General features: G+C 42.8%; 1 protein-coding gene across 1 annotated transcript; it reads right to left on the bottom strand.

Moving 5' to 3' along the window:
- Nucleotides 1-9,397: 9,397 nt before the first annotated feature.
- On the bottom strand, nucleotides 9,398-115,140 carry BMERB1 (bMERB domain containing 1). Its single transcript, XM_054589615.1, has 6 exons — nucleotides 114,837-115,140; nucleotides 53,184-53,307; nucleotides 20,927-21,000; nucleotides 14,818-14,932; nucleotides 13,359-13,441; nucleotides 9,398-10,872 (listed from the first exon to the last, which is right to left on the bottom strand). Exons 1-6 carry the CDS (start codon nucleotides 114,940-114,942, stop codon nucleotides 10,760-10,762), a joined length of 615 nt encoding a protein of 204 aa, XP_054445590.1. The 5' UTR covers nucleotides 114,943-115,140; the 3' UTR covers nucleotides 9,398-10,759.
- Nucleotides 115,141-127,970: the final 12,830 nt, after the last annotated feature.

Genomic DNA, 127,970 nt, shown 5'->3' with positions numbered 1-127,970 from the left:
CAGTGGCAGAAGAAACTCCCAGCCTCACAGGAGAATCCGTTGGAGAGACCCACAGGGTCCTAGAACGTACACAAACACACCCACCCAGGAATCAGCACTAGAAGGGCCCAATTTACTTGCGGATAGTGGGGAAAGTGACTGAAAGCCCGTAAGTGGCATTGCCCCTCTCAGACCCCTCCCCAACGTACAGCGTTACAACACAGCGACCTGAGTTGCCCTGCCCTGGTGAATACCTAAGGCTCTGCCCCTCCAAATGTAACAGGCCTGCCGAGATAAAGAAATATGGCCCAAATGAAAGAACAGATCAAAGCTCCAAAAACAGAACTAAGTGATGAGCAGATAGTCAACCTATCAGGTGCATAGTTCAGAACACTGGTCATCAGGATGCTCACTGAATTGGTTGAGTATGGTAGCAAAATGGAGGGAAAAGTGAAGGCTATGCAAACTGAAATAAAGAAAAATATACAGGAAGCCAACAGTTAAGAGAAGGAAACCAGGACTCAAATCAACGATTGGGAGCATAAGGAAGAGATAAACATTTAACAGGTCAGAATGAAGAAAGAAGAATTCAAAAAAATGAGGAGAGGCTTAGGAACCTCTGGAACGACTTTAAAGATTCCAACATCTGAATCACAGGGCTGCCAGAAGGAGAAGAGGAAGAGCAAGAAATTGAAAACTTATGTGAACAAATAATGGAGAACTTCCCCAATCAGGTGAAAGAAATAGACTTTCAGGAGATGCAGGAAGCTCAGAGAGTCCCAAAGAAGGTGGACCCAAGGAAGCACACACCAAGGCACATCATAATTACATTACCCAAGATTAAAGAGGAGAGAATCTTAAAAGCAGCAAGAGAAAAGGAGACAGTTACCTACAAAGGAGTGCTCATAAGACTACTGGCTGATTCCTAAAAAGAAACCTTGCAGGCAGGAAGGGGCTGGGAAGAAGTATTCAAAGTCATGAAAGGCAAAGACCTACATCCAAGATTACTCTATCCAGCAAAGCTATCATTTAGAATGTAAGGACAGATAAAGGGCTTCCCAGACAAGGTCAGGTTAAAGGAGCTTGTCACCACCAAGCCCTTATTATATGAGATGTTAAAGGGACTTATTTAAGAAAAAGTAGACCAAAAACTATGAACAGTAAAATGACAACAAACTCACAACTATCAACAACTGAACTGAAAACAACAAAAACAAAAACAAACTAAACAAACAGCTAGAACAGGAAAAGAATCATAGAAATGGACATCAGAGGGGCGGAGGAGGAGGAAGAATAGGGGGAAAGGTACAGGGAATAAACTGCATAAATAGTAGGTACAAAATAGTCAGGGGGAAATTAAGAATAGTTTAGGAAATGGAGAAGCCAAAGAACTTATATTTACGACCCATGGATGTGAACTAAGCGGGGGAGGTGGGCTCAGGGGAGGGGTGGTGCAGGGTGGAGGGGAAAAAGAGGGGAAAAAGGGGGAGAAAAAAATGGGACAACGGTTATAGCATAATCAATAAAATACATATTTAAAAAATAAATAAATGCAGGCTGCCTACTAAAACTACTGGCCTGATCTCCTCAAAATTGCCAGGATCATGAAAGACAGAAATGACTGAAGGAGATTAGAGATGTGGTGACGAAAAGCAGCACTTGTTCTTGGACCATATCCTAGGTAGAGAAGGAGAAGAGTTGCCATAATTCAAATTATTGGGAAAACTGATAAAATGTAAATACTGGGTATTAGATTGTGTCACTGTAATAGGAAAGAGAACACCTGTGCTCTTTAATACACACTGTAGGGCTGAAGGGTAACTTGCCAAAATGTCTACAACTAAAGCCCTTCCAGGGAGAAAGGGAGTGAGAAAGCAAATGCAGCAAAATGTTAGCAACCAGTGAATCTGAGTAGAAGACATAGAGAAATCTTTTGTATAGGTTCAAAATTATTTCAAAACAAAACAAATCATCTTAATATTGTTGAGCCGGCTCTCAGGCCTCTCTGGAGATTGAAGCCTGCCGAGGGGCGGGGCAGTTAGGGTGGGAGCCAGCCGTCCTGGAGCCCCGCTTCCGCCAGCACCTGAAGCCACAGCGGTGCTCTCTCTGGGGAGCCTCCCTTTCCATACATGTGGTTCATATGGGTGAACAGTTGCTGTTTGAATCTGAACAAACAGCTCTTGGATGGAGCAAGTCAAGGCCGTGCTAGGGACCCACAGGGGGCTCGCAGTACCAGTGCCAGCTCAATTTCTTTTGGGCGTGGGCTGCCTGTGGAGCTGGGCTGGATGACAGAGAAAGAAGGAGGCACAGAGCATTGAATCAGACCAGGGACTTGAGCTCTGTCCTGGTTCGTGATAAGCTGGCTGATGACCTTAGCAAATGCCAGCCCTTCTCTAAACACCTGTTTCTTACTCTCTGAAAGGCACTGGGCCCTCGTTGTTAACTTCTCAGCATCCCTTCTCTCTTCTGGCACAACTGGGCTGACACCCCTGTCCCCCTTCCCCCTGGCTCCAGGGTCAGCCTTTGGACCCCAGGTTGGCTAAGCGGAGAACCACACCCTTCTGGCCCAGCAAGTGATTCCAGGATGGCCATAGGACTGTTTAAAACAAGACAACAGGCCCAAAATGGAGTCACTTACGCTAAGCCCCCTCCATCGTCAAACCGAGGTTTAGTTTTGCCTCTCCCAGAACTGGAACCTTAAACCAGTCCACCAGGAATCACCCAATCAGCCCTACTTAGGTCATCTGCCATCCCCTACAAGGAACATAACCGAAACCTGGTGATAGCCCATTCACTTTCCTGCTGAGTGTAGAAACTTTCTCGATCCTGCTCCCTTCTGCCTATAAAAGGCTTTCATTGCACAGCTCTGCAGAGCTCCTTTCAATCTGCTACATTTGACGCTGCCTGATTTAAATCGATTTTTGCTCAGATAAACTCTTAAAATTTTAATAGGCCTTTGTTGACCTTACAACACCCCCCAAGCCAGGCCTAGGAGATTCCATGCTGAACTTTTGTTGAACTCGCTGGAGTGTTACTCTGGTATGCCAGGGCGGCGGCGGGCTGGGAGCTAGGGCCGCGGGAGGCTCTGCCTGAGGATAAAGCCAGCGTGAGGGAGGTGGAACACGGGTGGAAAAACACCAAGTCCAGGTGACATTGTTTGATATCCTAGACCCTGGGACATCCCAGCCCAGGAGCCAAAAAATACCCTTATGTTTTGCCTGTTTGGCTTGAGCGGTGGTCACTTATAACCCAGAGAATCCTAATGCAGAGAGTTCCAGCTCTGCATGGGGGACAGCGGGGGACACTGAGAGGCCCTCAAGGCAGGGTGGCCCCAGACCCCATGTCACCCAGAGCCTCACCTTCTCTACCTCCTCTCCCTGCTGCCTGTTGCTGCAGAGATGTGTCCTCCCTCAAGAAAATCCCTGCACCCTGGACTCTGTTTGCTGACCCCTCCCCCATTCCCGCAGTCTGCGTGCTCACCACCTTCCCCGTGGGCTGGAGCAAGTCCACAAATGTTCATCAAACCCAAGCGTGAGGTAGCTGCTTTTTCTGTGGGAGGAGCAATGAGCCACAGATATCTCCTCAGTCGAGAAATAAATCTTTGTGAGTGGGAGGTGAGCCCTGAGCTGGCTAGCCGCATAGCTGAAGCTTCTCTGGACCCGCCTGGAGTTGAGGGTAACCAAAGGCTGCAGGGAGTCCCACTCGTCCACTAAAGTGGGAAGGAGAGGCCTGGGGACGGCGTAAGCCTTATGGCAGCTGGTGGCAGAGCTGGTGGAAATGGGGAATCTAAGTGCCAGCCTTCATTGTTTTGAGTGGCTGTGGTGTAACTCCCTCCCACCTCCATAAACATTCCATAAACGTTGGCTTTATGTCCCAAGGCTTCATGCAGCCTGGCTTCCATGGTGAGTGGGGAAGAGGGGCCCAGTTCGACATGGAATTTGGCAGGATTTGAGGGTAGGGATGACCGTGGGAAGAGATGTGAGTAGTGTGGAGAACTGGCGGTGGCCCAGCCAGGGTCAGGTGACTGTGGGACCGCACGCCCCAGGGAAGGTGCAGACATCTTGAGGAAGCACTTGGAATGGGGATTACAACAACACTGTCACACTGCCGCAAGTTCATGTGTCTGCTCACTGTTGCCTTCATGAGGGCAGGCCCAGGAAGGTCTTCCTCATCCTTTCCTCCCTGACCCCCAGCCCCAGGCCGGCTAAGACTCTCAGCCTTTTGATTTCACAGCTTCCTACATTTAAATTTAACCAATAACAATCGACTTTACTACATGTCTTGCTGTACATCCTTCCCACATACAAGGGGGTGCCCCAAAAAACCCAGAATTATCTTCTGGAAGGTGGGCCCCCTGTAGTACAGGCTTCTGCTGCTAGATGAGTGTTCTAGGAACCCACCTGTATCAGTGTGCCAGCTGGCTTTGTTGTGAGAGGCTGTGTTTGGCTTCAGTGAATGTTTTTTGAAGACACTTATAATGCATTTGCCCATTTCATGATGGGCGATTTACAAGCACATCGGCCCATGCCACGCTGAGTGTTCAGCAGTTTTTGACCAAAAACAGCAACACCCTCTTGCCCCTCCCTCCCTAGTCACCATTTCCCTGGATGAAAAAAGACCTCAAAGGGAAACGTTTTGCCAATGTGGAAGAGGTGAAACAAAAAATGGAGGAAGCACTAAAAGGCATCAAAACTGACAAGTTCAATAACTGTTTTGGGCAGTGGAAAAATGTCTCAGTAGGTGTATTGCATCAAATGGAGAGCACTTTGAAGGTCACTGAAGTTTAAACACGTAAGAATAAACACACGATTTTTTGTAAATAAGTTCCGTATTTTTTTTATCCCCCCCTTATTGTCTCCTTTAATCCTCCCATTGTTCTTTCCATAGTACAGGTCTGGGCTTCCACAGGGAGCGGTTCTCCTGCGGTTTTAACTCAGGCAGGGTTAACACTGGCGAGGAGGCCTCTCCTTGCCTTCCTTTGATGTCCTTGTCTCTCACTAGGATATAAGCTGCACAAAGGCGGGACCATCCCTGTCTGATTCATCTGTGTTCCCTATTACTTAATGCCACTCTTGGAAGTAACTCATGAATGAATAGAAAAATGACCTGATGTTTTTTTTCCTCAAGCCAGGTTTCTGGAGTGCATTGCCTCCACCTCCGATGCCCCTCCACCTGTCCTTCTGGTGACAGGCATTTGAGCCTTGGCTGTTGGCATTGGGCAGGTTCTGACTGATTCTTGTCAAGCTGCAGAAGAGCTGAGCTGTGAGCTTGGGCAGCTCAGGGCTGTACAGCCACCCTGGGCTGTTAAGGTTTGTAAGAGGTTCAGCTGCTGCTGGAATGGCCATGAATCACTAATTGAGTTCAGCTCCACAAGGACTGGGGTGGCGATGCTGCTGGAAATAGAAATAAGAAATAAATACGCTCAGTCTGACTTCACCTGGCTCTCAGACTCAAGTCCTGGCTCTAACTTACATGCTTTGTGACCTTGGGCTAATCAATCACTTTCCCTTTCTAAGCCTCAGTTTTGCTATCTGCCAAATAGAGGTGATGATCTCTCCCTCTCTCCCAGGAAACAGTGAGTGAGGGAGCCCTCCCCTGCCTGATGCATCTGGCTCGCATGCCAGCACCTTGCTGAAACTGCTCGCACCAATTCCATCCTGTGGGCCCTTTTCATAAAGTTCTTAAAGTCACACGACCTCTGGGTCACGTTGGATGCTGCAGAACACACTGTGCTTGACATTGTGGTTCTTCTTCCTCCACAGCTACTTCTCATTTTGTTTCCTTAACCCAAGATGGAGGCACAGGGGACTTTTAAACTGAGAAGCAACACCCCCAGTTAAATCTGCACACTAGGAATGTCATTTTGGTTTCAGAGCGGCACACAGGTAGATGAGAGAAAAAGCTGGCAGGGACTCTGAGTTCTTGGCATGGGAAGTAACATGTCAAAGTCCAGCAGAGGGGCCAACAGAGAACATGGCAAGAAGAACAAAAAACCCAAAAATCCTTCTGTGGCCACAGCTCAAAGAGGGACCCAGGTGAGTAGGTGGGATAAGAAAAGGGATGGAAGAAGGAGCCAGATCCGAGAGGGCCTTTAAGCCACACGTAAGAACATGAATTTCATCCTAATGGCTATGGGAATGGCTTTAAAGAGGGGAATGGCAACGGGGTTTGCATAAAGGAAACCACCTGGCTGCTGTGTGGAGAGTGACCGATGCTAAGGAGGCCAGTTAAGGAGCTCCTGTGGTTGACCAAGCAAAGATGGAGGCCATTCTGGGATGTGGTGGCGTAGACATAGTCTAGAGAAATTTAGGAGACAGGCACTAAAGACTTGTAAATTGTGTGGATGGTTGAGGAAGAATACAAGAGTGAAGGGCAGGTCCTAGGATAATGCTGGGCAACTGGGTGGTACGTTTTCCTGAGATGAAAAACACAGGGGAAGCTCAGGACAGGGGTCGGCCAACTTTTTCTTAAAGGGCCAGAAAGTATTTTAGGATTTGCAAGCCACATGGTCTCTGCCACAACTACTCAGCTCTGCTGTTGGAGCACAAAAGCAGCTATAGACGATACATACAAAAATGCACCTGGTGATGTTCCAATAAAACTTAACTTATAAAAACAAGTGGTGGGCTGGTTTGCTGACCCATATTTTAGGACATGTCACATTTGATGCGCCTACTCTGGATCCAAATGGAGATCTTCAGGAAGCAGTCGGAGACACGGGTCTGAGTGCAGAAGAAAGGTCTAGGCCCCTGGAGAGAATGCAGGGGCAGTCAGAGTGCGGGTGGCCATCTGAGGCAGGAGAGCGGGGAGGGCGGAATGCGGAGGGCCAGGTCCTAAGCACAGGATGAGATTTTAAAAAGACCGGATGAATGTTTTTCTGAGTGGTGGGAGGTACACCTAGAGAGTGGAGTGTCTTGGAAGTCAAGTGTGCGGTAACATGGTACAGGGAGCTGGCGCAGCGTGAGGGCCGACATGCGTCAAGTGGGTGTAAACGAGGGGTGCCAGAACGTGCCACCCCAAAAGGCGTCTCTTTGGCATATGGATTATTTCAAGCTGAAGGCCATTGAGAACCAGCAGATGTAAGGAAAGGTCTAAAAACAGGGTTTTGTGGGGGTTTTTTTAATAAAAGAAATATCCATTTATAAAGGGAGTTTAAATTCCCATTTGTAAAAGGTGTCTCCCTCTCCCATACCAGGAAGAGGACTCTTATCAATGGAGAAGACAGGACTTAAATCTGCATGACAAACCTTGCTAAATACCTCTTGTCTACAGTATTTTTCCCAGTCACCTTCCCATAACTTGCCATCTCCCCACCCCCCACCAGGATCCCCAGAAACCCTTTTCCTTTCTTTCAGTCTAAGATGGTACATGAGCCCAGGCCCTAACCTCCTCTTTGTGTTGCTCACGGCTGGGTTCTTCCCCGTGTACATGAGGGATGCACTGAGTTAACCAACTGCCTTTGTTTCACTCTTGGTTGTCCGTCTTTGGCCGGTCTCACTTACAGAGCCCCGGCTAGAGAAACTAAGATGGATAAAGAAAAAGGTTTTTCCTCTCTATAAACAAATGGTTACATCCCTGGTGATAGTAGTCAGTGACAAGAGAATGACAGAAACCAGATAAAAATTGGCTGAAGAGGGAGTTAGAGGTGAGAAAAATGGAGATAGTAAGATGATGAACAAGTCTCAGGAAGGCCGTGGAGATGTAGAGAAGACAAGGTGGTGGCTGCTTGGGAGGTCGGAATGGAGGGTTGTTTGTTTTTTAATGGAGGAAATTTGTTTAAATGCTGGTGGGAAGAGAAAGGACTATTGAGGTTTCAGGGGATGGATGCTGAACGTTGATCCCGCCACTAAGTTATCCATAGGACCTTGGATAACTTCCTTATCAGCAAGTAAAAGTTATAATAGGGTCTACCTTGTGGGGTTGATGTGAGAAGCAAAAGAGAAAATGTGGATACATGGCTCAGTGCATAGTGATAAGCTCTCAACAGATGTTACTCCTGTTATTTTCCTCCTCTCCGCCCCCCGGCGGCGCTTCCAAAAGGAGCAAGTCCGGGCCTGTGGGTCCTGAGGTCTGCAAGGCTTCCCAGTTCTGCAGGCAGCCCTAATGATCAGGGAGCATCTTGAATTATTACTTTCTCTGCTCTTCTCTAAAAGCCTACATAAATGGTGTTTCATTTTATTTTGTTTTTTAAAAAATCAATAGGAATAGCAGCAACATAAGTTAGGTCTGCCCCAGGGGTCTTCAGATGTACTACAGGCAGGATTTGTATGAGGGTTTCGATCATCTTTGGCTTGTTAAATTGGCGAATGGCTGCTCTTTAATTGGTCTGAGGTCAGACCCTCCAGACCCTTTGCAGCCTGAGTTTTTATTGCAAGAGTAAGAAACATCTATGTAGTGGGTTGAATAGCATCGCCCCAAAGTCCAAGCCTACTTGCTCTCTCAGAATGTGACCTTATTGGAAATAAGGTCTTTGCAGAAGTAATTAAGGAAAGAATCAAGATGAGATAATCCAGAATTTAGGGTGGGCCCCAAATCCAATGACTGGTGTCCTTATGAAAAGAGGTGAGGACACAGACATGCATGCAGAGGAAAAGGCCATGCGAAGACAGAGGCAGAGACTGGGGCGATGAAGCCAAGGATTGCCGGAAGCCACCAGGAGCTGGAAGAGGCAAGGAAGAGTTCTTCCCGAGATCCTCAGAGGGGACATGGCCCTGCTGACACTTTGATTTCAGATGTCTGGACTCCAGCACCGTGAGGACAGTTTTCTGTTGTTTAAAGCCACCCTCGTTCAGGAGTATGTTATGGGAGCCCTAGAAAACTCGTAAAGCTTGGCTTTGTGCTTGGTCTTGGGCAATGAAGGAGGACACAGTGTTCACTGAGGCCAGTGTAGTGGCCCTGGCAGGGGCCTCAGGGAGCTTCTTCAGCTTCAGAATGGCAGGACACGGCGTGCAGAACAAAGCTGGGACTGAAGCAGAAACACATCTGAGGCCGAGTGGGCGGTGTGCGCTGCCCACTGGGAAGAGCCATCAACCCGCAGCTCTGAGTCCTCACTTGGAGAGGTTTTGTGTCAACTCCGAAGCTGCTGTGATCTGGCAGACATTCAGATGTACTCTTAATCTATAAATATTTTTTAAAGGCGACGCATTAGTGATCCAAGAGCTTTACTTCTAGTTTATCTTAAGGAAAAAATCAGAAATTCAGATGAAGCTTTATCCCCAGGATGTTTATCATATTATTTATAATACCGAAAAACCATAAACAGCCTAAATATCCAATAATGAGGAAATAGTTAGACAAATTATGGTATATTCAGAAGAGCAGTCATTGTAAATATATATGACGAGTGTTTAATGTTTACAAATAGCTTTTAACGATGTGGGAGAATGATTGTGATATAATGCTAAGTGAGAAAACTGGTTATAAAATGGTACAGTATAATGCCAACCATTTAAAAAATGCAATAAAAAAACTGAAAGGAAATATCCCAAAATGTTAGAGTGGTCTCTAGTTGGAGGAATGATGGGTGTTTAAAAAAAGAACCCAAAGCCCAAAAAAGTTCTTTCTACTTTCTATACTTTTAAAGTGACTTACTATGTACATGGATAACTTCCATAGTCAAGAAAAAAGTAAAAAACTTTAAAAATGCTGTGTACGTGGTTTCCATTTTTATTTTCTTCAATGGATGATTGCACATCAGCAAATCTTCAGTTACGCTAACTACTTAGGCCGGTCACGACACACACGTACAGAGAGGTCACATGGGCTGTGCCGAGCTGGCGGTAGCATATATACATCAAGTTACACAGGTGGAACTGTTAGGCTGGTTGAAATACACCACCAAATGATGGGACACGGTTGGGTCAGGCCACCTCTCCCGCCTGCTGCTCTTGTTTACAGAGGTCTGTGTGTTAGGCTGGTGAGTGGGGTCCTGCTGGCACTCCTTCTGGTGGCCTCTGGGGTGAGCGCCTGGGTCAGCATCTGCTCTGGGTCCCGTTTGTCTGCCCTTGCCTTGGTGTTGGAGCTTCCAGTGTCCTGCTACCTCTTCCGAGCCCTGGGTGTGCTCCAGCCAAGGCCCCCATCCCCTCTGCTCCACATACCTGGGGCAGCCATTGCAAGGGAAGGAAGAACCAAGAGTGAATTGTCATGCTCCTAATGGGACTCGTGCCCAGACACGGGAGGGGAGGAAGCAGGAGACGTGACCACGACACCACACACAAGCTCACTCTTTATAGATGAGCCCTCTGTGTCTCGAAGGTATGTAGGCTGTGTGGAGCCCTGCAGGGCACAGCCCCGGGAGAGGACAGACGGGGGATGGGAGCTGTGCCCCTTGAGGCAGGCCTGACAGCAGAGCTAAGAAGGTGGATGGGGGATGTGTCCAACATGGTGCTAGACTGTAGAAAAGTCACAACTATACACACCTGGGGATCATGCCCCTCTCTCCAAGTCATTTGCATGGTGGGTTAGATACAGCTAGATAGAAGTGGAGATATACTTTTTTGAGGAAGGACTTTTCCTGGTGGTTGGATAAAAGGTAAGACAGACTCCTAGGTTAGGCATGCTCTGGGGAGGGCCATGCGACAGTGAGGGACTCCCTATTGCTACACTCTGTACAGGCGGCCTGGGCCCGCCCGCTGCACCCATGGCCCCTGTCGGCAGTCACAGGCTTGCCTTCAACCCCTTCCGCCTTTGAGAGCTCTTGAGCCCCGGTGAAACGGGGGCTATGAAGACAAGTGGATGGGAGGGGGGGTCCCCATGGCCCCGGGGGCACCCCATATGAGGGCTACATGATACTGCACTGGGTGGCCCCACAGCAATCCTTGATGAGCGCCAGCCCGGTCTTGGCCACTGTGGGCTTGCTAGGTGGGGGCTCTGCTTTCTTCTCGGCTCTGGAGCCTGCAGCAAAGTAGGAGCACAAAGAGAGAGGAAAGAAAGGAGAGAGGGAGAAATGAGGTAAAGAGAGCCCTAACCATCTGCAGCCCCAGTCCCATCCCAACCCTTCGTCAGGCCTTGCTTTACCTCTACAGATCAGGTGATGTGGAGAGCTGGCATGCATTTCATATGGTTTTGCTGACTGTTCTCACTTCCTTGTGAGTTAACTGGCTTTCAGTCCTCTGCTTCCAGTCACAGCTTTAAACCTTATTCTATTCAGTTCTCCTTGCCATTGTACAATATCTGCCAAGCCTATCAGAGGATCTGGCATATAAGTATTTGGTGAATGAATTAATGGGAATTTTGTTCAAGTCACTGTAGTCTAAGGGCTGACATCTTTTAATTCTGGAAAATGCTCATTCATTAGCCTTTTAGATGCCTCCAGCACTCATTCTCTGTTATCTTTTTCTTTGGCATGTCTATTAGATATAGGTTGGGCCTTCTTATACTATCTCCCATGTTTTATTACTTCTCTTTCATATTTTTTATCATTTTGTCTCTGTTCATGCTTCATTCTATTTCCTCAGCTCTGTATTCCAATTTATGAACCCTCCCTTCAGCTGTATCTCTGAATTTAATCCACTGAGTTTTCACTTCAGTAACAATACTTTTTTAGAAAACTAAGTGTTTGTAAATCTACCTATTTTTTCATAGCATCCTGCTCTTTCCTTCTCTTATCTCTTTCATAATTTTAAATATACTTATTGTCTCTTTTAGATAGTCTATTATTTCTAATTATTGGGAAGACAGATATTCTCTTTTCTCTTTGTTGCATCTATAGACTCCTCTCATGATGGTTCAATTCTTCATTGGTTGGACATTTTTATTGAGAGCTTATCTTCATGGGGATTATTTTATCTGTGAACTGTGTATTATGGAATGCTGAAGGGTCATATTGAGCAATTTTTCATTTGCTTTGTTGGGGTCTCAGAGAGCTCGCTGCTTGTAGATTCGTTTTAATTTTTTAACTTGGGTTTCCAGCACCAGATAAGTAATATGAATTTGGACCCCACCCTTGACCCCTTGAATGTGGGGCAGGCTTAGTCTTTTGATTTCCTGCCAGAATTCTTTTTTCTATCCATAATCCTACATAGAAAGCAAGTTTCCTCACTCTTTCTTCACAGTGCTAGGTGAAGATTTTACTAATTTTCATTTTATGAAAGAGACAGTCCATTGAGGATGCTGGATTTATACAGGGACCAGGGACCATGTACCATAAGATTTTTAAGGGTATGCAGAAGGGACCGTGGCTCTTCTCTTTCTTCATTTCCCTACAATATACAACTAACTGTGTTTTCATGGGATGTTAATAAATGATCAAGGAAAACTGGATTTGCAGGTACAGTCAACAGTGGCAGCTTTGGGGTTTTCTCTTCCTACTAGGTTTCTAGCCGTTCTTACTCTGATAACAATTCATGTCCCTGTGGCTACAGGAGTGGGCATGTGACACAGATTGGCCAATCACAGTATCTCAGCCTCTTGATAATAATGATGGGCCTAGGAGGTGGGACCATGATCCAAGGAAGGCCAATTAGAATCTTTCCCTGAGATTTACATACTTAGATACCAGGAGAGAGAATCTGTGGTATTGCATTGCCACTGGTACGTTACAGTTCTGGAAGTCTGGCCCCATGGAGGAGACCTATGTAGCAGGAGAAAAGTGCAGCTAGCATACAAAGAGGGGCACAGATGAGAAATGCGAGGAAAGCAAGGGTTTAACAGTGTCCAGTCCCTGAAGCCCTGGTTCTTGTTGTTCTTCTTCCAGATCGCCTTTTTGCCAGAGAGAGTTTGCACTGGGCACCCATTTCTTATAATTGATAGCAACCTCACTGGACCAACAAAGAGAAGGCAGTTCCTTGACAGCAGGACCCATTATCACTTTAATATGCTGATGAACATTAGGACCCTCCATAGAGAGAGCCAAACATGCAGCATTTCCCGAACTTGTATCACACAAAACCCTTTATGCTCCGAGTATCTTGTGAGGCTCACATTCTGAGAAGCATAACTCTGGCTCCACTGCCTCAGGAATTCCACCTCCAACAGAGGCTAGAGCTCCCTGAGCCTCCGCTTCCACCTTCTAGCCACCTAGCTCCTCCCACGACGTGCACCAAAAGACATGATGAGAGAATGGCATCTGCTGCCAGAACTGACTACCTAGTTTGCAGGACCCAGTGCGAAATGAAAATGCAGGGCCCCTTGTTCCAAAATTCTTAAGAATTTTAAGACAGCAACGGCGGAACATTAACGTGGTCACAGTACCCTGCTAGGCATGGGGCCCTGGGCAACGGCACAGGCTGCACAGTGACGAAGCTGCCCCTGCCTGCTGTCATCCTGTGCCCAAGTTTGATCTCTAATAAATATTTTGTTGTGCCTTCTCTAGATCCTAGACCTCTTTTCAATTTCCTTTTCTCTCGGATGGGATGAGAAGAAATAACGTATGCACTCACTGACTGGAGATTTGGTTACTTTGTCCAGAGGTTTTAACTTGATTCTTAGGAAATCGGCCATTTCCTTGTCTTCTTCTTGTTCCCTGTAAGGACAGATGTACAAAGACAAGGGGAAAGTAGAGTAAGCAAAGAAAGCATCAAGGAACCTATGAAATGAGGCAAGAGGTTTAAGTGGGCAGGACCATGTAACAGGCTTTGTGAATGGTGCATGTATGTTGTTGTGTTCTATGTGGTTGGCACATGCATGTTGATGTGTTACATGTATAAATGGTATGTGTTGTGTGTGGGCAGTGTGTGTGCATTGTGTGTTATGTGTGGGTGGTGTACATATGTTTTCTGTGTTATGTGTGTATGGTATTCGTATGTTGTGTTTGATGAATCTGCTTTAAAGCAGACACAAATCAACAATGGAGTAAGTGCCTACCCAGAGCATGGGTGAGACCCCAAGGCAAGAACATTACAGGACCCAGTGTCCCTGGCAAGGGGTCAGTGAGCTGGGCAACACCTCTCCTGACCCTGTACCTTTAAGTCACTCTGCACACCTGTGCTTCCACAAGATACATGGCAGGTCTCAGAGGCCAAGTCAACCTCAGCTCTTCCAAGGGTCCCCAGGAGCAAAGGCAGTGGGCCCAAGCCTGGCTGAGCTGGGCAAGGTGCATCTCAGGGGCCTGGGGTGACCCAAGAAGACATAGAGAATAACGAGGAAGTTGCCCTCTGGTACTGAAGGGGCCCGTGAGGCCCTCTCCTTGTGGAGGGCCCCAAAGGCTTCACTCCAGGAAAAGAATATTCAAGAATCAACATTCACGTTTCCCGAGCCCAGCCTCCTCCTGAGTGTTCAGATCCACCACGGCTCCAGTGCCCGTGGTTGTCCAGATGCAGCGGGTAGGTGTGTTTGCAAAGAGAAGACCCTGAAGGGGCATCGGAACCACCAATGAGAGGGGAAAAAAGAACAATGCTGTGAAGTGACCAGGGCAGGCAAGGGAGCAAGTCAGTACACGGGACAGAGTTTCTGTAGAAACCAACAGATTCTAAAACTTGCCTTGATGAATTGAGTGAGTTCAGTGAAGAGAATGTGTAGGGAGCATCCTTGTGTGTTATGTGACATAATTTCTCCCTGCTCACTTCCTCGAATGACAGTCAATTAAGATCCACAGGCTTTTGTAAGACTTTTTGGGTTGGATTTGAGTTTCCCTTGAATGTGAAGTGGGTTCTTCAGCCAGAAGGCTGGTTTAATTTGGATCCAGTGTTTGGGAACTGTTTGGTGAGGCCATGACTGTTAGGCAAGGCCGGGAGTCCCAGGAGTAGGTGATGGGTTTGGAAGGAAGCTGAGGGCTGTGCTTCAACAGGCTGGTACATGGGAACATGCCTGCACTCACCCTTAGAGCTGGCTGTAGAGGCCCTATCACCTTCCCCTTGGACATAGAAATAGCATCTCCCTCAGCTCTAAGGGAATACTCACCTTAACCGCTCGACCTCTGCATCATCCACCAGAAAGTCTCTCTTCTGCACCAGCCTGTGGATCTTCTGGATTAGCTCGTCCTCTCTCTGCTTCTGCAGCTTGGTTTTTTCTTTTTCTGAGAAGGAAACATCAGCAAAGAAACAATTGAGTTAAGTGTTGAAAGAGCTTGAGTCCGAAGGGCCAGGGTTGGAATCCTGGCTCTACCATTTTACTAGCTGGGTGAACTTGGAGAAACAATTTGACCTCTTTGAGCTTCAGTTTCTTCCTCTATAAAATACACCCAGTGAGGCTTAAATGCAGCGATGTTAGTAAATGACTTAGCACAGAGCTCAGATGTGGGGAATGCTCAGTAAACAGTAACAATGCAGCAAGGGGTTCCTGCTGAAGAAGGCAGAGGGTGAGAACGGCTCAGTGGAGGTTCTGGGAGGGAAATACTCCATAGAAAACCAGTCTGTCCGATGAAAAGCTTCCACGCTGATGGCATTAGGCCTGTCCTAAGCACCAAGGGCTAGAATGCCCAAGAGAAAACGAACCAGGGCTGGAAATGAGGACTGAGAAAACTGGGAGGGCAGAAACACAACCCACTTCAGATCCCTCTGCTCAGACCCCTTCAGAAGATAAAAGAAAAAAAACAAAAACAAAACAAAAACCAATCATGGGGCAGCTTGTCTGCCTGCCTGCCTAGAACTAGCAATGACAATTTCTTCTAGGATTGGAGAAAAAAAAAATCAAAGGTGAATAGACTATAATAACTGGGTAAGAGAGAGGATTGACTTCTCCAGTTAACTAGAAGGGGAAGTGGGGCAGGGGGTGGAATTTCCAGCAACCTCTGGGTCCTTGGCTATTGCGCATCGCCAAAGGCAGCGTCGCTCCTCCCATGGTGCCGTGGGCCGTATTCCCCAAATCACTCATCAGCATCGCAGAGTGTGTCCCATCCCTCAGCACGTGAGTCACCACAGCGCCCACAGCCTCACCTGGGAACCCTGCTCGCTCAGCTCTCTCAGGGGGTCTGTAATGACTTGCAGGTCCCCAAGGAAATGAAAAACCTCCCTCCTCAAGTTAGTCACCATGTTTTCTATCTCCTTCCAGTTCAGGCGTCCCGCAGCCTCCCAGGTACTCAGCTGTGGTCCTCCACTGACACGGCCCCTCCCAGCAGCGCCCAGGAGGAGCCGCCTGCTCTAAGTGGTCTGTGCCAGCTTCCATACCAGTTACTTACCCCAGTCTCCCTGCCACCGGCCAGTGCAGCTCACCTGCTTGTATGTGTCACATGCCTTTCCTGTCAGCATCTCCTACCTGCCTGCAGGCTCCACTCGCCTATTTCCAGGCACCTGTCTCCAGCCCCCGTCGCCTACTCACTGGCATCACCTACCTGCCCACGGGCCCCCCTCACCTACCTGTAGGCACTACCACTTGATTGGTGATGTTACCCTTTTCTCTCCAACATCACCCACCTACTTGCCATTGAGAACCACCAGCTTACCAGCTTCACCCACTGCTTGCTGGCATCACACAGCTGATTCCTAACATCTCTATGTGCTTGCCAGCGTGACCCTCTAAGTTTCTTCTCATCTCCACCAGCACACGTATTAGCCCCGGCCACCGTCACCTCTCCCTGGACCACGCCGTGGCCTCTGGCCTGGCTTCCCAGGCCTGCAGTCCCTACCACAAGGAGGAGCCCTCCGTGTAGAATCAGGGAGTCCTGGCTTGATGCCCAAGCTCCTAGCACCCTCCCCAGCTGTGTGACTCTGGGCACAAATGATTAAATGCCCACCAGGTTAACTATTTACTGAACCAGGTACAAAAGAAACAAATACCTATTTAATGAAGGAAAAGGAAATCGTGCATCATAAATGCACAAATGGTAAGTGCTTAATAAATTAAAAGCTGCTATATTTTCATGAGCTTTTTATTCTCAAAAAGCTCATCTAGATTTCTCAGTTTTGACACTACTAATATTTGTGCTGGAAAATCCTTTATTATGGAGGCTGTCCTGTGCATTGTAGGATGTTCAGCAGCATCCCTGGCCTCTACCCACTCATGCCAGAAGGAATTTTTCCCCCAGTTGTGACAACCAAACATGTCAGCAAATTGTCCAATGTCCCCTGGGGAGCAAACTTGCTCTTGATTGAGACTCAGTAGTTTAAACCTTTCCAATAACACTGAGGGAGATGCTATTTCTATGTCCAAGGGGAAGGTGATACGGCCTCTACAGCCAGCTCTAAGGCAAGGGTGGTGGCAGAGACGGGGATGGGGGGAAAGATGGGAGACATCTTGGCTTGTCCTTGAGAAGCCCTCAAGGCAGGGAAGGTCCCAGGTGTTCTTTCCCATCTTGGAGCTGGTAAATTATTTTTTGACCTTTGCTGGTGAAACATGATTTTCTTGGCCATTCAGTGCTCTATTTTCTTAATACTTCTATTGATGTGTTGCCTGGAGCATCACTTTTTTTCAGCTAAATTCAGCACTGGTCCAGGGAATAGCCAGAAGACTCTTAACAACAAATCGGGGGGAAAAGGCGAGGAGAGGTGAACAGGAATGTAGGAGAGGAAAGAAAACGTTAATACCTGAATTTCCACACAGAAGTGACTGGGACCATGCAATTTCCTGGGGAATCAATGGGACTGGGACCGGCATTAGGGACCTGGACTCTGTTGCTAACTGGCCCTATGACCTGTGCGACCTCTGGTTCTCGGCAGGGCAGTCCATGGCATTTTGGGAGGAACACGTTCTTCATATGGAACTGCCCCCAGGCTGCAAGTTCTAGCATCCCTGGCCTCTACCCACTGCGTATCAGTACTGACCTCATCTTTATTTAAACTTTTGGTGTTTTCCATTGTGGATTTTTTTTTTGCATGAATTTTGATATCTTAATATTGCATTAAAATGTTACTTATCCTGATTGCTGAAATGTTTGTGTTCCAGCAGAATGCCTTGTTCTCCTCACCTGAGTCCTGGTCCTGGTTGCAACCAAAGATCTCTCCACACCCACCCCCTGCTCCCACCCCTTTCAACACGTGCTCTAAGAGGCTGCCACAGCCCCAAATGGAGGAGCATCAGGTGGCCTTGGCTGACCTGATGGCCATACATTCATGTCTCCTTTGCTTGGTGGCTTCCACATGTCCCGATGAGCCAGCAATGGGCTCTGGTAATTCTTCCCCCTAAGGGGGCGATGCCAGCCCATGCTGGGCCTGTTAGAGTCTCCTGGGAAGTTGGAGGCCCTGGGAATTGGGCTGTCATGTGGGAAGATCATTCAGAAGAGATGGACTGAACTTACTTGGCTCATATGCTAGAGCAAGAAAATGGAACACGCACCCAAATGAGAGAGAGGTGGGGAGAGATGAAGGAAGAGGGGAGAAGATGAGAGAGAAAGAAGGAGGAGGAGGAGAAGGGAGGGAAGATGGGAGGAGAGACAGAAGAGACAGGGAGAAGGGGAGGGTGGAGGGAGAGAAAGATCCAAAGAACAATCCAACAGCTTTCTTTTTCTGGTTCCAGACTCTTGAGAGGTTGTATTGGGATAAGCAGTATTACCCACCACCTCCCCAAAGTTTATGTCAACTCTATTTGAAAATAGGATCTTTGCAGATGTTATGAGTTAGGATGGGGCCATACTCATTAGAGTGGGCCTTTAATCCAATCCTTATAAGAAGAGATGACACCCAGAGACATACAAAGAGAAGAAGGCCATGGTGACAGAGGCAGATTGGAGTGAGACATCTCCAAGCCAAGGAACCCAAGGATTGACAAGAGCCCCAGAAGCTGGAAGAGGCAAGAAAGGGTTCTTCCTCCAGAGGCCAATGCTTTGATTTAGGACTCCTGGCCTCCAGAACTGTGAAAGAATCAATTTCTGTTCTTTGAAGCCATTAAGTCTGTGGGCATTGGTTATGGCAGCCCAAGGAAACGAATACAATGCCCTGGGGCTTCAGGAGTCCCCACCATCCTGGCAGTAATTGCTTGTTTTTGTTTCATGCTTAGACCCGTCTGTCTGGGTTTTGTACCTTTCAATTACTACTGTAGGCGCAGGGGTAGGGGGGAGGCTGTAAAATGAGAAAGTTGAACTGGCTCAGTGGCTCTCAATCCTGGCTGCTCATCACAATCATAAGAAAATTTTTAAAATGGCCAATGCCGGGGCCCCGGGGAATCAGAATGTCAAGTGGGTAGCGTCTGGATTTGGCTATATTTTTCCCTCATTCTTTTACTGTTTCATGTTTGACATTTTACTTTCTGTGGTAATAGTCTTATTGAGCTATATTTCACATACCATACAATTCGCCCTTTCAAAGTGTTATTCAGTTATGGAACCACCACCGTAACTAATTTTAGAACATTTTAATCACCTCCAAAAGAAACCTCGTCCCCGTTAGCTGTCACCCCCTTTCAGTGAGGACCGTCCACTCGCTCATATTCCCAGGGCCTGCCTGCAGGGGGTCTGGAACCTGGTACATGCTTCTTAAAGCAATTGTATCTGAAAGTTCTGCTACGGTTGCACATACTACTGTCAAAACAAGAATGTGTTGAGTGCTCCTACACTTTACATTTGTGATCCCATGTCACGTCACAGCATAGTTACAACAGCCATGTGAGGGTGGCAGTATTGACCTCGTTTTAAAGACAAGGAATTTAAAGCTCGAAGAAATTAAGTTGCTCCATGAAGATCATCTAGCTGGCCATCCTGCACTCAAACCCAGATCGCTGGACTCTGAAGTAGCGATTCTTAGGCAGGGGGCAATTTGCCCACCCCACTCCCTACAACAGACAAGAAGATATTTGGCAACATCTGGAGACATTTTGGGTTGTCACAACAGGGAAGAAAGGGAATGCTACTGACATGTCATGGGTAGATGTCAGGAATGCTGCTAAACTCTACAACGCACAGGAAAGCCCCTGTCCCAGCAGAGAATTATCCAGCCCCCAGCGTCCCTAGTGTTGAGGCATTAAGAACGATGCCCTGCTCTAAAGTATGTTGTGCTGTACTTTAAGCTCAATAATAGGTATCCACTGGGCGTCAGGTCATCTCTTTCTACTAACCTGTGAGCTCCTTAAATTAGGAAATCATTTTCTGCACATCACTTCATGCCTATCACCAGCAGCAATGCAGCCTCTTGAGACATACCCAGGAACTGACAGACTCGCAAAAGCATTCAAGTAAACGACAACATGGGGGTGTGATCTGGCCTGTGCTGCCCCTCGCCAATGCCAGGGCAGGGTTCTTGAGACAGACTTGTGTTTGCTCCTTTAAGAGACCTTCCTCTTCACACCTACCAGGCCCTCATTCCTGCCCTCAAGGAGCATGGAGTTTACTCAGGGACATACACGAGTCAACAGACAATTACCTGGTAAGTACTTTGACAAGAGTTAACCCCCCGGAGGACACCTAAGCCAGCCTGGATGGGCAGGGAAGGCTTTCTTGGGAGAAGGGGCCAAATAAGCTGTGACCTGAAGGATAGGCAGAAGTTTGTTTGGTTAACAATAATAATAACGGAAATAATTTATTAAGCACTTACTATAGGATGGGAACTATGCTAGGCATTTTACGTTTTTTTCCTTCATCAACCCCACAACAACCCAGTGAGGTAGATGCCACTATTATCCCAGTTTACAGATGAAGAAATTAAATTTTAGTGAAGTAACTCAACTTGCCCAAGGTCATGGCATTAATAAGCGGCAGGTCTCCGTTTGACTCCACCATCGGGTTGTAACCACCATACTTTACCTGTTCCCAAGCACCATAATAATAGCGATCATCGCTAATACTTACTAGACTTCTACTTTGGACCAGATATCAAGCTAAGCACATGGTTTGCATTGTTTCATTTATCACAAGGACATTTATACCCAATGAGCTAGGTATTACTACCATTACTACCCCGTTTTCAGAGGAGAAATTGAGTCTCAGAGAGATAAAGTGACTTTCCCAGCGTCGAGGAGGTGGCCAGAATTAGGACTTGAACCCGGATCTGCCTGACAGAGTTATGTGTGAATCACGCGATCAGGGAGCACTGCATTGCAAGAATGCGGTCATGCGAGGAGAACAGATGAACACTGTGTGCCAGCCCTAAGGAGTACAGGCGGGGCAGGCTGGGGGCTCTGAGCAGCTCGAGTCCCAAATGGTTACCTGGGATGGCGACCAAGTTCTGCAGCTCCTGCTTCAGGTCCATGATGTCATTGCACAGCTGAATGTCATCCATCCTGGGGAAACAGGACACCGCATCAACAGCAGGTTACATCAGAAAACATTCTCCACCCTAAGCACGACCTCAACTACAACAAAGAATGTGCAGGAGGGGAGTGGCTTTGTAAAGACCACACGTGCTCTTGATAGAAGTTTTGCTCCAAAAGAAGGAAAACTAAGATTGCCTGTTACCTCACTACTTATTAATAGCACCTTGATGGTACCTCCCAGTCTTCACGTGCCTGGCATTTGTTTGCTTGTATGAGCAAGCTCACGTGGCAGGTTCAGAGTATTCTTTTATTAGCTTGTTGTTAAAATTTTTAAATATTACAAAAATTCACAGCATAGACAGAGAAAATCTCCATCCTTTAGAGAGAACTATTTCCAACAGTTTAATATACGTTCCTCCAGATTTTAAAAAGTGTTTATGCTGCTACTAGCATATATATAGCATATCATTGTTCTTATACATAAACATTTTGCAATCTTTTTAACTTAATGGTATATCTTAGGTATCTTTTCACATCTGGACATGCAAATCTTCTCATTTGCAATGGCTGTATACTATTACATCATGTTGATATACAGTGATTTATTTAAATATGCCCGTATTCATAGACATCTGGGTTGTTTCCTGATACATTTCTAGGATAAATTCCTAGAAAAATAAATTCCTAGAAATGTAACCACTGGTCAAGTAACATGAACATGTGCATTTTAATAGCAATTTCTAAATTGCCCACCAACCATGTGAAAAGATGTTCAATCCTATAATCTCAGTAGCTGGGTCACCTGTACAATTTTGCATTATGTAGTACAGTTTTGTATGTGTCTGTTACAATATTAACTCATCTTATTATAAACAATATATGCAATGGCTGCCTGGAATTTTCAACAATAGATTTATCAGGTCTGTTTTAATTATGCATGTATCTTAATTACTTAGGTGGGTTTTTCAGGTTGTCTGTGCTATTTCAACCACTGTAGGATGAACATGGATTCACATAAGGCTTTTACTTCATGTTGGATTATTTAGTGTGGGGGCTACAGAATCTGAGTGCAAAGGGCTTGGCACGTCTATGGCAACTGAGACACTATCAGATCGCTTCCCCCTGAGAGGGGTGTATGCCCTCATTCCGAATGTCTTTATTGACCATTTACTGTGTTCACCGCTGTCATAGGCTCCAGGGATACAGTAGTCTCTCCTGCCCTCATGAGCTGAAATTTAAGCAGAGAAGACAAGAAAACAAAAATACAATAGAATGTCAGGTGCTATGAAGAAGAATAAAGCAAGAGAGCGGATGGAGTGGGCCAGTGTGGACACAGCATCCCACTGTCCCAGGAAGAGACAGAGGGAAGCATTAATATTCTCAAAAGGCTCAATGGTGTCCGCACAGCATATGAGAGTATGACCAGGACTAGAAATCAACTCATCTGAGTCCACTGCTCTGCCTCCTTCCACAGGGTCTTTGCCAAGAACCTGGTCTGTTGCCTCTATTAAAAAGTGCCATCTACAGACCAGCTTGGGGCCACTTGCCTTTGTGGGTCAAGAACTGCCCTTGTTATCTATTCTAATCCCAGCATCCCAGCTTTCAGAACAAGAGGCAGGAACATCTCATTTGCCAGAGGCACTACAACCATTTGTCAAGCCCTGTCCTGGAATGTCCTAGCAGGTGGCAGCTGCCTCGAATGAGCTTGGGGAACTGCCAGAAGGGTACAAACTGTTCCCATGGGTTCCTATCAGCAATCGTTCAACTGGTGGAGCTCCCAGACCCTTTTCCACAGCTAGTATGCAGATCAGTGATCTTAATGAGGACAATTTTGGTCCCTGGGGACATTTGACAACATCTGGAAACATATTTCGTTGTTACAATGGATGTGTGTGGGGACTGTTACTGGCATCTAGTCGGTAAAGTCCAGGGATGCTGCTCAACACCCTACCATGTGCAGGACAGCCCTGTCGATTATCCAGTCCAAAAAGTCAATCATGCTAAAGTTAAGAAATCTGGGGTTGTAACCTGGGGACTGACACAGGTCCTAACTGACAATTTTTGAGAGATGAGAGAAGGAAAGGTGGCAAAAGGTGGGGGTGGAGGGAGACAGGTGGTTGTTAGAAGCAAGAGTACTGACACAAAACAGCTCTACTTCAAAGGGTCATTGTGCCAGTAACTTACCTTCTGAGTCTCTTTCCTTATCTCTAAAACAGGAGTTATACTAGTACTTCTGCCTAGGATTATTATGCATGTCAAGCACGGAGCATGTGTCTGGGGCATACATAGTAAAATGTTTAGTAAATAGTATCTGTTGTTATTATCATTAGCTGTTAGAAAGAAACAGGGAGAAAGAGAAAATGCTTCAGGACAAGCAGTTTATTTGACAAATGGAGCTAACATATTCAACCTTAAAAAAAAACACTTTGATTATATTTTTTATAAAAGTTTTAAAATAGCGTTCTTATATGATTATAGAACAAATCTCTGATCTCTATAGCAATTTGGGAAAATACAAACAAGTACAAAGAAGGAACCTAAACTTACACATAACCTTGACCCACGTGCACCCAGAGGTCACTGTTCCACTCCAAGTGTTTTGGTGTATTTCACACCAATTTCTTTCGTACATGTAACCCAGGTGTGGCAGACTTGCCCCAGCTAGCCTTAGTCCTCGCCTTTTGTCCATCTCAGAACTGCACTCATCATGATTTTGAGTCCTCCCGAACACATCCAACCCCACCACACATTAACAAGTAAAATGAGATTCTGAGGTTCTCACAGGGAGTCATGCTGCAGAACACCGTAAAAATCCCTAGTAGACAGCACTGTGGTTTTCCTCAAACCTTGCTACCAGCTTCCCATCTCTTTTCTTTCTCTCTCTTCCTCTTCCAAATGCCTCACAGTCTAAGGAGGATCCTTGGTGGTCTTCAACTTATAAACCTCAGTTGGCAAAAGCAAAGCCTACTGGTTCCTGAACACCCTCCCAGGAAAGAGCCTTGTTCCCTACCTCCCCATCCTCCTCCCCGACCCCGCGCACACTCCAAGCTGTCTATCAGAGTATTCACCTAATGAAAAATCAGTCTTTTTCTGGAATACGGAGGGATGGGTTCCACCGCTAAGGGAAAAACAAAGTCAACAAATAGAAGCTAAGCAATGTGTCCAAAGCCCCACGCTGGTAAGCGGATGTTGGGATTTAGTCCGCATTTGTGCTCTTGACCACTTCACCATGGTGTCTCCTCTCCATGTGGCTGTATGAGTTGCCACTAACGTGGTTGGTTGCCCATAGAACTGACCTTCCTTCTCTGCCTTCCTCCTAAAGCCCTGATTTGTTTAGGAGGCAATGTCTCCAGCCCCTGATGGAAGCCAGTTATCTTAGTCTGTTTAGGTTGCTGTGACAAAAATGTCATCGATCAGGTGGCTAAACAGCAAACACTGGTATCTCAGATCTGAAGGACTGTGGAGTCCAAGATCAAGATGTCAGCTGATCTGATTCCTGGTGAGGACTGTCTTCCTGATTTGCAGATAACCACCTTCTTACTATATTCTCACATGGTGAAGAACAATGCCTCTCTTGTCTCTTCTATAAGGGCATTAATCTCAGTCACGGGGGCTTTACCCTCATGGTCTATCACCTCTCCAAGGCCCCACTTCCTAATACCATCCCACTGGAGATTAGGGCTTCAACATATGAATTTAGCAGGAGGGGGTACACACTTAGTTTATAGCACCATTCATGGCAATCCCATTTGCCTTCACTGGACACCCATTCTTTGGGGCTCCCTTGCAGGTAGAGGTGGTCATGAGACCCACTTTGAGCCAACTGGATGTAAGAGGAAGTCTGCTAGGGGAGGGCTTCTGGGAAAGATGATTAGTCTTAGGTGCTACCCCTCATGGTCCTGAAGCTGCTGCAGTCACTGCGGAAGATGGCAGAAGGGAATAAGGAAAGAGCTGTTCCGCCAATGACACTCCGCAGACCCCTCGGACCTCCTCCATCTGGACTTCTCATGGAATGTCAAAATGTCCTTATGCTTTAAGTGGAGTGACCAACTGTTTTGGTTTGCCTGGGCCAATCCCAGTTTTAGCATTGACAGTCCCATGTCCTGGAAAACCCCTGAGTCCCAGGCAAAATGGAACAGTTTGTCAGCCAAGATTTAAGATATTATTAATCATTCATTGCAGTGTTACTTACAATAGCCAAGATATCGGAGCAACCTAAATGCCCATCAACAGATAAGTGGATAAAAATGCTGTGGTAAATATATACAATAGAATATTACTTGGCCATTAAAAGGAAGGAAATCTTACCATTTTCAACAGCACAAATGGAGCTAGAAGGCGTTTATAAAGAATATGATTGTCTAACCAATATGCTATACACTTAAAACTAATACAAAATAACATTGAATGTAAACTCTAATTTTTAAAAAATTTTAAAAGGCACTATTAATCAGATGTTCTATTACTTGCGGCTGAAGACATATTCACTGATACATGTATGTGGATATGTGCATTTTTAAGATCAAAACATACAGACATATGCTCTGCTCATTGTGAGCATAATATGATGATAATTTTCTAATGCTATTAAATAATATTGTTCAAAAGACACTGATATAGTTCATGCAAAGCACTTTCAAAGCTTGGTTGGAACTTCTGAATAAGCCACGTTAATTGCTCTCTGCACAATTAACATTCTCTGCTGCCAGTATGTTCCACAGAGAGAGGTCATCTTCAAGAAAATGATCATTGCAGGAAGAAGAAAGCCAGCCTGTGTCGTTTGCATCTCAGCCTCTCACACAGGGACAACGAAGAAAGTGGGTCATTGTACCAGCTTTGGGAGGGGAGAGGTGATCAGGCTCTGTCAGAAGACAAGTGCTGCTGCTTTAGAAAATTTCTTTGAAACCAACATGGTCCGGAGCCTTGTGGAAAGCCAGCAGAGACACAATGGGAAGGCCTAAGCAGAATGACAGAGGAAAGGATTGACTTTTAAAAGTAATATTGAATTGGGCCCATCTTTTATAAATTGTGGATGCACTGGACGTCTTGGGATGGGTGGGAAGAAGAAGAAACAGCTGGTCATAGGGATGGAGCATTGGTCTGGGCTGTGAAGCTTGGATCTGAGTCCAAGTCACCGCAAACCTCTTCTATAACTAAAAGAAAAACTCTGATTTTCTACATTTCTGACACCAAATGTGTGGGTTTTCCCCTACTAAGCAATAGTTTAATTCTCAGGGGACACTAGCTGGGTGTCTAGAATCCAACTCAACTCTGACGCTCATGGCCCAGGGTCAGCGCAGACCCCACCGGTTAAGGACTCAGTCCCACTTCAGATGCCAAGGACAGGTCCAGGCCACCAGTACTTCCGACAAACTCACTGCAAACTTGGGGTTTCCACGACCCTTTCTTCAGGTTCAATAATTTGCTAGAACTGCTTACAAAACTCAGGAAAACATTCACCTGTATTCACTAATTTATTATAAAAAATATTGCAAAGGATACAGATGAACAGTTAGATGAAAAGTTTCCTATAATTCCTATTTTCACCAATTGGAAGCTCCCCAAACTTCATATTTGAGGCATTTTTATGAGGCTACATTACAGAGGTAGGATGGACTATTAACTCAATCTGCAGCCCCTTTCCCCTCACCGAGAATGGGGCATGAGGCTGAATGTTCCAAGCTCCTGGTCATGCCTTGGTCTTCCCGGTGACCAGACCGCATCCTGCTCCGGTCCAGGGGCCCCAGCCACCTGTCCTCTCATTCACATACAAAAACACACTCTGACCACTCTGGAAATTCCCAGGATCTGAGAAGCTCTTGTGTCAGGAATAGGAGTCAAAGAACAAACAGAATCAAAGATGTTCCTAGCACACTATCATTCCGGAAATTGTAAGAGTTTCAGGAGCTCTTTGCCAGGAACTGGGGGCAAAGGCCAAAAACATACTTTATTATACCACAGTGACTTTGAGCAAGCCATTCCCTTCTCCAGACCTCTTTTTCCTCATGTATAAAATGATGGGTTTCAACGAACTCTGGAGCCCTGTTCTATTAGCACATAGATGAATTAAAATGCTTTAGACCCAGCCAGACCTGAGTGTGGATCTCAGTTCCACCGTTCGTTGGCTATACAACTGAGCAAGTTCCACACTGCTCTGGGTCTCACAGTTGAAAGGAATAATACCTTTGTTTCAGGGTTTTATGAAAATGAAATTAGCTTATGTGTGGGGAGCAGGCAGTCCCACGCTTGGTACATACATATGAGAGGCTACTTCAGTCCACCCCTCCACCCTGGGTAAGGGGGTGAGTCAGCTGGCAGACACTCCGGAAAACGCTTAGCCAACATTCCTACGTCAAAGGATTAGTCTCACTTTCTAGTGCTATTTCACCTTCCTCCAGCCTAATGGCACTGAGATGATGGATATGTACATTTGTTTAGTGTTTCTTGCATTAATGAACTTCAACACTCTCCACGGGGGAGGGTAAGGGTTGAGACAGCTCCAGGGAGCCCGTGAGCTCAGCTATCTCTCAGCCTCATGCTGGGGACCAAGGGAGCAGAGAGGTGCCCGCCATAGGCTCAGGTGACTCATCTCTGAAAGGGAAAGTTTTGTGACACATCACTGAAGACCATGCTGCCTGTTTTCTCCCGGTGGCACAAGTCTGATCTGTGCATTAACTGGCTTCTCCCTTGCATAAGCAGACTCTTGTTTCTGGATGTGACACTGTTTCCAAAAGCATGTCACCTCCCTCAAGCACAGATTATTCCTCTCTGCCAGGGGTTTTCTAGATTGACCCTGTTTTGATTCATCTGGGAGAGAAAATTACCAACAGTGAAAAACTCATCAAGCTGAACACTTGCGATTTCTGCCCTTTCTGTGTGTACGCTACATGTCAATTAAAATTTTACCTGGAAAAATTACCGACAATATTGCTAAGTGTTGTTTCAAACCTAAAAGGGTACTATTGGCCTTTTTTAAAACTATATAAATATTATATAAATATGGCCTCCCTGTAAAAAAGTCAAATAATACAAAAATATAATCATAGCTGGCATTTATTATTGTTTTTATACTATCGGCACCAGGCTCTGGGCCAAACATTTTACACAAATCATCTCCACTAACTCTCACAGCAACCCTGGGAGGTGAGTACTATTGCTATCATCCCTCGGATGGTGTTAGGGACTTGCTCAGGTCACAGAGTAAGTGACAGGAACTTGAACCCTGGCAGTCTGATCTCTCACCTGGGAGTAGGAAAGTCCCATGTGGTTGTTGGAGTTCAGGGAAGACAGAAATCGGAGTCGCTTGGGGGAAGGCTTCTCAGCTTCGAGGTGCCAGGTACAGGAAGGGGACAATCTGGATGGTCAGGGAAAAAGGTACCGGGCACTTGAGTAGAGGGGACAGCTTAGTCAAACGCTGGCTGTAGAAAGTGGCGTGGTACCCCTGGACTAATGACAGTGAAGACACCACCCAAGTAGGACGTGTTGGTGACTTACAGATCTGGGTTATGAAGGACTTGATATGGAAGCCATCCTAGGTTCTCAAGTGAGAGCATGGCACAACAATCTGTCTATGAAAGTCAGTTTGGGAGAAATGGTGACAATTATGTGTGCACCAAGGAGAAAGAAAGGGCATCCTCATTCTGAACTTTTCTTTAAAGAGCTCCATGGACTTTCTGGAAGATGTGTTTACTCATGAATATTCAGCAGGTTTGATACATTATGGCCCAGGGCCCAAATCTGGTGCCTGGTTTGGTATACAACCCATGAGGTAAGACTTGTTTTTGCATTTATAAATGGTTGAGGGGGGAATCAAAAGAAAAATAACATTTCTGGACACATTAAAGTTATATGAAATTCAAAATTCAGTGTCCATAAATCGTGTTTTATTGGAACACAGCCATGCCCATTCATTTGTGTATTATCTTTGGCTGCTTATGTGCTACAACAGCAGAGTTGAGTAATTGTGACAGAGACCATATGGCCAGCAAAGTCTAAACTTTTTACTAGCTGGCCCTTTATAGAAAAATTTTGTTGGGTTCTGATCTTCAGAAAGAACCATGGTAATTAATCAGAGACTAACCAAGTTGCTAGAGGTAGAAGAACTCTCACCTTCTAAGGATGAAGAAATCAATGCCTGGAGAGGGGAATACTGATCATTGATTCATTGACTTGCTAACTTATCCAATTAGTCAATCACCTAGAAAACACTTATTGAGAGCCTAGTGTGTGTCGGGCTTTCTGACTCAATTTTCACTTCCAAGAGACATCAGAAATCAAGGCCAGCTACCAGGGCCACATGGCAAGACATCAGGCCTCTCACTAGCCACTCAGCTTTGACCGAAGGTCCAGAGCCCATGACCACTTTCTTCTCTGGGCTCCAGGGGGAGCTGGGCTGTGGCCAGTGTATACAAGGTCGGCCAAAAGATTTCCTGCAGGCACCTGCTGATGCAATCTGGCAGTTTCTGCGATAGCATTTGTCCTTCACATCCTTTGCTTCACTGAAGGAGATATTAAGTTTTGTGATTTCATTTCTTAGTTTCTACTTTTATCCCCCAATCACTTGGCAAGATAGTGCCTAGACTAGACATATAAGCCATCCCATTGGATGGCTCAGTGAGCTATGAAAGGGAGGGAGTTCTGGCTCTGGGTTTCCCTAATCCTAGCTCTGAGGCCCTGGGCTGAGTGACCCACAAAGAATGAAAGATGTAGACAAAAATTAACCTCCAAACAGGTGACAGAGAGTGTAAGGGGGAGAAAGAAGAAGGAGGAGAAGAAGATGGAAGTGGAAAAGGAGGAGGAGAGGGGGAGGGGAGAGGAGGGGAGGGAAATGGAAGGAAGAGGAGAGGGGAAGAGGAGAGGAGAGGAGAAGAAACAACATAAATGTCCAATAATATGACATTGGTTGCATACATAATCTTACAACTATACAAGGAAAACTCAACAATCATTTAAAAATAATTGCAGCCCTGGCTGGGTGGCTCAGCTGGTTGGAGTGTCATCCGGTACACCAAAAATTTGCAGGTTCGATCCCTGGTCGGGGCACATATATAGGCTGTGGGTTCAATCCCTGGTCAGGGCATGCATGGGAGGCAACTGATCAATGTCCCCCTCTTACATCGATGTTTCTCTCTCTCTCTCTCTCTCTCTCTCTCTCTCTCAGATCAATAAACATATTCTCAGGTGAGAAAAAAGTTATTGCTGACCAGCTTGTTTGCAATATTTTCTCAAAAAGAAAATTGAGAAATGTAGAAAACTTAAGTGAGAATAAAATAAAATTGAGAAGCCCTGGCTGGTATAGCTCACTGGATTGAGTACCAGCCTGTGAACCAAAAGGTCGCCAGTTCGATTCCCAGTCAGGGCACATGCCTGGGTCAGGTCCCCAGCTGAGGGCAAGAGAGAGGCACCCAATCAATGTATCTCTCACACATCAATGTTTCTCTCCCTCTCTTTCTCCCTTCCTTTCCCTCTCTTTAAAAATAAATAAATAGTCTAAAATAAAATAAAATAAAATAAAATAAAATAAAAAGAAACGAAAAGAAAATACAGCCAACCTGGACTAGGTGAAGTAAGACACTAAGGTGATAAGATTACCAGATTTAGCAAATAATAACATAGGGCACCAGATTACATTTGAATTTCAGATAAATATCAAATCATTTTTAGTATAAGGACACCAACATGCAATATTTAGAACATACTTATATTAAAAACATGATTTATTGCTTATCTGTAATTCAGATCTAACTGGGTATCCTTTGTTTTCTCTGGCAAGCCTATAAAACAGGGGAGACCAGACTTTCAAAAGCAACCTCATTTTCTGATTTTAGCCCAGGAGGCCAGTTTTGTGTTTGGGGAAGAGGAAAGCCTGCAGACCGGAGTGGTGAGAATAATGGCGTCGCCTCACCTTATTCCTCTCCATTGCCGCTGGAGAGCCCTCTGATGACAAGTTTCTGGTTGGTGTGGGAGTTTGAGAAGACAGCAAAAAAAAAAGCCCCACAGAGAATTAACAAAAATGGCCAGCAGACTGACTGATGGGAGTAGAAAATTGGGAACAATTTGGGAACGTATGTCAAGGGGCTTGAAAACATTTAGTGACTTTAGTGACTCCATTTCTATGATCTCATCTTCAGGAGATCATTAAGAAATCCATAAAGATTTAAATATGATTATGTGCAATATAGCTTAGTTTCCAATAGCAAAAAAACTGGAAGCAGCCTCAATGTTCAACAATAGTAGAGGACTGCTTAAATAAATTATGGTATATATATGCATAATGGAATTCCACACAGGCACTAAAAATGATGCTCAGAAGAGATGTTATTGATATTTTTAAAAACTGATTAAGAATTATTTTTAATTCTTTTTTTTTAAGAGAGAGAGGGGAAGGGAGGGAGAAAGGGAGAGAAACATGGATGTGAGAGAGGAACATCAATTCGTTGCCTTTGGCCCCCACCGGGGACTAAACCCTGCAACCACAGCATGTGCCCTGTTGGGGAATCAAACCAGCAACTTTTCTCTTTGCAGGACAACAGCCAATGCACTAAGCCACACTGGCCAGGACTGGTTAAGAAATCTTAATCCAGTCCTGGCAAGGTTGCTCAGTGAATTAGAGTGCTGTCCCATACACCAAAAAAGGTTGCAAGTCCGATCCCCAGGCAAGGCACATACTTAGGTTGGGAGTTCGATCCCTGGTTGGGGCACATACAGGAGGTAACCAGTGGATGTTTCTCTCTCACATTAGTTTCTTTTTCACATCGATGTTTCTTTCTCTCTCTCTCTCTCAAATCAGTAAACATACCTTGGAGTGAGAATTGAAAAAAATAAATAAATAAATATTGATCTAATTTTGCAAAGTACATATGCATACAAAAAAAAAAAAAAGACAGCAAGACTCCATCAAAATATTATAGTGATTATCGTGAACAAATTTTTATTTCTTTCATTTGCTTCTTTGTACTGTAATTTTTTATAATACGCATGTATTATCTGGATTTTTAAAAAGCTTTTTAAGGTTTTAAAATTTTTTTAAAGTTTTTGGTTGTTGTTTTAAATTACCATGGGCCACCCCTTTCCTCAGAGGCGAACACAGACCGTCTTGGTACTGCAGCCGCGGCAGTGGAAGAGTGAGGTTCCCTCCTTGCCCTTGTCTCCTCAGCCTCGCTCGAGCCGCAGAGCTCACATTTGGGCTAGCAGCCCATCTGCATGTTAGTATGAACCCTGACCTGCATCCTTCAAGCCTTTGCTCCCTTCAACTCCTTTTCCCATCCCAGAATACCTTGGTGTCAGACTAATTCCTATCTTATGCATCCTTTGTGACAACTTCCGCGCCCACTCTGGAGCCTTCCTGATGCTCCCAGGCTCAATCGGCTCCTCCTCCTACATGCTGCCCCAGCCTCCTAATAATCATTCAGGCACTTGTGTTTCTTCCTAAATGGGCTGGGCATCCTTTAAGGACTTTGCCTCTTCCCTCTGTGGTTCTAGCATATTACCATGTCTGACACAGCACAGGAAATACACGATGAAGAAAGACAAGCTGTCGGGCAGGCAAGGAAGAGTACCCACAGTCCTGGATTTGTCTTGAAACAGGGCCTCAAGACTACAAGTGCAAGTAGACAATTTTCAGATTCCATGATAGAGACCTCACAAGGGCAGTAGCATCAAAGGTAGTGAGTCACCCCCAGAGAAATCCAATTAAACATTGTAATTCAAGTGATCCTACTTTGCAGGCTGCTATCAACAGTTTCTATTCTGAGCTCTCTCAGCATCGGGGTCCTCCTGTGCCTTCCATTCTCCATTACCTGCTGAGTACCAGTGCGATGTCTCCCCTCCCAAACCTTCCCTTCCCGCCCTGCATCCACCTCCCTCTCTCTCATGCCAATACCAACAAAAGCTAACATCTATTTGAGCACTGGGCCTAGCACTATCTAATTCTCACAATCTGTAGGACAGGTCTTATCATTAGCAACTTTATAGATGGTTCAGAGAAGTTAAATAAGTCACCTCAGATCACACAGCTGGCAAGAAATAAAGACAAGATTTGAAAAAAAAGACAGTCTGACTCCAGAGCCCTGACCATTGCCACAACAAACTGGCTAGAGATGCCACCTACATATACCAAGTTGTCCCCTTCTGGCCCAGTGCCCCCATCCTGTGCCTCATTCTTGCAGTCAGGAGCCTTTTAAAATGCTTTCAAACTATGACAATTCCAAAGGGATCAGCTTTCTTGCGGGACGGCTCTAGCCCCATCTCATAATTTCCATTAGCCCTCAAAATGTTTAAAAATGTTTTTGAGATGGACGATAGACATCTTTCCCCATGTCATGTAATGTATAATAAAAAACTTGGAGAAAATTATACTATTTTTATTGATCTATCCCACTCAATCTGAGTAAAATCCGTGGGCCTGCTACGACGGCAAATGCAATTTTCAGATAAATCCCCTATCCTTCCTTGTGAGCAGATTGCTGGCCCCAAGCCCCTCCTGTACAGAAATTCTAAAGCTCTCATTTCTTTCAACTGAGGGGGAAAAAAAAAGCTTAGAAACACAATCTGCTTGCCCCAAACCCCAAGAAAGTCTCCTCCGTCCCTCTTCCCACCGGCCTCTCTGTAGCCTACGGATTGGGCCACCCAGGAGCTCAGCCTTACTCCTACCAAGGTCCCAGCCTTCAAGCATCCTTTTCCAAGCCTGGAGCTATCCATAATCCCCACTCACATCTCCCTTTACACTTACTGCACCTTCAGAAACAGATCTGCTTCTGATAATAACTAAACTGACATTTACATCAACCTTATGTTTACTCAGCACCATTGATCAGTGGCCTCCTTCGTACGGAAGCAGGATCCTAGGGCTTGGTGAACCACAAAGAAAAAACAAGAATCTCCTGCTGGGTGCCCCAAAGCCGGGCAGGGTAGGGGTATAGTTAGTGGTTCTCTGGCAAATATTTATCTACTGGCTGGGAGGAGGGGAACAGGTAGAAGCCTTGGTCTGTATTACTTGCCAAACACCATAATTTAATACTCCCTACAGGTAGGCCAGAATCCTGAAATTTAACATCACTGACTGGAATTACAGGTGGGCAAATTTGGGGGCGCCCTTCAACATTCTTTAAATATTTATTCCACATTTGTTTTAGAAGAGAAGTTGAGTGCTGTGTGAGAAAAAGATTATCACAGGTGGCAGTGACAACGATGATGACGATGCCAATGATGACGATGATTTTAGCTATCATTTATTCAGACTCTACCATGTGCTAGCCATTAGGTGCTTTATACAGAGTATCTCAGTTTATCCCCGTAAGGGTTATAACACCCCTTGAGGTAGATGCTATGTGACCATCTCTCTTTAAAGATGAAGATCATGCAGCTCAAAGAAGTTAAGTGGCTCACACAGACTCATACAACTAGTTAAATGGTGAAGCCTGGGCACTAATCCAAGCAGTCTGACTTGGGTGTCCCTATTAAGGCAGCAAGGAGCCTCCCCTCCTTGTGCTATGAAATTCAGCACTGACATTAATTCAGCATAACCCTCTTCAAAAACAACAGAAATTCTGCAGATAGCAAACCTCACTATACTTAGACCACCTATTGCTATTCACAAATGGCCCTTGGGGGAGTGGGTGTCATGCACCTGTAATGGACAAAAGTTGGAATTTCCCATTCTCAGTATCCAAATCCTAGTCTTGTGGAACCGTTCAGTCGTTGTGAGAGACGTTAGAAAAGGAAGCAGGCCCTCTTCCTCAGGTTCAGCCAACAAGAAGCTCTTGCCCAAGACCTTGACCAAGGAGTAAATGACACAGGGAAGAAAGGATGGTGAAGTCAGACCTATGGTGTATAATGGCACTCGCAATGGTGTCCTTGCCAGGTTGGTCTTGTGGCCAGGCTTCTGGAGCCCTCTTGATTCCTATCCATTTTCCAAACCTGGTTCTTCAGACTCCCTTTGATTCCAGGATCCCCTACCCCAGTAAATTCTCTTTTTGCTTGAGTCAGAGAGGGTTGATTTCTGTTGCGTACAGCCAAGCACACTAACCAAAACAAGCTTGTCTCCCAAGTGGCTCCTGCCAACCACACGTCTTCCCTCAGAGGGAATTGTTGATGGGGACTATATTCTCCATCTTATGTCACCTTAGTGCTCCTATTCTGGCACCATCTATGAGTTGGTACCTGACTTATTTGCCCCTTAACTCAGTTTAGACAAAAAAAATGTCAGTAAAAGAATGTTAGAAATGACTTATTATTAGATTGGGGCTTGCGCTGTATGGTTTTGGGGACAGATTAAAGGAGAAGGGTATTTACTCTGGACTGGATGTTACTAGAAAATGGGATGATTCTCTGATAGGGCATCTTAATTATTCTTATCTATAAAGTGACAAGAACACAGTAAGGAAGCAGCAGTCACTCTTATGGGCCAAGATATGGAAATGTTTTGTCATTTTTATTGTTTAGGCAATGTTCATGTCTTTATTTGCTTTCAGACACACTTGTAAAGTAGTCTTGTTGTCTTGATTGATCACAGTCTCAGAATGGCCTTGTCTGATGTTGGCTATCGGCAAAATTATTGTTCAACAGAACACTCTGGCCTTGCTGTGAGAGCTGGGCTAGCTCCTGGCTGCCAGGGATGCCTTTCTCTTTCTTGAAGTGGAGGAACTAATTTATATACTTATCACCTCCCCATAAGTAATTATGAGAATCTTGATTGCAGGGACGAGTCTTCCCCATTCTCATTTTCTCTGCAGAGCCCAGCACAGTGCCTGGCATACGGAAGTCCTCTGTGAATGCCCACGGAACTAAACTATGGGCACAGGGAACTCTCTCGGACCTGGTGCTGTGGTGAGCTTGCTAAGGCATATTCTCAAAATTTAAAAACATAGCTCCTACAAATAAGCAATGAACACTTGTCAGAATGAAATTTTAAGACATTGATGAGGGAACCAGTAAGATGGTAAATCTCGTTCCCAGAGCACTTAAGGAACTGGATTCAGCAGCACTTTTTAATAACAACCTTAAAATAAGATTGCCAAGTTAAGTAGAAAGCTGGTTAACAGCCTTGAGGGCAATAAAACCATTACCTTTAGGATTAGCATTTCTACTGGATAAAATCTAAAATTCATGGGAACCCTGATCTTATAGTTGGTTGGGCAGAAGTGTGGGTGGCTCAGGATTTAAAATTGGCATCTGAATTAAGAGCAGTCTTATGGGAGTATGCCCTGAAACTTGCAAGCTGAGACCTTAACTCCAAGTAAATAGTGTCAGAATTAGATTGAATTATTGGATATCCAGCTGGCGTCGGAGAATCAGTGCATTGGTGTGAAAAAGCAACACATATTTGGTGTCAGAAGAAAACCACCTTTGGTGTCAGAAGTGGTGATAAAGCTCACTTGTATACCAGGACACACAAAATGAGAACCGCCCCCGTGGCCAGACCCACATCACAGATCTAAACCTAAGTCATCCTGGCCCCTGGTTTAGTAGTTCAGTTGGTTAGGGCACCATTCCTACATGCCAAGGCTGTGGGTTCAATCCCCGGGTCAGGGCACATACAAGAATCAACCAATGAGTTCATAAATAAGTGGAACAACAAATCACTGTTTCTCTCTCTCTTTAAAATCAATAAATCAAAAAATATTAAATTTAAACCTAAGTCAGCCTGCACTTACAGAAAACATCTGAAACACCTGTCGAGAAAACCTAACAGACACCAATCACAATCCTCCAACTCAGCTTTGACTAGCTTAGCTTACCCAAAAAGATAGGACCTACTAACCTTGGAAGGAGATCCCGTAGCCAGTCATGCCGTTTCCATGGTGCATCTTCTAATGCTCCGTCAACTTCACTCTTGCCCAAAATCCCTGAGGAAGAGTGCTTCACTGCTTGCGAAACACTGTACTACCCCAATCCATAGGTTGTTTTCCCTGGCATAAAGGACATCAAACTTGCCACTAAATTGTTTTAGTTCTGTCATCTGATGGTGATGTCAGAAAACACCACACAAAAAAGTTTCAGAGAAGTTAAATAATTTGCCCAAGGTCACCGAGCTGGCAAGCATCTCAGCTGGGACACCAACTCTTTCACAGGCAAAGCCCTTCACCTTAATCACACTATGTGCTGCCTCTGGCTGTGCCTACTACTTGCCACCACCTACCAGAGGTGGCAGTCACAGGCCCCTGGCTCAGTGTGGCTGAGTAAGTGTTTCCTAATCATCGGGCATTTGCATATCACTATGGAAATGTTTGCCAGATCTCATGCCCTCTCCTCTATCATTTATTCAATATTTTTCTTTACATTGGCCATTTTTTATATAAAAATTTTAAATACATAACCTTTTATAGCACCATAAGCAAAAAACCAATATTTTTCCTTAAAAGACATGAAAACAAGCCCTGATCAGTTACCTCAGTTGGTTAGAGCATCATCCCAATATGCCAAGGTTGTGAGTTTAATTCCTGGTCAGGCGACATACAAGAATCAACCAATAAATGTATAAATGAATGGAACAAATGAATCAATGTTTCTCTCTCTATATATAATAAAACAGATACAACTAAAAGACACGAAATAAGTTCATAATTAATGTTTTCCCAAATAGCGTACTACCTAAAATCACCCCAGCATGTACCTCAGTTCCAACTAAGGTCACTCAGCCAAGTCTCATCCAAGTCCCACCTCCAAGCCAATCCTCTTTCAGCCACAGCATGGATCCCTTGACCATGTTTCTAGTTAACTATGTGAGGGCAGCAAGCAGAGAGGAACTGAAAGTTTCTTGAGATGGCTCAATGAGACCAAAGGGAAAACCAGAGTGATGACAGACAACAGATGGCCAGAGGGCTGGCTCCTCCAGGCAGTTAATGATTGCCTGGGCAGGACTCCCTGAATTTAATCACCAGAGCGCGCACAGACTGAAGCAAACCTACTCTAAGTTGTCCTCGGAGCAGATGGAGTTTTCCCCCAGAGCCTCTCAAGGCCAGTTACAGAGGGCCGGTGAGGCAGTGTGAGCACTTGAAGACATGGACTAGCAGTGGATACTCTCCATCTTCAAGGTGGAAGGAGGGTACAGAGTTCGCTTTTCATGATCTGATACAGCTCACAAACTCCATTTGGAGAAACCTCATGTCAAACCAAAATGCCAGTTTATTCAGACATTTTCTAAAGTATTGCTTTCCAAGTGAAATTTCGATCTCATTCTATAAATGGACAATTTGTGTCTTGGCTCAAACTCTAGCTTCACAACTATTTCACAGGTTGCAGAAAGACTTGCCTAAGAATTCTCATGGCTAATATGTAAGGGGTACTTATAAAGGGCTGGGCTCTATACTGTTGTTTTCCTGCATTAGTTCATTTAACCTTCACTTCAACTCCATAAAGTAGGAATTGTCATTATACCACTTGTACAGATGAGGAACCTGTGGCTTAAGGTGTATACAGTCATTCAGTTTTAGAGCTGGGAATACACTTCTGCACTAGCTGGCTCCAGAACCACCTTTACCGTTATTACACTCTAATCCCAAAATCCCTCAGTGAAGAAGCTCAGAAATCCCACGTCTCCCAGCTCTTGGCTTCCTCACGTGATTGCTTTAAAAAGTAAAAATGAAAAAGGAGATGTGTGTCAGTTTTTAGAGGTCAAGAACAAGAGAACTGAAATAGAGTGAATTAAATGCGATTATTGTTGAATAAATTCCACTTCTGGGCATAAGTTTTCAGAAAGCTTACCATTATAATTTTCTTGCTACATATAGCATTAGGTTCAACTAAAGGCTTTATAAATGGATTTCGATGATGGATATGATAATGAAGACAACAGATGGCATCAGAATTCTCATACACCACAGGAGACCACAGACATACACTTCATTCTGATTCTGATCACGATTCTAACCTAATGGAGCAAGATGTACTTATTGCTGTGTGAGGAGACAGGCCAACACAGGGCAGATTTTATACCTCTTGTCTGAGGCCAATTGGCATCAAAGAAAAGAACGCGTTATGAAAAAAAGTCATCTGCAAGCAGCTGAGGGACACCAGGATTCTTCTAATTCACCCAGGGAAGAGGTCAGGGCAGCCGTCGCCAGCCTTTTTGGCACCGGGGACCAGTTTCGTGGAAGACAATTTTTCCTGCTGTGCAACCTGGACCTAACAGGCCACGAACCAGTACCGGTCCACAGCCCAGGGGTTGGGGACTCCTGGGTTAGGGGACATCTGTGAAATGGGGGTTGGGGGATGATCCCAACTGCTTTGAAAACTCCCAGTGGTCGGGCCACACCCTGAACCAATTAAATCAGACACTGGGAGTAAGACCCAGGCATCAGCATTTTCTTTTAAAACTCTCCAGGTGATTCCGGTGTGATTGCTTGACTCCAGGTGAGTCAAAATTAGGAACCAGTGGTCTTGGGAGAACTGGCAACCCAGTAAAAATGGGTAAGTTTCACTGCCTTCAGTCTCTGGCTGCTGTCAGACAGGGTTCAATCAGGGAAGCAGGACCACCATGAGTTATGAGACAAGGAATGTATTGTAGGAGTTAGACCTTCCACATTTGTGGGAGGAACAGAGGAGTCACCAGTCAGGCGCTCTGACAAGTCAGGCACCTACAGCTAGCAACATGGGGCCACAGAGGCGAGCAGGTGCACAGGTCTATAGGAGGCTGTTGCCTAGTTTGCCAAGTGCCTGGAAGACATGGGGGTGGTGGTTGGTCATCAGACCTGGTGGTCAGGAAGACAAGCTGGATGGAAGGTGAAAGACAGTGAGGACAAGCTGGAACCTCTGTGGTCCTGTCTGGTTACCTCCAATCTAACCAGGGGCCCTCAAAGCAGCCCTCTGCTGCTTCCCTTCTGCCTCCCAGCTCGCCCACCTTTAACCACGACCAGACAGGGGAAGGGATTCTGGGAAAGAGAGCTCTCAGCATAGCTAAGTTTTTGATAGAACATTCCAGCACAAATTCCAGCACAGAAATCTACTCAAGCTCACTTGATGAAAAGATAGTTTAGTAAAGGTATAAGGGAATAAAAATGGGAATAAATGTTACTACCTTACCATTTGGTACCCAAATTTATCTTGGGGAAGACATGGTTTTTGCTTAGAATCATACCTTGACAAACACCTGGGGTAGTGTTCCTGAGAGTTCAAGACAGTTTTGGTACCACAGCTCCCTAGGAGAGAGTGAACCACTCTGCATTAGACAGGGAGAGGACTCTGTCTACTTGGAATAAGGTAACATAACAGACATAAACCAGAGCGAGGAAGGTGGTGATCCTGGGCTCTGTGGGTGGATAAAAGGCAAAGAAAAAAGGAGCTGTCTTGGCACAGGGTGGTAAAAAGGACCTTGTTAGCCAGGAATGTCAAATGTGGATTTTAAAATTGTTTGCTGTGAAGAGCTCAGTGCAACCCCTTTCTGTGGTCCTTGGTTCTGACTCCTCAAATGACCTGTAGGAATAGCACAGGGTTTTATTTTATTTTGCTGTAATGGAACCTGGTGAAGTATAGGAGTTTCATACACACATGGAGTAGGGTACAGATCTCAGGAAACCAAGCCTAGAAGCAGAGAAAACCTGAGAATGGAACCTCCTGGAAATTCAGACATTTCAGTGGTGGATTTTGGATTTCCCCAGGCTGTGGCAACATGGGTGGGAGGCATTTCTCCATGGGGTCTGGAGAGAGTCTTGTCTTATACTCAACGCAGGGTCATATGGACAGACACAGTTCAGCTGGGCTGCTTGGGGACTGGAACAGGAATGTCATGGCCAGGTCCATTCTCTGCTTTGGGGGGGCCACATCTCTCTTGTTTGCTACTCTTGAAGCAGATGTGCTATTCATCTCCTTCCCTCCAAAGACAGTTTCCTCTGCTCATCCACAGTCTTTGGTTTGCAAATCTCCCATCACCTGTCCCAATCTCTTTGTAGCGCCAGAAACAGACTCTGATTGGCCCAGACTGAACCAATCTGGACCAATCAGCTCTGGCCTAGAGGAAAAGCATGAGTGAGAAAGGTAGGAACCCCTCATACCCCAGGACTGATTCTCTGAGGAGGAGGAGCAGTGAGTAGGGAGGTAATGACTGGCCCTGGATGAACACAGCAACGCCAAGCCCTGGGGTCGGCGGCTGGAGCTACAATCCCAGCCCTCCTAATTTTTAGCTGGGTGACCTTGGGCAAGTCTCCCAACATCTGTGAAATTCAATTTCCTCATCTGTCAAATGTGGCTCATAATAGTATCTGTGATGAAGATGAGATCAGGGGATCCATATAAAAATTTAGCACTGTATTTGGCATATGCAAGTGCTCAAGAGATGTTAGATAAAAATAATAATGATGATAACTTTAAGAACTGACCATAATATCTCAGCACTCCTACCTCACTGCCCATCTGAAGCTTCCATCTACCACACAAAAATCATCCAGCTTTTGTCTCCTCTCCTGGATGCAAATGGGGCAGAGCCTTCATCCATACTACTCATTGCTACATTCCCTGGACCTGGCACATGGCAATTCTACCATAGATGCTTATTGAATGAATGAATGAATATAGAAATGCTCGAATGTTCCCAGGTATGAAAACTCATCGCATCTCAAGATTCCAACTCTTTATAGCTCCAAGTATTTGGAAAGGCTTCACTTATGCTGAGATAGGAATCTGATTCACCGTGGCATCTGATCTAGTTCCACAAAAAAGAAACAAATTCCCTCTTCCACACAACAATCCTTTGATGTTTCAAGAGATCTCATGTGCCCCTTGAGAATTCTCCTCTCCAGCCTTACATCCTTGTCCTGGAAGAGATTTTCATGCCGCCTTCCAATTTCTTCCCTTCCCCGGTGTTCACTCTTCAAAATAAGTAACGTACTACAAAAATCAAGAGCCTGGGCCCAGTATCTGCTCTTACCAATGCATTTGTTAATTTCCAAGCTCAATTTCTTACTGAAGGAAAGGAAAGGAAAGGAACATATAATGAGCACTTACATTGTGGCGGGCACTTAATATACATGGTCTCTTTTATTCCTCATAACCACTCCTTGAGAGATTGGATGCATTCCCATTTGATAGATGAGGCAACTGAGGCTCAGAGAAGTGAAGGTATTTGTCCGAGACTGTAAAGCCTATAAATGTCAGAGCTAATTCAAATGTAAGTGTAATCTAATCTGAAGCATGTGCAGGTTTCTGTTTTTATCAGAAAGCAACCCTGTCATCGCTTCTTGGCCTTTTGGCTAAGATCAAGTGCAGAAAGCAACCCTGTCAAAGACCAAAACATCTAGTGATGAAAAAGTAGGCTGCCCTTCCTTTGGCAGAACCCGGCCAGAAATGTCTTAGATGGACCTAATTGAATTCAAAACCCGTTAGGATTTTAGGAGGCTGAAGGCAGAGGACCAAGAGTGGGCCAGGATCCCAGGAGAAAAAAAACCCAACAACTACGTAACTGATCATTCAATGAAAAGCAGCCAATTAAGTAATGTGAAAGATGTAAATCACATTATTGTCTTAATGCATGACTGGGGCCACCCATGCTTATGTAGCGCTAAAACACCACGGCATCTCTGCTAAATTATTTATGTCTTTCTCCACTCCCATTTCTATTCGAGCGTCCTGTCCCCTGAAACATCAAGAGAAGAGCTGGCTCTTATCTGAAGAGAAATGTGGAAATGAGGCCCAGTTAAGGATTATCTGATTCTGGACTAAGCACAGAGCAAAAACCTGAGCCCTCAGTTGGGACCATGAAGTGAAATGGACAAGCACTTTTCAACCTCTGCTGCCACTCAAATCAGCAATTTTCCAGGAACAAGCAGTCAGGACTCTGTACATGCATCATTGAGAACCTCAATATCTCTCTCTTTCTCTCTCTCTCAAGCTCCCTCTATGTTTTTTCTTTGAGAGATTTCAAAGAATGATGACAACTCAGCATGAAATGAAGCAATGTTTGTTCTCTACACGGTGTCTGCTGCTCAGCCTTGCAGTGGTATCTCTGTCCCTGTCACCGGGAGTCCAGGTCTGGGCTTGGCCCTTAAATGAATTGCTGTAGCCACTGTGGGCAGCTGAACGGTGTCTCTCAAAGATATCTGCATCCTCATCCCCGCAATCTGTGAACATGTTACCTTATAGGAAAAAGCGGTTTTGCATGTGTGATTAAATTAAGGAATTTGAGGTGGGAGATTATCCTGGATTATCCAGGTGGGCCCTAAATGTAATCACAAGTGTCCTCTTGTAGGAGGAAGGCAGAGGGAGTTTTGACACAGAAGACAGAAGGCGATGTGATGATGTAGGCAGAGGGAGAGATTTGGAGATTCCATTCTGCGATCTCTGAGAGAGAGAAAGGGACCAAAGCAAGGGAATGTAAGAAATGCAGCTCTAGATGCTGGAAAAAATCAAGCCTCCAGAAGGGAACCTGGTTCCACAGACGTCTGGATGTCAGTGAAACCAAGTTCAGACTTCTGGCCTCCAGAACTATAAAAGAGTAAGCATGTGTTACTTTAAGACACCAACTTTGTGGGTAGTTTGTTACAGCAGCCACAGAAAACTCAAAGACTCCGTGAAGTGCCTATAATGCAAACTGCTGTGGTGCGCTGTCACTCTGTGGGAATATTATGGGCTGGACCCACAATCTACCCTAACTGTCAGAGGGCCAGGCAACTCCCAACACTCAGACTTGCCAGCTCCAGAACTCTTACAATGGCTCAGACCCTGGAAAAGCAAGAAAACGAACTGTTGTTCATTTATTAGGTAAATATTTGCCAGCCGCCTACTCTGAGTTTGGCCATGTGTTGGGTGCCCCAACATCGTTGAGAGGGAACACAGCTGAGCGTCTGCCCTCATCAAGGCCAGCATCTAGTTGGTGAGACCAATGTCGAACACATACACCAATGGACATAGGTGGCAAATTGAGAGTGGTCAAGGATGGCATCTAATTTTGGAATCTGGTGTTTAGACAGGTAGAGATGGTGGTGCTGAGTCACTTGCTAAGTTTGGAGGGGAGGGGTATGGGGGTGCAGGGGGATCATGAGCTTGGACCTGGACATGCTGAGTTTGATGTATCTGAGACATTTCAGTGAAGGTGTCAGATGTTATAAACTTCCCCTTCTTTTTAGCATTTCTCTCTTTAAAATGTGTTTGTGTCCAAAAACACAAATACTGTATGATTTCACTTCTGTGAGGTACTTAGAGTAGTCAAAATGATAGAGACAGAAGGTAGAATGGTGATTGCCAAGGGCTAGGGAAGAAGGAAATGATTAATCAGTACAGTTTCAGTTTTGTAAGTTGAGAAGAATTCTGAAAATGGATGGTAGTGATGGTTGTATAACATTACAAATGTTCTCCATACCAACAAACTATACACTTAAAAATGGTTTCAATGGTAAATTTTATGTTAAGTGTATTTAACAACAATAAAAACATTGGAAGAAATACAGAAGGGCGCAAAAATAGGTTTACAGTTATGAGTATACAAAATACAGTTTATTCTTGTATTATTTGTTAATTATAGTATTATTTTCCATACAAACAACTGTAAACTTATTTTTGCCCACCCCTGTATGGGTGTATTTGTGTTTGTATGCATGTGTTTGTGAACCATATTAAAAAGTGTGCATAAAATGCATATACACAGTTTATGGAACAAGAAACAGTTATGTTCTCATCATTCAGCTTAAGTAATAACCTGTATATCCCCCTTAGAAATCCTGCAAAATTCCCTTCCCTTGTATTTTTCTCATTCCCTCAGAGGTAAGCCCTATGCTGAGTTTGTGCTAATGGTTTTTACTTGTAAAGTTATCCATCCCTATATGAATGCCTGCACAACTACATTTGTTAGTTTTACATATTTTGACCTTTACATAAATTTTTTGCTCAACATCTTGGTTTTGAGATTCATCCATGTTAATGCCCATAGTCCGTTCATTTTTCACTGCTGTATAGTATTCCATAGCATGCCTAGACCACAACTGATTTGCCCTTTTCTACTGCTGATAAACATTTGAATTTCAAGGTTTTTTTCTCTTACAAACAAAGCTGCTATAAACATTATGGAATATGCCTTCTGATGTTTGTGTGTGAGAGTTTCTTCAGGGAAATAATGCCCAATAGAACTTTCCATGATGATGGGAATGGTCTACAAAAATGTGTGCTCTCCAGTGGGTACCCACTAACCACAGCTGAGAAATGAACACTTGAAATGTGGCTAGGACTACTGAAGGGCTGCATTTTAAGTTTCATTTAATTTAAATTGAAATAGCCACACAAGGCTAGTGTTTATCTAATTATACAAACCAATTTTAGAGAATACCCAGGAAAGAAACTCCTGGGTGTGAAGTAAGAATATGTTTCTCTTTACTAGATAATGAAGTGCCAAAGCTGTTTTACCAAAACAGAGAGCCAATTTCCCTTTATCTTAATCAGTCTTTTCCAACTTGCCAGGTCTTTGCTAGCCAGATAAAGTATTCAGATGGAAATTTCTGAGAATACATGGGGCTGTATTAGTCAGGGTTATCCAGAGAAACAGAACCAAGAGGATACATATATAGAAAGAATTATTACTAGGAATTGAGTCACAGGATTATGGAGGCTTACAGGATTAAGGAGAAGTCCCAAGATCTACAGCTGGCAAACCAGGGATGCAGGAGAGAGTATGTTGTAAATTCCAGTCCAAAAGCTAGCAGGTTTAAGACCCAGGAAGAGTTGATTTTTCAGTTCAAGTCCAAAGGCAGCAAAGATGCATGTTCCAGCTCAGCAGTTAGGCAGGCAAAATTCCCTCTTACTCAACCCTTTTGTTCTGTTAAGATCTTCAACTGATTGGATGAGGCCCACACCCACTGGAAAGGGTAGATTTTTCTCAGCCTACAGATCCAAACGTTAATTTTACACAGAAACACTGTCATGGACTCACCCAAATTAATGTTTAGCTAAATGTCTGAGCACCCCGTGACCCAGTCAAGCTGACACAATATTGACCATCACGAGAGCCTGATATGGTGAGTTTCCTCCCAGCTCACCAGAACCCAGGAATTTCAAAGGAGATCCTTGGAGTCAAGAGAATGCACCACATTTATGGTAAGACGGAGCTCCCAGAGAAAGGAATTTCCTTTCCTGAAACTTGTTCTGAGTGCAAAAGGCAACTTGGAACAGCAGAAGCTTGTCCAGTGGTAGATACATCTTTCTCCTTTTCATAGCCCTGATACCCACCTCATCCCTTCCTCCCAGTACACTTAGAAATTCAGGAGGGCCTTTCTTCTCTCTAATCTCTCCAACCCTTTCCTCTTCCCTTGAGGCTTCCTTCCTCCATTTCTTCCCCAGCTCCCCAAATATATCATATATTTTGTCTAAGACAAATTGCTTTCTAGATTTTTTACAGTTAAAGGCCTCTCTTCCCACCTGATATGTACAGAGGCTCTGGCAACAATGACCTGTTCTAAGGAGAGTCTATTTAAAACCCAGAGTGCAACCAGTGTGACTCAGAACTCGCAAATATGGCTGAGAGCTGTCAAGTTCCATAAACACACATGTTTCATTTTGCCCCAGCTTGAAGCTTTTCCTAATAGACTTTAGAATTGTTAAATCATTAAAGGGAAAAGAAAAATGCAAGTATATAAAAAAATTGTAAATAATATTGTAATAAAGTCAGGGCCCCATGGTAGAACTGGACTTGATGGTGGAGAGCCACTCCCCAGCTTCTCAGGAGGGGAGAGCTTTCTGGGTTTTCTCTGGATATGACTAGGCCACGTTGATCCCCTACTCTCCCTCAAAGCACAGTGCTAACTGTTAAAAGAGGGAAGGGAATTTTGATTTGCTTACTTCCTAGAAGGAGCCATCTCCTTCATGTGTCCTCCCTTTTCGTCCCTTGCTACAACGCTGCCCCGGAAACAATTTGTCCCACTATACAGATGGATAAAACTGAAGCTGGAACAGGGAAAAAGATTTGCTCCAGGCCACACAGTTGGTAAGAAGAACTGGAACTGAAAACCAGCTGAGAGACCCCATAGCATCATGGCTGAGATCTTGGGCTCTGGACCCAGAATACCTGGGTCACAGCATTGTCTGCTATTGAATGGAACCTGTGCAACCCTGTGGGTAAGTTACTTGACCATGCTGTGCCTCAGTTTCCTCACCTATAAAATGAGAGCATGTTGTCTGCCTAGATGGTTGAACTGAGTATTAAATGAACCTATGCATGTTAAAAGCTTAGGACATCCTCCAGCATAGCAAGAATTTGAAAAGCTGCTATTTACAACTTAGGCTGGGGTAGGCGCTTTCTACCACCCCAGCCTAAATCTCTGCCAGGTTCTAGGGCCTAACCTCTTCACCATATTTTTTACTTTTTTTTTAGTTTTTTAAAAGGTTTTATTCATTTATTTTTAGAGAGAGGGAAAAGGAGAAAGAGAGGGAGAGAACCATTAATGTGTGGTTGTCTCTCACACGTCCCCAACTGGGGGCCTAGCCCGCAACCCAGGCATGTGCCCTGACTGGGAATCGAACTAGTGACGCTTTGGTTCACAGGCCGGCTCAATCCACTGAGCCACACCAGCCAGGGCCATACTTTGTGCTTCTTAATAAAATGAATTCACTGAGGTCTCAGCCTAGGCTCTGAAAAGATTGGACCTCAAGGGCTGTGCTCCTGAAATCTGCCCTTTGCATGTCCGCCTCCCCTGCCTGCTGCAGTTCAGACTCTCACCGATCAAACGCCACCACGGCCCAGAGCAAGCTGAAAGACAGCGCACACTATTCCTTTTATGAAAATCCAGCAAGCGGGTATAAAATGAAGATAACCACCTCCCACCACTGTTCAGAGGCCAAATATTTCTAATTATCTGAAACCAAGGTAAACGGCAGGATCAGGGTATTCGGAGGACGCAGAAGAGCAGAGGCGGGCGACCGCAGGAGGAGTTATGAAAAGCTAATGGTGTGATTCAGTGCTGGAATTAGGGTGAGAAAACGCTTCTGAGGTTGCTGACAGCCTCCAAAGGACAGGATGGTGAGAGGCACGGAGATGGGGCAGCTGTGGGAGGGACCAGGAGGTGGGCATCCAGGAGGGTCAAGGATGGAACAAAGCAGGCATCAAGCTTTATCTCTTAGACATTTGATGCCTATTACAGAGGTGGTTTTGTGATACTGAGGGTTTATTGACTCATTCAAATGAGGGTCGTAAAATTGCCACACTTGAAGAGGGAGAGCTCTATATGCCAGTTAGCAACTTAGAAACCAGAGGACAAGTGAAGGAAAGGCAACGAGAAGATGCACTCTGTGTGCAGAGTAAGGACTTGTGCCAGCTGCAGTCACTCATAACCCTTCTCCAAACCTGACCTCCTAGGCCTTATCCAGGGCAAGCAGGTATGCTGGAGGTGCTCCTGGTCTGTCCTTCCATTAGTAAGCACTTTCCATAGGTTATATAAAAAGTGTATGAGGGGCCTAGCACAGGGCTGGGCCCACAGTAAGCGTTCAATAAATGTGGACTGTCAGGGTCCCTGAGAACTCTTATAGGAATAGGATACTACAACGAACCTTATCTTTCCAAGTTGGAGTTCATTGTTTTAGGCTCCAAACAAATCGTTTATCTCCAGAGAAAGGGTGTGTAACAGTCCAAAGCCATACTCAGTAGAATCCTCACCATTTACACTACACTTAATTCAAGATGCTAGATCAAGACAAAACCCAATGTGGGATTGTAGGATTGCGGGCATCCAGGAGTGTGTTTGTGCATTCTAGAAGAGCTGGACAAAGAGAAAAAGGGTCCTTGTATTGGGAGTAAAGATAATAAACTAAGGTTAAGAGCTCTGCCTCTGGGACAGACACCTGGGGTTCAAATCCTAGTTCTGCTTCATACCAGTCAGTGACCTTGAAAAAGCTATTTTTACCTCTCTAATCTGTTTCTTTACCCATAAGGTAGAAGGTATAGAGCTCACCCCCTCAGGGTTCTCGTGACAATTCAGTTAACTAAAATAAGGGAGCTAATGCACACAGTACCTTATTGGTTTGGTGCCCTTGATAAACCAGTCATGTGCATCCACCAGGAAGGGGACAGCCTGGATGACCACTGACCCCACTTCTCATGAGTTCACCCTGTTCCCTAGGAATGGGTAAATACCCCTTTTCTATTTCCTTACAGTTCTGGCAAGGACATGGAGAGCTATCAGAGGCTGTGAGTCCCAGCGGAAAGGACAAGGCAAGAAAGGGGAAACCCATGAAAGAAGAATGCTGAACACCGGGTGTGTTGGGACAGCAGCCATTAGACTCGTTTTTAAAAGAGTCAACACAGCAGGACACTGTAAAAGTGAGAAGACACCCTCAACCATGAAATATGGTCTGACTCACACAGTCTCCATGGAGCTGATGGACGTTAATGTGACGACTTCAGAGTAGGTATGACAAAACCAATCTCATCCCAGTTATTGACAGCCAGAGTCACTGGGACTGTTTTAGCCAAGGGCTGTCACATTCCTGTCACTCAGAGCTTCCTCATTTGAGCCAGGTAATGCTTAGTATGGTCTGAAATTCTATTTTCCCTCTTTACTGTATGCCAAGGGTTATGTGCGTGTGCACATGTACATGCCTGTGTGTAAAGGAAAGTTGTTGGGGTAAGAATGGAGTGTGAAAGAAATATGTATTACACAATCAACGAATATTAATTCCTTAATAAGTGCCAGGAACTGTTCAAGATGCTAGGAAATACAACAGTGAGGAAGATAGATGAAATTCCTGCCCTCATCAATCTTATACTCTTTAAGGAATTATCTCAGTAGATATTTTCAGAGCTTCCTTTCTTCCATATTTCTTTCCTTCCTTTCTACTCCCTCCCTCTCTCTTTCCTTTCTTTCTTCCTTCCACCCCTCATTCTCTCATTTAATAAATACTCTGGAGTCAGGCTACATTCTAGCTTGGGTACTTACTAGCTCGTGCAACCTAGGGAAAATTTCTTATCCTCTAATTCCCTCTTTTCTAAAACGAAGACAAGAATAGAATCCACCCACGTGATAAGACCTACAGCTATGTGAGGGCCTAGGTCTGAAAAATATCCAGGAAACTGAATTCAAGAATAGCACACATACAGCCTGTTGGCCTGGGAGACCGAGGATGATGGACGAGGCTTTTGTCCAGGTCTGAATGGGTTGTGATCTCTACCCTGGCCATCCTAGAGTCCGTCATGCACCTCTGAGACTGATGAGGTGGGTGCCTCATATGGCAAGGTCACATACTGTACCAGGCTGGACCTGGGCAGTGGGGGCATCGTCTTCATCCACTGCTGTCTGCAGGCTGCTAGGGAGACTCCAGGGACCTGGAAGCTGGCCACTGCCCTTGAGAATGTCTCCAAGCCACTTTCTATATCCTGACTACACAGACATCATTCTATGTCCTTTTGATAATTTGATTTATTCAAGCATCTACGGTTGGCATTTGTCCCTAAGTGGTTAAACGCATGGGCATGATGAGGAAATTCAGTGAGGTCACGAGTCAAGAGCTTAGTGCAGCGCTTGGCCCAGAGCTAGAGCTTACATGTTAGCTATTGCTGTCATTGAGCACTTGCTATGTGTCAGGCATATACCAGATGCTGGGGATAATGCATACGCGTGCACGCACACGCAAGGCAAAGGTCAGTAAATGCAAAGAGACAGCCTTTGTTCTTGCAGCAACAAAAGCAGCCTCTGGCCCCTCTTAAGCACCTGCGAGTTTCTGTAACTTAAAGAAGGATTCATATTCTCAGTTTTCCTTTTAAAACACAGGGCGGGTATTGTAAATGCCAGTGACGTGCTTTTTTAAAGATAGTATTTATTTTTTAGAGAGAGGGTAAAGGAAATAGAAAGAGAAGGAGGGAAACATCAATGTGCGAGAGAACTATCGATCAGTTGCCTCTCACATGCCCCTAACTGGAGACCTGGCCCACAACCCAGGCGTGTGCCCTGACCAGAAATCAAACCTGCGACCTTTAGGTTTGCAGCACAATGCCCAGTCCACTGAGCCACACCAGTCAGGGCTCCAGTGATGTACTTTTGATGTTAGAAACAATCTAGAGACAAGAACAGTATCTTGATTATAGTTTTAGAACTGAGTATAAAAACTATTCTCTTTGAGAACGAAAAGGGTAAAAACTGGAAACAGAAAACAGATGCAAAAGCAAGACCCACACACTAATTTAATCATCTTTTATAGGGAGAATTAGTACTTCCTGACAAATGTTTATATATTAATAAATAAAAGAACAGTCATAAAACTATCCACCAGAATTACTAAAAACCAACAGTATTAACACAGGTCACTTCTATGAATTAGAATTAAAGATAAAATGGAGGAAAACTTTTAATCTTCACATATACGGTATGTAGCATTTATAGACTATCATAATCCCAAACCTTGTTACCACTGAACTCTCAAGTTATTTCATATTCACCAAAACGTGGAGAGCCGGCGGCCCCCTTCAACCCAATGGCCATCCATAAAGAGGAGCAGCATGGAGATTTCAGCATTTCCCCAGATCAGTCCTATACTTGGATTGTCACTGTTTTTTATGCAGGGTGACTGTACCTACCCATTACTTGAATTCAGCAACTGCAGATATGCAGGTGAGCGCCAAGTCTCTATCTCTAGTTCAGTGGTTTCCCCTACACTTCACACTCAGAAACAAAACTTCCTGCCACTAATCTTGATTTGGGTAACTCCCAGGCACCCAAATTGGCAATGAGGTTGCCAAGATTGGACAAAGTCATTATGTCCAATCTTGGCAACCTCAGTTGTTAGAATCACCTGACCTCGTAGAACATGTGATCTGAGTTGATATTTCTCCCATACATACAATACTTCAAATTCTTTAAAAACAAAACATGAGGTGGGAGGAATTACTTCCAAACACTTATCTATTTGTTCTCTTATTCCCAGATGAAAGGGAGGATGCTTCTTATCTGTAAAGTGGAAGATATTCTAGAACCTTCCTCTGAGGGCTCCTGTGAGAAGGGATTGTGCACCTGCTCTCAGCACAAGGTCCGGCCCATGCAGAGAGCTACACAAATAGCTGCTGTTAATATGGCAGTCCATTTCGTGGGGTGAGAAATGTCGTAAAATGCAGTTGTGAGAATAGGGGTTGCTTTTTTTTAATTTTGGAAATTAATTAATTTATTTTTGGTAATACTAAATTTACATTATTCAAGAATTTTTAAATATATAAAAAGATATTCTGTAATGAGAACATGGGTTTTGAAAGCAGGAGGAGCTGGGTCTGCCTTCTAACTCCTGCCCTCCCCTCAATGGCTAGCTAGGAGGCTCTGAGCAAGTTAACTTACCTGAGCCTCAGTCTCCTCACCTGCAAGATGGAATTATCCCATAACCAGCCTCCTGGAGTTGAGAGATATCAGTGACAGAATGGGTAAGAGGTGCTTAGCACATGCCTGGAGGGTGTGGTGTTGCTGCTTCTTCAAGTGGAGTTTGTGCTGGGAGTTGACAGGCAATATAGGAAATTTTCCTCTTAAATTGTCTGGTTTGGTTTTGTTTTTAAACTCTCAGTTTATCTGCCAGAGCTCAATTTTTAAAATTACTTTCTCTTGAACCCTGGCTGGTGTAGTTCAGTGGATTGAGCGCTGGCCTGCAAATCAAAGGATCACCAGTTCAATTCCCAGTGTAGGGCACATGCCTGGGTTGCGGGCCAGGGCCCTAGTTGGGGGCACGTGAGAGGCAACCACACACTGATGTTTCTCTCCCTCTCTTTCTCCCTCCCTTCCCCTCTCTAAAAATAAATAAATAAAATCTTTTTTAAAAAAATTTGTTTCTCTTGAAAGACTACCTGTAATTCTTCAGGAATGCGCTGCTCTGTGGACAACAGATTTTCAAATCCTGTGGCTCTGAGGTTGCTAAGGATCCCAGAAGAGAGGTATTATTATTCCTTAGCTCATTCAGCTTTTTTTTTTTTTTTTTTTTTTTTAAATCTCAGGTCTAGCTGAATGCAGAGTGTGTGCCTTAATGACACCAGCAGAGGGCCACAACCTCTGGTCCTATCTCTTCTTCCATCTCTCTTCACAATGGTAACACAGAGCCTAGGCTTTGCAGTCAGACCGACCTGAATTCAATCGCAACAGCAGGGCCTTGTTTAAAACACAAGATTATGATACCTACTTCTCTAAGCAGTAGTGAGAATTAAATGAAATTTTTTTTAATGTACCTAATGCTTTTATCACAGTGCCCGACATGCAGTAATAAACAATAAATGTTAGGTTTTCGGGTATCCTCTGACTGAAACCCCCTTCCTTTTCTTGGCTGCTTCCCCAGACACTCACATAAACCTGAGCTCTGACTCCCGTCGAACCAAAACTTCCCGGAGGCGCTGGATTTTCGCCATCTCCAGCTCGATCTCCTCCGGCATCATGGTTGTCTCTGCCATGGAGATGATGTCCAGCTGATCTGTGTGGGAGATACAAAACGCAGGTGTCAAGACCCCTGAGCGTGCACTGGTTTGCAAAGAATTCCGTCATTCCAGGAAACAGACCTGATCCAGTGACCTTCACACATGGCAAAGGCACATGGATCTCAGCCTGCACTGCAAATGTGCGCGCGTGAGAGAAAGCCCTTTGGATACTGGAAAACACATGTTCAATAGGAGCCATGTTACATAGGATGGCAAGCAGAGGCTCAGGGGAGCTCACCAAAACCTGCTCAGGATTGTGTGGGTGGCCTTGACAGCCCTTGCCTGTTCCCAGCTCCTGAGCCTCTGCTCCCCGTGACCACGGTCACTGTGCCCTGTCCCAGCCTCCAAGACCAAGTCCAACTTTAGACAGGAGAAAGTTGTAGAATAATTATTTTATAGTAATACTATTAATTACTATCTTACAGAAATACTAAGTAACATAAGTAGTAGTAACATGAAATAATACATTTGTTGTAGAAAATTCAGATAATACAAATAGGCAAAAAAGAAGGTAAAAAATTGTCTATAACCACACTGCCAAGAGAACTACCACCCACATTTTAATGGACATTCTTCCTGGCTTATAGTTATAGTTATGGTTAGTATATATATTGCCATATTTTAAAAACATATCTAAAACCATATATATTACCACATATACATTACCATATTTATAGAGACAGAAACCATGTATCTGCATATATGCATGAGTATTAATTTGCTTGGGCTACTATAACAAAATACCAGAGGCTGAGCGGCTTGAAGAACAGACATTTATTTTCTCACAGTTTGGGAGACTGCAAGTCCCAGATCAGGTCTTGCAAGGTCAGTTTCTGGGGAGAGTTCTCTTCCTGGCTTGTAGACAGCCCCTTCTTGCCATGTACTTCCCTGGCCTCTTCTCTGTGCACAGAGAGAGAAAGAGGGAGCTCTCTGGAATCTCTTCTTAGAAGAACACTAATCCTATAGGATCAGGGCCCCACCCTTACGATCTCATTTAACCTCAAATCAGACACACTGGGTATTAGGGCTTCAACATATGAATTGAGGCGGGGCAGGGGGTGGGGGATATGATGGCGGGCAGAGATGTGCTGTCCATAACAGTATATATGTATGTGCATGTCTGTGCGTGTGTGTATATGTATTCACACCCACATTTTGCCATGTATAATGTACACCAACATTTTTGTGCACATTGTACATGGGATTATTATACCCATTGTTATACCCATGGTATGTAATCACACCCATGTATAATGTGCATCCTTATTTTTCCCCTCAAAAATTTGGGCAAAAAAAGCACACATCATACATGGCAAAATATGATGTGTGTGTATACGTGTGTGTGTGTGTGTGTGTGTAGTCTGTCCGGAAGGTATCCAGCCATGTAATATGAAAAACAGAGACATTTACTAAAGAAGATACAAGATACAAGAAACATTGTACTTAGGACAATGACACCTCAGTTCCCTTCAAAGTAAGCACAGTGGGACCTCACACAGTTCTTCCAGTCGCCATCAGCTGCCTCATCGTATTTTCCTGAATCTCATCAACGGTCTGAAATTGCTTCCCTTTCAAAGGTGATTTTAATTTTGGAAAAAGCCAAAAGTCACAGGCCGTCAAGTCTGGGCTGTAGGAGGCTGAGTGTCCAGAGTGACTTGATGCTTCACTAAAAATTCTGCATAAAATGTGATGCATGAGTGGGCATGTTGTCTTGATGAAACTGTCAATCACTAGTTGCCCATAGCTCTGGCCTTTTGAATCATCTAAATAGTTTCTGCAGAGGAATGTTCAAGCTTAACACAAAATTTGATGCAGATTTGTTGCTCTACTCACTCAGTCATATTGAATGCAACAGCTACACAGTACACATGCTCACTCAAGGGCGTCTACTGCCCCCACTGACTAGCATGGTGAAGTCATCATTGTTCACACATGTGTATCCCAGTCTACTCTCCTTGGCTGCCAGGTTACATCAATGTCATGCAAACCATTCTCGTTACATTAACAATGGCTGGACTTTTTTCAGACAGACTGTATATATATTACACTGTATATTGCCATTAATACTTTGGTATACATTCTTCCAATGTGTGTGTGCATTAAATTAATTTATATAATTATATATAATAAATGGATGACCATATAATAGGGCAATATATGTTTTATATGTATAACATATATAGACACATACACAAGTATTTTTTAATTGAAGTTATTTGACACACAACATTGTATAAATGTATGCACTCTCATGTTTATTACAGCATTATTCACAATAGCCAAAATATGGAAACAACCTAAATGCCCATCAATATATGTGATATATATACACAACAGAATGTTATTCAGCCATGGAAAAGTAGGATATTCTGCCAAAACACATGGATGGACCTTCAGCACATTATGCTAAGTAAGATCAGTCAGAGAGAGAAAGACAAGTACTGTATGATCTCACTTATATGTGGAATCCAAAAAAGTCAAATTCATAAAAAGCAGAGATGGTTACCGGGGCGGGGGGGGGGATAAAACTGATGTTTAAGGGTACAAACTTGCAACAAGCAATAAATACAATTATTTACCTGTATACCAAAATATTAGTAGTTAAAATGTTAATATATATACAATTATATACATATAAAGTCACCATTTTACAGGTCTGATTTTTGTCATACTGTATAAAGTTAGGGTCTCACATTTTATTACCTGACAACACATCATGAGCATTTTTGCACAGCCTTGGATGTTCCCCCTCAGCAGCAGTGTGAAAGGGTGTGTAGTTTTCTATTTATGGCTGCATAATGAATCACTTCCCCAACCTGCAGACAGTTAGGTTGTTTTCTATTTTCCCCCACTATAAACAGCCCTGTGATGAGCATGGTCAAAGCTAAATCGCTGCATGCATCTAAGAGATTCTTTTAGGCCACATTTCCAGAGGGAATGCCTGTGTTGTAAAGGATGCCTTTCCCAGGTACAGAAGGAGACGTAGGGGAGTGGATGTTGCTCTGCTCTAAGGCCAAACCATATCACTTACATCTGCTAACTCCTTTCACACCTGGCCCCTCAGTTCTGCTACCATGCATTTGTCTTTTTCCTTACATCCCAGCCGGTGATTGGAAAGCTGCTTGCTCTCAGCCTGCCTCCCTTCTACAACCTAGAGCCCTGGCCCAGTATACCTGCCCAGGTACTGTGATTTGCAGGCTTCCCTAAGCCAGCTCCTGCCTGCTTGGATTTCAGAATAGGGTCCACTCCCAAAAGCCAGGGTGACTGCTTTGCCATCCGTGGGAACCTCCTGACCCTGAGTTCTTCACTGGACATCAGATTTTTGGTAAACTGCCATACCCTTCAATCTCCTACCCCCTAACACATAAACTGAAATTACCGGCCTCCCCTCCACCAATCAAAAGGCCTGGCTCAAGGAAGGAGGAAAGGAGGAACAAACAAGATTAAAATATTAACATTAATTGAACATTACTGTGTGCTGGGCTCCAACTAGGCTGGAGGAACAGCTTCAAGGAGCACCAACTCTGGGCACAGGGCAATGTAGGGTTGTGGTGACTTGGGAATGGGAAGTAGGGAGTGTTCTGAAGTCAGATGGCCTAGGTCTGCGTTATAGCTCTGCCCCTCACCAGCCATGTGGCCTTGGACAGTTAGTTAACCTCTCGTGACTCAGTGTCATCCTCTGTAACATGAGTATGCTAAGAGACCCGGCTACGCAGGGCTGTGGTGAGAACTGAATTAACAGAGGCACGCCATGCTCAGTGCATGGTTACCATTATCTTTGTCATCACCACTGGGCCCACTCTAGCATGCCATCTCTTTGTCCTCAACACAAGCCAGCAGGGTAAGGATGTTCTCTTTTTTTACAAATAAGGAAACAAAAACTCAAAGCTGAGTGCATGTCTTCCTCCGAAACGCATACTCCTTGCCTCACCACCAATGGCCTCTGCCCATGCAAGCATTCTAAGTCCAATACCCCTATTCATTCACATCTCAGAGTCCTAGGGCTGCTGTAACAAATCACCACAAACTGGGTGGCTAAAAAACGGGAATTTCTTCCTTTATAGTCCTGGAGGCCAAAGTCCCAAATCAAGGTGTCAACAGGGCCACACTCTCTCCAAAAGCTCTAAGGGAGGATACTTCCTTGCCTCTTTCAGGCTCTGGTGGCTCTTGCAGTCTTTGGCTTGTGGCGGCATCACTCCAGCCTCTGTCTTCATTTTCACATGGCCTTTGTCCTGTAGCTCTGTGAGTGCTCCATCCTTTTCCATCTCATTGGATTTAGAGCACGCACTAGTCCAGTATGACCTCATTTCAATCTTTATTTTAATTGCCTCTGCAGAGACCTATTTCTAAATAAGGTCTGAGGTTCTGGGTGGATATGAATTTTGAAAGAGCACATTTAGCCCACTACAGTGATGAATGGTCACAGGCTTACAAGCTGCCTGACAGTGATGTCACATTCTTCAAGAGCTTTAGTCACTGCACATGGAGCACAGCCCTGGCTGAAGCAGCAGGGATCCCAGGAAGTGGCCAGGGGGTAGGGCATGGTGACAACCAGCTGAGAGCCAGAGTCAAAGATTCTTGATCTGAGGCCAATCACCGGCTATATGTCCTTGAATTACGCCCCTTTTACCACTTGGCTTCATTCTCTTATTTGCAAAATGGAGTTCAATAGCTCTTGTGTGTTAGACTGGACTGAAGGATTTCTATATATTTTATATATATATATATTTTATATATATATTACCTCATTTTATATATACTTTATATATATATATATATATATATATATATATATATATATCCTCATTTAATCATAGTTTTAAAATGAGGAATCTGAAGCTTAGAGAAGGAAAGTACCTTGCCCAACATCACACAACTAGAACATTGCACAGACAGAATTCAAAGCCAGGTCTGTCTCTCCTCCTGTCTCTTTCTCTCTCTTTCCCTTAACCACATTATACAGCCTCCAGGTGAGGATTAAATGCATTTGAGGATGCAAACGTTCATTGTCAATGATCCTGCAGATATAAATGGGTTTCTCACATCATGGTTCAATGGGCAACATGATTTCCATGGGACAAATGCTGAAAATGGCAAAACACCCTGGGACAAAGTGTGTGACAAGAGAATTAATCACACTCCATGGATTGGCATTTTACCTCCGTCCTCGGGGGAGGATGGAGGTGGTGGCACTGCCAGGCTCCAGGTGCCGAGATGAACATTTAGCTTTGACTTTGGGCAGAGAATGAGGCTGATGGATACCTCTGTTAAAAAGTCTCGCTCACAGATGCTTTCCTTCCCCTGGAGAAAGGAGTGAAGCCTCGATCTCAAATCAGATATATGAATTAATTAGAATCCTTTTTCATAGTGAGTGTTCTGTGCCAGGCCCTGTGCCAGGCTCATCATAAGCCAGAGCTCATCTACTCTTCACAACATCCAAGGTCAGGGATTAGCAAGCTACGACCAGGAGCCAAATCCAGTCCCTGGCATGATTTTGTAGGTAAAGTTTTACTGAAATACTGGCCATGCTCATTCACTTACATGTTATTTATGGCTGCTTTTGTACTGCAACTGCAGAATTTGGTAACTGCAACAGAGACCATGTGGCCCACAAAAACCTCAAAGAGCTACTACCTAGCCCTTTACAGAAAAAGTTTGCCAACCCCTGTTCTTGGTAGTAGGTGCTGTAATTTCTCCAGCTTAAAAGTTGGGCGGGGGGGTGAGGGGGCGGGAAGGGGCTTACCCAGTAACAACAATAGCTAACACCTATTGAGCATTTGTCACCTGCCGGCATCTGATTCTCAAAATAGCCCCAGGTGGTAAATACTGGTAGCATCCCCATCTCACAGGTGAGCAATTTGAGGCTCAGGAAAAGGAGTAGGTGATGGGGCTGAGACTTAACACCAGATCTGTCCTACTCCAAAACCCTTGTTGTAATCAGTCATATTCATTTAAAAACTATCTCCCCACTTAAGATGTACCATCATCATCTTAACAATAGAGAGAACTGAATATATTCTATTGCATTAGGTGCACGGAGAGTAAGGGTTCTCAGTCATGAGCAGGCATGGTGATTATCTGGGGAGCTTGTTAAAAAGGCAGGCATTCAACAGCTGCCAATGAATGTGTCCATGAGGAGGACAAATCCTGGAAGGAGACAGATACAGCATTTCAGGCTGGCTACAGAAGACAGTCTCTATGAGGCTGTACTGCATGTTTCCAGGCAGAGCCCAGCTGCTATGTAGACAGAGCAAAGCACTAAGGCACAGAAGTCCCCAGGGCTCCAACTGCCATTGCTGTCACTGAGCTTCCAAGAGCTGAGTCACTTCTGGGGGAAGCAGCAGCTAAATCCATCTTTTTATCCCCAAATGCCACACCAAGGATTTGCATGCCTCAAGAGTGCTGCAGCACCAGCAAACAGGAGCTGAACACTGGGCATGACTGGGACAGCCAGCAGGCTTAGCCATTTATCTTGCAAATTTAAAGCTACCCAGAGACGGGGGCAGAGGAAACAATGGCGGTGGCAATGTGAATGAGGGCTGCCAATTATCTACAATAGAACCTTGTAATTTAAATAGAGCTGAGAAGGGTAAAACTGCTGGGGACCAAAGAGAAGTCTTTCCTGGTCTGTCTTTTCCAACCATAGTTCGCAGTAGGAACATAAGCCCAGGGTCCCCTGAACAACCCCTGCTCTTTTATTCTGCTTCATAACTTGATGTACCTGGAATTCGCTCCAGAGCTCACTCATATTAGACATTTACTGTGAGCCACGCACTATCTTGTCACACTCCCAAATACCTTGGATTAATCATTATCACCCTCCCTTTATAAATTAAGAAGATGAGGCTCAAAGAGATCATAAATGATTGGCCAAAATCACTCAACCTATGAGTGGCAGAGCTGGGACTCAGACCCAGTTGTATATGATTCCAAAGCCCATGCTGTAGGTCAAAGGGCTACAGAACAGCATTTCCATAACCTGAGTCGCTGCACAGAATTCATTACAGCCACGTACCATCTGTTATAAGCTGAATGTTTGTATCCTCCCACCTCAAATTTAATTGTTGAAATCCTAACCCCCAATGTGATCATGTTGGAGGTGGGAGATTTGAGAGGTAATTAAGTTTAGATAAAGTCATGAGGGCGGGGCCCTCATGGTGAAGAGACACAAAAGCTAGCTTCCTCTCTCTGCTCTTCACCGTGTGAGGGCACAACAAGAAGGCAGCCATCTACAAACCAGGAAGAGGGTCCTCACCAAACACTGGATCTGCCAGTGCCTTGATCTTGGACTTCCCAAAGCCTCCAGGCCATGAGAGATAAATGTCTGTTGTTTAAGGCACCCAAATCTATGGTGTTTTGTTACAGCAGCCTGGGGATGCACTGTCTATGCTATCATTTATTCAATATTTCTTTATATTGACTGCAAAAGAAATTCAAATAAACTCCTTAAAGAGAATTTCATATCACAACTATAAGAATAAGTTCCTATCATTTGGCATAATTAGAAAATATCCATAAAAATAAATTCAGCAGTAATTGAATGCTGTTATCAAATTCTGGCTAAACACTAGCCTGCTCTAGGCTCAGACTGAAGCCTAATCTTTCTTTCTTAACAAGGTGGATTAGCAAATCTGAAAAAGTTAGCGAGTGCTAGAAAGGCATTAAAAAGAAACCACCAAATTGAGGCTTTCTTCTCTGGTAATCAGAAAGGTTGATAATGGGAAAAGAGAGTAATTTTCCTGCAATTCAATGTGTAATTCAATGTTGTTTGATGCTCAAAGCATCTGAGTACCACTAGAGTCCCCTCCCACCTCCTGGGAAGGCTGTTGTAGAACGGAATTCCAGCCCTTTGGATTGGAAGGGTCTGAGAGGTCCATTAGGTCAGCCTTACATGCATGTGACACGGGATGTGGAATAACATGACAGAGTGCAGTTCTTAAGGTCCCGTGACAAACAGCAGCGGGCCTAAACTCTTGAGTTCTCACTGGAAATTAAATGAGAACTCAGGCCTGAAGGACAATTCTCAACCATTTATCAAGTTTTTCATCCAAAGATGAATCAGCCCTTCTGAGTCATTATTTCACCCAGCTCACATCACCACAGCAATTAAATGAAGGTGGAACTATTCATTTCAGTCCCACACCATTTATTCAGTGTCCAGCATCCTAAAACATCTTCAGAAGGACACCTGGGAGAAGGGCCACAGTGGCGGCCTCGGAGGATGTAAGGGACTAGGGGCCAGTGCTGGGGAGAATCATCTTCCATCTGATAGGCCCTTTTCTTCTGTTTGAATTTCTTAATAAACTTTTTATTTTGGAATAGTTTCAGATTGCTAGGAAAGTTGTACAGATTCTACTGTGATTCCCTGTATAACCTTCACTTAGTTCCTTCCCACTGCTGTGAACACCACCAAGACGCTGATGCTGGTGCACTACTACTAGCTGCATTGTTTGTATTTTTACCATGGCAGGTGTTCTGTATTCAAGACAGATTTAAAATAACGGAAAAAAGAGAAAAGAAAAAGAGTTAGTGTGTGCAGGCACTGTGGGACCCAATTAAGCCCTTGATGAGGACAAGTGAAGGGGGCAGTTATTAATATGGACTTTGGGGTCTCAGAGCTGGCTCTCACGTTGACCTTGGTTCCATTTGACAACTCTGGCCTCAGTTTCTTCATCTGCAACATCGGGACAATCATACACATCTCTTAGGTAATTTATGTAAGTGCTGGGCACACAGAAAGTTCTCTCCATAGCTCTCTCTTTCTCCCTGTGTAATATTTGCTCTATTTTTCATTTAAATAAATATGCACTAAAAAACTATTTCATGCCAGATACTGCTCTAAGCAACAAGAATGAAATAAAACTGACCAAATCTATGCTCTTGTGGCATTGAACTTCCAGCATGTGGCTTTCATGCCAGAGGGTAAATGTGCTTCAGTGCTCTGTGGCATTGGCTCATGAGCAGCTTCCCCCTGACAGTAGATTTGGACAGATTCTCATTCAGGTCCTAGCTCTACCACCAGTTTTGTGATCTAGACACATTACTTAATATTCCCAAGTCTCACTTCCCGCTTCTGTAAAATGGGACAGTAACTCCTACCTCATTGACTTGCTGCTATGGAGATAAAATAAAATAATGCATCAAGTGCTCAGCGCAGTGCCTGGGTGTGATACAGAGTGGTCAGTATCGTTCTTCCTACCGTCACATTTCCTTTCCCTGGAAGCAACCAGACTAACATGGGGGAGAAAACAAAATCAGGATCATCATATCTAGAAAACAACAGCCTTCTGGTCATTTGGGCCATTGCTCTGTCCCTCTGGGTAAGGCTGAGGTCCCCCTACTCCAACAGACCCATGTCTGCTGTGAAAGGTGGGTCGAGAGGGGGCCTCAGCAACCCTCTGTCAAGGACCCGGTCCCTTGGCTCATCACCTTGAGTTTGCACAGGCACATCTTCCTGGCATCAACACAACAGAGTCTAACCAGCGGGAGATATAACTGAGCCCCAGTTACTGGGAAGCGGATATCCTGAAGCATTTCAAAGGCACCTGGTGACACCCCAGGTTTTTATTGTCATCAGTCATTCATGTAAGGAAGAAAATCATTTCAGCCCCCAAATATCTTATTATGGAATGTACCAAGCATCTCGCCTTCTCACTATCATGTAAATATAATGGGAAACAGCCCGTTGCTTTCAATGAGTCACCATTACCCAAGAAGATGAAGTAACTGCTTTTAATTCAGAGGCTCCTGGCTGCTCCATTGGCCCAGCCTGCCTTGTAATGGAGAATGCCGCTGGGCCCCGGGAGCGATCATACCTCCTGTGGCCCAGTGCCTTCCCATACATAATGTCTCTTTATTTTCACACTCAACCCTGCAAGCAAGGTTTTGCAGCTGAGAGAACTGACTTGCCTCTGAATCTTGGCCAAGGTTATTGTTCTCTAATGTGACTTGCAGCATGATTTTTTAGCTTCTCCGAGTTTCTATTTTCTCAGCCACATCTCACTTGTCCAAGGTCACAAAAGTAATTAGGAGAGTGCACAATCAGCAGCGGGGTTAAGATACAGGAGCTGGAGTTGAGCCAACTTGGGTTCAAATCCTGGCTCTGCTTCTTTCTAATTGCTGACCTGGGGCAAATGACTTGACTTCTTTCAGCCTCAGTTTCCTTATCCATAAATTTGGGGTAAGGAAGTACAATGTGAGATCATATGAAGGCTCTTTCCTAAAGCTCAGGAACCAAAGCTAAAACAAGAGTTGTATCTCACCTCTGCTTAGTAGCCTCTAAGCACTTTGTTCCAACCTGGATTTTTCACCACAGGCACTACTCACATTTGGGGCCCAGATCATTCTTTGCCATGGGGACCGTCCTTTGAATTGCAAGATGTTAAACAGGACCTCAGGCCTATACGCACTAGATGCTGATAGCATCCTCCCACCAACGCAAAATGTCTTCGAACAATGTTTGCAAATATCACAGGGGGAAAAATTGTCCCTGGCTGAGAATCACTGGTTTAGACACACTTTTTCAGTAGTGTTCCTGGGAACACCTTAATTCCTGTTAGCCATATAAAGTAACATATTCACATATCCCATGGATGAGGGTGTAGACACCTTTGGGAGGCCATTATTCAGCCTATTACAGTCCACAAAGTAGAGAGGGCCCAAAACAACCAGCTGTGGAGGATCCCAGGATGGGGTCATTATCATCCTTAAGGGTAGAAACTATGATCTGTAGGGAGGGACGTAGAGTCACTGAAGAAGGTGGGACAACCAAGCAGTGAGGCTGCCATCCTGCCCACTGGGCATTGTCCACGTCACCCAGCCCAGTGCCAGCAGCCACAGCATGGCACCACTTGGCTGACAGCGGGACTTAAGTCCTAATGTTGGCTCTGCCCCTTACTGGCTTGTGCCCCTGGGAAAGTTATTTGAATTCTCTGAATTTCCCTTTTCTCACTTGTAAAGTGGGTCTAATAATCCGTGCTTTCCATATTTGTTCATTCCATAATAATTATTTGCATAGATGGTAAATGGGTTATGCAACTTCTCCTCCCTCAGTATCCATCACCTATGAAGTGGGGATAATAATACAAGTTACTCATTGGTTGCGGTGAGGGCTAAATGAGAGACTGCATGTAAGGTTAGTATACCATAAGGACAGAGTGAGGTCTTGGTGAATGGCAACTGTCATAATCATCATCATCATTATCACTATCACCATCACAACTATCATCATCATCATTACCATCACCATTTCATCATCATCACCATGACCATCAAGAGAGAAAGAGCTGGCCTCAGACTCCCACCACAGCTGGAGCTGGGGGTAGAAAATGAAAGAGGAGATCAGTCCCTGGCCCAGCCTTACCTCCCTTCCCAGAACTCCCCTCACTGGTAATACCCAATCTCATACACCTCCTCATACCATGTCTTCTTGAGGAGAATGAGAAGCACCAGAAGTCATGTGTCCCAACTGCATCATCCACAATACCAGCCTAGATGGGAGTGGTTAGGGGGTGGCCAGGGAGGTGTGATATCACGGTACATTCAAACTTCAGCTCCCGAACATCTCCTGTCTTGAACAATTCAGTTTTCAACCAAGTTGTTCATGGAAAAAATGTCTTGTATGGTGAACAAAACTTTGGTTCTTGACCCAACAACCTTTTCACACTGATACAGTCAAACCTCCAGTTCTTGAACTTACTTTGTTCAATTTGCAATTGAAGAGGTAGAAAAGAGGGCAGGGAGGATATTCCTACTTCACTAATAAAGGAAATGCTTGGGAAATGGGGAGAAATGCGAAGTTTTATTGAGATATATCAACATGACAAAGAAGTAGGAAACAGGTCCCTAAACTTCTTCAACGACAATGCAGTGTTTCACCTCAGGCAAGTGTTAAAACACAGGCAAAACCAAACATCATTGGGTGGGCTTTTAGTGAGACAGAGGCCCAGTGAGCCTGAAGCTAGTTCTAGTGGAGCAAAGAGACAAAAGAGAGCAAGAACCCCAGAACAACTACCTGATGTTTTCATGCAAGGGGAGTCCCCTTCCAAACAATAACATCCTTCCATCCTTCCTCTCCCTATTCAGCCATCAATAGCTCTCAACATAACATTACAGGTAAGTTCTAGTGTGTATGCAAATTTTTATTTTTTTAATGTATACTTCATTTCCTTTTTGTTAAAGTCTCATTTATGTTCCATGTCCTTTTTGTTATAAAAATATTTATTTATGGATTAAACAGTATATTAGACATGTACTGAATATAAGAAAGGTTAAAATGGGGACTCATTTGGGGGTCTGGAACGGATTAATTCAATTTACATTATTTCTAAGGAAAAAAACTGATTCAGTTTTCGAAGAAACTACTGCTCGAACAGCCTACCGGTATGAATTAAGTTTGAGAACTGAAGTTCCACTGTAATGGAAATGAATTTTTAAACAAATATTCCAGAATACTATCCTTCAGGGAATCCTCTTGGAATGTTTTATACTTCTAATAATATACTGTTGGTATACTTCTAATACCAACATTTCTCAAGCCTTTGAAAACTTTTTGTAGACTCTTCTATGACTGCTAAATTGTTTCTGAAATAGAGAAATATTAATAAACAATCTCTTCTTTGACAAATGCTTTCAAATCAGTTTATGAGCTACTCAAGAACAGCAGTTTAGCATATTTATATTCACATGATTTGATTACCCACTTTATTTGCACAACTTGGCTCAGAATGACTTTAGTAGTTTCAAAAAATCAAACTCCCTCCCCAACAAAGGTTCATCACTATTGCAGGTGTTCCCAAGACTTCCACACAGACTGGGACTGCAGTCCCAGGAGGGGCTCCAGAAAGGTGCTCTTAGAGTAATCTGTGTGTTACCTCCAGGGTGGGCTTTGAAGGAGGTGACACACGAGTTCTAGCAGCTTATTTAACAATCTATAATGGAATTTTTTAAATTTCTTGGTGTCCTCACCCCCAACACTTCTAAATGACCTTCAGTGAGTCACCAAACTGCTGTCATATTTCTGAGGTCTTTTGAGACCGTACAAAAGAATAAAATGTTCTTCCTAATTCAGGGGAAATTGTTGGAGATGCTGAATTAACACTGTGGAAATTGATAATCCTAAAATAACAATAAGATAATCGTCCAATTAAAATTTCATAAACAACAAATATTTTTTGGCACTTCTGCAGGTTCATCTTATCATTCAAGTTTCATTTTAAAGAAACTATCCTCCTGCCCTGCAATCCCAGGTTTCATGAATATAAACAATTATGAATCTATCCTGAGCTGTGAGTCATGATCTTTACTAAGATTCCCTAACACTTCCAGTTTACAAACCAATTCAGAAGTAGGCAAAGGGCTTGGGTCATGCAAGGATGGACAGAGAACCAGATGGTGCTGCTTTAAACCATGTGCATTGGGGCTTAAATGATTGGAATCTGAAGGAAAATAAATTAGGACTGTCTTAAGTAATATTTCAGATTTTTAAAATTGCTTAGCCTGGAAATCATGTGGCTCATTTCATCCCTCACCGGCTGGAAAATTAACTGGGGAGATAAACTGCTTGGAGAACATTATTTTCGTTCAGAAAGTTTGAGACGGGGGAATAGTGCGGGATAAATGGGGGTGGTTTGGGATGTGGTTTGGGATGCGCTTCTGGATGCTTGAGGATCAGACAAAACCAACCGGAGAGGCCTGTGAGTGGGCTCTGTGCAAGCACGGGCAGGCCAAATTCAATGTTCACCAACGCAGACTGAGAGCTGGGAAGCCAGAGGGAGAGTCGGATCATGGCAGAAGAGGGGGCGCAAATGTGGAAACAAAGATGCTGGATTGAAGTCCAGTATGAGAAGATGAGGCCCTAAACAGAGAGATCAATTGCAAAGGTAAAAGCATCAGGTCTGGAAATACTAAGGCATTTAAAAAAAAAATAACTAAAGTCTACACTTTGTTCAGATTTCCTTGGTTTTTACCTAACATCCTTTTTTTGTTCTAGGATCCCATCCAGGAAACCACGTGACATTTAGTAGTCATATCCCTTCGGCTCCTCTTGGCTGTGACAGTTTCTCAGACTGTCACTTGTTCTTGATGACCTTGACAGTTTTGAGGAGTACTCATCAGATATTTTATAGACTGTCCCTCGATTGGGATTTGGCTGGTGTTTTTCTGAAGATTAGAATGGGGTTATGGGTTTGAGGGAGAAAATACCAGAGAGGGAAACTGCCATTTTCATCACTTTCTATCAAGGACACATACTGTAAGATGACTTGTCTCTGTCAATGTTGACCTGGGTCACTTGGCTGAGTAGTGTTTGTCGGGTTATTCCACTACACAGTCATTCTCCCCCCTACACCTTCCCATTTTGTCCTCTTTGGAAGAAAGTCACTAAGCACAGCACACACTTACAAAGTGAGGAGTTATATGCACTTCCATGAGGGCAGAGCATGCAATTATTTTTATAATTAGAAAAAATAAACCCTCATAAAAAAGATGAAGAGGATCACATGTCAAAGGAGCAGAAACCAAGAACTTCTGTGTGTCCCAGCTAGAACTGGAGGCGTGGCAAAGACCAACTCCCCAGCAATCCTTCAAGAGATGCAAAACCTGCGTATTCAAGTTCAAGGGTCAGCCTGATTTCAGAGAAGGAAAGTACTAAAAAGCAAACAAAAAGCTGAGCACAAAAGAGAGGCAAAGGTTCAGCCAGTGGGGATAGTTTTCCTATGCACTGATTTTTTTTTTCTCCGCATCCCTATAGAAAACTCAGGGCTCTTCCCCATTGGGTGATCCTCCCTCTGTGGGACCTTGGGCAAGTGACGTGGCCTCATATGCCTTTCAAGAACTCTTCATTTATTTAACGTAACTACCATACACTAGGCAGTGTTCCTAGGAGCTAGGCATACAGAAATGAAACGTCAATCCTAGTGAGGAAAATGGGTGGCAGGTAAAAAGATAAACAATATCCTTTAAATTAGCAGGGCTATGCAGAAAGTAAAATGCAATTATGAACTAGAAAGCAATTAATAGGTGACTCCTTCAGACAGTAGGGTCAAGGTAGACATCTCTGAGACAGTGACCTTTGAGCTGACAGTGAATGACCAAAAGGAGCAGCCTTGGGAAAAAGGAGTGCTACAGGCGGATGGAATTGCAAATGCAGAAGCCCTGGGATGGACTGAGCTTCCTGTTCAAGAACAGAGGGTCAATGTGGGTGGAGCAAACTGAAAAAGAGGAGTAATGTTATAGGATAGAGAGACAAGAAGGGGCCAGATGATGCTGGGCCTCTAGCTGTGCTGAAAAATTTGGATTTTATTCCCAGTGGTTGACAAACAGAACCTTGAGGAGGGGAGTGATGAGATGGAAGGTGTTTTTAAAAGTCACCGTCTCCCATGAGAGAGTGCATTGTTAAGGAAGCAAGCATAGAAGTAGGAAGACTGGCCCCTTGCTATGGCTTCAGAAAGTTGCTGGAGGGTTAAATGCATGATACTGTGTGCAAAGGGCTTCATCCAGGGCCTTGGTCATAGCAAGCAATCAATAAATGCAATAAAATAAAATAAATGCAATCAATAGACACACGGCTGCAGTTATGCAGACACTCAGCACCCTTCCAACTTAGCCACAGCTGTCTCTGCATCTCCCACTCTGTTGGGAACCATCCTGCCTGTTTTCAGGTACTGCAGCCTCGCCGAGAGGGCTCTAAAGCTGGAGCTGAGCAAGGAGACCTTGGGAAAATAGGCCACTGAGGAGACAAAACCTGTCCCCCTGCCTCCCTCACATCACCCTGCTTGTCCCCAAAGGATGGCTGGTTAGTCAATGACAGGTATGACCCTTTGATGGCAGGGGCAACCTAAGACAGGCACAGCCACAAGGGGCCATCAGGGAAGGACTTGGGGGAACCGGAGAAGGGGAAAAAGACCCTCACCCCTTGGCTTTGATATGGCCGGAGTCCTCATTCTATCTGAAAGATGTCTCCTTGTCTCTTGGGGGCTCTGTCCCACCCGCCTGGCTCAGGCTTGAAACTATACTAAAGGCAGGTATAGCCCTAAACTGGATTGGGTGGTTCCCGGGGCGGGGAGGAACGGTGTAGAAGTTCCTTGAAGCATGCTTTGTTCTTCTGTCAAAAGCTATGATAACCAGCTCATGCTGGTAAGGAAACTTACATTTTTCACAGACCTCGACCTGAGGCAAATCTCTTGTGTTCCTTCAATTATTATCTATGATCTCTATTTGTTTTCTGTAAACATAGCCTTTTGACATTGATTGATGAGCTTTCCGTCCATACCCCTGCACAGATGGTTCTCAATAAAAGCCACTTCAAGAGAAGGGCTTGGGGCCTTCTCCATTAGAGGGAAATGCCACCCCTTCCCCTGGTAGACCAAGAGAAAAGTGTCTGGGGCGACTTATTTTATTTCCCCATCCGTGACAAACCATAGCATATTCCACGGGACAGAGTCCGCCCTCCACCTCAGCTGGCGCCCGAACAGGGACCCTCAGGACTCACGCCGCCTCCTCACCACTCTCTGTGGATCTTTGCAGAGGGTGGGACAGCCCCACAGACAGGGCTGACTGGCCTGGGGTGTGACAGACCAGTTGCAGGGAGGCAGGGTGTTTTGGAGCGCAAGTGCCAGGGCACACAAGGTGGGGTCTGACACACCAGCCCAGGCCTCATGTATCCCTGGAGCATGTCCTCAAAGTTCCCTTTCAAGAGTAACAGAATACGCCATCCCAGATTATGCCACTTTGGCATAAGAATTATTTTGAACTGAAAGCAGTTGAGGAAAAACCAAAAGATACTAGAAAAGCTCCCTGCCTGCCCCCTATTTGCCTAAAAGCAGGACAGAAATTTGTAGCTTTGTCTCCCCTCCCCCTCAGTACCAGGAAGGAAGTTAATCACTTAATAACTATATAGGTCCTTAGCCTGAAGAGGGTACCAGAGGAATCTACATAACAAATTTAGTAACTAATCCTTATCTTCCATTAGTTTCCCCCATGTTTTCTTCTGCATAAGAAAATTAAAGTCCTTTTCCTTTGTCTTGTCACTTCTCTAAAAACTTACTGATCTTTTTGTTAAGATGCTATTTAAGCCCAAGTTCTAACCATCCTTACCACTCGTTGCTGAGAGCTCCTACGTATATGTACAAGGCACAAGTTAATAAACGTCTGTATTTCTCTTGATAATTTGTCTTTTGTCAGTCTAATCTATAAGGCCCCAGCGAGACAGTCCAAAATGGGTAGAGTAAAAGCCTTTTTTTCCTCCCACACACCTGTTTGGCATCTCTTAAAGTGGTGGGGACATATACCCAGAGCCATAATCTCAGTTTGGGAAAAGATGAGGGAAAAAGATACTGAGTCTGAACTAGGTCACCAAGAATTTAAAAAAAAAAAAAAGGGGGGGGAGGGTCAGAATGAAGCAAACCATGGGATAAACTTGAGGTGGTAGAATTGTATTTGAGGACAGGTAGAAAAAAACTCTGTGGTATGGGGAGAAGCAGGGTCAACTGTCAACAATACCCAGTGAGCTTGGAAAACTCAAATAGAAATCATGGGAAGTGCACATCAGGGAGCAGCTATTTTGAGCCCAGCTATAAGTTTGTCTGCCCTTACTGTGGTGGGGGGTGGGAGGGTGGTGAGTGGTTGAACGAGGCCGCTAGCTATTCAAGTCACTGCTTCCCCTAAACAGAATTTGAATCAACTGAGTGCTATGAGTCCAGGCTACCCTACTGCACAGAAGATGAAAAATAAACCTTTCTGTAGCTCCAGGTTTGCCTAGCCCAGGTCTGCTCCAAGAGAAACGGGAACTTGCGAAAGGAATTTCACCAAAGGTAAGACAAGCGATTCCCTCCAGACGAGGGGGTGTGAGCGGCAATTTCCTGCTCCCGGCAGCAACACCATTCATTTTGTTCAGGGCATTTAGATTCTAAATGTCACAGTGTGATTGATGTCCCCAGTGTGCAGGGGACTTGTTGATTCCTCCTCCCAGCACATATTCACCTTTCTTTGGTAATAAGACCCCTGTTACAGACTCTGGGCACCACTCCCAGGTCTTGGGGATTGTGGGGCCGATTCAGGTGGGCATGAGGCCCCATAACAAAACACAAGTAATCATGTCTAGAACTTCTGTATGAACTCTTAGGGGAAGAGACACACTGCCTGGTTTCCACATGAACGCAAACTGGCTATCACATAGATCCTGAAAGCAAACCTTCATGGAGGCGGGAAGAGCCAAGAGATAAAAAGAAACAGATGAGGTACTTGGAGCACCTGGTTCAACTGTTACCGAGCATGGACCGGTTGCAGGGGAGCCCCAGATGCTATTACCAGGACAACATCCCCCATTCCCTGGGTCCCTCTATTTTAGGTTCGTTGCCCGCCACCCTTAAAAATTATGGCACTCAATGGCAGAGTTTGATGAAAAGAAGTATTTACTCAAAAGTTATACAGGTTTTGATTAATGGCTAAATGTCACCGTTAAATCTCAAAATCCCTTTCAAACACACACTGTCTTGCCTTCCCCTCTTTGCCCAGTCAAGCCAGCCAGGCCAGCCAGGGGTACCGTCCTTCAGAAGAGAAAGAACAGAAGTCCAGAGCTCAGCTAGGCAGGCCTCTCGCCATTCCCAGCACCAACCATCTGCTGTGTTGCCGTGATCTCCAGTTCTTAATGCAGAACCACGTGGCACCTTCTCCCCACTAGCAAGAGTATGAAGCTGGCCTGTTACTGATATTCAAAGTAACTCTCAATGGCCCTGCTCTATTACTCCCATCCCCCATGGCAATCTGCCTTGGGCAGGTCATATCCTATATTTTTCTTGGACACCTCAAGTTCTGGACCTCATCACAAATCCCCTTTGTGGGGGCCCTAGTTGCGCCCTGTTATACAACCACTCCTAGAGTAAGATATCCCAGTGTATTCTCTTTTGACGTATACCAAGAGAGTTACACAAATACTCTACATCTTCTGAGAGAAACATGTAAGGAGGAACAAGAGAGGGTGGAAATGCCACTGGGGCAATAGGGCTGTGGATCCAGGGCAGTCCTCTCGTCCCTCCCCCGCACAGAGTCAGACTGCCAGCGTTAGCCGTCTCCTAAAGCAAGGTCTGCAAACTACGGCCCAGGGGCCAAATCCAGCTCACTGCCCGTTTTTGTACATTTGTGACCTAAGAATTGTTTTTACATTTAAAAATGGCTGGAAAAAATTTCAAAGGAAAATAATAGATCATGACATGAAAGTTATACAAAATTCCAATTTCAGTGCCCATAAATAAAGCTTTATTGGAACACAGCCATGCCCATTTGTCTATGTATTGCCTAGGGCTGCTTTCACACAACAACAGAGTTGAATAGTTGGGACAGAGACCATATGGCTTCAAAGACAAAAATATTTACTATTAGTTCTTTAAGAAAAGGTTTTCAGACTCTTGTAGTTAAGGATTCTTTAGACATCCAGGAAAAGAGATTCTGTAACTTGCCTTTTATAAACCAGGACTTTAAGTTCCAAATTTATTACACTAATAAACTCAGTAAAATGAATGATTTTTTCTTACCTGGTAATTAGCAGAATTGTAATTAGAAGAAACAATCTTATAAGCCAAAAATGCCATCTAGAACCCAAGTAATAATCCCAAAAGCAACAGTAGTGACATAGTCAATTTTAGTAATAGTAATTTAACCCTATTTTCTCATAATCGCAAAATTTCTCTTTCACACATCTTCTATTTTTTTGGCATAATCTGAGAAATAATCTAAACCATAATTGAAATGAACTTTGTAGTAAGAATAATAATAGGTATTATTTACAAAGCCTTTACTATTTGCCAAGAAGAGTTCTGAGCGTTTTTATTTATATTAACACATTAAATGGTCTTACCACCATATATTATACCCATTGGTATATGTGAAAACCAAGGCACAGAGGCAGGTGAAGGGATTGGCCTATGTCACACAGCCTGCAAATGCTGGGCCAGGATTCAAACCCCAGTGATCTGGCTCCCTAAATTGGACTATGCTCTGTAGTATGCCATCTCAGCTTTACTTGAGAGAAGTAAGAGTAACGATATTTCACTGCAGTTTGAACTTTGATTAGTAGCACAATGCAATGTGCACTTTTTACAAAGCTTAGAATGCCACCTTTTTTAATAAGTGTCTTTTCTCTAACCCGTCACATGGTCATGGTCATGGTCATACAAGAATACTCCCGCCCTCTCCTGATCTCCCACGTTTGATTGGCCTGGGTGTAGACATCCGACCCAGTGAATCAAGGGGCTTCTTCCCTGAGACTTTAGTCCTAAGGTTAACATTCCAACCTCAATCTAACTGCTGTCGTAAAACAGAAACCTGGTCGCTGTTTGCACAAGTTTTGAAAACCATGGAAAGGGACTCTTCCGTGAGAGAAGAATGAAGGAGACATAAAAGGAAAAACATAAAAGAAATGGAGGTGGAGGAAGGGAACTTGTGGCTGATAACGGCACACAGATCCCCTTCTGAATTCCAAGGGAACTCCACCCCTGCATTTCTGAGACACCCCAGAGATGGTTAATTTTATGTTTCACAGATTAAACATTGTTTCTGGGTGTGTCTGTGAGGGTGTTTCCAGATGAGATTAGCATTTGAATGGGTGGATTGTGTAAAGTAGAGCACCCTCCCGAAAGTGGGTGGGCAGCATCCAATCTGTTGAGGGCCTGACTAGAACAAAAGGCATTAAGAGGGAGAAATTCTTCCCTTTTTTTCCCTATCTCGCTTACTTGAGCTGGGACAGCTCGTCTTATTTTCTCCTGCCCTCAGACTGGTATTTATATCATCAGCTTCCCTGGTTCTCAGGCCTTCCCTTCCTCCAGACTCACACTGAATTTCTCTAGCATGTTGTGAGAATTCTCAGCCTCCATAATCACAAGAGCCAATTCCTCATAATAAATCTTCTTTATTATATGTATATCTCCCACTGGGTTTCTCTGGAGAACCCTAACTAATGCAGGCCCAGAATCCTTACACAATAACCCCGTTTGGCTAAACCAAATGGATTTCAGTTCCCTACAACCAAAAGAATCCTTGAAGGTAGCCTTAAGGGCAAAACAATCTTCCAGTTTTCATAGTCTCTGAATCATCAGCATGGGCCTCTCAAATAATGGATTGGCCAGATATACAATTATTCCCCTAGTTGTACACTAACTAGGCCACCTCTTAAGAATTACTGATTTGCAGGTGGAGGGACTAGTTGAATGTGACTAATATGGGGAATAGGACAATCTGTGTCATCAAATTGATTTTAGGCTTCAGTTTAGTTTATATTGTTTATTTACTTCTGTTCCAATTCCTATAAAGAAAACAAACATGTCCCCATTTGCCTCTGATGAGACAACTAGAAATGGCATTTTATACTTGGGATGGGGCTGGGGGAGACAAATAGTATCTCAGAACCAATAACTGAAATGGATAGAAAATGCAGTTGCGTAATTTCCTCATAAATCACGTTGCTCAAGATGGAAGTGAATCAGGCCATCCAAATGCTTTTCTGAAGAAATTAAGCAAGTGGGACAAAAAAAGTTAACTGATGGCTAAAAGGACAAAGCCAGGACCATTTGCTGCTGTGGCACCATTTGCCTAGCAGGCCTATGAGCTTGTTAAACATGACTGCCATTTTACTCATCTGAGCTTGTCCCCAGGACTGGAAATTACTGGAAGCAAGAACAGAACTAATGGCTCCCGACAGCCAAGGAAGAAGATAACACTGGAGCAAACTGCAGCCTCCAGTTACGGTGCCCCGACTGCCCAGGCGCCACACAATAGCAACCCCCGACCCTCTTTTAATCCAATGATAATCCAATAAATGATCAAAGCCCCCAGTCCTCAATGCTGGTGTATCTCTCCACACCATGCCCCTCTCCTTTCTTGGAGAGTGACTAAAAACTTTATTCTCTACGCTTTCTTCTCTTTGTGAATTTTTTCACAGCCTGCGTTGCCAGCCACCCTAACAATGGCTTCCCAGGATTGATAGTAAGTGAGAATAAAAAAAATTGTTTTATCTATTGATTTGAGAGACAGAGATGTCAATTTGTTGTTTCACTTATTTGTGCATTCGTCGGCTGGTTCCTGTACGTGCCCTGGCTGGGGATTGAAGGGCAATTTCGGTGTGTCAGGATGATGCCCTAACCAACGGAGATGCCGAGCCAGGGCAGTAGTAATTGGCATCTATGTGGCTGTGATGGTCTCATTTGCAGATGGGCAGTGTGAAGACCTGAATGGCCACTCAATTTACTAACTATTGACAAGGTCAGGATCAGACTTCTGGCCTCGAAGTCCAGCTCCTCAAACCCAGTGACCTTTGAATAACACCTGTTCTTTTGCCCCAGTGTGCGTCCATTTATTCATGTTCCCTTGGGGGACTGGGCATGTAATCCATAACATGGCCAATGAAAATATTCTACCACCTCTTCCTCTCTCTCCTTCTGTAATAATTGGTTCAAGCCTGGACAAATTACCCAAGTTGGAGCAATGAGAGCCAGTCGCGAGACTTTTATTGATATTATTGCAGAAGAGTACTCTTTTTCTGCTGGGATTACTAGCTGATGTCTGAGGTTATCTTGGTGCTGTTTAGATCACCACACAGAAAACACCTGAGAGTGAAGCCAATACAGACAAAATTGGATGCAGAATACAGATAAGAAGATGGAGAAACTGAGTCCTGTTGATCCAGGACTGAGCTCATCTGTATTTGAAACCCCAGATCTAGCCATGCCTGAAGTAATCACAGTCTATTCAGGCACATAAGTCAATAACTTCTTTCTTTAGCTTGAGCCAGTTGAAAGCTTTATTGCCTGAACCTGAGAGCTCTGAGTGGCACAGCTGTCATCCTAGAGTCTGCAGGGCTGCATGTTCCAAATACCTGGCACTTATTGGCGGACTGAATGTAACAATGAACCATTTGCAAGCACTGTTTTTTGAGCACTTACTATGTGCCAGACACGGGGCTCAGTACTGCAAACACAGAGGTGAACAAGATTGGCCTACTCCCTATCCTCCAAGAGCTCAAAGACAGACAATGGAGTACGCTATAACAATAAAGTGGCCACATGTTTGGCAGGGGGAAACATCAAGACCTTAGCTAGTTTAAGTGTCAGGAAGGTGTCCCTGAGGAAGTGACCTTTAAGGCACTATCCAAAGAATGAATCAGCTGTGCAAGAGGAAAAAGAAGACACAGGGAAAGTGGGAGAAGAGGTAGAGGGGAAACATACACAGAAACCTAGCAGCAAGAAGCAGGGAGGACAGCCAAGGATGGTTACAGCGTACTATTGGAGTTAGGAACTAGCAAGAGGCAAGGCTGGAAGTTCCTCTTTTTTTCTCATTAATACATCTGTTAACTATACTGCAAAAGCATATCCTGAATCCATCCACTTAATGCCATCTCATTTCCCATTTACTGCTCCTTCGTCTGAACAATGCTAGAGCTGCCGTGGTTCCTCCCTTGAGCCGCCGCAATTCGTTTTTCATGCAGCAGCCAGGGTGAGGAGAACTGGGAGCCACGGCAAGGACATGAGCAGGGAAGGGTCACGCTCCTCCTAGGACAAGGGTCTCAATTTTGCCCATAGAAAAGATCATCTGTGATACAGTGCTAAGTTAAATAAATAGTTGGATAGTAGTTGCATTAAGAAAAAATATATGAAAAAATTGCTGGAAAAACATGCAGCAGGTGTTGATTAACTTTGGAAAGTGAAATTGTGGGTGATTTTTTTAATGTGTTTTTTTAAATCCTCACCTGAGGCTATGTTTTATTATTTTTATTATTATTGATTTGAGAGAGAGAAACATCGAACCTACAACCTCTTGGTGTACAGGATGACTCGCCAACAAACCGAGCCACCTGGTCAGGGTTTTAATGTGAGATATATATATCTATATATATATAGATCTATAGATATATAGATATATTTTGCCTCATTTTTCATGTCTGTAAAGTGGAGATAATAATAGTACCTTTATCATCAAATTGTTATAAAGACTGAGTGAGATAATGCATGCCAAGATTAAAGCACAGAGTCAGACATAGGATAAATGATCAATGAAATCATTGTAACTACAATTATTATTATGTACATGCATTAATTTTGTAACTAGGAATACAGGCAATGAATGCTATTTTTAAAATCCTCTAGAACCTTTTATATATTTCTTTTTCTTTTTCTTAAACATAAGAGACTACGTGACCGCCCCTGGAAGTCACCTCCCTTTGCTCCCTGTCAGTGATATTCTCCTCCAGGTGTGAAACTGAAGGGAGTAGTGAGTCATGAGATGTTCCCACAGGTGCCCCTGAAATGTGAGCTTGACTTGGCTCCGTGCTGCTTCCTTGTTCCCTTGACAGTTCCCTTGAGAGTTCCCTTGACAGTTCTCCTCTAGTCCCATTCTTTTCCCTGGTGGTAATCCACCACTAGTAATAGTTGGGCATGAAAACATATATGCACACACGCAGGGTTTTTTTGTGGGTTTTTGCATTTTTTTTTTTTTTTTTTTTAGAAATAAGAACATATCCTACATAATCTGTGACTTTTTTCCCCCACTAATGACCATCTAAATAGATCTACTGCATTCTTCTCCATATAGACACACAGCATTTCTCTCTAAGGCTCTACCATAGTTGAACCACTTTCCTACTGATGGACACTTGGGTTGTTTCCAGTCTTTTGTTACTAGACACTATGCTCTAATGAAATTCCATCATAAAAATCTTCATGTATTGGTGCAAATATTTGTGTAACACACAGTCCTAAAATTGAAATTCCTGGGTCAGAAAACAGATTTATTTAAAATATGGTTAAATACTGCCAAAGTGCCTTTCCAAAAGGCCAAATTTTCAAGTTCCCTATTTTAAGTTGACACTGACTTCTCAAGATTTAACAACAATAGTGTGTGTTTGGGAAAAAGTACTTGAAGTTTGCTTTACCCCAATATTTTCCTTCCTTTCAAGGGGCCCTACAGAAAGATTAATATTTATAGAGAAGGCGCACTCACTACCTTGAACTTCAACATAAGGCAGGAGAGATAACTGCATGGTTGACCTGAAGGGCAGGTTGGCTTTCAGGCCGTGAAATGTACTGTGCTGGCTTGACAAAATCTACCACAGCCCAAGTCAAAACTTGGTAATGGTCCAATTGCACTCTACAAAGTAGATGGTTTCAAAACAAAAATTAATGTTTGTTTCATACAATCTGCACAACAACATTGTAAGTTCCTGAGTATTGTTATTCTGATTTTACAGGTGAAGTAATTAAGGCTGTAAGAAATTAATAGATTACCAAGTCACAGAGTTAGGAAAAAATAGAACTGCGATGTGAAATCAGACCATCTGACTCTAAAAACCATGTTCTTAGAAAAACCATGTACTATACTAGACTACATTATCCACCACATTAGACAACCTCAACCCTCCAACAGGCATCCTTTATCATCAGAAATTCTAATTCGTAGTTCATGACATTTGACAAAATGCAGTACGACCACTCTTACCATTATAAGTGGGTACAATAAGAGGAGAAAAATGAGTATAAGAAATAGAAACAAAATAGTGTTAATTTGCAGATTGTGTGATTGCCCATATAGAAAATCCAAGAGCACCTATAAAGTTAATAAAAGAGTTTAGTAAAGTTTCTGGTAACAACATTAACATTAAAAAAAAAAAAAAAGAGTAAGATCCCTATAGTAGCAATTAATTAAAATTTTCAATTAAAAAACCAGCAAGGATATAGAGTAAGTAAATAGCACTATCAACTAACTCAACTGATATTTATGAAACATTCCATGCATCAACAGTACAATACCCACTTCTTTCAAGACCCCATTGAACATTAATAAAGATGTATCAAATCTTGCCCAAAAAACAACTCTATAAATTTAAAAGATTTCATATCATACAAGTTATTTTCCCTGACCATAATAGAATCAACAACACAAATCAATAACAGAAAAATCTCTCAACACTTGGCAATTAGACAACGTACTTCTAAATAATCTTGGGTTAAAGAAGTCTCAAAGAAAATTTTGAAAATTAAAATACAACATGTCAAAATATATGGAATGCAGCCTTGACTGGTGTGGCTCAGGTCATTGGGCACTGACTTGCAAGCCAAGTTCAATTCCCAGTCAAGGCAAGTGCCTTTGTTGTGGGTCAGGCTCCAGGTGGAAGGCATATGAGAGACAGCGTATTGATGCTTCTCTCACACATCAATGTTTCTTTCTTCCTCCCTTCCCTTCTCTCTAAATATAAATAAAATCTTTAAAAAATATGTATATGGAATGCAGAGTTAAGGTCAAGATGGTGGCATAGGTAAACACAGTTCACCTCCTCCCACAACTAAAATTACAACTAAACTATAGAACAACCATCACTCAGAAATGTCAGAAATTGAGTGAATAGAAGTCCTACAACTACTGAATTAAAGACAAAACCACATCAAGACTGGTAAGGAGGTAGAGACGCAAAACAGGCTAATCCCACACCCACATGTGGCAGATAAAATTGGGAGGGATATCGCAGAAGTGAGGGGTCCCAGCCCCACACTAGGCCCCCCCAACCCAGGGTTCCAGTGCCAGGTAGATAAGCCTCCATAACTTCTGGCTGTAAAATCCAGTAGGGATTGAGACTGTGAAAGACAGAAACTGCTGGAGTTCCTGGCAGTTCCTCTTAAAGAGCATATGCACAGGCTTACTGAGACTCACTCCCTCTGAGCTCCAGCACTGGGACAGAAGACTAAAAGGCATCTAAGACATAACAGGAAGGAACTGAATTGTCCAGCATCAGGGCAAGAGCTGGGGGACAGCTTTCTCCAAGACAGAAGTGCTGGCAGATGCCATTGTTCCTCTTCTGAGCCCTGCCCCCACAGAGCCAGCAGACAGTGCCATATCTGAGACTCCATAAACCTGACTCACACTGTTTGGCCCACCCTGGTGATTCCCTGAGGCCCTGCCCCACACAACTTTCAGGCCCACCAAAGCTGTCTTCAGTGGTTTTTCCATATGAATGGCTCATCTTGACTCATGCTTCAGACTTTGCTATATTCTCTCAAACTAGCAAGCATCTGGCTTTAGTGAGCCACATACCACTTGCTAAATTGCCTCAGGTCCAGTACTAGCAGCAGCTGTCCTTGGTTCACAGGCTGGCCTCTCCTGGGCACCTGCAAGCCCAGCACAAGTAGTAGCCACAGGCAAATCACTTTGTACATAATGCTGTGTGACGCTGGACAGAACACAGGTAGTGGCTGATATTGGACATACCAAAAGCAGTTAAGGCTCACCTACAAGAGGTGTGTGTATGCAGCCCACACAGTGGGTGCACCTTGACTACCCAGCTTGGGTAATAGAGGAGGCTGTGCCACTGGGCCCTGCAGGACACCTACTACATTGGGCCACACTACCAAGCCTGGGTGACATAGTAGCTCTATCTAATACATAAAAACAAATACAGGGAGGCTGCCAAAATGAGGAGACAAAGAAACATGGCCCAAATGAAAGAACAAAAGAAAACTGTGGGAAAAAGCACTAAACAAAATGGGGACAAGCAATCTACTAGATGCAGAGTTCAAAACACTGGTTATAAGGATGCTCAAGGAACTTAGTGAGGACCTCAACAGCATAAAAAAGATCCAGTCAGAAACAAAGAATACACTAACTGAAATAAATAACAATTTACAGAGAATCAACAGTAGAGTGGATGAAGCCAAGAATCAAATCAATGATTTAGAACATAAGGAAGCAAGAAACAACCAATCAGATCAGCAAGAAGAAAAAAGAATCCAAAAAAAAGAAAAAGAAGACAGTGGAAGGAGCCTCTGGGACAACTTCAAGTGTACCAACATTCATATCATAGGCATACCAGAAGGAGAAGAGAAAGGGCAACAAATTGGAAACCTATTTGAAAAAAAATGAAAGAAGACTTCCTTAACATGGTGAAGGAAATAGACATGCAAGTTCAGGAAGCACAGAGAGTCCTAAACAAGATGGACCCAAAGAGCACACTCCAAGACACATCATAATTAAAATGCCAAAGGTTAAATACAAAGAGAGAATCTTAAAAGCAGCAAGAGAAAAATAGTTAGTTGCCTACAAGGGAGTCCCCATAAGACTGCCAGCTGATTCTCAAAAGAAACTTTGCAGGCTAGAAGTGATTGGCAAGAATTATTCAGAGTGATGAAAAATAAGGGTCTACAACCAAGATTATTCTACCCAGTAAACCTATCATTTAAGTTGGAAGGACAGATAAAGAGCATCCAAGACAAAAAAGAAGTAAAGGAGTTCATCATCACCAAACCAGTATTATATGAAATGTTAAAGGGCCTTCTTTAAGAAGAAGGTAAAAAATGTGAACAATAAAATGGCAATAAATACATATCTATCAACAGTTGAATCTAAAAAACAAAATAGGCAAACAAGCATAATAGAAACAGAATCATAGATACAGAGAATATTTTGATGGTTGCCAGATGGGAGGGGGTTAGGGGAATAGGTGAGAAAGGTGAAGGGATTAAGAGGTACAAATTGGTATTTACAGAATAGCCAAGGAGATGTAAAGTACAGTATAGGGAATAGAGTAGCCAAAGAACATATATGCATAACCCTTGGTCATGGACAATAGGGACTGCCTGAGGGAGTGGGGGAGCTGGTTGGAAGGGGACAAAGGTAGAAAATTTGGGTCAACTGTAATAGGATAAACAATAAAATACAATAAAACAAAAAATATATATGGAATGCAGCTAAGGCAGTGCTGAGAGGGAAATTTATAGCACTAAAATGTTTACATTATAAAAGAGGAAAGGTCTCAAATCAATAATCTAAGTTCCTACCTCAAAAACTTAGAAAAAATAAACAAAAAGAAAAAGAATAGAAAATAAACCCAAAGATGCAGAAGGAAGGAAATAATAAAGAGCAGAAACCAATGAAACCAAAACCAGCTAAACAATAGGAAAAAAAAATCAATGAAACCAAAACTCAAGTCTTCAAAAAAAAAAATCAACAGAATTGATAAACCTCTAGCAAAATTGACAAAGATAAAAAAGAGAGAAGATACAAATCACCAATATCAGGAATGAAATAGGGTATATCTCTATAGATTCTGTAGCCATTAAAAGGATAATAAAAGAATATTGCAAACAACTTTACACTCAGGAATTTTACAACTTAGAAGAATAAAATAGTTTAGCAGTTTCTTACAAAGCTAAGTATGTGCTTCCATGTAACTCAGCAATTGCACTCGTGGGTATGTATTCCAGACATATTAAAACTTTTTTTGACACAAAAATACTGTATGAGTGTTCATAGCATCTTTATTCATAATACCCCCAAACTGAAAACAATCCAGGTGTCCCTTCAGTGGGTGAAACAAGCTGCGGTATATGTACACTGTGGAATAGTACTCAGCAATAAAAGGAATGGACTACTGATATCTGCAACAATATGGATAGATTTTAAGAAAATTCTGGTGACTGAAAAAAGGTAATCTCAGAAGGTTACATACTCTATGGTTCCATTTATATAAGATTATTGAGATGACAAAATTATGGAAATGGAGAACTGATTAACAGTTGCCTGAGACTAAGTCGGGGAAGGTAACTGTGGTTACAGAAGTAGCATGAAGGATCCCAGTGATGGACTGTTCTGTATCTTGGCTGTGGTAGGGTCACACAAATCTACACATATGACAAAATGGTATAGAACTAATTGGACACAGAGACATATACACAAGTGTAGGTAAATCTTGGAAAATCTGAATAATGTCAATGAATTGTATCTAAGTCAATTTTCTGCTTTTGATATTATATTACAGTTATGCAAAATATTACCACTGGGTGAAAGGTAGACAAACATCCTTATTATTTCTTACAACTGCATGCAAATTACAATGATCTAAAAACAACATATAAAAAAAGACAAGCCACAGACTGAGATGATACTTATCATACACAAATATATAAAATATAAGTAATACCTATGAAACTGACTATATAATAGGAAACAAAACAGCAAAAGGATATGAAGTAAACATTCACAGAAAGGAAACTCAAATATCCAACATATATAGGAAAAGATGTTTAACTTCACTGGTATTTGGCAATGAAAAAATTAAATAACAAATGTCATTTCACACTCATCAAATTTACAAACTTTAAATAACTTTGATAGTTTATGGTCATTTCTTGTGGATGTAAAGAAATGGCAATTGCTGGGATGGGCAAAATCTGTACCATCACAGTTGCACAACAATTTGACAATGTTTATTAGAATTTGAAGCTGTGTATACTGTCTGCCGCCTTCCATAACTACCCTGCCTAAACTCTTGCTTCTGCCTGCCCAACATAAACATGTAAGACGGCCATGACAGCAGTGTTTGTTTGATGTAGAGAAAAATGGAAAATAACCTACATATTATCAGTAAACACTGCTTGAAGAATTTGTTGTTCATTCATATAAATATTTTGAATAGTTCAAAAAAGTGACCTATATGTATCAACATGGATCAACTCTGAAAGTATAATGTTTAGTGGCAAAAACAAGTGGTAAAAGGATATGCATACTATCATATACTGTTTATGGGTGAATACATAATGCAGTAAAAAACACAAACATGAGGATAAGGACACATATTAATTTTACAATAGAGGTCACTTATGGAAAGGAAGAGGATTAAAGAGGGATCTTCAGCTACATCTTTAAGATTCTTTTTTTTTATACTGATTTGAAGTAAAGATCTTAGCATTGGCCAAATCTGGACGGTGGATACAAGAGTGTTAGGTTTTTATCTACGCTAGTCCTATGCCTGAAAATTTCTTTTAAAAAGAGCACACACAGAAAGAACCCCAAGTTTGCTTTGTGAGGCTGGATCACACCCATATCTGGGAGATTCAGCTCTAGGATGAAACAGCCTCACTGCTAAGGCAGCTGCATCACTAGGAGCAAGAGCTGGCGCTGGGGGTGGGGAAGAGGGAGAAGGAGGGGCGGGGTGGCCTTCCCTGAATACAGTAACCTACCCCCCAACCGTGGGGGGTATAGTCCAAGACCCCCAGCAGATGCCTGAAAAGGCAGACGGTATCAAACACTATATATACTATGTTTTTTCCTATGATAAAATTTAACTTATAAATTAGGCACCATAAGAGATTAACAACAATAACTAATAATAAAATAGAACAATTATAATAATATACTGCAATAAAAATTAAGTGAATGTGGTCTCTCTCAAAATATCTTACTGGACTGTACTCCCATTTTCATTTAAAGGAAGCACTTTGCAGCCTTTTGTTGGTGTATCTTAATTGCCAGTGTCACTACTCTTGTACTTGGGGCCAATATTAAGTAAAATAAAGGTGCCTTGAACACAAGCACTGTGATGCCGTGACAGATTGGATAACCAAGATGGCCTCTACGTGACTAACGGTCAGGTCTCAGTGCAGGCAGTGTGGGGACAGGATTTACATCAGGGGAGGGACAGTGAGAGATTTTGTCATGTTACGTAGAATAGGCTGCGATTTAAAACTTACGAATTGTTTATTTCTGGAATTTTCCATGTAACATTTTCAGGTTATGGTTGGCTGCGAGTAACTGAAACTTGGGAAGCAAAACCCTCAGATAAAGGGGGGTTCACTGTATAGTCTCCGGAAGTGGCATCTTTTGGGGAATATTTAAGGTGAGAGTTACTATGATCTTTCTTAAGGCTGTAATAGAAATATCTGAGAGGAGATTGTGTGAAAGCCAAGGTCAGGCTGTTAATGGTGAGGCAAGAAAAAATAGTTAAAGAGAAGCACCTTTTTATGCCCCCTCCCTCCCCTCACACATCCTGCAGCCAGGCTCCCAGGCTCCTTCACTCTTCCTGTTGGGACCCAGCTACACTTCTGCTTTAACAGTGGCTCAAAGAATGCCTTCAAAAGTATTTCCAAGGCCCTGCCACCCATAATACTATTGGAAGCTAGGACCTCATCCCTGTCAGTGGATTCTTAATGGCATTTCCCCTCCACCCCAGGGTTTCTCACCCTCAGCACTGTTGACCCTTGGGGCCAAATTAATTTTTGTTGGGGGGCTAGGGGGCTGTCCTGTACTTTGGAAGAGGTTTAACAGCATCCCTGGCCTATATCCATTAGATGCCAGCAGCAAACCCTCAAACCCAGTTATGACAGTTAAGAAGAATGTCTTCAGACTTGCCAAATGTCCGCAGGGAGCCAAATCGGCTCTGGTTGAGAACCACTGCTCCAGGGTACAGGTCTGATGCACGGTCACTGGGGCTTTGGTCCAGGGAACCTGCTCCGCTTTGGTTCCAGCAGCAGGTGGTGCCCAGGACACCCACTCGTCTTCCTCCCCTTGCCTTTCCACCCATGTCACAAACGAAGCCTTCATAGTTCACTAAGAGATTTCCCAAATGGTTTCTCTCTGACAGATCAGTTATTCTGCACTTTATGTTTAAGTGGAAATGAACTGGCCTCCCAGAACGCTCTCCAGTTTTTCAAATCCCCACGGTTGCATGCTAACAGGCAAAGTCAGGCTCATTTGGGGGATGACTCTGCATAGCTTAAGAATCTTGTGCTGCCCAGTGCACCAGCCTCCACGTCTGAATTATTTGACATCTGGTAACAGAAGGACTGAGTCCAGTGCACATTTCCCCTGACTAATCTCTTAGAATCAATAACCTGAGTCACCGTACCTGACATTTACTTGCACAACACCCTCCTTAAAAACGTGCTATATTTATTCATTTTCCCATTGCTTCTCCTCTCTCCATATCCCAGTGAATTAAATGTCTGTGCTCAAGCCCCTGGAGCCTTCTCTCAAACGCTCTGTCCAGACTGTTTTCTGCTTCTGTTCACTCTGTTCCCTCCTCCGGGGACCACTCCCCGCTCCCTGACTCCTCTCCCAGGTAAAGCCTTCTGTTCTACAGGTCTCATCGTTTCTCTGACCACCCTCCTCTACCCCAGACCCGGTCCTCCAGCCATGTGATCTCATGGCATCTTGGACTTACAAGTTGTCAGACTGAGCAAATAAAAATACAGGATGCTTAGTTAATTCTGATTTCAGACAAACAAAAATTTTAGTATATGTCCCAAATATTGCAATGGGAAGTACTTACACTTAAAATACTTACTTGTTGTGTGTCTGAAATTCAAAGTCATCTGGGCATTTTTATCTGGCAACCCTACCTGGACTTCTCCTTCAGAACTCTTGCTGCAAGTGGAAATTATATATATTTTTTGTGTGATTATCCCCATGAAGGCAATGAATGGGTGTAACTCTCACCTGTCTTATTCCTGGCTCGCAGCACTAAGTTTTGGGCACAAAGGGCATGAAATGAACTCTGATAGGTGAATGGATGAGTGTGAGAAGGAAGGAGGGAAGACTAGTGGTATTTATGTCATCAGAACTTTGTATCACTGAATCTAACCACTTATTTGACAGGTCAATTGTTTTGTTCCACAAAGACTTATCAAACATCTACCCGTGTCTGACACTGTGGTAGAGACTGGGGACTCTAAGAGAAACAGATCGTGGCTTCTGCCCTCAGAAGATGGGAGTGGCCCAGACAAGAAAGTCAGCCTTTATCACACAGTGTGATTAGCGCTACATTACAGAGCAAGCACTGGTAACACATTATGTCCACAAGAGCCACAGGAGAGATAGCTACTCAACCTATAGGTATTAGGAAACGCTTTCAAGAGAGCAAGTAGCCTTAACTATTTATTGAAGAATGAGTAGGAGTTAGCTGGTCACAGCAATGGGAACCAGGGTTCCAGAACGAGGGAACAACCTGAATCAAAGCCTGGAGGCATGACAGACTCTGAGCCCTCATGCAAGGAGGTGAGGACAGCTGATCGAAGGACGTATTCGGCATGTGAAGGGAGAGGAGCCAGAGAGACAGGCTGCCACTTGGTCACCTAAGGAATTTAGCTTCATCCTAAAGGCAGTGGTGAGCTCTCCATGGATTTAAGCAGGGAGTCATATTTCACTGTGGGAAAGGATTCTGTCAATTATTTGGAAGACCAAGATGCAACTGGAGGAAAGAGTCAGTAAGGTTAAAGGGACTGTTGACATCAAATAGTTAATTTAGAGATAAACAAGGACTGGAACTGAGGTATTTTGATTTCTGGTCTGCTACTTGTCTTTCTACTACATCATGTTGCCATCAAATAATGATATTTTCTTTCTGCCTCAAGTTAAGAAGTTTTAATTTAGTCTCACAATGAACCCCATAAAATGAATTCACACTTATGTGTCTTTCGGCTTCCAAACCTAGCCGAATGCCTTTAACTCAGCATTTTCACTTTTAAGTATTTGTTGAGAGGAAAAACTGAGACAGACATGCAAAAATTAGAAAGATATGTATTGTAGCATTATTGATAAGAGCAAATATGTTAAATGGCCTAAAAATCGATCAATAGGAAATTGGTTGGGTATATCTAGACACTGGAAAATTATGCAACCATCAAAAGGATGAAACAATAGCTTTGTATATTACTTACTTAAAGATGGTAATGATACATTATCTGAGTGAGAAAAATTAAGCTTTGTTTAATACACATACTATAATCCCCTTTATTAAAAAATACATGTTAATGTATTTTAAGAAAAAAAAGACTGGGAAGATATACACCTAATCTGATGGCAGTTTGAGGTTGGGGAATGGCTTTTACTTTCTATTTTTTATACTTCTGTATTGTTTGAGTTTTATAATGAGTATGACTTCATGAATACTTTTTTAAAAGCTGACTGACAGTATCTATGCAATAAATGCCATTAAATTACTTCAGCCTCTAAGTCTCAGCCACCTGAAGAGAAAGGAAAATGTCAACTTGATTAGCCAGAATTGCTAATCAAAGAATAGTCAAACGTTAACTACGGTCCTTTCAGAGAACATGGTGGCAAAGTCAGGCCAGAAGCTTCCTGGCCTTGTTTCACAGATTACATGCCCTTTTGGTTAATACCAAATTTGGAATACACCATGTCAAAGGTGTATTCCTTAAAACAAAGCTGTTTTCTGTTTTAACATCTATTAAACATTAGCACTGCTTGGTTAACTGCTGGTTGCTTGGTAATCTGTTGGTTGATTTAGTTATCATGCATCCAATATACCAGCTCATTGTTAATAAATATTTTTCTCTGCTGGGGCAGCGGTCACTCTTAGCATCACAGTACCTGACCATGGGTAAGGAGGGGGCGGGGCGACCAGTGTACTGTTCACCGGTTGCATAGCAAATGGCTTCTCAACCCTTGCAATCTCCCGACAACAGGTAATGGTAGGGTGACCAACTGATAGTTTCCTGGGACAAGAGACTTTTCAATGTTAAACTTGGGACAGTCCCAGACAAACCAGGATCGTTGCACACCCTGGTAGTGCCCGTTGCTGCATATTTTTTTCAGATGACATTTTTCTGTTCTTCCCCTATTCATTGCTGCAAGAGGTTGTTAATGCTATGGAGCTCATGTGAGTGATTCCTCACAACACACTCATTATAACCATATTCCACCAACTGAACAGTTTCTCTGTTCAAGGGAGGCCTTCCAAATGGAATTTCCCGATTGTTGATTTCCATTTCTCCTGCTCAGTCCTTTGGGAAGTTCATGGTATAATCTTGGATCTTGTAGCTTAACACCAAGTCACTTATGGTCATAAACCTAATGCCTATCCTCAGAGATTAGAATATCTAAGTGGATTTGGCGGGGGTTGGAGTGGGGGGGTGGGTCCAGACACAGGTGATTTTAATATGGACCAGGTGAGAGAAACTGATGCAAGAGAGACAGGTAGTGCTAGCAACTTGACAGTTCTCCCTAGTCCTTTCCAAAGGTTGGTTGGAGAAGGGTTTGTTTGCACATTCAGGCTTTACCACTCTGCATCAAAGCAGTTAATATTTAATCATAAGCTATGGCTAAGCTTATAATAATTACAAGTGAGAAAACAGGAAACAATCAGGTATTAGCAGAATGTCTTAAGTTTTGAGACTATGGTCTGTTTTGGGTATAGCTTCACTTTCAAAATGTGTTTAAACATATATACTACACGCCCCCATCATTTCAACATAAAGGAATGGAAATTAATCTTTAAAACTCTTTTTTTTGAGAATTTAAAAACACTCTTGAGATCACAAAAGACCCTCTTCTAGGAGACTGAAACATTTTTTTTTATCTTAGATGCAAGGTTTCATGTATTTTAGATTACCTCCACTGTTTTAAGAACAGCAGAATCTTAGTAAATGTCCTCGACTGACTTAAGGTGTTCTGAGAGTGTTGGAAAACAGGGTTAGCCATTATTCAATTAGAATCAAGTCAGGCTTTAGAAGTTAGAGAATTTCCTATTTCTTCTTTTTAAATTGTGATTTTAAATGGGGGTACCTGCTATTTCTTTTGAAAATACAATATATGCTTGAGTTTATTTTATTAAATATTTTATTTATTTATTTTTAGAGAGAGTGGAAGGGAGGGAGAAAGAAAGGGAGAGAAACATCAGTGTGTGGTTGCCTCTCGCATGCCCCTCACTGGGGACCTGGCCTGCAACCCACGCATGTGCCCTGACTGGGAATCCAACCGGCAACCCTTCGGGTCACAGGCCACTGTTCAATCCACTGAGCCATACCAGCCAGGGCAAAATATGCTTGGGTTTAATCAGGCAATGGAACTAGGCATGTAGAAAGAAAAAAATATTTTAATTATTTTTCCTCTCATTTTTGGATGTGGCTAACTTTTCTGTTTGTTTATTTGCAGCCTTGAAAGTGAGTGACACCTCGTGTTTAACTGCCTGGGAGGGAACAGAAAGCTCAATGTGGTACCTCTGGCATCTTCACTGTTACCCCATACCCACAAAACATGAATGAGTCTACTACCCACAGAAAAGCCTTTCTGAATTAATATCATAGAGTCGAAAAAAGAAAAAAGAAAACTACAAGTTAAAACAGCATTCTAGAAGGAGTTCTAAACAAAGGTCAGAAAAGACTTTAATAGTCACCCTTTATATCCCAGAGTTTCTGTACTGACCAGGTCCACTGGCTGAGTTGTTTGCCTCTTCTCATCTCCTTCCCCTTTTTAAATAAAGTTTTTCTTTTGGAATAATTTTAGATTCATAGAAAAGTTGCAACATAACACAGAGAGTTCCCATATATCAGTCACTCAATTTCCCCCAACATCTTAAAGAATGGTGGTATGTTTATCAAAATTAAGAATTTAACATTGGCATAATACTGTTCACTAAACCACAGACTTGATTTGAATTCCCCAGTTTTTCCACTAATGTCCTTTATTCCAAGATCCAGCCCAGCACCCCACATGGCTGTTGGCATCTTCCTTTGTTAAGCAGTGAGAGCCTACGCTATCATAATTGGAATAACCAGCCTTGGCTCACTTTTCTCACTAGAGTGTGTTAAATACAAGGCAACAGGCCCAAGATGGAGTCACTTATGCTGACCAAGCCCAGACTTAATCACAATTTCCGCTTTCCCAGAAATGGTACCTTAAACCAGACCATCAGGAATCACCTTATAGCATTAATTAGGTCATCTGCCTGATAAACACCTGCCATCCCCTCTAAGGAAAGTAACTTTGCAATAACCAACCAACTTTTTTTGCGTAGTACAACTTACTTGTGCTCTCTCCTTCTGCCCATAAGTCTCCTACCTTGTACAGCTCTTTGGTGCTCCTTTCTATCTACCCGATTCATGAATTGTTAAATAAAGCCAGGAAGAGCTTTAAAATTTATTCAGTTGAATTTTGTTTTTTAACAAGTATATTCTCTTACTGAACATATTCATTTATTTTTTTCACTCATTCAACAGATATTAATTGAGCACTTGTCAAGTGCTCAGCAAATAAAACAGGCATAATCCCTACTCTAACAGAATTGAGGGAAAACAGACAGTAATGCTGTGATGGAAAAGAAAACAGTGTGCCCTGGGGGAAGCAATCAGGGAAAGTCTTTTTTGGGCATTGACATTTGAGACCTAGAAGTTTGAGAAGGAGGAGTTCACCAGGGGTGCAAGGAGAATCCAGCAAGAGCTCCCTGGAGAAGAACAGCTTCCCACCCCAGGAACCCAAAGCAAAGCAAGCAAGTGGGCAGGGACCCAAGTGAGGCTGCAAAGTAAGGCAGACGGGATGCCCTTTCATCTGTGAAATGAAAATGTATCAGAACAAACTAGATAAAAATTGCATATTAATTGTTTTTTCCTTTGTATCTCTATTGCACTTGGGTCAATTGTTTACCACAGGCTGGTATGTGCCATCATCTCTTTGTAACTCCCTCCCCACCTAGACAAGGAGCTCCTTGAAGGAAACAGCTCTGCCCTGTTCATCTCGCTTCCTTCCCTTCCTCAGTAGCTGGCAGAGCCATTTACACAGAATGAATCAAAACATGTGTTCGTTGAATCAGATTAGACTTTCTGTTCTATCTTATTCTCATTACTGTAGTTCCAAATTATACAAGTTACATTTAATTTGTCAAGCATTATTTTCCCTTAAGCTTCCACTTCTCACCCGCTCTGGGCTGTGCACAGCTCTGCCTGAAGGCCTCCTCTATTCACACTCTACAAGAACTCTCTCTTCTCCAGTCCACAGGGAGGAAGGTGTACCCTAAGACAGCAGAGACATGTGAGAAAAGGGACCAGATCCCAAAGTGTGATTTGTCTCTCTTTCAGAAGCATGATACAGAGGAGGAGAAGGTGCAGGGGAGAAGGGCTAAAGGAGAGGAAGAAGAGCAGAGGAAGACTTGAAAGGATGTTCTTAGTGGTTATCTAAGGTTGGCAGAGTTCTTTTAAAGATTTATTTATTTACTTACTTATTTATTTTTAGAGATAGGGCAAGGGAGAGGGAGAGAAACATCAATGGGTTCCTTCTTGTGGACCCTGATGTGGAACCGAACCCACGTCCTAGGCATGTGCCTGGGAATTGAACCAGCGACCTTTTGGTTTGTGGAAGGACATGCAACCAATGGAGCTACATTAGTAAGGACAGCAGGATTCTTTTAAATGACATTTGCTCTCTTTTATAATCTTCAACACTAAAAATTAGGAACATTAACTCTCTTATTATCAGATTAAAAGCACTAGTTATTTTTATTGAAGAGGAGAAAACAATTTCAGTCCTTCATGGTCATCTGTAGAGGGATTTCACTCTGCAAACATCCATTGTCTTATCTCTGAAATACTTCCATTATATTTTCATGAGATAGCACACCTAGCCAAGAGTTGGGTACTGATCTAGCTGGGCCAACATACACTTTCTATATTCTGGCTATGTTTGGCTTTAACCTTGTCTTGGCTCCCCTCAACCACCATTAAGAACTTTTTGCTCACAGAGCTTACCCTATGACCAGAAGGGTCTGCTGCCCAAGAGTAGTTGTGAAGGTCAATATTGGGAGGAGGTGCTAAGATCTGAGAAATCTTGTAGGGTTCAGCTCACTTTTTATAGTTTCTAATTTTGAGGGTTTTCACACATAGGAGGTAGAATTATTTGTAAGCAAGATAAATTGACTCTGGTTAACTCAGAGATTTTCCATCTGCCCTCCCTTGAGTATTTGAATCTTGAGCACAGTGTCCTAGGGATGCAAAACAGTGGGGCTGATTCAGCCTGATGACAGCACCCCGAACTTCATGCCACCTGGAACTTTACAGTTGTCACAGTTCCTGTTCCTTTGAAGGCCTTGCTATTTAGCTTTTTCTTTGATTCTGGAAGGATTACCACATGTCTCCAATAAACTCCTTTTTTCTCCTTAAGCCCCTGTGCTTTGCAAACTTATTTAAATGTGATCCACACTAACACACACACACAGAGTGGCCTGGAATCTATAATCACACATAGGCCTAAGTAAAATAAAAGTTGCACAAAGTAATACTCATCATTAGTATTTTAGCCGCATCTTTATAGTTTTTCTTCTTTTTCCTTTTTTAAGTTCTGGTTGATCTGAAATCTCATCAGTGGGTTCCCTCACACTTGGATAGCCTCTGAGTTATCCAGAGTCAACGTTTGTTGCTTGTAAATAATCCTCTCTCTTATGCATGAAAACCTCCAAAATGAGTACAAACTTTTCTCTTGGACAGTACATTCTCCTTAGTATAGGACAAGCTCTGTAAGCAAAAAGCCAGTGAGTGATAGTTGGAAGAAGCCAAGCATAACAGCCAGAACATCCTCCTCCTACAGCAATCCAAAAGTCAGCTGGGATCTGACCACCTTTTATATGTCTGACATTTGTCTAGGCCAGGGATCCACGAGTCTGCAGGCCAAAACCACTCATTGTCAATTTTTATATAGTCTATGAGCTAAGAATGGCTTCTACATTTCTAAATGGTGGGAAAAAAGCAAAAGAAGAAGAATATTTCATGACATGGGAAAATATGAAATTCAAATTTCAGTGTCCATAAATAATATTTATAAAGAACATAGCCCTGCCATTTTTTTCATGTACTCCTCTATGGCAGCTTTGGGGCTATAGTGGTAGAGCTAAATAGTTTCAAGAAATCATATGGCCTAAAAACCTAAAATACTTATCATCTAGTCCTGTGCAGAAAAAACTCTGTGCAGAGTTCGCCAACCTCTGGCCAAAGCAGTAGAGTGAGATTAAAAATGAAGTTAAGGCTTGGTTCCTGCTCTAAAGGAGCTTATAATCAACTGGGGGTTAGACAGTCCCCCGATTCAATTGAAACAAATCAAGGACAAGTACTCATTACACTGTACAGGATGCAGGAAGTAAAACAGGTTAGAAATGGAGGAATTCTGCAAAAGAAGAGGTCCAGTGTAAAGAATGGGGGCTTCTGGAGGAGGTGAGGCTGGAACCTTTGGCAATTCCTGAGTTCCTGTGTAGGAGCGGCTTGGAGACAGTAATTTCACTGGGGACTTGAAGCTACATTTATTTGCACTTTCCTTTACGTGGAGCAGAGGTGGAGAGGAGAATCAATTATATCACGTAAAGGGGGCAGGGAAGCAGGGAGCTGAATGGACCTGCTACCTAGGAAAAATAAGATCAAGTTTAAGCAGAAAGGAAGAAAGAAGGGTAGAATGACACAAGAAGAGAATAATAATAACGGCAACAACAACAGTAACAGCAGTTAACGTTTATCAGGCCTTTCTCATGCACTGGGCACTGAGTTCAAAGCCCTATAGGCATTATCTCATTGAATACTCTCAAAAACTGAATGAGATAGGTACATATTATCCTCATTTTGCAGATGAGGATGTGAAGGAGACCAATCTAACTGCATCCGGGGTGCATGGGGGGAAATAAGGTTGGGATGGGAGGGAGAGGAGATGTGGCTGATGCAAGGTAGGGAAGACCAGGCTGAGCGTATTATTTTCCAACTAAAATATAAAAAACAACCAACAAAATATAATAGAGGAGTTTGTAATTGGTGTTGGAGGTGAAGAAAGTTTTTATGAAAGCGCAAATGGGCTGAAGGGAGAGTGAAACAGAACACTGGTCAACAGCCAAGTGGGCAGAACCGAGGGCAGGATGCAGGTTTCACGCACCAGCGGAGGCTGGCAGTAGGCATCGGCCGGTTCAAGACTCCTGCAGTCAAGAAATCTACGTCACTGAATTTCAGCAATTTCCAAACTTACGACAGTGCTCCCTTTTTCTTAGAAAACTTGTTAGCAGCTGCTGTTCCTCAGAACATGATTTAGAAACGCTGCCTTCAAGAAAAGGCCTGCAGTCACACGAGAGATCATTTTATTGGACAATGAGTATCCAGATGGCTGATTTTATAAATGCGGCAAATAGGCAAATGGCTACACAGATTCCCATCTTTAAATCCTACCTCTCATGTGCTCCTCTGTGGAGCCACTACACCTTTCTTTATACACCGAGCAGCAGCATGTGCCAAGCTAGGAAGTAATCGAACATGGAGGGTGTCCGACTCACTAGTCAACCTCAAGCTGCTTTGCTTTATTTTTAGACAATAGAAGTGGCAGCTGAGTAAATACTGTAAAATCAAGATACCTAATTCCAGTCCCACAGGGGCCAAAGTAATTTCTTTTTCAAGACCACTTTTAGAAACTTGTTAGCTTCTTGTCCAGTATCCCTACCTCCCCAAGAAGTGGAACAACTTTCTTCAGTTGCTTAGGAATCAAATACCCTGATGCAATTGGTAAATGTGTGTTGTATTCCCAGTGTATGCCACTCCCAGTGTGAACAGCCAGCTTGGTCTTTAAAAGGCAGATCCGTTTACCAGACAGGGTTAGTAGCCATCAGCCACAGGATAATATGGTAGTGACACTGAACTTAAAATATAGATATACTATGTATACAAGTTGTAATATAAATATTACAAAAGTATAATATATAAATATATGTATGATATATATGTGATAATTTTAGTTTGCAGAGCAACTAAATGGGTGACCAGCAAGTATTGGATTTACCCACTGTGACCTTCATTCAAGCTGAACACCTGGATGATACTTTAAAAAGACAATGAAGTATCCAGCATTTAGCATCAAGAGATGAACATCTGGGTAATTTACAGGCTGAATTTTCCATCATTTTTCAGTCTTCTCTGGACTCCGTGTTTCGAAGTCCAGCCTTTCAATGGACGGTGTTTCACTGGAAGTCATTTACTTCTCTAAAGGATAATTTGCGTAACTCTTAAAAACTTAGTAGCCTTCTTTGTGTTTGAAAACTTTGGTTAATTAAGAAGCCGAATTCATTGCTTTCTCTTCAGGACAGCATATGGGTACTAATGTAGGGAGGGGGGTGCTTCAGTGGAAAACTGCTAGTCTAGAGGTCACCTCTCCAGGTTATCCGATCCTGGTCTTTCATTGCTTTGGCGGTGTTTTACAACTCTGTAAGTATTAGGTAACTGATAACAACATAAAAATAATTCTTTTACACATGCAAATCCTCTCCTGTCTAATAGAGATCCATTTGACTTCCCCCCTCCTTCATGGAAAACTCAGTTTTACTTTCATTTGCCCCTTCTTTCAGTATTCGTGATCAGTCTGTTTAGATTCGTTTGAATCAGTTATAACACTTCTCTGTTCCTGCATTGATTTAGTAGAATAAAATCTTTTACATGCGTTAATTGTTATATCTTTGTGAATCATGATTTTACCTTTTTTCTGAAAAGTATCTTTTAATAGCAACATAGGAAGATACATTATTTTCCAATATTCCCTTAAATATGGCTTTATCTGCTGCTCTCTGCCCCATTAGAACTATGGTGAATTTCTACTGCAGCTGGTACATCATCAAGGAGTATACTAGGCTGTTTCTTTGAAAAATGCATTAGGTATTCAGAAATCATAGGCATTTTTGTACACCAGCAATGAAATATCAGAATCAGAAATCAGGAAAAAAATCCCATTTGCTATAGCAACAAGAAAAATAAAGTGCCTAAGAATAAAACCTAACCAAGGAGGTAAAAGACCTGTATTCAGAAAACTATACAGCACTGAAGAAAAAAATTAAGGAAGACACAAACAAATTAAAGCACATGCTGTGTTCATGGACTGGCAGAATTAACATCAAAATGTTCATACTACCCAAAGCAATTTATAGATTCAACACAAGCCTTATTAAAATACCAATGACATATTTCACAGATACAGCACAAACATTTCAAAAATATATATGGAACCATAAATGACCCCGAATAGCTGTAGCAATTTTGAGAAAGAAGAACAAAGTAGGGGGGATCACAATACCTGACATCAAACTATATTACAAGGCCACTGTAATTGAAACAGTCTGGTACTTGCACAAGAGGAGACACATAGATCAGTGGAATAGAATAGAGAGCCCATGAATCTATGTATCTATGAAATAAACCCATGTATCTATGGTCAATTAATATTTGACAAAGGGGGCAGAAACATAAAATGGAATAAAAATAGCCTCTTCAGCAAATGGTATTGGGAGACACGGACAGCTGCATGCACGAAAATGAAACTTGACCACCAGCTGACACCATACACAAAAATAAACTCAAGATGGATAAAAGACTTAAATATAAATCACAACACCATTAAAGTCCTAGAGGAAAACATAGGCAGGAAACTCTCAAATATTCCATGCAGCAATATTTTCACCGATATGTCCTGTACAGAGAGGGACATAAAGGAAAGAATGAACAAATGGCACTTCATCAAAATAAGAAGCTTCTGCACGGCTAAGGAAAACGTCAGCAAAATAAAAAGGGAACCAACCATATGGGAAAACATATTTGCCAATGATAACACAGACAAGGGTTTGATCTCCAAAATATATAAACAAGTCACACAACTCCATTCCAGGAAAACAAATAATCCAATTTAAAAATGGGCAAAGGACCTGAACAGACACTTCTCCAAGGAGGACACACAGAGGGCCCACAGACATATGAAAGGATGCTCAGCATCACTAGCCATCAGAGAGATGCAAGTTAAAACCACAATGAGATACCACTTCACACCAGTCAGAATGGCCTTCATAAACAAATCAACAAACAGCAAGTGCTGGTGAGGTTGTGGAGAGAAGGGAGCCCTAGTACACTGTTGGTGGGAATGCAGACTGATGCAGCCACTGTGGGAAACAGTTTGGGATTTCCTCAGAAAGCTAAAAATGGAACTGCCTTTTGACCCAGAGATCTCACTGCTGGGATTATACCCTAAGAATCCCGAAACACCAGTTCAAGAAAACCTATGCACCCCAGTGTTCATAGCAGCACAATTTACAATAGCCAAGTGCTGGAAACAACCTAAGCCCAAGAGTAAATGAGTGGATCAAAAAATTACAGTACATTTACACAATGGAATATGATGCAGCAGAAAGAAAGAATGAGCTACCACCCTTTGCAACAGCATGGATGGAACTGGAGAGCACTATGCTAAGCGAAATAAGCCAGGAGGTAAAAGACAAATATCATATGATCTCACCTATAAGTGAAACCTAATCAACAAAACAAACAAGCGAGCAAAATAAAACCAGTGACATTGAAATAAAGAGCAAACTGACAGTAGCCAGAGGGGAGAGGGGAGGGGGTAACAGGAAAAGAGAAGGGGGAGGGTCATCAAATAACATGTATAAAGGACCAATGGACAAAGCCACAGTGGAGAAGGATTGAGGGCAGGGGGCGGGGGCAGGGGAAGAGAGGTGGCGGGGGAAATGGAGACAGCTGTACTTTAACAACAATAAAAAAAAGAAAGAGAAAAAAGCATTAGATAATGGGCAATTATTTTTTCTAAATACAGTGTATTATGTTTCCTTTCTTTGGAAAAGGAGCTAAATTAACAGAGTAGCTGATCTACCAAATACAGGTGATGCATCTCTCCATCCATGACAAATTTTTGAATAATGGTTGCTAATAATAATAGCAATAGTATCTTTTATATTCAGAAATGGATGACTGATCTAGGGCAACAGGACCTGTGGGTTGAACTGTTTTCCTAAGAGCAATGACAAATTTACAACTGAGGATTTAATCATTCATTTTGCTGAGAGCTTTCAGGTGTTGGCCATCACGGTCTGGAAAAGAAAGTCCTTTATTAGAAAGGGAGCTCTTATTTCCTTAGTTGCTTTTGAATATGCAGGATAAATGGCTTCTAGTTCTGCTGTTACTGCCTAGCTTGCGCACTTGGGGAAATCAATTTCCTTTTGGACAAGGAGGGGTTCCTAGTTCATTCAGAAGGGAGAGGGAGGAATGGGCTAATTGTGTTAAAAAGCTACTCAAGGGATTCTAATATGCAAACTGAGTTGGGAACTGCACAAGACTAGACTATCCCAGCAATAATTTTTATCCTATGCCCTACAGATGCAATAGAAGCAATCGAACATAAACATAGACAGACATATATGTGCACATCTATGCTAAAAAAAATCCATCTAAGATCATGTAAAAAACAAAACAAAACAAAAAAACCTAGGCATTCTTTCTCTTTACCCCACCAAAAAAAGTTATCATTTCAGTTTGCAAAAATTAAGATGCCATTTGTCACCTGGTGTGCTCTACTTTCTTGGTTGTTTAATTATTGTCTGTGTACCCTTCGGGGTGGTAATCAGTCCTTGGACACAAATAATGTTTCAGAGAAAACTTAAAAGTCAGCAATCTCTGGGTCAACATAAATCCCTCTCATTTTGGTAGCAGAATTAAGGGCTGCTGTGGGAAGGGTATTTCTATCCATCCACCTGAAGCATTTTCTTCGTTATAAGTGAAAATGACGATCTTTTCTTTGCTTCAATTTGCAGTAAGTAGAAATCTTCCTCAGGCAGAAATGCCTTGAAGAAAACCAAATCCATTTTGCATGGGGAGATTTCTTTATGCTTCAGAAAACTCATAATCATGTTTCTCTTGGCTTAATCCTGAGCACATCCAACACAGTTTTTATTGCCAATGCAGTGTGTGTATGTGTGTACACACATACTGTGAGAGATCTGAATAAAAGGAGGACAGAAACCTAGGAGCCAAGATGAAGAGATGAAATAGGAAAATTCTTTGGACCTGCCTGCATCATAAAACTAGCGGAGCTTCTGTATCAAAATAAGATTAGACCTGATCAGCGGCTCTTGACTGGGGACAATTTTGCCCCTCTGAGGAACATTTGGCAATATCAGGAGACATTTTTGGTTGTCACAACTGGGCAGGGGTGGGGTTTGTGGTGGTGGTATTGGCATCTAATGGGTAGGTGCTGCTAAACATCCTATAATGCAAAGGACAGGCCCCCACAACACAGAATTATCCAGCACAAAATGTCGGTGTCAGTAGTGCCAAGGCTGAGACAGACTCCAAATGCCCTTCCGGCCCTAAAATGCTGAGATGCTAAAACATAATTTCCAGTCCCAAACAAGAAGTCTATTTTTACTGACTGAATTGTGTCCCCCAAAATCCACATATTGAAGCCCTAGTCTTTAGTGTCACTCTGTTTGGAAATAGGACCTTTAAGGAGGTAATTGAGGTTGAGTCCATCAGAACAGGGCACTAATAAATAGTATTAGTGTCATAAGAAGAAACAGAGAGAGCCCTCCCTCTCTCCCTCTCCCTTCCCCCTTTCTCCCTCTCTTTCTCTTTCTTCATGTTCTTTCACAAGAGGTCATGTGGGCACACAGTGAGAAGACAGCCTCCTACAAGCCAAGAGAAGAGGCTCAGAATAAAACCTCCCTCAACAGCATCTTGATCTTGCACTGCCAGCCTCCAGAACTGTGAGAAATAAATTTCTGTTCAAGTCACCCAGCCTACGGTATTATGATATGGCCAACTAAGCAGACTAATACAGCTATTTATAGTAATCACCATTGCTAACATATTCTTATGTGTTTACTATATGCTGGGCACTGTGCTAAAAATTACATATACCTTATCACACTTACTCTTTAACATGCCCCTGTGAGGTGGGAATTATCATTATTATCTCTACAGAAGAGTAAATGAAGGCCCAGAGAGATCACATCACTAGCTTAAAATCAACCAGTTAGTTAGTGGGAGAGGTGAGTTTTAAAACCAAGCAGCCTGACCCTAGTTAAAAATATATGTATTTAATCACCACAAGACACCACCTCCCAAAATTATCTATCTATTTGAAATTATAAACTTCAAAGAAAGAGGGAATAAAGAAAAGGACTGGGGTTGGGTAAAATTGCCGGAGAATGTGGAAGTCAAAGATCCCTGTACCTTCCTCAAAAAGTCAAACATCAAATAACCACATGGCCCAGAAATTCCACTCCTAGGTATATTCCCAGAAGAATTAAAAACAGGTGCTACATCAAATTAAAAAGCTTCTGGACAGCTAAAGAAAACATCAGCAAAATGAAATGGGAACCAACCATATGGGAAAATATTTTTTCCAATCATAACTCAGACAAGGGTTTGATATCTAAAACATATGAAGAACTCACAAATACACACCAGGAAGACAAACAATCCAATTAAAAAGTGGGAAAAGGACCTGAAAAGACACTTCTCCAAGGAGGACACACAGAGGGCCCACAAACATATGAAAAGATGTTCAACATCACTAGCCATCAGAGAGATGCAAATTAAAACCACAATGAAATACCACTGCACACTGGTCAGAATGGGCATCATAAACAAGTCAACAGACAACAAGTGCTGACCAGGTTGTGGAGAAAAGGGAACCCTAATACACCGTTGGTGGGAGTGCAGACTGGTGCAGCCACTGTGGGAAACAGTTTGGGATTTCCTCAGAAAACTACAAATGGAACTGTCTTTTGACCCAGCGATCTCACTGCTGGGGTTATACCCTAAGAATCCTGAATCACCAATTCAAAAGAACCTATGCACCCCAGTGTTCACAGCAGCATTAGTTACAATAGCCAAGTGCTGGGAGCAACCTAAGTGCCCATCGGTAAATGAGTGGATCAAAAAACGTGGGACATTTATGCAATGGAATACTATGCAGCAGAAAGACTCCTCCTACCCTTCATGATGGTATGGAAGGAACTGGAGAGCATTATGAATAAGCCAGGTGGTGAAAGACAAATATCATATGATCTCACCTATAAGTGAAACCTAATCAACAAAACAAACAAGGGAGCAAAACAGAACCAGAAACATGGAAATAAAGAACAATCTGACAGTGACCAGAGGGGAGAGGGCAGGGGTATAACAGGTGAAAGAAGAGGAAGGGTCAAGTCAAGGAATACATATAAAGGACCCATGGACAAGGACAACAGTGGAGGAGGATTGAATGTGGGAGAGGGGAGAGGGCAGCGCAGGGGAGAGCAATGGGGGGAAATGGGGACACCTATAATTTAACAATAATAAAAAATTTTTAAAAACCAAAAACATGGGCTCAAAGTATGTGTTCACCAATGTTTATAACAGAACTATTCATAATTGCCAGAGGGTAGACACACCCTAAATGTCCATCAGCTGATGAATGAATAAAACAAAATGAGGTCTATTCATCGATGGAATATTATTGAGGCATTAAAAGGAATGAAGTACTGATACTGGCTTCAACCTAGATGAACCTCAAAAACATTAAGCTAAGTGAAAGCAACCAGACACAAAAGATCACGTAGTACATGATTTCATTTATATGAATATGCACAACGCGTAAATCGAGACAAAAAGCAGTAGCTGCCCCAGGGTCTGGGGAAGGGTGCATGGGAAGGGGCTGCTTAATGGGTGTGGGGTTTCCTGTAAGGTTGAAGAAATGTCTTGAAAGTAGATAGAGGTTAGGGTCGCACACCGTGAAGACACTAAATGCCACTGAATTGCACACTTTAAAATGGTTAAGGGTTAATTTTATGGTCTTGAATTTTACCTCAATAAAAATATCTCTCTCTCAATAGAGAAGAAAAACATATAAAGCTAACTTAGTCCTGGCTTTGGATTAGCATTTGAGGAATAAAGCCCTGCTCTAAGGCAGAACTGATCCCTAGGCAAGCGAAGCCTCTTAGCTCCTGGAACCCTGCCGGGCTGCTATTCTAGATGTTGGATGTCGATTGCCATGGTTGTAACCACTAAGCAGTGCTCTGGGGACACCCTCCCTACGTCCATTTCAACAGGATCAAGATGAATGGATCCTGCAGTGGTAGGAAGCAGGTCTCCAGCATTAACACAGCACCGCAAACACAATGTGGGTGAAATCATCTCACCTGGCCTGCTGGGCGTGGAAGAACCAAATGAAACCAAAATGGAAATAATTTAAGTACTTTGGTTCCTTATCAAAATCATAGCCATTTTTACGAGCCACGTGCTAAAAGCATTTCAACCCTGGAGTAGGGACTAAGCAAACCTCCAGCTTTCAGCTCTCTGAATTCCTTCCTGGGCTGAGAAGAGTGCTATAGATACAATGTTTGTGTCCCCCGTCCCCAAATTCCAACGTTAAAATCTACTGCCCAATGTGATGGCTATTAGTAGGTTGGGGTAGTTAGGAGGTGATTAGATCATGCAGGTGGAACCTTCAGAAATGAGGTTAATGCCCTTATTAAAGACCTCAGAGCTCCCTCATCCCTCCCAACATGTAAGGACACAACTTACAAGACAGTCCGTGGACCTAGGAAGACTTCACCAGACACCGAATCAACTGGTGCCTTAATCTTGGATTTCCAGCTTCCAGAACTGTGAGAAATAAATTTCTGTTGTTTATAAGCCACCCCATTTATGGTCTTCTGTCACAGTAGACTGAACAGACTAAGACAAAGGGGTATAACTGAGGGAAGAAAAACATTGCGTTAAGGAAAAACTGGTTTGTTCCTCCCTCTCATCATTATTGTCTACTTCCCAAATTTCTTCCTGAGACCAGGATTATTGATTGAGAGGGAACTGTTTCATTCTTCAGCAGTGGGGACTACAGGAGAGAGCTGGCAGGTGGAACTGCAATGAGAGAAGCTCTAGATGAGAATGGCCAGCACTATGACAACCCAGATCTTTAAAATAGGGCCCCACAAACTATTTCAGATACCTTTCCCTTTTAAAGATACGGAATGTAATATAGTTGGAAGCTTACAAATAACTGTGAGGGAAAAGAATGGACTTTTTAACCAGACAGTCTTATATGTAAATCACTTCTCTATTGACTAACAGGGCAAGACTTTCATCTGTCTTTTTCTGGATTTACACACACACATACACACACACACACACACACAGATGTCTCTAACACAGATCTATATTATATGTGTTAGAGACAGAGACAGGGAGAGAATTTTGTTTTACAAAAATGAGATCCTGTTACATACATTTCCCTGGATCTCATTTTCTCCTCAGTAATACCTCTAAGACAACTGTTATTAATCTAATTTACTCCTTTTTAATGGCACCATAACATTTCACAGTAGATGAACAATAATTTATTCAACCATTCTTCTACTGATAGGCCTTCACTTTGTGTCTAGTTTGGGTTTTTTTTCTTTTTCTTTTTTTGCACATGTCTTTGTATGCTGGTGATTTTATTTCTATTAGATAGAATCCCAGGAGTCAGGCTGCTGGGTCAAAGTGTGTAAGTATTATAAATTTTAACAGATATTATCTAACTGCTTTCCCAAAAGGCTGGAACACTCAACAGTACCACCAGCAGTGGCTAAGATGACTCTGTTCTCTGCATGAAATTAAAAGGCCTTTTAATAGCCCAGTACATTTAATGTGACCATGCTGTTTTTGTTTCTGTTGTTCCAGGAAGGAGTAATTGACTGTGAATGGTACCTTTGCTGGCATCTAAGAATCAAAGAAATATGGTACAGGGAAAGCACCTAGCCCTGCCTACAACCGTCACAGCATTCTCAGTGTGCTGCCAGTTTGCAATAATGGCACCTGTTCCCCTTGCTTTGTATCTAATCTGAACTTCTCAAGCCTTTCCCAAGAAGCGGGAGAGCAAGAATGTGAATTGAACTGTAGCATCAGTAACAAACCATCTAAACCAGAAAATGGGCAGGCGATCGAGACCAAGACTCCAACTAACTACATTTATTTTACATTTGGATGACTTTGAAGGTTTACAAAACACAGTTAAATCATTTGCACCTCAGTCTTTGTGGATTAACAGTCAGATGCCCCATTCCGCCACTATTGATTGAATGAGAGAATTCTAAGTGCTGGGCAGTGTGGTAGACCCCAGGCATCCAGCGTGTAGCAGTGAATATGACACACAGGGTTTCTGCGGTGATGGCACTTTCAGGAAGACAGAATCAAATCACTGCACTTGGGTTAGCCCAGCACACTTGGTTTGACACTGTTAGGACTCATCTTCTCAAGGGTCTGCAAAAACATGCCTGCAACTAAATGAATTACTCTCTAGACAACATTTAGCTAAGAGGGCATTAGGGTCAGCAAACTGACCTGCATTCTGTTTCTGAAGGACTTGGAGGGACAGCATCCTTTCTAGGTCCTTTAGTTTTATATCATTGGAACTAGGGACTGTTCCCAGTAGACTTTTTTCTCCCTAGTTTCATTTAGGTGTAATTGACCAATAAAATTGTTAAGCTATTTTCCCTGGTTGGTGTGGCTCAGTGGATTGAGCGCCGGCCTGCAAACCAAAGGGTCACTAGTTCAATTCTCAGTCAGGACACCTGCCTGGAATGCGAGCCAGGTCCCCTGTAGGGGGCCGCGCAAGATGCAACCACACATAGATGTTTCTCTCCCTCTCTTTCTCTTTCCCTTCCTCTCTCTATAAAAAATAAATAAATAAAATATTTTTAAAAATTGTTAAGGTATTTAAAATATACATCTTGGTAATTTGGCATATGTATTGTGAAATGTGCGCCCACCTAGTTAATTAACACATCAATCACCTCATATATTTCCTTTTGTCGTGTGTGAGAACATCTAAGTTTTATTCTCATAGTAAAGTTCAATTGCACGATGCAGTGTTATTGACTATAGCCTTCACATTTTACATTACATCCTCAGGCTTTATTTATCTTATAACTGATAGTTTGTACCTTCTTTTGTTTTCTCCAGCTTCTCCCTAATTTCCTCATCCTCCAGACCCTGGCAACCACTTTTCTATTCTCTGTTTCTTTGAGTTTGACTACTTTTTTTTTTTTTTTTTTTGCTGCCACATAAAAGTAATAACCATGCAGAGTTTGTCATTCTCTGTCTGGCTTATTTCACTTAGCATAATGCCCTCAAGGTCCATTCAAGTTGTTGCAAATGACAAATGGCAGGATTTCCTTCTTTCTCATGGCTGATAATATTCCATTGTATCTACATTCCATGTCTTTACCCATTCATTTGTTGGTGGACACATAGATTGTTTCTGTATCTTGGCTATTGTGAATAACGCTGCAACGAACCATGGAGTGCAGGTATCTCATTTCCTTTGCATATATACCCAGCAGTGAGATAGCTGGATCATACGGTAATTCCATTTTAACCAGTAGACCTTAAATCACCTGAAGGCATGGACTAGATACACCTAATCAAAGTGCTACTGTACTCTCAAGAGCTTAGCACAATACCGGGCATAAAGGAGCCCCTCAGTAAATATGTATTGAATAGATGAGTAAATGAATGGATGGATGGATGGACAAGTAGATGAATGAATGCTTTACTTCTTTGTGAATTTAAAATGAACACCATAATTAATGCCATGCATTGTGGTCATTTTCCAATTTGGATCTTAGGGAATCCAGACATACTTGTTACCATCTTGAAATGTAGTTGTTGTTTGTTATTCATGTAAATATGCTCCTGAAAGCCCTCGTCTGGTGCATCCTGAATGGTTGTGTCCTTGCTCAGTCCTTACCAACTCTAACCCTTCCCTGGAGCGAGTGCTTCACCTGTTTTCCCACTTCAAAGGGGGATGACAACTCCTGTTCTTTGTCCTTTCTTGAGAAGAGGAAGTTAGAAAACCCAGGAAAAGTATAAACTGGAGAGTGCTATACAAACGTGAAGAGTCATGGTTATTACTTCTCCCAAACCCATGATCCCTGAAGCTCTTTAAACCCAATAGAAAGTGAGAGTGGGCAGCCCTGATGCTGATATACTTAAATTCCTAACACTCCAGGCTTACAACACTGTTACTCCCCACCTAGCACATTGTCTGCACTTAGAAGACCCTCTTTGTTTCCTATCTGTAATAAACTACTAATGTTTATCCCTCCCAGATATCTGACTAGCTCATTCCTCCCAACCCACTGCCACTCATTTTGACCCCAGCCCATGTGAGCCCACGATCAGATGATTTCAAAACCCTTCCAGTTGGTCTTACCCCCAGGACCCCTGCCCTTCCACTCAGTTGGCAAACACTGTCCTACAGTCATCCTAAAATGGTATTCTCTGTCCCTTGTCCTGCAATGGCTCCGTACAGCCTGTCATTTTTAATCTGCCAAGTCTAGTGATCCTGCTCAACCAACTGTATACTTCATTCACTCCTCCAGTGCAGCCAAGTTCTTGGATGCCTCTGACAACCCACACACGCGTGTGTTGTCACCACCATTCTTTTCCCGAGCCTGCTCTACCCACTTGAACTTCCCTCTTTCCCTTTTCTACAGTTGTTTCAATACTACTCAGATAAGGCCCACTTTACGTCCTGGTCTATCAAAATCCTCATCAACACCATTACCACCATTTAGTGAGAGCCCCAGGCTCTGAAAGGGCTTTCACACATTGTCTCATTGAATCTTCTTCATTACCGTATGAGGCAGGTCTTGTTATTATCTCCACTTTATAGCAAAGAAGACCAGAATTCAGAGAGGTTAAGTACCCAGCCCAAGGTAACACAGCTGATACATAGTAAAGTCAGGATTCAAATGCAAGCAGAGCTCCCACTCAGAAAAACTAGACTATTCTGCCCCTCTGTTGTCCATGAAGTCTTTCTTGATCACCCCAAGGATGCCTTTATCTGTGAAGCCACAAGTCTTCTTCAAAAAGGGTCTTCCCATTGCATTTCTGTGAATGCCTTCAAACTCCCAGTCTAGTTTCACCCTGAAGGTACTTTAACATTCACTGTAAGATGTAATCCTCAAGCTTACAATGGACGTGTTTGTAATGGAAAATGGAAAAGGAAATTAATGAGCCAGAGAATAGAATCAGTACTAAGAAACATGGAAAAGTGTTCACGTAATTATATCCGTCTGTTATCAGTGGCTACCTCAATGAATCCCAGAAAATAAGAAAGGACTAAGTCACTTATGCTGGGTTCAAGTTCTTGCTCTACCACTTATTAGCAGAGTAACGTTGGCTTACCCTCCTTGAGCCTCAGTTTCCTCACCTGTAAAACAGAGCAATAAAGGATTCCATTGCACCTCACATCACAGGGCATTTTATAAGGACCATGTAAACACATGCACAGAGCAGGCACACTGGAAATGCTCACTGCATGCTATTTCTTATCATCGTTCTCTTCCACTCCCCTGAGAATTCTTTCTGCTCCTTTAACAGACCCTGTCTATACAGATATTTTATCTAAAACATAATTATTATTAACAAGTGTGACTCTAATCTAGGATCCTGGTCCTTAGCTGCCTTTCCTGGACCCAGCAAAAAAATGGGGAGTTGAACCATCTCATATCCAGCCTCCTATGAACTTACACTGGGCTCTGAAATGCACTCACCTCCTGCTCTTGTCTCCCTAACTCTTAGAACTGAGCAAGCATTTCTGATCCATCTGTAGTTCCAAGGTCAAATGAGCCGTTTCACATCTATATTCACAGGCACTATTCCCTCTGCCTGGAATGCTGTCCCCCCGCCAATCAGTGATGAAATATGTTTCATCTTCTCAGTCTAGTTCAAGGGTCACTTCCTCTCCCAGACCCTGGAACCATCCCCCAGTGCTACCACTTGGACAGTGTGTAAGTCTGTGTTTTTATATGAATTATACCTGTACCTTAAAGATTTCTTTTTTATTCTACTTTTAAAAAATAACATTTTTATTGTGGTAAAATACATGTAAGATGAAATTTGTCCTCTTCACCATATCTAAGTGTCCAGTTCAATGGTGTTAAGTACATTTCTATTTTTTACATGAGGAAACTGAGATCTAGGGATGTTAGGCTAGGAAGCAGCAGGAAGAAGCCCAGAACACAGACAGTCTTAAGGATGGGGTCTGGGTCTTCTTCTCTTTACCTCTGAGGCTAGCACATAGTAGAGACTCAAGCATGCTGAATAAGTGAACAGTGAAGGAATAAATGGACTACAGGGCAAGCATCCTTGGGAGAGCTTTTTGAGTGACATTCTGAAAGGCAAAACTAAGAGAGCCTCCACCTGGTCTCCAAAATGCAGGCTCATCAGGTAATAGATGATTCACATGAGTGAACCAGACAGACCCAAGCCCCCTGACAAAAAGCCAAGGGGAAATAAACAGGAAAAAGAAAAAACTGGTGTGTGGACCTGGCCTTAGGATCTTCGCCTCCAACCTGGGGCTGGCAGCTTCCCTGAAATGCCCTACTCTCCTCTCCTCACCTATTGAAACCCTGCTTAGCCCCCAGGGCCAGTGTAAACACTCTTCCTTGCAGGCACGCTGGAGTTCCCCAAACAGAGCCAATCTCTTCTTGTTTCCCACTGGTACCTTCATTAAGCGTTTGTTTCATTTTGCTGGTATTGCAAATTATGGTGTTCTTTACATTTGTGTCCCCACACTTCCCCAAATCTGTAAGCTCCTTAAGAGTGTCTTAGTTCATCTCTAATCTCTGCAGCATCTAGCACTGTGCCAGGAATAACAGGCACTGGCTGGGACCATTTAGAGTCGGGGGCCAGGATGGGCTTACTTGGCTTACTAGCTTTGTGACGGTCGGCAAGTTTCTTAACCTCCCTAGGCCTCCGTTTCCTCCAGTGTAAAAAGAGAATAAGGGTTCCATTGACCTAACAGACTTGTTATGATAATTTAATAAGCTCCTGCTCATAGCTAAAACTCATTAACTTCTATTATTATTAATAAGTGTTTAATAATTAATCAGAGACCCAGAACAGGCACAGTGGATTTTTCCTTCAATTAACACACAGGGAGGAAATGCTTGCAAAAAATGAAACTTAAAATTGTGAACAAACACAGAGAAAAGTAAATAACTAGGTTTGTTCAAAGTTCATACTAGGTACTGTCATATTCATAATCTTCACATTCTTGCAATAATAGTTCCTGCAATAAGGTACATAGTCAGTTGTCTATCCAGGCCCCATGCAGACACTACACGTCTAACACTTAACGCAATCCTCGGTCTCCCAGAAGACAGCCCGTGCTGCCTTTACCCCTTATCACACTTTTCACACTCAAAGACTTATCCAAAATAGGATCGATTAGGAAGGAAGCAGGGACTGCAGACAAGGATAAGTACATTGATCACCTCTTGCCCTCTATGGTTATTCTCCATCCAGTAGCCCCTGTGACCTTTTAAAAACAAAAGCAGTTCATGTTAGTCTCAAGCTTAACAGTTGTCAGAAGCTTCTCCTGCAATCAGAATAAACTGTATACTTCTTTTACACCACAACCTACAAGCCCCTGCTTATTCTGGCTCTTCTCTGATCCACCTCCACTCTCTCCTGGCTCTCTGAGTTCTAGCCACCCTGGCCATCTGCCTCTTCCTCTAACACATCGAGGGCCTTTGTATTTGCTGCCTGGATCCCTGACATTTAGTTGGCAAAACGTCATCTCCTTAAAGAAGCATTTCCTGACCACTGGATGGGAAACATCACCCCCCCACACCCCGCCCATTTATTTCCATGTTACACTTCTTAGCTAAGCTACAGTATTTGTTTGCTTAAAGTATTAGCTGACAGCTTCACTCCCAGCCCACTTCCCTTTTCGCTGATAGTAGAAGCTAGGGCGGCAGCCCTGCCCTGTGGTGCTCCTCACGGTGGCCGCAGCCCCAGGACCCTGTCTGGCACTTACAAAGCACTGGGTGAATAAATGGGGGCTGGGGAGCAGATTACAGTCATTTTTCACTTTTTGCTTTTATATTTCAGGTGAATTTGAATTTTTAAATAAAGTACATGTACTACTTCAGCAATAAGAAAAAAACAATGCCAAAACAAAATAAAATTAGCATATTTAATCAAATAGATGAAAGTAACACAAAACCTCTCCTAAGAATCTACACTATAGATTGCCATAAATTCATATCCACACTGTTTATTAAACCTGAAACATTAGCCGATTTAATGATCTGCTTGTGAATTAGTACACAACCCTGGACTTTTAAATAGTCATATCTCCTGGTCTCATAGTAAGATTGCTGTTTGAGCTTTCCACTTTATTCCAGTCTCCTACTCACAGCACATTTATGTCTACCTTTCTGCTTTTGCCAATGCTGAGGCCTCTCATACAATGTCCCCTCCCATTTCCCCATCCAAAATCTTGATCATCCTTTAAGGCACATTCAAGTCTATCAAGAAATAACCACAACCAATGACCTGTACTTTTAAAAAGCTCTGTGTTTTGTCAAAAGGTACCTCGTCTTTGTGTAGCACTCAATTAATTACAGTTGGTTGAAAGCAATATTTTTATATCTTTAACCACACTGAAAGGTCACTATACATTTTCCAACTGAGTTAAAAAAAAAAATCACCACTAGCAGAGAAATGCGGTCAAAGGCAGAGGGGAGGAATTGCTTATAATCTTTTCTCAAATGAGAAAATACCAGGTGGTTTTCAAGGATTCAAAAGCCATTTCCACACTTCCCCATGGGGGAAGGATGATATATATAATGATTTTTATATACATATATATGATCATTACTTGGATTTTACAAAAAAAAAATGGGTGCAAGGAAAAACTGACTGGCAAGCTTGGAATAATCTCCTCCAATGCTATTGGGCACCATCCACTTATGTCCTATTATGACAGCCATGCAGCATTGATTGAGTGCTTACAGTATATCAGGTACTGAGTAAATTCATTACATACATTATCTCATTCAATCTTCCCAACATCCCAAAGTGGTGGTGGTGGTTGTTGTTGTTATTATTATTATTACTATTCGATTGGAAGAGATCATTGAGAAGACACGACTACCTGTTTTGACCTTTGAGCTGGACAGAGGCTTCTCATGCCCTTCCCTGACCTGGAACTGCACTCTGCCCACCGTTCCCATAGTGGGAGTATTCCAAGGATGTAGCCTTGAAAGAGTAAGGTATTGTTGATACCATCTGGACAATATATGTGACTGAACCCCATTAAGGGCCTCTATGTAAACTTCAAGATTATGGTGGGTGGGTACAAAGATCCACTCCTCTTGTGGCACTGAAGAAAGCCTTGTAGGTAAGTTGTCTGGCTTATTAACTCTGGCACCTACCTATCTGGAATGGTCGGCTTCATCTTCAGCTTCTCCTTGCCCTCTGAATACTGGGGCCAGGAAGCTCACAAGGTTTTGAACCAACATAGTCCCATTTTACAGATAAGGCACAGAGAGATTCAGCAATTTTCCCAGAGTGACAAAGCAACAAAGTGCTAGAGCTGGTTTGGAGCCATCTTGCCTGACTTCAAAACACCCATTCTTTGCTACTGTACTATACATTTCTTCTATTTAAAAACTACAGTTAATATTAAATTAATACAACCTTAACTAAAAATTACTGGTTCTAGAATGTTTCCCCCTTTTCAATTCTTTTTAAGTAACACAAACTCAATGTTCAACATAAAATATTTAAAATTGTGCAAAAGTTAAACAGAGCCTGTCTTCTTTTTAATGGGTCTTTTTCTCTAGCATTTCTTGAATTGCAACGTTGACTTGACAATTGTTATTCCATAGAATTGATGGTACTAATTATCACACTTCATTAATAAATAAATGGAAGTCCCAGATGTTATGGGGTGGATACAAAGATCCCCGGGAGTAGAGAGGCAGTTCCAATTAAGCTTATCAAAAAATGCCAAGCTGTAGACAAGAATTTAGCGACCAAAACATGCTAAAGGTAACAATCCCAGATTTAAAATTCAACAGTGGGACTCTAGGTCAGTGCTTTAAGAAGATTTCAGGTTTGAATAGGCAAAAAGAAAAAAGCAAGGCGATCTGGGGATCCACTCAAAACTAGATCAGAAACGATGGTCTTACATTTGAGTAGAAAGCAAGAGTCAGAGTCTTCCAGGGTTTGGAACGGAGAGGATGAGAAAGCCCTTCTGCCGGGCTTTTAAACAGTTGGCAGCCTAAGACTTATAAGTACAAAAATTTCAGGAGCTCAAATGTTATAAATTGGGTGTTCGCTGCAATTTGTCTATATGTTTGGAAATTTTCCTAATATAATGATGAGAAAATAAAAGGGGGGCTTATTAGGGAGTAATTATGGACACTGTAGTTTTACTCCAGGTTGTTGCTTTATGTAATTCCTTGTAAAGGATAAAAACAGGTTCCTCCTACAGATGCAGTAATACAATAATCAAAGCAGCCAATATGTATTGAGCACTTATCTTGAGCTCTGCATACATTGTCTTATTGAATATACGGGGTAGGTAACTATTATTATCTCCATTTCAGAGAATGGAGGCAGAGTGAGGTTTAGAAATATGTCAAAGTCGTCATATAGCCAGAAAAGGATGGAGCCAGAATTCAAACCCAGGGCTTATTTAAATACAGCTCCTACTCTGCACATTCTCTCAATGCCACTAGGAGCTCCAGAGATCGACAGGGCTGCCACACACTTGGAAAATGACTGAATGTGTTCTGGGACTCTCTCGACAGATTTAGAAAGCTTCCTGAAAACCTGAAAGTCCTAAACCTTCATGTGAAAAACAGAAAGGGACTTTGGGGTCCAACAAACTAGGGTTCAAATCCTGGCTCTGCCACTTAAGTCACATCACCTAGTAAGCCCTGGTTTTTCACCCCGGCAGGTTGTTGTGGGGATTGAATAAGATGGTACATTTGAAGTTCTTACACAGGACCTGGTACATGGCAATCTATCAATAAAAGGCAGCCATCAATAAAAGGCAGCCATTGTGGGTATTATTTTGAGCTTGTAGGAAACAGAGCCCCTCACACCAGCTGTCATGCCAAAGTACCAAATCCAAAGGGTTTTGAAAAGATGAAACAGGAGGAAAGACCAAGATTTTAAAAGGAGACAAAAAGGGAAAGGAGACAGGTTAAGAGCACTATGGGTTCCAGGTGAAAAACTAAGACAGTTGATTGTGATTTCAACTTGAACCCCTGAGAACCAGAATACAGCTGAGCCATTCTAGGAAGGTTTTCTAAATTTGTAATTACAGGCATGAAGAAAGCATACACACACACACACACACACACACACACACACACACACACACAATCTTCTACCAGGTGAAGGAAGGAAAAGAGCATATTCACAATAGTTTGGTCCAACATAGCTCTGTGATTGGTGCTGAGCACTGTGGCCCAGGGCCAAGACAGGAGCTGAGGGTCCTTGGGCCTGACGAGAGGGCCTTTCCCAGCCCAGAAGAAGGCACCGTCTACAGCAAGGAGCGCGAGGGCGGGGACACTGGGAAGCGCCCCAGGTTTGCAGGGAGGGCTAGTGACCCTGGGGTCCCTGCGGCTGCCTCTATACTTTGAGGGCTGGAGTTTCTTTCAACTATTGCGTCCTATTAATTAAAAACAAAAATCCTTGGTTTATTTGGAAATGTTATTGACCCAAAATACCCTAGAGAGAACGAGCAAACACACGGGATCGGTTTCAGAACTACCTTCTAGCATTGTATCCAAACCAAAGACTTTGAGTCAAGGAGGAAAGGAGAGGGTATGCACAGGATTAACCTTCCCCTAACCTTTTCCTTCCCACCAAAAACCCGGGAGAAGGCGGGGAAGAAACACTGGGCATTTCAGGTGTGCCCCAAACCTCGTGCTGGGGGGTAAAAGCACAGCGGAAACCCAGCGGACACTCCCCCCTCTCCAGGGACGTGGGCGCTTTCCAGGATGGTCCGACTGCCCCAGCGTGCTAGCGCATCTTGGGCGGAGAACGGATCCTCCTCTCTAGGCTGCGGGGAAGATCCTACTTTCTAGGATCAGCTCCGAGCTTACGGATCCGGGGCTCCCGAGTCCACCCCAAGCTCTCCGCTGGCTGCCTTGAGATTTCCCAAGCCTCCGGGTGCAGCCCAGCCCAGAGGGACCCCTTTTGTTCCTGGGAGAGCGCGTCGCAGAGCTGCGCATCCCCCTTCAGCGCTGAAAGCCCCGCTGCGGGGGCGCTTCCCTCGGTCCGCTCCCTACGGTCCCCGCGTCCCGCGACCACCGGCTACAGCACACGGATCCCCAACTGTACCCTCCTCCCTCGGAAATACTCACTTCTTCCTAGTCCCTCCGCTTTCCACGCCGTCTCCTCCACCGCTCCATAGCGCCTCAGAGGCTTCTCTGCTTCCAGATGGGTAGATAAAGATTGCTTTAACTCCATCGCTTATCCCCGCGGGCAGGTCGGTGGTTCTCCCCTTACTCCATCCCCGCCGCGGACTGCCGGGAGGGAGGCGGCTCCAGCCAGCAGCGTTTCAAGGGGCCGGGCGCGCGTGACGCGGTTCCATCTCTTCCGCCGCGAGGGCCCGGGAGCGCTGACTGGTACCCAGGAAGCGGGTTGGGGGAGATGCAGGGCGCATGCGCAATGGGGGCTTGGGGGGCTGGGTAGGGAGAAAAGAGGAGATGATAACTCCGAGGAGAACAACAAAAACAACAACTAAAATAGAACAACCCCAAAGGAAGTAAGAGCAAAGCTCCTGTCCTTACTGGAGCCTGTGGCGAGGTTTTGCATGGGGCTGGCACTGCGTGTAGCTTGTGATATGTCAGTGGGCTGCTAGGTTTTGAGCGGAATTAGTGAGCCCGCCTCTATCTGTGGGTGGGCAATGGATCCATCTTTGTGGGGAGTGTGCAGAAGCATGAATGTGGACCTGGATCTGTGAGTTCTGTGCTTGGCTGAGTGTGTGTGTGTGTGTTTGTGGGGGGTTTTTTGTTTGTTTTTTTGATGAGAATCTCTGTCTTTTGCATCCGTGGGTATAATTTGAATATGAAATGGGACAGTCTGTGCGGATGCCTGTGCCAACTCTCTATGTGTTTACATGAACTTGAGAGAAAGATAAAAATATTTGGGACACAAGCATAAAAAGCTGTTTGGAACATAGGTCTTTACTGCCCAGAAACCCAAGGGTTTATATTACAAAGCAGGGCAGCATTAAAAGTACAAAGTAAAATCAGAAGCTTGATTGATAAAAATTAGTAGCTTTTACTGAGTGACAACTAGGCACTAGGCACTTTCCAATAACTCTGTGAAACAGATACTGTTTGGTCAGCCTTGTTTTACAGAGGATGTAAACAGATTAAGTTATTTGCCCAAAATCTCACACTTACCAAGTGTCCTGGTCGGCACTTGAAACCAGACTTAGCCTTTTTATTATGCTGACTCCCTGGACCGAACAGGTACTGCATTTTGAAAGGGGCAGGGGGAGAGCCTATAGAGCATGGGATATTTGTTTGTTGTTGTTTTTAAGATGTGGGGCAACTTTTGGTATCCACATGGCTTGTGGAAGTGTGAAATAGCCCAGCTCTTTAAGAAAATGATTTAGCAACTGGTAGCAAGAGTCTTTAAAAGCTATTGTTAATAATGAACTTCTAAATAGCTCAAGGGTGCATAAAGTTGACAATCTCTTTGATGCAGTTCCAGTTGAAATTTCATTAGGAAATAGAATTTATTTTTAAAATTTGACTTCTAGACTGACTGTAGTCCACTAGAAACAATATAGTGGAAAACAATTTTTATTTGAAAACAACTTATCACTTTGTAATTTTGACCCAACCCTTTCCTGGACTGCTTTTGTTAATAAATATCAAAATGTATAAAATTAAATAAAAATAAACATTGACAAGATGACTCTAAAGTTATGTGAAAGAACAAAAGCTAGGAATAGGCAAGACAATGGTGAAGAAAGTAAACAAGGTACCTTTCCAGATACTAACTTTATTATAAAGCCTAAGACATAGGAAGAAAATTAAGATCCCCAAAATAGACCCACACATATTTGGAAAGTTTATATATGACAGAGGAAGCATTATAAAACAGCACAGAAAGACTAGACTATTCAATAAATGATGATGAAGTATTTGCCTAACCAAATGGAAAACTAAAATAAAAGTTACACCCTTATATTTTTCATCATACACACACACACACACACACAAATTCCAGATAGATTAAAGACCTAAATGACGAAAGCAAAACTTTAAAAATTTTGTAAGATAATATGGAAGAACATCTTTATTATTTTGAAGTAGAAGGGTATGTTAAGTCACGAGCCTTAAAGGAAAATACTAATGTTTGACTGCATTAAATTTTTTATTGCGGTAAAATTCACATAAGATGAACCATTTTAAAGTGAACAATTTCGTGGCACTGTACTTTCACAATGTTGTACAACCACCACCTCTATCTAGCTCCAGAACACTTCACCACCCGGGAAGGAAAAGCCCATTCCCATTACGCAGCTAACCCCCTTCCCCCAGGCCTTCCATCCCCTGGCAACCGCCAATCCTTTCCTTCTCTATGGAGTTACCTATTCCAGATATTTCCCATGAATGGAATCATACGACATGTGACCTTTGTGTCCAGCTTCTTTCACTTAGCATACTGTTTTTTAAAGTTCATCTACACGGTAGCATGGATCATACTTCATTCCTTTTCATGGGTGAATAATATTACATTGTGGGAATACCCCACATTTTGTTTATCCATTCATCCATTGATGGACATTTGGGTTGTTTCTACCTTCTGGTTACTGTGAATAGTGCTGCTATGAACATTTGTATGTAAGTATTGGTTTGAGCATCTGTTCTAAAGGCTGGGTCATATGGCAATTCTGTGTTTAGTGTTTTGAGAACCACCAAACTGTTATCCACAATGGCTGAACCATTTTACATTTCCACCCACCAAGGGATCCATTTCTCCACATCCTCACTAACATTTATCATATTTTGTTTCTATGATTATAGCCACAGCAATAAAAAAGACCAAGAAAATGAATGAATCTTATAGACTTAGTATTAAACAAAAGAAGCCAGATGCAGAAGATTACATACTGAATAATTTCAAAAACAGGTAAACTTTATCTATAGTAAGTCAGAATAATGGTTACTTTTAAGGGGGCACTGAATAGGAAACAACATGAAGAGATGCTTATTGAAATGTTAGAAATATATGACCTGACTAGTGATATGTTGGGATATGTGTATATAAATATATTATATGTATATGTATCTATACAGAGAGATAGGAATAGATATAAGTATTCTTTGAGATCGTCACTTAAGATGTATGCCCTTTACTGTATAGAAGTTATATCTCAATATAAAATATTAATTACAGAAAAAGGTGTAACTCTTAAAACAAAAGATGGTTGGTAGGTTCAGGGATCTTTGTCGTTACTCTACCTTTCTGCATGTTGAAATATTGTATGATTGTTTTAAAGGAAGAAAAGAAAAAATAGGCAAATCTATTGGATCTAATAATTCTACTCCTGGTAATCTACCCTAAGAAATATTTGAAATTCTAAAAAATACTTACACACAAGGTATTTTTAATAATTTATGTAAAATGTGGGAAACTAGGAAAAGTCTAATATCCTGCAAAAGAGAAATTGCTAATTAAATTATGACATGTGTGCAATGTAATACTGTATACTTATTTAAAAATGATGTTTACACAGAGTTGGAAATGCCATGGGAAAAACATTATAATACAATACTAATCAAGGCATAAGAAGAGAAGTAGAATACAAATTATAGTATAAAGCATGGGCTATTGTTCTTCATCTTTTGTTTAAGGTCAGCTGTACACTGTAACCTCAGTCATATGAATTACTTCATAGAACAATGGTTGAAATTAAATAAAAAATACTATGATCTCACATTTGTTTTTGTTCATGTATGTATACATATTCAATAAAAGAAAACACTGACCTGGCCGGATCACTCAGTTGGTCAGAGAGTTGTCCCAATACACCAAGGCTGCAAGTTTGATTCTTGGTCAGGGCACATACAAGAAGTAACAAATGAATGCACAAACAAGTGGAACAACTAATCTCTCTCTCTTCCCTGCCCCGTCCCCATTCCTCCCTCCCTCCCTCTCCCCCTTTCCCTTCCTAAGAAAGAAAGAAAGAAAGAAAGAAAGAAAGAAAGAAAGAAAGAAAGAAAGAAATAGAAACACTGAAGTTACCCACACCAAACTATTGACAGTGACTACCTATGAATGTAGAAATAATAAATGTTTTACTTAAATTCTCTATGTATTACTTTTATAATCAGGAAAAAATCAGCAATGTTTTTAATGTATGGAAAATAAAACGACTAGGAGCAAATACACAAAAATATTAACAGTAGTTGTTTATAAGAGTTGAGATTTGAGAGAAATCTTTTCCTTTCTACTTTTCTGAATTTTCCAACATCTGTATGTTGCTTTAACATTCAAAAATGAATAAATTTTGTTTCTAAAAATATGTGAGTAATACAGTTCTGTAACCCTAGATGACAAAACCATCCCTGCCACAGCAGTGCCCAGAACCCTGTCTGTTTGCATTAGTTGAGGGTGATAATGCCTCAAGTTCAATAACTGGCTGAAGTAAGCATCTGCGTGGAATTATTAAGTGGCTCTCTTAGCCCTGGCTTCTCATCCTGGCTCAGTGCCTCACTTTGCTGGGAAAGCCAAGGACTCAAAGGGATGCTGGATGATTACAAAGGGCCAGAGCTGCAGGGGCCAGTGCAAGACACATTTATAACTGTCATTTTGGTTGATTGAAAGGGAAAATAACACAATACCATCTTGGTAATTTGATACTTTATCCGGCATGTTGACAACTTCAAATGTACCTGACATTGAGCTTATCAGAATAACATGGTTTTCTAAAATACAGGCTTTGACATCTGGAGGACTCAGTCCCAGCCCTGACTCTGCCCCCTGCCAGCTGTGTGACCCTGTGTGATATGTCACAATCTCTCTAAGTCTCACTTTCTTCATTTTTAAAATTCAAATCACACTACTTAGACCAGAGGACTATCAAGATCATTAAGAGAGATAATACCCCACAGCACATAAAAGAACTCAATACAGGTATACTAGATATTATCATGTTATTATTATTATATCACATTGGCCAATGTTTTGAGTTTTGACCATTTGGAAATAACCTAGTTGAAGTCTCAAAACCATAAACAGAAACCTATTGGAACGACATTGAGTAGAGAAATCAAACTCATCATACGTTGCTGATAGAGATGCATAATGGTGCAGCCTCTTGGAAGACAGTCTGGCAGATTCGCAGAGGGGTAACACAGCTACCATGTGATCCAGCAGTTTCACTCCCGCATATATATCCAAGAGAAATGAAAAATACATCCACCCAAAAACCTGTGCACGGATGTGCATAGCAGACTTATTCACAACAGCCAAAAAAGTAGGAATAACGCAAATGTCTGTTAACTAATGAGTGAATAAATGACATGTGGCAAACCTTACAAAGGAATATTACTTGCTAATAAAAAGAAATGAAGTACTGATACATGCTACAAAATGAATAATCTTGAAAACATTGTAAGTGAAAGTTGCCCGCCATAATAGATGACATATTATATGATTCTTTTTATTTAGACTTTTATCTACTGAAAAAAGCATAGCTATAGAAAATCTATAGAGAAAGAAAGATTAGTGGTTGCATAGGGCAGGAGGTGAGGAAAGACGGGAGAATCAGGGTAGAGCCAGGGGGTACAGGGTTTCTTTTAGGGATGGTGAAAATTTTCCAAAATCGATTGCAATGATAGTTGAGTAACTCTAGCAATATACTAAAAACCATTGAAATGTACCCTTTAAAGGGGTGGTTTTTATGGTATGTAAATTGTATCTCCATAAAGCTGCCATCCCCAAAATGGCATTGAGTGAGGTTTAACCATTTAACTCACAACGCATCATCATAAGGTGAAGGAAATGACTGGGGCCAATCTGTGCAGTCAGCGAGCAGGGAATTCCAGGGGTCTGGCCACACAGTCCAAACCTGTCCTGGTCCTGGCTCGGGTCTGGCGTCACTTGACGGTGACTGCCCATTCCAACTTGTGTGTTGATGGGAATCTCTTGAAGTCCTGTGACTTGAACCTGCAGAACGGCAACAATGATTCCAGGAATCCCCCAGGTAATTGATACATTGCATTGGCCCAATTCAGAAAAAACTAGGCTGAGAAAACACCTCCCATCCATCATCCCCACTACCCACCCTCCTGACTCCCACTGAATATTTAATTGTGCCCAGCATTATCATGGGGTTTTTCTGAATTAGCCATTTTGCAACTAGCAAATAGGCTATCCGTTAGCAAGACTATATTTATACTTCTGTATCAGGCAGTAATGGTAAAAGTTTAAATTGTACAAATGTACTCATGAAAAAAACATCAGGAAGACCATTTCCTGTTCCCATGATGTGTGTCTTTTGTTTCATTTTAAATCATGGAGAAAGGGAGGAAAGTGGGCATGGATATGCATTCATATTGTTCAAACTCTTTTTACCATCACAAAATGGGATCTTCCCCTAATATCCCCAATTTCTCATAATAGATCGTTCTTTTATAAAAGCATATCATTTATCAGTTTTGTCTCTCTTTGATTCCTGGAAAACGTTTAGAAACTCAGAAATGTTTGAAGGAAAGAAGTCGCTAGCCATTTAAGTGGACTGCCCCCCCATAACTGGGATGGTGCTATGCCTTGTATTCCAGCTGAATCACAACCTGCCAGTCATGCCCAGTGATTATAGAAACAGTGGAGCAAACACAGAGGAATTCATCTGTGCTTCAATGAAAAGCCCAATGGGGGGGAGGGTATCTTCCAGTGACTCAAAGAAGTATAAGGAGTGTTGCTGCCAGAAAGCGGGAATTCTAGAAATCATGATTTGCATGAGAAGAAATATTAATTTTAAGGTTTAGAAGAGAAAGCTCTAGAGGGTAAGACCAGAACTCTGGGGCCAGGCTGCCTCAGTGAAGATTCCGACTCCATGCTTTTTAGCTATAGCACCTTGAATCTATCACTGAAGCTCTCCAGGAAGCAGTTTCCCTTTCTATAAAATGGGGTTATCTATATAACATGCTTAGCACAGTGCACAGAATAGTCAATAAATGTCATTTATGATTATTAATATGATCATTATCATAACTTGAAGTTAAAAGGCGACTTAAGTGTTATGCTTAAGTCATCAAAATATTAAAATCATCTTTATATAAGTTCTAAAATATTTAGGTCTGTGTTGTCATGATGTTTGTCATAATAATATTTCTAATTTTACAGACTCCTTCAATGAAGATCAGTGTTACCCACACTTCCCTAAACTGACAGTTAGCAGATATCTTATAGTTCTATAGATGAGGAGTCTCAGGAAGCACTGAGAGGCACTCACAAAGAAGGATGAGAAAACTCAAGAGTCAAACCAGGTTGCATGTCTCAGGCACTGTCCATGAGCCTACCCCATGTCAGATGTTCTGCAAAGCAGCTGATATTTACACGTGCAAGACAGACACCAAAGCAGAACCATACACCTTCAATATGCAGAGCTGGAATTATCACAGCTCTCTTCTTTCATCAAAACTGGAGTATTTCGTTGATTTGTTCTGTTTGTAAATGTCTTAGGAGGACATAGTCTTCATAAAACAAATATGGATGAGTTTCTTGGGTGTCTCAAGTAAATACAGATGGGTGCAATAGATCAAATATGTCAATAAGCCTCCTTCTCTGGCTTGAGAAAAAGTGAACATGGAATTCAGCCTGTAAGTATGAGCTGAGGTCTTAGTATTTCATTTCTATGACAATGAAATAACATATTAGTTTCCAACACACACAAACACACAGGACATATTACTACCGTTTCAGTGGGCACACAAAAAATCACCTGTGGAGCAGAGTGATGGAGAACGTGGGCTCTCAAGACAGACCACCTAGGACCTAGCTCTACCACTTACTAGTTGCATGACCTTGGGCAAGTAACTTCCCCTTCATTCTACTGAAACTGCTCTCAGAGTCCAGATGGCCTATTTATTGCCATATCCTATAGCTTCTTTTTCAGTCGTCATCTTATTTAATCTCTCCAAACACATGCGACACTGTGGACCAATCCCTGTTCTAAACTTTCACCCCTCCTGGCTTCCAGGACAGTAATCTCTCTGGGTCTCCTGGTTTCTACTCCTACTGTTCTAGCCAGCCCTTCTCCGTCTCCATCACAAGCTTTCTCCATTGCTCACCCACTTCAGTTATGGTTCTTCCATGTTTACTCCCTTTCATGTTCCCATTCTTCAAGCCTTCCTAGTTAAACCTATCTTTCGTTGTGGCCTCAACACCAGTGGCTTGCATGCGCCATCTCCAGCCCCAGTCCCTCTTCTGTGTATTTCCACCGACCTCTGGGGAATATCCAACCTTGGAAAAATTGACAAGAGAGAGGAGTGGAGTTGGAAGAGAAATTAAACTTAAAGAGAGTTCCAGAAAGCCCGTGATGTATTGCTCTTAAAGAAGGCTTAGGGGAGAGAAAAGAAGCTGAGGAAATATATGTTCAAGGCTTAGGACCTGAAATCCTGCATCTGTAAGAGAGCAGGGAGCTGGCACTTCTGCACTAAGTGCTTAGTGAGTGGGATCAGGTGTTTGGCTGTGCTGGAGAAGTTATTGCAAGTGGAACGAGGGCTGCGTGCCTGCACAGGGTGGGGAGAGAGTCTGATAAAAATCCCCAGGGCGTGTGGAACTCTCCCTCTATTATGGTGCCTGCTTTCTTTTTTTTAAGCTAACATGTATTAAGCAGTTACTATGTTCTGAGCACTTTACCCTGCTTAACTCTATACTTTAAAGAACATCCTATGAGATGGGGCTTGTAGCTCAAAACAGTTGAGTAAATTCCTTGCTCCTAGGCAGCACAACCTGCATTCAGTCTCAACCAGCCAGTCTCAGAGCCCAAACACTTAACCACAATCCACATCTCCTCTCAAAGCTTTCCTTTCTTCTCAAGGAAGGAAGTAGCCAGGAGGAGGATTTGTAACCTCAGCCTGAACATGTTCACAATCATTCATATAGTCCCCCAAAATCTGCTTCTCCTAAATTCAAAATATCTGATTTATCATCAAAACCTGACTCTCCAATATTTCAAACTCTCCCCTACTTATGGTCAGTAAACAAATCCTATTGATTCAACCTTGGGGAGCTCTCCCAAATTCCATTGTTCTCTCTATTCCCACTCCCTTGCTCTAGCCAAATTCTTCACCATCTTTGCCCTAGACTATTGCAAAAAAAACATTCTTTTCTGTTTTTTCTCCACTAGAGACCATTCTCCAAACTGTTTCTAAAATACCTTTTAAACACACACACACACACACACACACACACACACACACACACACACACCAATGCCACTCCTGTGCTAAAACAAAGAAAAAGAAAAAGAAAAAAAAGTGAACCCTCCACTGGCTTCCTGCTACCTGCAGAATAATTTCTATAACATTTCTTTGGTTTTGGGGGCAATCAGATTATTCCCAATTTCTCGAGATTATCAACAAAACTGTGAGGAGTCTTGCAGTTAAAGCTTTGGAGCTATCCTTTATTTCTTATCTTTATTTCCTTAGGATCAATTCCTTGAAGTGCTATATCAAGATATGTATATTGTGAAAGACATTTGGTACTTTTTACTAAGCCATCCTCCAGGAATGTCATGCCAAGTTATACTCACCAGAAGGGTGCACAATTTATTATAATTGACATCTTGACACGAGTATACCCATGGAGTAGAAATGTGTTCTTTTCACTTTTTTAAATCTTCACCCGTGGATATGTTTACTGATTTTAGAGAGAGAGGAAGGAAGAGTGAGAGAGAGAAACATTGATGCGAAAAAGAAAAATCAAATGGTTGTCTCCTGTAGGTGCCTTGAATGGGGATCTAACTCGAAACCCAGGTAAGTGCCCTGACTGGGAATCAAACCTGCAACATTTTTGATATATGGGACGATGCACCAACCAACTGAGCCACCCAGCCAGGGTTGTTCTAATTCAATTTTGAATCATCAGAGCTGGAATACTGAATAGCACATGGTAGAGACTCGGCAAATGTTTGTTGAATGAATGAATGAATTGAAAAAAAAACAGAAGAAAAGTCCATTAAATGCTCCCTACTTTGCATATAGTGTAAATAATCATATAACACAATTGCTATAGGCTATGTCTATATCACCCAACTGTTTCATGTGGAATTGATTTAATAGCATCCTTTGCACACAGGGCTGATATTTCTGGATGCTCCACAATACTGTTCTATCCAGGAAGCAAAACCCTTGCATCCTATCCATATTTACTATGTATATACAGACTCTTCAATGTTCCACCATCATCTATAGGTCCTCTCTGGAACACGGTTGATATAAACTAAATAACAAAATGAGCAAAGAGGTGCTGAATGTTCACAAATCTCTATTTCGACATGTGTATATGCAACTCACTGTTGGACAACTCCATTAGAAAAAATGTCTCAGAAGTACCTCAAATTCATTATCTGCCCTCTAAAACCTACCTTCTGTATTCCCCACCACAGTTTGGGACACTTTTGTTCCAGCCAGCCACTCGAGCCAGAAAATTTGTATTTTGACCTACAAATCTTGCTGGTATCACCTAGGTAAATCTAAATTTATTAACCAATAAACTTTCTCTCTATTTCTACTACCATTGAACTAATTTGGGCTCAAATGATCTTTCCCCTGGATAGTGCAATACTCATTTAACATCTACTCTTTCAACAAGTATTTCTTAGCACCTGTGCTGTGCCGGGTAAATATGGGTTATCTGTACAAGATGCCAGGGCACAGCCATGAATAAGCATGTTCATTAGCCAGCAGAAATTGAGCCAATGCAGGTGGCCATGGCATAACATATCACCCTCTTAGAAATTCATTTTGAATATTAACATCTTAAAGCTCTGAAAACCATTCTGTTTTGTGTAACCCTGTGTTTCCCACACTTTTTTGAACAAAGAACCCTATTGTCAGATAACAGCTACTAGGTTATTAAAAACATATCCCACAAAGTACATACTGAAAAAGTCTCAAGAAAGAAATATAAAACTATCAGTCCAGGACTTGTTCTATTTTTTTCTTCAGGGATATCCTATTTTGCTAGGTTCTGCCTATAAACAAGCCACACCTGTTAATATATGATTTTCCCATTTTGTTAATCAAATATGTATGTTACTCAACACCTGTGAAGAGTGCTGTGACAGAGGAAAGCAACAAACACTGAGGAGCACTGATTTAGATGAAGAGGGTGACAAATAAGTCTTCCTGGAAGAGGTGACACCTGTGTGAAGTTTCAAGGGATGAACAGTAGTTAATCAGGTACAGGGCAGAAGGTTTCCAGGCAGCTGGAATAGCAGGTGTAAAGGCACAAATGTGTGAGTCTAATGAGTTTGGAGAATTCCAACGAAAATAGCTTTTACAACGAGAGCTTGCTCTACGCCTGGCTCAGTTCTAAAGGCTCATTGGAAGCCTATGAGACAGCTTCCAGTACCTATCTCCCCACACATGAATCTTTAAAAAAAAAAACAAAAACAGATGAAGACACAGCCTCAGTGAGGTTAAGTGAGATTCCTAAAGTCACATCAGTGCTGTATATTGAACCCAAGTTTATAGAATACTAAGGCCCCTGTGCTCACCATTGAGCTATCGCATAATTAAACTGTAATATAGATGCAAGTCAAGGGCTGGACCAGGTAGAAAAGACCCACAATTGCCTTTTAAGTCAAAGGAATTTGGACATTATCCAGAAGGACACAGGGGAACATAGATGAAACCATGGACTTTAATGATTGATTTAAAGCAGGGTAGAGATATAGTTAGTACTTTCAAAAGATCATTTGATGGACTGGAGAGAACGAGGTGAAGGGATGGAAGTGACATAAAACTAGAGGTCATGTGTACCCTTCAAGATGCTTTGCTTCACGTAACAAGAAACCAAATTCACAGTGGTTTAAACAATAAAGAGAACCTGCCAGCTACAATATCAGAAAAGCCGGTATAAGGCAGACTTCTGGCATAGGCTCGTCCAGAGAGTCTGAAACCATCAGGGTTTCTCTGAGAGTCTTTCAGTGGTACCCTCCTCTTTCTGTGCCCTTCAAGCTAATAAAAATGGTGAGAGCAGCTGAACTGCTCATATCTGTGTTAGCACCCCAAACAAAAAATGAGAGAATACCTTTGTCCTGGTATTCCCAGCAAAAGGTTAGGAGATTCATTCTAATTGGACTGCTGCAGATCACATGGTCATTCTGAACCAACCTCTGTAGCCAGGAACAGAAAATGCACTGATCGGCTTAACCACAGCCACATGCTCTACCCCTTGGGCCAGGAGCGAAATCACTTTCTTAAGGACCGGCAAACAGAAACTGAGAGCTGTAGAGAAGGGTGGAATAGTTGCTGGAGAGGCATCCAACAACTTCACTACACCATGCCCACTAGTACATTATGTAAAGGGCATAGCAGAAAATCTTTTCTGCAGTTCGTGGGCACTCAATACACGGTAGCTGTAATTTGCTAGAGTCTGTCTTCTAGACCATAAGGAAACTGAGAGCAGGATTCTTCTCTTACTCAGTTCTGCCATCCCCTGTGGTTAGCATAGCACCTAGGACATGGCTTAAATATTTATTGGCTTAATGATTAGAATAAAAATACAAAGTAATAGAAATTATTTCTACAACATAAAAAAAGATCACATGACATCAGGGAATATAAAAACAAACTGTTGCTGGTCTACAGCATTAATAAGATAAACAAGCTGAAAATAGCTGAAATATAGACCAAGGTTAAAAGTGGAATGTATTCCAGGACATATTTTCTGCTTCGGCTGGCTTCAGTGTGGAAGGGAAAGTAATCAATCTTTTTCGTTTTCCCCCTTAAATCTATTCAAGAAGTATCCCCTAGCATACAATATGTGATCCCATATTACACGGGAAAATACATTTAAGGAGAAAGACTGATCTAATCTATGCTTTTGTGGATCTTAAGAATCAATCTCCATTAAAAAGATGCTACCATCAATTATGCCAGGCACTATCAAGCTCTCACATATGTGATCTCATTTAATCCTGAATAAATTGAGGTTGTGAAAGGTTAAGTAAGCTCCTTACCCAGGATCACACAACTAGTAAATGAAAACTGAGGTGCTGAGAACACATGCCTCAGAATCACTCTTCTGGTTATTAGAAAAGATTTCCTTACATAAACCTCAGAGACTTTACAAGGGAAATATTGGATTACTGTAATATGACTCATCAGCCCAATTTAATATTACCTATTCATTACAATGTAATGATTCTTGCATAACAAAGAACATGCTGTTGTAGTTCCCCCTCTGGCTGTGTAGCAGCCATACATAGATCACAGAACTAAAAACATAAGCTAATT

The sequence above is a fragment of the Pteronotus mesoamericanus genome, unplaced genomic scaffold (assembly GCF_021234165.1).
Source record: "Pteronotus mesoamericanus isolate MK-2021 breed Mesoamerican mustached bat unplaced genomic scaffold, CSHL_Meso_final scaffold_167, whole genome shotgun sequence".
Classification (NCBI taxonomy): domain Eukaryota; kingdom Metazoa; phylum Chordata; class Mammalia; order Chiroptera; family Mormoopidae; genus Pteronotus; species Pteronotus mesoamericanus.
The sequence above is the reverse complement of the archived record's forward strand: the minus strand, read 5'-3'. Positions and strand labels throughout refer to the sequence as shown.

Excerpts from the sequence above, each read along its gene's own strand:
- BMERB1 (XM_054589615.1), bottom strand. The coding sequence starts at position 114,942 with ATGGAGTTAAAGCAATCTTTATCTACCCATCTGGAAGCAGAGAAGCCT. Across the intron at positions 13,442-14,817 it reads GCAGAGGTCGAGCGGTTAAG|GGAACAAGAAGAAGACAAGG; the intron begins GTGAGTATTCCC and ends CTGTCCTTACAG. Across the intron at positions 10,873-13,358 it reads AGTAACCAAATCTCCAGTCA|GCTCCAGAGCCGAGAAGAAA; the intron begins GTGAGTGCATAC and ends ACTTTGCTGCAG.